Source organism: Mesocricetus auratus, unplaced genomic scaffold, assembly GCF_017639785.1.
Source record: "Mesocricetus auratus isolate SY011 unplaced genomic scaffold, BCM_Maur_2.0 Super-Scaffold_100024, whole genome shotgun sequence".
Taxonomy (NCBI): Eukaryota; Metazoa; Chordata; class Mammalia; order Rodentia; family Cricetidae; genus Mesocricetus; species Mesocricetus auratus.
This window is the reverse complement of record NW_024429205.1, coordinates 1,610,132-1,754,310: the sequence shown is the minus strand read 5'-3', so window position 1 is coordinate 1,754,310 and position 144,179 is coordinate 1,610,132. Positions and strand designations below refer to the sequence as shown.

Here is a 144,179-nt window from a genome sequence, read left to right as displayed (position 1 = left end):
AGGCTGTGGAGGTCTGCGTAAGCAGGGGTCTGTCTCAACCTTGCCTTGGCTGTCCCAGAGGAAGGAGGCCCACCACAGCAAGCAAGTGAAGGATCATTTCAGTAAGGTCTCTTTGGCTGATCCAGGCCTATGAGGATATAAGGGAAAATTAACCGTTAGGCTAAGATGGAAGTGGTGTGGCGAGAGCTACTTCAGTGGCCGAGAGCGAAAGATTAGTTATGGATTAGACAGTTATCATCTATCTATCATCTGTGGGTGGGTAGGTAGGTAGATAGATGGATGGATGGGTGGATGGATGGAAGGACACATGATAGATAGATAGATAGATAGATAGATAGATAGATAGATAGATACTAAGACCATGGCTCAAAAAATAAAAAATAAAAAGAATCAAAGTGTGAAGCTTTTTTGGAGATGGGTTGTGTTGTGTTACATTTGCTGTGTATTATGTGTATATCTGTGTGGTGTGTATTGTGGTGTAGGCTTGTTCTGTGTGCTATGATGGTGCAATATGGTGTGATGTGTCTTCTACAGTGTGTTGTGGGGCATGTGTTTATTCTGTATGCTGTGGTATGTGTATTGTGTGTATGTGATGTGTGCAGGTCAACGGGGTATCTAGGTGCTGATTTTTTTTCTGTGTGTGTGTCTGTCTGTCTGTCTGTCTGTCTGTCTGTCTGTCTGTGGGCCCTAATAAAGATGTTGTGATGATGCCTTTGCAAACAGGGGTAAGGGCAAGGGAGGAGGAAGTAAGGAGCAGAGTCCAGCATCGGGGATGGTTATCCTTTTAGAAGAACAGAGATTTCTAGAAGACACCTCCCCTGATGTCACTGTCCACTAGATGGACCTGAGGAGCCTCAGCTCCCCACAGACATCATGTTGGGTTTGAGCATTGCATGCTTTGTATTACAAACATTTTCCCACTTTTACAGGGATATCATGTAATTTTTCAAAATTAAAGAGTATATGATTTCCATACTGTTTAAAAACAGCTTCTATTAGAGTTGATGATGACTAAACTTGAGCATTGGTTCAGGAAACAAAAATATCTTTGGGATGAAAGCATGACTTATGTCTAGATGATGTCGTGTCTAGACATGGTTGTATGAGTAAGAATGTAGTGTTTGTTTTCTTCCTACTAATGTGTGTTCATGCTTTCCTAGTTCCTGATGTAAGTCGAAATGGGGATCCATATGTTGCTACCTCTATTGTGGAAGCCATTGCAACTGTTGATAGAGCTATCAACTCTACACGGACACACTTGTTTGACAGGTATGGTGGGCAGGGCTGTGGTGTTGACCTTGGATAGATAATTGGGTAGTGTGGGGGTGGGATGTGTGTGTTCCTAGTGCATGGGTCTTTTACCTGTTCCACTCCCCCAAACTTTACTCAAGTCCTTAGATCTCTCATGCGAAAGCCATAGGGAGCATCAGCCGACTGTGGCTTCTCTGGGGTTAGAGTGCTAGCAGCAGGTATACCTTCTTCACAGGCTCTGGACTGTGATTCACAATCAAAACATTCTTAGAAGACCCGCCTCATTCTTTTGGCTCGTTAGAAACAATTTGGCAGAAACAAAATGTTACTGAGGTGGCCAGTGGGTCCCTCCATGTTGGCAGTGGCTACAGACTCTCTGCACCTTAGCTGAAATGCAATGCCTGTGACTCTCTCTCTTGACTTATTAATGGTTTGTTTTCAGTGTCTTTGGTTCTTGTTTGTCTGTTTGTTGCTCTGTCGCCTTCCACCTGGGATGAGTAAGGTACAGTGCACCACGTTGTCGAACGTAGCGATAGAAATTTAGAAATATCAGTACACTTTTAGTTTCTGGATTTTGTCCCCGGTGATTTATCTCATTGATTCTCTCCCTCCCTCACTCCTGCCAGCCGTCCTCATTCTCCAAACGATCTGCTGGCCCTGTTCCGGTACCCACGGGACCCATACACAGTGGGACAAGCCCGGGCAGGAGAGATATTCGAGCGGACCCTGCAGCTGATCCAGGAGCATGTTCAGCATGGCTTGATGGTGGACTTGAATGGAACAAGTCAGTACCAAGTTCTTCTACCTTCTTTTTTTTTTTTTTTTTTTTTTTTTGGCTTTAGTGTGTTTTTTTTTTTCCAGTTTAAAGGTTAGGGTTAGGGTTAGGGTTAGGGTGTAGGGTTAGGGTTAGGGTTAGGGTGTAGGGTTAGGGTTAGGGTGTGTGAAAAACACTCAGGCTTATTGCTAACTAGCTCTTATGGTTAAATTGTCCCATTTCTATCCATCCACAAGCCATGTGGCTCATGGCTTTACCTGTCCTCTAGCTTGTCTTGCTTCCTGGGTAGCTGGCTGGCATTTCTTTCTCACTCCAGCCTCCTTTCCCCCAGCACCCTCAGTCTGATTGCCTGGCTATTGGTTAGTGTTTTATTAACACTGGCACAATCCACAGCACCTTGGCTGTGCTAATGTCTGCAGGCAGCATCTAATGAAACTGAGCTCTGAGCATGGGATCCTGGGGTCACTGTGTGGCTATGCTTTTGATGACTTTAGGAAGGATATGGATACCTGGTAGAGGCATACTATTGACCAACAAGGCCTGCAGTTCTCCTGTAGCTGGTGAGCAGTCTGAGGTTCTTGATCAGGAAGCCAACCTAGTAGGAGCCTACCCTTGGCTAGACAGGTTGGAGGGTATTTTGTGTGTGTGTGTGTGTGTGTGTGTGTGTGTGTGTGTGTGTGTGTGTGTGTGTGTGTGTGATGGATTCTGTGAAATTCAAGGCCAGTGTCGTGGAAACGTCCTAGGGTGATGGCAGAAGTGTAGAGAGGATGCGGGGAGGCTGAGAAACCTGTAGGAGGCCTCATCCATGCAGGTGGCTACAGGGTAGACCCTGAAGAAATATAGTCAGTGCAGTATACAGCAATGGGTATAGGGAGACTGTTCCACAGGACCTCCTGGGGCTGGTGGAGAGATGCATTCTCTGCCTGTTCCGTGATACAACATGAGGTGAGGCTGAAGATCCTCAGTTTTGGACCTCTGAATGTGACAGGCTTCTTATAGTAGAGCCAGTGTTATAAACCATAGGCCTGATGGTAGGGCATCCAAACTATTAGCCAACAGTGAGCTGAACAGGAGGGTACTTTCTACTAGGTCAGATGCCAGAGCATCCTCAGGCACCAGCTGACACACTGAAGGCAGTGGTCCACCTGTGGAAGTCAGTGCCACCCTGCTTGTGTTTCAGGCTACCACTACAATGATCTGGTGTCCCCGCAGTACCTGAGCCTTATTGCCAACCTGTCGGGCTGCACCGCTCACCGCCGCGTGAACAACTGCTCAGACATGTGCTTCCACCAGAAGTACAGGACGCACGATGGCACGTGCAACAACCTGCAGCACCCAATGTGGGGCGCCTCGCTGACTGCCTTTGAGCGCCTGCTGAAGGCTGTGTATGAGAATGGGTTCAACACGCCCCGTGGCATCAATCCTCAGCGTCAGTACAACGGGCATGTGCTTCCCATGCCCCGCCTGGTGTCCACCACACTGATTGGGACAGAGGTGGTCACCCCTGATGAGCAGTTTACACACATGCTGATGCAATGGGGCCAGTTCCTTGACCATGACCTGGACTCCACCGTGGTGGCCCTGAGCCAGGCTCGGTTCTCCGACGGGCAGCATTGCAGCAGTGTGTGCAGCAATGACCCTCCCTGTTTCTCCGTCATGATCCCTCCCAATGACCCCCGTGTGCGGAGCGGGGCCCGCTGCATGTTCTTTGTGCGATCGAGCCCTGTGTGTGGCAGCGGCATGACATCCCTGCTCATGAACTCTGTGTACCCTCGGGAGCAGATCAACCAGCTCACTTCCTACATTGACGCATCCAATGTGTACGGCAGCACAGACCACGAAGCCCGCAGCATCCGGGACCTAGCTAGCCATCGTGGCCTGTTGCGTCAGGGCATCGTCCAGAGGTCTGGCAAGCCTCTGCTTCCCTTTGCCACAGGGCCGCCCACCGAGTGCACGCGGGATGAGAACGAGAGCCCCATACCGTGCTTTCTGGCCGGTGACCACCGCGCTAATGAGCAGCTGGGCCTGACCAGCATGCACACACTGTGGTTCCGGGAGCACAACCGCATTGCAGCAGAACTGCTGAAGCTGAACCCACACTGGGATGGGGACACTGTCTACCATGAGACTCGCAAGATAGTCGGGGCAGAGATACAGCACATTACCTACCGGCACTGGCTACCCAAGATCTTGGGAGAGGTGGGCATGAAGATGCTCGGCGAGTACCGGGGGTACGATCCCAGCGTCAACGCTGGCATCTTTAATGCCTTTGCCACTGCAGCCTTCAGGTTTGGCCACACTCTGATCAACCCTCTGCTCTACCGGCTGGATGAGAACTTTGAGCCCATCCCACAGGGCCATGTGCCCCTCCACAAGGCCTTCTTCTCACCATTCCGGATTGTCAATGAGGGGGGCATCGACCCACTTCTCCGAGGGCTGTTTGGAGTGGCGGGCAAGATGCGCATTCCCTCCCAGTTGTTGAACACGGAGCTCACAGAGAGGCTGTTCTCCATGGCTCACACCGTGGCCCTTGACCTGGCTGCCATCAATATCCAGCGCGGCCGGGACCATGGCATCCCGCCCTACCATGACTACAGGGTCTACTGCAACCTGTCGGCTGCTTACACCTTTGAGGACCTGAAAAATGAGATCAAGAGCCCCGTGATCCGGGAGAAGCTGCAGAGGTGAGTACTGCTAAACTGGAGTGTTGCTGGAGTTTTTTGTCTTGCCAGGTGCCACTGCTTTTCAGCCCCAAATAAGCACACAGATGCTATATTAATTATAAAATTTTTGGCCGATTGCTAAGGCTTCTTACTGGCTAGCTCTTTCCTAATTATCAACCCATTTCTATTTATCTATGTATTTCCACGTGGTCTTATCTTACCAGAGAAAGTTCGGACCAGTTACTCCTTTCTCGGGTGCTTGGCATCTCCTCACAGTCCCTGCCTACCTTTCCCAGAATCCTCCATGTCTCCTACTCCCACCTGTCTTCCTGCCTCTATTGGCCAAACAGTGTTTTATTCATCAACCAACAAGAGAAACACATATATAGAAGGACATCCCCCCATTACTGGGGTGCTTTTAAAGATGTGTGGATGCCAGGTAATTCTGGCTGTGAACCGTGGTGTTACTGTCTCTGGGTTCAAGCCTCTGTGGTGACTCAAGGTCAGGCGAGAGAAATCTGTGGAGGCTGAGATTAGGCAGCTAGTGGTCTGCTGTCTGGGATGCTGCAGTGAGCCTAGGGTTGAGTAGAGGCTCGTGTGCCAGCCTGTCTAAGCTGTCTAAGTTTTCTGTTGAGATAGGAGTTGTACTTAACTAGCTAGGACACCTGAGTCCTCCTGGACCTGGCTTGGTCTGTAGCCCCCTATGCTCAACTCAAGCCTGGGACCTCACCTATAGTGAGTGGCCATTGTTCATAGAAGAGGACAGATGGACAACCAACTGGCAGGTTTTGTGGGGAGATGAATATCCTACCACCCGGAGGATAGGCCCAGGTCTGCTCAGGATCGGGTGGGCTCCCCTAGAGCCAGGCTTTTTCTCAGACCTGCCCCCTGGGAGCTGTTCAGACCTGAAGGTTTGCAGAAGGGCTTTGTCCTGTGAGATACTGAATGAGCTCCGCTCAGCCCCCCTGTGCTCCGGTTCGTTTACATAATAGTATCCGCGTACTGGCAAGGGAGGCATATGAGCTCTCCACAGGAACAGTGCATTTTTTTGTCGCCGTTATGCTTAATTGGGATTTATGCTCACTGACTGTACTCCATGTGCTTCAGTGTCCCCCTGTGCTCCTATGCAGATGGCCACAGATGACTTTCCCAGTCATTTTTTGATTGCCAAGATATTTCAGAACTTGTTAGTTTCTGGTAATCCTGCCACCGCTGCTGGAGATGGTGAGCCTGGCCCGGCTGCAGGAGAGAGACCCCTGGCAAAGATAATGCTTACCCCCCACCCCAACACACACAGAGTTACTCTTTTTTTTTTTTCTGTGAACCCATTACCAAGGGGAAAAATGAGAACTGGAGGAGAGTTGAATGGCAGTGAGTCAGGGCTGTCAGGATTTTCGGCAGGCCTTGGGGGATGCTACCGTCCTGGCAGCCTGCTGAAGTTTTGCATTGCAGAGCAGCCTGGAGATGAATAATTGGCCTGAATCCGGACTTGTCTCCCTGATGTACGCCCTGTAAGCTATACAGTCAGGGTCTCCAGGCCCCTGAGTGAGAGAGCTTTGCATTGTCATGGAGACCATCCCCAGCAGGCCTGAAGTAGACAGCCTTCAGTCTCCTGCCATCGCTTTATGAGTGGGAGGGTGGGGTACAAAGAGTAGGTACCCTGAGGAGGCACTGGCACCTGGTGCCTGTATAGCAAGAACAGCAGCCCTCCAGGCTCCCAGGTGGCTTCTGGTAAGACCTTGGAGGCTTTAGTCCAGCGTGCTTTTCCCTGAACATCAGACAGTGAGCACAGTTTGTGCTTGGAAAGGCTGGGTGCCAGCTGAAGTGAGAGAGCACATGTATTCCACTCATAAGACGAACGAGTGTCTTTTCAATAGCATGTCACAGCTACATGACAGGGTGTTCCGCTGTCATTCCAAGTTGGATGGGGAATGGAGCCAGGGGGGTGGAAGATGCTATTTCATGCTCCAGCAGAGTCTCTAGCAGCAACTGGAACCAGGACCACCTGCTGCCTTGTAATCTCTTGGGAAATTGAACAAGGTTAAGAAAGAAAGATCTGTAGGCATGGCTGTTTCTTTGTGTATGCACGTGTATTCCAGGAGCGTGGAGGACTTGGTGAGAATGCTTGTCAAACATTTCCAAATGTGTAAGTCTCATGTTAGATATCTAACCCTATCTAATTAATCAGCATTTCCAGTGACAAGTACATCTCAACATATGGGAGGGTCTAATCCTATTATTTTCATATATGACTACTCATTGTTTATATACTTAAGGAAGAAGATAGGTGTTGAGGGTGTGCCTCATGGAGTTAGATGGTTCTCCCTGGAGCATAAGAAAGAATGTTTTAATTTTCTTATCTATTTTTGGCTTTTCAAATTGTGTGTGTGTGTGTGTCACAAAAAAAGGAAAAATTTTAAAAACATGGTTAGATTAAATATGTTTTAAAGAAACACTGGTGAGCTCTCTTTGTTCAGTATAAGTCTGGACAATGTGTAGGGCCTTTTTCATACTTGCTGAGTTTCCTATCCCAGGCCGCTGTGCTGGGCAGACCTGACTTCCTCCTTGTCTGTTGCAGGCTGTACGGCTCGACTCTCAACATTGATCTGTTCCCGGCCCTCATGGTGGAAGATCTGGTCCCTGGCAGCCGTTTGGGGCCCACACTCATGTGCCTGCTGAGCACACAGTTCCGACGCCTGCGGGATGGGGACAGGTGGGTGCTGGAGAACCTTGTTGTACTTCATCATGGTTGTTCTGGACTCGGGACAGATGCCAGCGAGGACCTCCCCCACCATTGGCTGCCCTTCCAACAGCTCTGTACCTCCAGTAGGCTGCCTGGGCTAGCACCTCTGAGTCCTAGGTGCTGTTGGTCTCTGAAGCCCTTTGGCTATTCATGGTGGCACTCAGAAGGACTAGAACATTGGTTTTGTTTTGTTTGGATTTTTGAGGTAGGGTGTCAGTGTGTAGCTCGGTCTGGCCTCACTCATGCATGGCAAGCCTTCTGCCTCAGATGCGCACCACAACACCTAACTGAAGCTTGGGGCTTGTGGTAGGATTTCTTTTCATTCTAGCAATATTAGTTTACTTTAGCGAGTGGGAAAAGTTGGCCAGACCTATAGCTGAGAGTTTAGTCAGAAGGTTAGCCATCCATCTTTTTTGAAAAGTGGACCATCTTCTTTCTTGCTATTCAGATGGGCTACTGCACTATCTCTTAATGGGCTGGGGCTTTTGGCTTTTGTCACACTTATGGGGTGAAAATTGGAGCAACATCTGGGTCATTTTTTAAATTTCTGCTCAAGGCATCAGTGATTTCCGTGTGGGAATAACGTTCTCAGCTCGGATCCTTGTGGCCAGTGATGTCCCTGCCCTCTGCTGACCCGCTGGCCCTGTTGTCATCTCTGGAGTACAGGTTGTGGTATGAGAACCCAGGCGTGTTCTCCCCCGCCCAGCTGACGCAGCTCAAGCAGACATCCTTGGCTAGGATCCTATGTGACAACTCAGACAATATCACGCGTGTGCAGCAGGATGTGTTCAGGGTGGCGGAGTTTCCACACGGTTATAGCAACTGCGAGGACATCCCCAGAGTGGACCTGCGAGTGTGGCAGGACTGCTGTGAAGGTACGTGGCCGCGGCACCCTACCCTCACTGTCTCCCCGTGGCTGCTGCTTTGCATGGGAATGGGAAGGCAGCCTCTGGCCCTTGGTATGGTAATTATTTGTGGTTGCTTTGCTTAGTGAGTGGTCTGAGAGATAAGTGTCACGGAGTTTTATCGTGAAGGCACCGTATGTCCAATGAGTGCAGACGGTATAGGGCAGTAACACCACCCACACACTGCCTCTGCATGAACTTAGGAGACAAGGAGGCGCCAAGGGTAGATAGAGCGTGCTTTCCAACCTTAAATGGGTGTACACTAAAATGCTGATAAAGGTTCAGCACAGTATACCCAAACACCAGCCACTCAGCCGTGTGTGATCATAAACACCATGCGTTCAATGTCACATTTCATCTACTGAGTGTGCATTACATTTCTTGATGGCATTGTCACCACAGATGCCCGTGTTAAAATGTCACTAGAAGCTTCATTATTATCTTAGGCTGCACCATATTCTGATAACCAAAATGCTATGTGAAAGATAACAAAACTTTAGTGTGTCCCTATTGTATACCTAACATTTAACCCATTGTCCAGCTACATCTCGGTGCTTGTGTGTTAGTCCCATGATGCACGGCCACAACGGTAAGAAGTAGTCCGTCCAGGAAGCATGACAAGCATATAAGTTATGCTGATACTCTGTTGTATCTGTCTTCTGGAGGAGGTAGGGAGGAGCCTACTGGTATGAGACGTCTTGATGGGGGCTGGACAGCCGCACAATGAGGTCTGTGAGGCGCATTCCAGTCAGCCCGGGGAGGCCTACTCCCTGCTGTGTCTGTCCAACTCATGCACAGGGTTACCACCACAGCTGTAGCGGCCACTGGCTTCCTGTGGTGACAGTTCTGCGGTGTCTTTCCCACTTTGCATTCTTGAGTTCCTCTTGGTTAACCTCAGTTTCCAGTTTCTATTTTGAGTGCAGTTTTGGCTTTATTCAAACTATGATCAGAACCCCATAAATAATAAAGCTGGGGGCATTTACAACCTAAGCCGAGTGGCATAGGTTTCTGGTGAGAAGAAGGCTCAAGGGGATGGGTGCTCCAGCCGCAATGGGACAGCGCTCTTGGCCCTCAGCCCTGCCCTGTCACTTAGAGGCCCTGATGAAGGTGGGCCACATAAGGTTTGAAAAGAGGCACACCGAGTTGAGAACTACGGTTATCTCTCTCTTATTTTCCTCCGAAAGTAGTCACTCGAGATATTTAGTAAGTATTGAAATCAGGTTGACTTTTGAAGCTGCAATTAACGTCTAAGGATGTGTGGGGGTACATCAAAGATGAGTGTATATGATCGTGTGTGGTTTGTCCAATCTGATTTTTTGGTCTGCCTCTCCGCCATATATATGTATATATGCATGTCTCATATATATATATATATATATATATATATATATATATATATGCATGTATGTATCGTGTTCTATAGGCAGAGTTTTCCTGTGCCACAGTTACTCTCAAATAAACACACTGAAGCTTATATTAATTACAAATGCTCAGACAATACCTTGGGCTTATTGCTAACTATCTCTTACATTTTAAGTTAACCCATATCCCTTATTTGTGCTGTGCCATGTGGCGGTACCTTTATTAGCATGCCCTGTTCATCTCCTGCTCCCTCTCGTCTAGATGGCGACTCCAGACTCTGCCCTTCTTCTCCCAGCATTCTCGTAGTCTGGCTCTCCTGCCTGACCTTAGTCTGTTCAGCCATTGGCCAGTCAGCTTCTTTATTAAACCAATCACAGAGGTATATTTTTGCACAGTCTAAAGGTATATTCCACAACAATGTTCAGTTTATATGTGAGAGAGAAACAGAGACAGACAGACAGACACAGACAGAGACAGAGAGACAGAGACTCAGAAAGAGAAAGTTATAAAAATTCACATAAAGGACATTGTGCTTGCTGTGTACCTAGTCCTAAATCACTGCTGTTCTTGTGATCATATAGTGGAAACTTCTGTCTTCTTTTGCTTCTTTTTGTTTTAAATGCTCCCAGGTTTTTTCCAGCTTAAATACTTTCCTGCAGGGATGGCAGAGAATTCTATTCTGTTTGTAGGAACATGTTGTCTTGAAAATACTGTGCAAAGCCAATTCTTATTTTCAGATACAGAGACTCTATTTTCTGGTAGGAGGACCAGGTTCCCTTCTGCTACAAAGCAGAACCAGCCTTCACTGTTTCGCTGAAAAATACCCACAGTCCTGGAAGAGGTCGTCTCCGAGGCAGGCCTTGTCTTGGCATGTGTCCCCATTCTGTGCCATTGTCCCAGCTACTGCAGATGCTCAGTGCCCAAAGTTCTTGCTGGCACAGCTTCTTCCAGATACTTTGCCTCTTAAAATAGCAGGCTTGGTGCAATCCCAGAAGAGCTTCAAGATTCTAAATTTACTGATTTCTGTTTTAGTTCAAACCCATTTCTAAATCCTACAGGGGAAAAAAATGCTGGCTGCTGTTAACATTTTTTTGAATGTGTGTGGTGTGCTTGCATCATATGTGTAGGTTTGCATGTATGCAGGTGCACATGCATGAGGGCACAGTTGGCATGTAGAGGGCAGAGATTGACATCTAGTGCTTTGGGTTTTTCGATGAGCCCAAGCTTGACAATTCAGCTTGTCTAGATAGCCAGCTTGTTCTAGGGATTCAAACTCCACTCCTTCTGCTTGCTCAGCAAGTGCTTTATTTACTGAGCCTTCTCCCCAGACCCTGTTCTTTCAACTCAGCTTTGAAGAAAGCTCACGACAATATCACTTCCTGGAGCTGCACCTGGGTCATAGCACTAGTGCTCCCCAGACCCTGAGGCAGCTGCTTCTGGGGTGGGACAGTGTCCATATCTTTTTACTCGACGTGGGAAAATTGCAGCCTCTTTCTAGGGACTGATGAGTATTAGGGGATTGCGCGCGCGCGCACACACACACACACACACACACACACACACACACACACACACACACACACACACGTGCATACCCCCACCTATGCAATTTGAAATATTGCAGTCATGATTGAAATACTAAAGAGTCCAAATATTTCACCCAGATTCACCAACTGTGTTAACATTTTCTACATATTTATTTACACTTTTATAAATGTACAAGTATGTGTTGTCTACAAATAAAAAGAACACAAAAGCCTTTTTAAACGAGCCCAGGGAGTTGCAGGTTTTCTGCTACCATACTCCTAAATAATCTACTTAAGAATAATCGGAATCGGAAAATTTGGCATAAATAAAATTCTTCCCTGATTTTTGGATCCTGTTTGAATTCTACTGTTTTCCCAAAGATGTTAGTTCATGATAGGTTCCACCTCACTTAAATTTACCAGAATGTTCCCCAACTCCTATATCCAAGTAGCGTTCTTAGTCTGTCTCCATTTGGTCCATGGGGGAGAGGGCCTAGATCCTGCCCCAGATCATATGACAGACTTTCAAGATCCCCCAAGAAGGTCCTCACCCTCCTTGGAGAGTGGAGTGGGGACTGGAGAAGGGGTTGGGGGAGGGTTGAAGGGGGCGGGAGAGGGAGCTAGGATTGACATATGAAGCAAACTTGTTTCTAATTTAAATTAAATTAAAAGAATAAATTAAAAATAAAAAAGATAAGTGTAAAAATGGGCGGCTTTAGTGAATAATGTAGGTGGGCCTTAGGTGGGAGAGAGTAGAGTTCCTCCCCACATCCGGAGCTTGGAATGAGGATGCAACCTGGGAAAGGAAGTATTTGGAAATTACCTGGACTTGTTGCAGGTTGGTTTGGGCTGATCATGAGGTCTTGGGGCAGGGTACTACTTGACAAGGGCAGGAGGACTTAGATCATGTAGCAGACTTCGATCTTGATGGTAGAATGCTCAACATCTCCATGTGTGGGATGTAGGAGGTCACAGTGGTCACCTGGGGTGCTCTGGTCCAAAGACTTGCACAGCTGTTGGTAGGTTTAAATGCTGGTCCTGGAACCACAGAGCACTAACGGACCCACCGTTAGCTCCATGAGTCCTTTTAGACATTGCCTGGCATTACATATGTCCTAATTGAAGGGGGAGGGGAGATGTGTGATAAAAATAGCTACTGCTGGACAAGATGGAAATTTATCCTAAATTAGAGACGTCTGTAACTGATGGCCCCTTCTTGCTGTTTCACCAGACTGCAGGACCAGGGGACAGTTCAATGCCTTCTCCTACCATTTCCGAGGAAGACGGTCTCTGGAATTCAGCTATGAAGAGGATAAGCCCACCAAGAGAGCAAGGCGGCATAAGGCACTAAGGTGAGTTTTGGTGGTATTTGGGAGGTATCCTGGCTATTGTGGGTTTCCACTATAGCCTAAGGCCTTACTCTTGTTTTGGGCTGGGTTATAATCTGGGTTGGCTGGAGCAGAGGTGTCCCAGACAAGGTCTGTGTCCTGCTTGACCGCACTGGCTGTAGTGCACCAGGCTGGGCACTTAGGAATGTTGGCTTCGACCTGCTCACTGACAGTCTGAGTTTTCTCCTTACCCTTCAGTGTGAAATACAGCAAACATCCCAGCAACGCCACATCAGCCACCCATAAGCACTTGGAAGGACCTGCAACTAATGATTTAAAGAAGTTCATTATGGAAATGCAGACGGTCATCACAGACCTCAGAAAACAGGTAAGGCTGGCCTAAGTCACTGCCATCCTGGCCTCCTTGGCCCCTTCATCTCCCGCTCCCCTGAGTTCCCAGAGGCCTTGCTTTTCTGGGTGGCTGTGGAAGTGTTGACTTTGCCCTCACCTGCTGGGGACTGGCCATTTGGGTAGCTTGCTTTTCTCTAGCTTGCTTTTAACTAGGCTGCGTAGGACTTTTGTCCCTGTGAACTAGAGTGTTAGATTGTTAGCTCCTGGGTCCTTTTTATTTTTTTTCCATTGCTGTGATTAAACACCATGACCGAGACAACTTATTGAAGCGTTTCTTTGTGCTTACAGTTTGTGCTTATATGGCAGCAGGAGTAGGAAGCTCAGGGCTCACGTCTTGAACTGAAAGCATGAAGCAGAGAGAGGAAACCAGACATGGTGCAAGGCTTTGAAACCTCAGACCCCACCCCCGTAATGTTCTTCTTCCAACAAGACCACACCTCCTAAGCCTTCCCACACAGTTGGGAAACAATTTCCCAAAAGCTCACGACTGTTAGAAACCGCTACACCTGGGATACTGGGCAGTGGACAGTTGATGTCTCTAAATTTGGGACACCCTGCCAGAGGATATGGCTGAGAGGATGTGACTGGAATAGTTAGATACAAAGTCCTAGAGAACTCAGACCACAGGAAGAGGTGGAGGAGAAGACAAATGTGAAGGGGCTGGTAGGCCACGTCTTCAGGAACAGTTTGGAAGTGACTGTGCTAGGAGCCTATTCAGTGATGGTAGGCTCACCAAGGCTGCATGGCAGGGCACCCGGGCTATACACTATATTCCTGGCTGAGCATCTACAGATAACGCCCTCCTCTTCTGTGTAAGGAGCTTTGTTCTGCCTCTCCCGGGCACTGTGTTCAATTACTGAAGGCTTTGTTTCGAAGAGAGTGGAGGCTGGGACCTCAGGCTAGATACAGGAGGTCTGTTCACTTGATAGTAAAGAGTATAAGTGTGTGTACCTGGTTTATAGGGCAGAATAGTGTCATGGGTGATGTGGAGTATGTCCCAAATATTAGTGACTGGTTTATGGGATTCTTGGGTCTGGTTCTGTTCCTATTCCAAGGCTACTCAGGTGACATGAGGAGACTCATGCAACCCAAATTCTTTTCTGAATACAGAAGCCATTCCTAAGACATCTGCTCCTGCTTGACCTTGGCCTTCCAGGCATAGGACTCCATCTCCGTGCATTCCAACACCCAGCTTGTTTTGTTCTAAAGCACAGGAGTAGGTGGTGCTGGGGACTCCTGGCTCAGGTGGAGAAGCTAAGACCAACCTGTGGAGACCTAGGGATACTAAAGGCCACATAGACTTAGTGTCCATACACTATCATCATTTACACTCCACCTGTAGTCACAGGGGCAGGACGTCTTGGCTTGAGGGTGCCAGCAAGCCTGATAATGCAGAATGACCTTTGTACAGATAGCTCAGGCAATTTTGGTACTTCCCTGTCATCCCTGCATGACCTGTCTGTGCTGCTGCCTATAGTTCGTCAATGCTGACAGCCATCTAGATCATAGCCACCTATGTCCTTATCTGGGTTTTGAATAACTCAGAGTCAGCCATCGATGCCCAGGTTACTCTCCTTCCTAAGGATACTGGTTCATCCTTGAGTTTTCTTCATGTCCTCAAGTTGGAATATTGAGGGTTAACTAAAACATAAGCGATGCTAGTGAGTTATTGTTACAGAAAAGTTTGCTTTCTTTTTGCCTGGAAATGCTGAAGCATATCTTATTGTGAACCAACTAAATTCCAGTTGGGATTTAGGCTGTTGGGAGTATAGCCATCCTAATACAAAGACAATGGGTGATCTTAGAGCCAAGAGAATCACAGAGTTGCACAAGGCTCTGTGCCCGCCCCCCACTCCTAGTTACCAGGGAGAAACACACTGAGTCGGGAGACTTGTTGAAGCAGAGTCTCACTTTATTGTAACAGGCATGCACTTATATAGTGTTGAGAAAGAGGGTGTGGACTTCAGGATGGGGTGAAGTGTAAGGGCCAATAATATTCCAACATGGCCGGGCGGTGGTGGCGCACGCCTTTAATCCCAGCACTTGGGAGAAGGCAGAGGCAGGCGGGTCTCTGTGAGTTCGAGGCCGGGCTGGACCGATAGCCTCCAAAACAATACAGAGAAACCCTGTCTCGTAAAAACCAAAAAAAAAAAAATATTCCACCATGTTAGCAGTAGCTGGGCAGAAGCAGTTTTGCAGAGACAGGTCACCAAACTCTAGCTGGGCTCAGGAAGTTCCACTAGACCTTGTGTCCGGGTCTTTTTAGACCCAACAGTTCTGTGCTCTGATCCATTGTGGACTGGGAACCACACTGCGCTCTGTAGATAGGACAGGGAAATGCAGGTACTGGGGTTGAAATCCACATGGGAAGTGGACTGATTTAAATTTCTGTGGCTCCTGTCGCCTGTTGTAACGTGGGAAGCCTCTCCTCAGCTGAGCGTGGTTGTTGGGGTTTATCCCCGTCAACTTGCGCTGCTCTGTGCCTTGCTGCAGATAACCAGCCTGGAGTCTCGGCTCAGCGCCACAGAGTGCGTGGATGACAGTGGCGAATCCCACAGCAACAACACAAAGTGGAAAAAGGACACGTGCACAGTTTGTGAGTGCAAAGTGAGTATGGGGTGGGACCACACCTGGGAGGCGGGTGGTCCACCTGGCAGAGTGAGGTCCTGCTGGCCCTGATCCTTGACCCTGCTTTCCCTTCATAAGCTGGAGAGAGCATGTGGGGCATTTGGGTGAACCACCCCAGCTTCTAATGGTGTACAGGGAGCATATACACACCTGGGAACCTGAAAACTCCACAGCTCATGACCCTTCCTTCCTTCCTTCCAGAGCTGGCTGTTACATTCACCCCGTTATCCTCACTGTCTCTGTCCAGGTCTAGCCTGGGATATTAGTTGCAGAGAATACTAAGGGGATATGGTCCATCTTCGCAGAGGCCAGAGATATGCCTCTGTAATAAACAGGTTCCCCTGCAGCCCTGGCAGGAGTGCACTTGGGACAGAGCCAGAAGACAGGACAGCAGGGATGAGGGATGATCCGGACCACCTCTTGTCTAGCAGGGGACAGGGTTATTCCTTTTCAGGAACACTGCTGGGTACTCCAAGCATCCCTGGGTTGCCTGGCTACTGAAGACTAAGCTAGGGGAGGGAGGATTCTTTGCAAAGACCATTTCTCTCTGGTCTCGTTCTCCTTCCTGGCAGGCTGGAGTGGGAGACTGGGGATGAGACAGCTCAGTCCTTTGGTCCAGTGTAGGGTTAGAGGGAAATGGGTTCCATCACCTAAGGGATGGATGTATTTAAAGCTCCAATCCCAAGCATGATGGGGGATGCTGGCTAAGAAGCATGGGGCACCATACTGGGGCAGGGTCATGTGGATCTTGCCCAGGAGAGGATCCCAGAATGACAAGAATGTTTCTCCCTCTTTCAGAAAGGTCAGGTCACCTGTTTTGTGGAAGCTTGCCAGCCTGCAGCCTGCCCAGAGCCTGTGAAACTGGAAGGTGCCTGCTGTCCCGTCTGCTTAAGGGACACAGCAGAGGAAAAGCCTTAGTGTCCCTGCTCTGAGCACTTCGAAGCTGGTCCACGGATTTCTTGTGAGCTTAGACGGCACCATGGGGAGCCTCAGACCACAGGACAAGTTGGAATCCCAGACATTTCAGGACCTCCACTGTGTCGTCACTGAAGCAGCCCCGGCTGTGTTTGTAGAAGGAAATTGAGTATGCAGGAGCCTCTGGTTCTCACTTCATGTTAGACTTCTCAGGTTTTTATTTAATTATTTTTAAATGAAAAAAATTGGTGCTACTATCGAATCGCACAGTTAAGACATGTGGGTTCCTAAATTGTTTCTGCCTGATGACGCCACTTCTGTTTAAATGAGGCAGGAGGCCTTTGGCAAGGCTTCCTTTTAAACAGAAATATTTGGCAAATGGAATAGGAGTTTTTTTTTTAAACAACTTCCTGGGCCACAGTCCCCACAGGAACACTAGGGCTTCCTCCTAAATCTCCTTCATGTATGCTGTCTCCACCTCCTCCTTTAGGGCTCCTCGACATCTGCCTACAATGCCAACACATCCCTTCATCTTGGGACCATGTCAGCCCCGCTACACATGACTGTCACATTATTACGCCACATTTAGAAATTCTCTTGTTTCACTTTATAAGGTGTGTAAATACTGCCTTGCTGTCAACTGAATGTGAAATCCCTTGGTCCCGTGCCACATCCAGTGACCTGAACATCCCCTTGCATTGGCAGGATGGTACTACAGCCACCGCCCGCCTTGGTTCCTAACCATAGTGTAGGGCTAGTGATTCACTTTCTAGTTGACAGGAAGTAGGTGACAGGCGGGCAGAGCCTGGATGTCTGAAATCACATTGTGTGAATCCTTTAAAGGAAAAAAAAATCCCTATACCTCATTTTTTTTTTGCATGATGTCTTATAAAATTTGCCCATTTTAGGTGTTAGAAAAATTATTTCCACTATGCAAAAGATCTTCTTTTTTTAAATTCAGTGAAAAACAACTATTATACCTCATAGTCTCTTGTTTTTAATTGACCAAAATGTTCCATTCTATTCTCACAAGGTTCTGAGGACTCTCCCCTGAACAAGCAGGTCTCACCCTATACACACTGATGTGCCCAGCACTGTATGCCAACCACGTGAGCGCATCATGAGGGTCACCCGCCCAATGGCTGGGGAGGAAGACCTGGAGGACACAGACGAGTCAGTGCCAGTTTGAGAAGGCAAAATGGGTGTCATTATAGGAGGCCATGGTCAGGTAGGGTGATGTTCAGCTCCTTGCAGCCCCTGACTTGCGTTGAGCAGTAAGGCCCTTTTGGTACAATCTATGTGTGATCCTTACGCTGACATGAATACCTTCCCAGAGATAGACACAAAGTCACACGTGTAAGGCTGCTAAGCAAAGACAGAATCCCAGCATGGGCGTGTTCGCCGTGGATTCACCACACTGTGTATGTAAAAGCGGTCACTGTGCCTTACCCTCCTGTTGCTAATGGTATTCAGAAGCCAGTGGTCCAGCAGGGGTGGGCATTTGTGAAACGTTAAGTTGAACTTAGTGATGAGATCTCAGAATAGACTTCTGTGAAGTAGGAGACATAGCCGTGCCATCTGAAATCTGATGGCTGTGTGGTTGCTCAGGCATAGCAATGGCAGGAGAGCCTGTCCTGGGTAGCTGGTATTTCACATGATCCCTGGGGGTATATTTTATGCCAGGGCATACAAGTGTGTGTGGTGCTTAGATGGGTGTCCAGGGTTTTTGTTCTCTGATCCTGTGAAGGAAGCTGGCTATGATTTACATTAATTTCTGTCACTCAAACCAAGATGTCTGCAGATCTCCATTTTGATGTTACAGCATCACTGGCCAGGCAGTGAGCAGGGTCCAGACACCCTTTCTGATTAGCCGCTTCACTGGGCTTCTGTGATACAAAGCAGTGTACATATTTATTTACTTTTCTGACTGTTGCCAACAGCCAAATGCCATTTTATGTTCCTTGTATTCAATGCATTACCAAAGAGGTGTTTGCACTTTGTAACGACACCCTTTCAGTTCAAATAAAAGAGCCACATTGCCAAGTGGAGAACCTGTTCTTTTTACTTCTGATGCAAACAATAACTTGCTTGTTGAATGATGTGGAGGTGTGAGGAAGAGACCCAGTCCTACACAAAAACCCAGAGCTACGTTGAGAGCCACAACAAGGAAAGGAAAAGGAGCGGAGGGAGGTGTGGTTAAGAGAGAGATCCTTCCTTCTGAGTTAGCGAGGGCACCTTAGCCAGGCTGACGTCATATGGGTTCTGACCCTGGGACAAGCCGCCTGAATTTCCATGTGGACCAGTGTGTTTCTTTTTCAGGAAATGCCCAGTGCTCTGGGCCCTCTGAGGGGACAGGGTGGGTGGATAGTCTCTGTTCTTCCCAGGACAGGAATAAAGATCATGCTTGTCCCGTGGTTCTACCCATGTTGAGTGTTTTTCCATGTGTTTGTGCTTGTGTGTGGCCTTCAGCCTGACCAAGGTGACCTGGGCAGCAGGTTTGGGAAGGAAACTGTTCTGAAAGAAGCAGAAAATTGGCATCGTGTTTATGTAGCCTGGAGAAGATTGCTGCATTCATGCAACTATCATGCAAAGGAAGATGCGATGTTAAGGAAACTCATATGCATTCAGTTTGTGTGTGTGTGCATGCTCATAGGTATAGAGACTGGAGGTCAGAAAAAGGTGTCTTCCTTCATCACTGTCCACCTTGGTTTTTGAGACAGTGTCTTTCTCATGGGACATAAAGCTCACTAATTAGGCTAGACTGGCTGGGGCAACAAGCCCCAGGGATCCTGCCATCTCCACATACCACTGCGCTTAGATTTTCACACGGGTACTGGAGATCTGAACTCACGCTCTCGTGTTTTGTGTGGCAAGCACTCTGAGCCGTCTCCCAATGCTTTTGCATCAAGCTTTTAAAGTCGGCAGATCATTTCAGAAACTAAACAGAGACTTGAGTACTTCCCCAAATGTGCCTTGCTGTGGGAGAGGATGTGTGGGATCCTCTGTTGCACTGTCCTGGTGAGACAGCTTTCCCACACCTAAACCACAGTCTGTGACAGACTCTTCACATGAAGTCATGAGTTTAAAACTGACTTTTGCAGCCACCTCAAATCACATGAAAATTCCAGCTGCTCCTTTCCCCCACTAGAAAGATAGATGCAGCAAAGCTAGACCTCCACTCTGCTTAGTCTTTTTGCCAAGACTAATGAACTACAAATGAGGCAGACAGCTGTCAGAAGGCCAGCTTAGCCCAGTGTCGGCAGAGTCTGTGAGCAAAGTAAGACCTGGCCCCATGTGGTGGCTGGCCAGCCAATCCCAGGTTTTCCTTTAGCGCCCTGCCGACTGACGGGGACCCTGAACGATTGCTCCATTTTTACTTCTTCGGATGTGGAGTGGGCTTTTTGGCTAAAACCATCCTCTCATCTGTATTCACATTACAGTTATTCTCCTAGGGCAATGACTCAGGATATGAAAGCGCCTCCCTCCAAGCCTGACGAGTTTCATCATTAACTCTTGGGAACTACATACACGACGGAAGGAGAGAACTGACTCCCACAGGTCCTCTGACATCCACCTTCACCACCAAATATATATTTAAATTTTTTTAATGTCCTGAACTCACACCAGAGACTTCAGTGGTGGGCAGCAGGCATGAATTCAAAGCTTGCAGAAGTACTATCGTGGCTGGTTTTGCTTTGGGGGAATTTGCTAAAAGCAATTCTGTGTGTATCTGTTACTGTAATGTCTGGCTTTCTTTATTCAGACAACTGGGATGCCAGAGGAAGGAAGCTGAGGTTGAAGACCCCAGAACCCTCTCCACGGTCTTTCCCCATCGTGCCCCAAAATTCTCTGAAGCTGCTTTTCCTCTTTTTTCTGACTGTACCCCGTGATCTCCTGGAACTGCAGGAAGCCAGCTGTGTGGCAGGTGTAGCTGTATTACCGGTGGCTGTGTTGCCGAGGAGAGATGTGGGCTTTGAGCATCTTCACCCCATTATGACTGTTTAAATACTAACTATAAATTGATTTGTAGATGCCAGGAGAGGGTAAGGGACAGAAATCATCTCATCATGTTTTCTTACTCTAGAATGTTGAGTGTAAGTACCATGGCAAGATTTATCTTTCAGTGGTGTGCTTTACATAAAGCCAACATTATTCTCACTAACCCACAGTTAAAAGCCCTCCCCCCCCACCAGGAAAAATAACCTATGACATCATCATTCCGTGTCTTCTAAACCATCTGCGCCTTAGTGTTTTATTGTTTTGTCTGTGCTTAACCAAACCAGGCAGGGTACACACAATGACCCAGAGAAGCCTGCAGCTGTTTCAGAGGAGATCCCTGGAAAACATGTTTGTGTTCCTTAAAAATGACCACATCAGGAGTCATCGCAGATGAAGCTGTTGGTCATCATTACTTGTAACTATGACTCAGAGCTCACCAGGGGGGGAGGGAACAGGGTATGGTGCCTGTGATCTCCAACGGTGATCTCCAACGGTACTGTGCAGCCTGGCCAGTAGGTTTCCACAGAAATCCCAATGCTGCTGTCACGGGACTCTGCCTCTTCTCCTTCTGCCTCATAGGGCGGAACTCTCCTGTAAGTCAGGAGTACTGAAACTGAGACTCGCTGGCCCTGAAACAAATCCCCTGTTCGTTCCGCCAGGTTTAGAGAGCACGGCACATCCATGTTTGAGAAAGACTGGTCTTTGTGCTCGCTGTTCACACGGTGGGTCCAGAGAGACTTACAGAGTTTGCCCAGCGTGCCTCAGGTGTAGAAGGACAAATCTGGGATCTTGAGAAATGTTGGTGCTCTCTGTTCCCCCGAGTGCTCAAGGGCAATGAAGTCAGGCAAAAACAGAATAGCAACAAAGAAAACAAAACTAAAACTACCCTGTCTTCACCCGGAACAGCTTATGGTCACTCAAGTCTCACAGAGTCCAGCGTTGTTCCTCAGAGGCTACACCCTGAATCCAAGGCATTTTCACTTGCCCATGCATCCTTCACCAGACCCCCTTCTTCTTGTGTGACATATCCCATAATCTCCCAAAACACTCGTTTTATTGCATCTTGTTATGCCGTGTCCAGTTGGCATCACTGGGAAGCCTGCTCTTTCTTGAAAAGAAATGGAAGATCGTGAGTCTGGGGGAGACGGGAGGTGGGAAGGGGAAGGGGCAGAGGCTGCAGTTGGAATCTGTTGTATGAGAGAATTAAAAAAGAAAGAAAAAATGAAAAAGAATCTCCACTGACTGCAGTAGCTGTACTTTAAAACTCAATGCCTTCTCTTGTGGGCTTAGCAGAGACCTCCCTCTCCCCATCCCTGTCTTATTCCTTCCCCCCTTCTCCCTCCTCCTCCCCCTCCATCTCTCTCCCAAACATGTCTAAAGACTTGAGGTTTGGATGAGTTCCATCTCTGTTAATTGCCTTTGGAGCTCAGACTATAAACTCCACCGGAGCATCAACTTCATCTATAATTATCTAACTTGTAGGATTCCTTCTTAATTTAAACAGGATAAATCTAGTGGGAAAGGAAAGGAGTGTGGGTATGTTTACTGCCAGAGACAGTGTTTTAAGCAGCCTTGTAAGTGGTCTGTATGCTGACAAGTAGGGGCAGACCTCTGCCCGTGTGCTTTTGGGGTTCTGAGACTCAAGTGGGTCTCTCTGTAATGTTAATTAGAAATCTAGTCGTTTAGATAAAAATCCACAAAGTCTCCATCCTGTGAACTCTAGATAGAGGTGTCTTTGTTCTTCTGTAGAGGGAACCGAAGCCTGGACCTGTGCGCCTGCTCCTCCTGGATTTGGACTGTCAGCATGAACAGAAAGCAGAGTTGCCTACATTTGGAGATGGACTAAAAACCATGTTCAAAGTTAGAAATGGCTAGCCACCTTCACTTGCTCACTCAAGTAACTGACTTATAGCCAAGTGTCCATGCTAGACTCTAGATGTGAGCAAATATACTTAAATAGACATAAAGTAGACAGATGCCCCAGTAAAAACTATCAGATACAAACTATATGGGCTAGCAACAGTCTAGAGGCAGAATATGGGCTAGCTATTGACTGTATAGAGATTACTGGACATACAGTAGGTAGAGATGGAACACACAGGCTAGGTGTAGGCTAGACAGATTACCAGTTTGAGTTGGATATAAACAGCCTATGTGTAGACTGAATATAGAACAGATACAAACTAGAAAAATACTGAAACTGAACTGGCTACAGTCTGGACTGGTTTGCCCTCTTGGCACCATGGGATGAAGATGGTGAAGAGTTGACTGGGGAAGCTGAACTGTGAGGCAAGGGGCAGGACCTCTCAGGACTTCACCTTGGAAGTCAAAGAACTTCCTACTAGTGAAAAGCAGAGGTAAGGGCTGTGGTAGCAATACAGGTGATATCTCCATCCCAGACAAAGCAGGGAAGCAGCAGGTTGGGGTTTCTTCAAGGAGTTGACTGCTCTGGGTGTCTGGTAGACACCTCAGAAGGCTTGCTGCAGGGAAGTCCTGTCATGTTGCCCACTGTGGAGAGAAGTATTGTCTGAGCCAGAGGAGCAAGAGTGGATGAACACATGACTGAGCTGGACAGCTAAGTCACTCGGGTGGGTAAGCAGGCCCTCCAGACGCCTCACGTTTATTAGCTGGAAAATCAGAGCATCGTGTTACACAGTGAGTGGCAGACACAGTGACTGACAGGTGCATGCACACAGCAGACGTGTGGCCTTCAGGCTATAAGTGTGCTTGGAAGGTGGGTGTTGCTGCTATGGCTGTTCCTACCTGCAGTACTGGCAGCGCCAGAGTGGAATCATCCAGGATACCTTTGGGGGTGTGGCCCCAAATTCTTCCTGTTAATTACCCAGCAACTCCAAGAACGTGTTTTCCCATTATTCCCATGAAATGTACACATCTGGGGTTCCTTTTGGCGTGCACTCCCTCATAAAGTTCTGCAGTTAGCTTCCATCTCTCACCCTGCTGCTTGTCACTGGTACAGGCTTTGGTTTAGGGTTGATGGCCGCATTGGTGGCAAGCTGACATTATCAGCGAGAGAAACAGTGGCAAACAGTGCATATACACAAGGCGTGTGGTACCTGTAGCTCTAAGCCATTCAGACAAGGAACAGAGCTGTTAATGTTCTCTGGCATAGAGCTGAGAGTGCCTTGCAGGGGCAGGTATCTGTGTGTACAGATGGAGCACAGAGCATCAGGGAGTCCTGAGAAGGCAGCCAAGAGCAGGTGAGGGAACAGACACCCTAGTTGGTGAAAGGTAGGGTGTTTGGGGTAAGGCTCATACGATCTTCAGAGCTGGTCCCTCATGGACATGCTTCTTGACTCACCTTGACTTGCAGATTTACCTCTGGACCTGTACAAGATGCATCTCTGGAGTGGTCAGTTCTATTGCCTCTGGAAAGGAGGGAGAAATAGCCATGGCCTTTGCCCCTGAACCTGGAGACCTTGGCTAGAACATCCCAAGTGAAGCACTAGCAGAACCCATCACCCAGAGACTTGTCCTTCACCTGTGACACGGCATTGTCTTTGTTTCTGAGTTGAGCAGCAGTGTAGGATGGTGTCACACAGGAATGGAAGATTTGGAATCCAGCTGGGGTCTACACAATGGACGTTCAGCTGCCTGGGAGTGTATTAGTTGCTTGTACTGAGACAGCAGCCTTGCCATCCATCTGACAGGGACAAGCAAACAGAAAGGGCAGGGATTATGTGCCTGGAACCAACAGAGGAGAAGTCACATCCACAGGACCTTGGGAGAACAGTTCTGTATGTAGGACACCCAACTGTAACACTGTAGAAGACAATGGGGTTTAAGAAACTTTTCTGGGCCAGGCACAGTAGTGCACAGCTTTACTCCCAGCACTGAGGTGGTGCTGGTGTACAAGAGAAAGGAGGATCTCTGTGAATTCAAGGCCAGCCTGGTCTACACAGTGAATTCCAGGACAGCCAGAGCTATAGAGAGAGAACCTGTCTCAAAAAAAAATAGTAAAATTGCTTTATAAAGTGCATGAGAAAATGGTGTGCAAGAGAAAGGAGGATCTCTGTGAATTCAAAGCCAGCCTGGTCTACACAGTGAATTCCAGGACAGCCAGAGCTATAGAGAGAGAACCTGTCTCAAAAAAAAATAGTAAAATTGCTTTATAAAGTGCATGAGAAAATGAAGAGACAAGCTGCAGAAGGGATGAAAAATGTCTGCAAATCACATTTAATGTGAACCTTCAATTAGAACAAGAACTCTTAAAACTCGACAGCAGGAAACAAACAGGACAGTCTAAAGCAGGCAAACTGTTTTTAACACTTTGTCAAAGAGGGTTTAAGAAAGGTAGGTCATACATAGTTCCATTTCTAGTTTGATATGTTTGGTTGGTTTTCCTTTGTAATCTCCACATTGAATTCCATAGCTGCTGCACCAGTTTGCTCTCTCACCATCAGTAAACATTATTTCCATACGTCCTCACCAACACTTGCTGTCATTTGATTTCTTGGTGACAGCTATCTTGAATAGGGCGCGAGGGAGTCTCAAAGTATTTATTTACATTTCAGACCCTATAGCCCATTTTGAGAGTTATGAAGAAGGAAGGCAATAATCATATCAGCAAACTGTTAGCTCTATTAATGAGTGGGAAGGTAAATTGAGCTGATGGTCAGAAGGAAAACTATTGACACAACAGATGCCAATAGTGTGGTAGAGGAAAGAGAACCTCATTTATGCTGGTGGGAATGCAGAACCAGTGTCTTTTAGAGAAATGGTGACGTTTCTAGGGAAGTTAAACATGTGCTTTTCAGAGGATCCATACTCTGCTCCCAGAAGGACGAGGGGAGCCTATAGTAGGATTTTCCATGCCGAGTTAATCCCTAAAATTGATCTGTCTCTCTTCTGCTTCCTCCCTCCTTCCTATCTTCACTCTCTCCCTCCTTGTTTTTTTTTTTTTTTCTCTTTCTTTTCTCAGTCCTCAAGCAGGGCAACACTAATTACAGCTGAAAGGCATGGTAAAATCCTTGGCTGAAATCCTTGGCACATTGTGTCAAAGTTCAAATTCCATTCCATTAATGTCACCAGTAATTGGGACATACAAGGCCTTTGCTTTATTTTGTTTACCATTCCCTTAAGAGTAGTTAAAAAATATGTTTATACTTCCTAAGTTTCAGAAAATTCATTTTCTTTTATTAAAATTGTCTGAGGTCCATAATATTACTATCAAAGGTCTATGTTATAAGATGGGCATAAATTTGACATTGAAAAAAATATACTAAGTGGAGAAACAAACACGAGTCCCCAATCTTAAACAAAGAACTACAAGCAATGAAGGAATGCTTGAACAATTGAATTCCCTGGGGAAGAGCACACCAATTGGTTATCCAATATCCAAATGGTCAGCCCTGAAAAACATACATTAAAAATAACATTATACAGACTGACAGGTTGTAGTTAGGAATGTTATGTGTTTATATATATTCATATATGCATGTATCAATAATTAATGAAAAAGAGGCCATGAGTTTGAAAGAGAGCAGAAAGAAGGGGTATGTAGGAGGGTTTGGAGGGGAGAAAAGGAAGGGAGAGATTGTGCAATTATATCGTAATCTCAAAAATAAAAGAAAAATATACTGAGGACAAACACTTCTTTTAAAACATAATCATTTGAGATACACAGCCAAAATACCTTTGGACAATTTTCATTTGCAGGAGCTGTTGGGTGATGGGTGTTCAGCTTGCCTGGGTATGAGGGTCTCAGTCTCAAGTTCCATCTTTCTGACCTAGAATGGAGCAATCTGTATTTACAGAAGGTTCCCTTGGTTACAGAACCAAGACCGCTATCCATGGACCAGCTTTGTTGCGATATTTGCAGCCACAGTTGCTTTTTAAACACTGCCTCCTTTAGTCTTTACGTTGGCATTTCCAGGGATCTCTTGGGGGTTCACTGTCTGCTCCCTTGTGTAGGTCTTGTTCAGCCAATGAAGCTATTGGGGTGAGTCACCGTTGTTTCTCATTGTTCTCCTTTCCCACAGCGCAACATGTGATTTTTATTTACTCGAGGCAGTTTTCAAGCCAGAGTCCAGAACAGCCCCAGTCTCTGTGTTTAATTGTCCTCAACTGTGATGTGGAGAAGCTGTGGAGGCTGGAAACCCTCGCCTCTCACAGGATGGGGGGGGGTTGGATTGAAAGCATGACGTGTGAAAGTCCTGTGGTTGTCAAAATACTCTGTGCTTAAGCCATCCTTTAAACTGGAGCTCTGAAAACAAGCTGGAGAACTTTCCCGAGAACTCTCCCAGAAAACAGCACAGTGTAAAGTGATAAAAGAACACAACCAAGAACTCTCCAAAAACATCCGCCATGGACGATGGCAAAGTAAAAAGGAAAGCATAGCGACTTTGCCACCAGAAGACTGGGCACAACTATAATGGTGCTGGTAGCTCTTGAGGACATAAGAGAATTCTGGTGGAGGCTCTGTCCTTTAGGGCTGTAAAAAGCAAAGTAGAACTGATAAATACTTGGGCAAGTATCAGTATCAAGCACTGTTTTTTTTTCCTCCTGGGGACCTATATTTGTGTTGAGTGTGGGAAGCAAATCCATACCCACAGTGTCCAGTGACAAGGCTGCTTTGTATATACAGAATAGAACTCTATTGTTTCAAAGCAGACCGGGAAATGTTGCATAGTCTATTGTAAGCATTGGAGAAGCTGTTGAAAAATAACCCCACAGGGTATAGAAAATGCTAACACATGATTTGAAATGGAAGGCTAATAATAGTTTTTAAAACCAAGAGACGGTGGGAAATAGGAAAAAAATTTAAAAAATTGTTTTTAAAAACACAACTGGTGATGATATTATGTGTTAAGGTTTAAATTCACCAATTAGAAAATTGGGCGAATAGACAAGGAAGAATCTTCAACTTTATGCCATTTCACAGACCCACATTCTAAAGGTCCACATGGGTAGAATGTTAGTGGATGAACGAAGCTGTGATAACACTGACTATAGATAGCTGCAGTGTGTGTTTCAGTGCCAGATAAAATAGATTTAATAGCAATCATATTGGCCAGGGCCAAAAGAGAGACAGTCCATCATGATAAGAAGTTTGTCAGGAAATCCTCATAATCAACAGTGCACATTTTTCACCATGCAGCACAGAAATGCAGAGTTAAATATAAAAGTAGACCTTTCACAAAGCAGGGGGTTTTAACACTCCCCACCTGTTGCCATTAATAGACTCGGGGTGGGGAATAGGAGAGAAAGAAAACAGAGACTGCCAAACAGGAGCAATTTCCATGATCTAATCGTTACTTATAGAGCACCACACCCAACAGTTATTCAGTCTGCATGGCCTTCCAGGGCACACCAGCATTTGGCAAGGGTTGGCGTGTCATTCCGTGGAGGAGGGAGCTGAGCAGGTGTATTTGTAATTCCTCCTGAGGGCTGGGATAGACTGCAATGAGCTTGCTTCTCCTGGGAGGGGATTCAGCTGGTGCTGAGCTGGGCCATTAGGCAGAGAGTGTTGCTTTGCTCTTCTCGAAGTGGTCAGATGGGGCATACAAGCCTGCGTGTATCTGCTGTTTCCCCTCCTTGTAAAGGATGTAAAACTCTGACCCTGCGTCCCACAGCTGAAGAGTACCATGAAATGGAACAGTTATCTCATAAGCAGGTAAGAGAAATGGTTAGTGTTTCCACTCTCTGGAAAGATATGTCAGTGCACTCTTAAATATTACCTTCCAGGGTCATGGCAGACCCTTGTGCTGTGGAGTAGTCCTTCTGGACATTGTGAAAATGTATTGCTCTCATTGTTAATAAAAAAGCTGATTGGCCAGATAACTACGTGGGATTTTCGGGGCAGAGAGAATGCTGGGAAGAAGGAGGAGTCTAAAGAGTCCTGAGCCACACTGGATAGAAGCAGCATGGGAAGTTCATAGATGAGGTAAACAAGCCTTCAGGGTAGCAATAGATTAATAGAATGGGTTAATTTAAGTTGTCAGAGCTGGCTTCAGCCATTCTAAGCTAATGGTTGAACATTTATATAATTAACTATAAGATTCTGTGTAGTTATTTGGGGGATACTGCCAAGACACAGAAAAACTTAGCCTACACCCTTCAGATGAAAGATCCCTTATTCCTCCTGGATATGGCTTCAAATCAGCCTGATTGTTGAGCTTCTAACAAACTCAGGTGGGCATTTGAAATCAGAGCGTCTTAAGCTTTATTATGCTTAGAAATCGTCTGTGGGCCGGGCGGTGGTAGTGCAGCCTTTAATCCCAGCACTCGGGAGACAGAGGCAGGCGGATCTCTGTGAGTTCGAGACCAGCCTGGTCTACAAGAGCTAGTTCCAGGACAGCCTCCAAAGCCACAGAGAAACCCTGTCTCAAAAAACAAACAAAAAAATCGACTATGAATCCTAAAAATGACACTTTATTCAGTTATCTGATTGTACGCTGAGAAGAGGGAGAATAGGTGAGTGGTTAAAGTCCACTGGCCTCTAAAGTTCCTGCTAGAAACCTTGCTGAGTGCTTCCTACCTACTGTCTCGCCACTCATCTACAACTGGAACAGCTTCCCAGCGAGGTGTCTGCCCATAGAGACATTAGAGCCCACGCCCAGGTCCATTTGGCCTGGTGAGGACACAGACCTCTGCTCTGCCTCCGTGTTGAGTATGGAGAAGCATTGTGAGCTACAATCTCAACAAAACTTCCCTGGGACCCCTCATTCCTTTTCTACCAAGCCAGCTGGATTCTAGCCATAATTTACTGCCAATGGCTTTGGTGCTGAGCTGGGCTTCTGTTCTAGAAGATTCCCCTGTACATTTCTAGGGCTCTGACTATGACATCATGGTAGCTTGGCTTTCTTGTGGTGGGAATAATTGAACTTGACACTGGTACGTGGTAAACTCAGAGCTTTTCCCAGACAGCTGGTTGTGGGACAGTTATGAACGTTGCCTCACTATGTGCAGTCCTAGGGGGACTTTGGGCTGTTCAATTGGCCCCCTATTCCACGTTTATTCAAAATCTATGGTAGGTAAAATGATACTTTTTTTCCTTGAATTTTCATGTTCTGGTAGCTCAGTCACTGGTGTATACCCAGAGTTGGTAGGACCTTTGAGAGGTGGATCCATGTGGAAGATGAAAAGAGCATTGGCCAGAATCTTCATTAATGGAATCCTATTTTTCATGGTTTGTTTTATGAGATAGTCTTTCATGCTTGAAATCTACGGTGACTTGGAACTATTATGTAGCCCAGGCTGCCCATGATCTTAAGTGCTCACTTGAGTTTAGCTTCTCTCTGATGACTAGATGGATGGGTGGATGGGTGGATGGATGGATGGATGGATGGATGGATGGATGGATGGATGGATGGATGGATGGATGAATTCATGAGAGCATATTTGGTGCAGTGCCAGCAGGTACAGGAGCCGTAGAGGCTGCCACAGTGTCTCTTTGGCCAAGTTCTACATTTTGGATTTAGTTGATTATTTAGTGGGCCCCAGGCACATGTAGCCAGGCAGGTGAAAGTTTCCCAATGTGTACCAGGTGTTGGAAGTCTTCCCACCAAATTTAGGGCACCTGGATTCTCTGCAGCCTGCACAATAGCCCAGGTCATGACCTCTGCAAAGAACCCTGGTGCCCCCCCCCCAGCACAGCAGCTAGAGAGGACAGCTGCACTAAAATGTAGCTAGATCCTACTAGACTTTGCTGTGAGAGGTTCACTCTCTTGCTTAAGATCTGGTTCTAATTTTGAAAACAGTCTTTTGTTTACATTTCTTGTATCAACAACAGTGTTACCCTCAGGAAGAACCTCGAGATGGAAGTGAGCTCATTGTGAGGAGACTTGGAAAGATGAACCCACCAGAGACTCTGGGGCTGGCAGGAAGAGGGGGGCACTTGAGGCTGCACAGCCACGTGGTTCCCGATGGCAGGAAAGTCATGTTGTGGATGCCACACTTGCCTCTTGGCTGTTGTGTGACACTCGTGTCCTGCTCAACATCTCTTGACCTTGGTGTATCTGTAAAATAATGAAAATGCACATACTTTTCCATTTCTCTGTCATCAGAGTAGCAGGTGACCAACACTGCCCACTAACTTCATAGTGTGTGCGTGTGTGTGTGTGTGTGTGTGTGTGTGTGTGTGTGTGTGTGTGTGTAAGAGATGTGTGAGGTCTCTGTGTGTGTCGGTATATTGGGTGTCATTCCCTGAGGCACCCCACCACCTTGGTTTTTGAGACAGGGTCTCTCACTTTTTCACCTGAAACTTGCCAACGAGGGTAGGCTAATCCAGTAAGTCCCAGGAATTCTCCTGCCTCTGTCCACCCTCCAGTGCTTGAATTGCAAACCTGTGCCACCATGCTCAGCTTTTCCTGTGTGGAATCTGGGGGTCTACCTCAGGTCCTCATGCTTGCATAGCAAATGCTTTACCAGATAAACCATGAGTTGTGGTTTTGGTGGTGGCAGTTGATTTACTTTTTAATTTCATAAAAATTCTCCCAAGAACTGTGTATTAGAGAAACTTAGGAGGAGACAAATGTCAGTAGAAGATGGAAGCCAAGTGACAAGCACAAGGAAACTGGAGTGTGCCAGCCAGCTTTCTGTCACAATGGCAAGTCCCTGAGGGTACTCAGCTTACAGAGACAGGAGGTTTATTTTGGCTCACAGAGTTTGAGGGTCTGGTTTGTTTGGCTGCTCTGTAGCTTTGGGCCGAGGAGCACGTGACAGAGCAAAGCCTCCCACCTCAAGACCTTCAGGCAGGTCAGGGGGACCCAGCCCTCCCCATGCTCCTGGCTAGAGGTGGGCCATTATTAGGAATCACTGAAAACAACAAGAAGTCCTAATAAATGCCCTTGGTATTTTTCCTCTTATATGAGAGAGTGGTTTGGCTCCAGGGAGTGAAAGTCAGCTCTCAGATGTGGACGCCGGTCAGGAGCCATTGCTGTCCTTCCAAAGTTCCCAAGCCAGGGAGGCTGTGAATGGAATTGCAGGACCACTCAGTAGCAACAGCAGCTTCAGCCCCACCATGTCCAGGTCCCCCAGCAGCTGTCAACCATATGGCCACCCCTTAGTAATCCCTCAAACTGTCAGTTGGCTGCTTTCAACATTCCTAGCTTCCAGGGGAGAATCTGATCCAGCTACCTACACCTGGAGGACACTTCAGGCCAGCCACAGACACCTCCAGGAAAGTTCGTTGAAGTCAGGGGAAGGAATGCAGCTATCACGGCCACTGTCCCTGCATGGCATTGTGTTGAGAAGCTTAACACTTGCTGTGATAGACCAAAGGATCCTTAGATGACCCTACTTGCAGACACTTCCCAAAACTCCATGCACAGCTGCTCTGGACTTCATCATAGCATTCTTCAGCATGCTTTGGGAGAAGCCCCTCCCCTGTCATAACAGGGCATACACACTGTGAGCTGTATAAGTTGCTCCACTTACTCTCTGGGCAGGAGTCTGACACCTCCCTCCTTCCCCCGCACTGCTTATGCTCAGGCTTAAGTTCTAATGAGTACTTTGTGGCCTGCCTGTGGTCTTTCATTATAATGAGACTGGGCTGTGATGGCAACATGAGCAGGGAGCTTCTGAGGGTGCCACACCCAGGCCCCTGACTCACCTGTCCACCTCTGCCTGGCATACCTCCACCTCAGCATCTACCTCAAGTGCTAAAGGAGCGGCTGTGTGATTGACGGCTCCCCAGGTCTCTGAAAATGGTAGGGCTGAAGCAGCTTTTGCTACCTCCAACCCTGCAAGCCTCACACTTGGGAACTTTGGAAGGACCACTATGGTTCCTGAGCAGACTTGATATCACAGGAAGCTGCTGCGTTTCTTCCATGGGGGCTGCTGTGGAAAAAGTTACACAGGGTTTCTGACAGCTGCTAATCAAGTAGCCAAACTGTTCTGTCATATAAGAGAAAAAATGCTGAGGTGTGCTTATCATAAAGACATAGCAAGACCTTGATCTTCATGCAGAACTCAATCCCAAGATCAAGTTCTTCAGATCAAGTACCGTTGCTCCCTGGTCTGGTGAAGACATGCTCCATGAGGTCAATACAGACTCATCTTCGGAGGGTTGGGAAGAGTGTATTTATGCACCATGGAGGAAGGATGCTCATTTGGGAAACTTTGGCTAGATACCTAAACACCCACATAGGTAGTTATTTTACCCATATGTTTACACAGAGTTTTGGCTTGTTTTGTGCAGCTATAACAGAGGGATTGAGACTGGATAAATTTACAGAGATCTATTTTTATTCATAGAGATTTGTTTCTGATAGTTCTGGAGGCTGGGAAGGGCCTTCTCACTACACTGTCTCAGCAGAGGGTAGAAGAGAAAGAGCAGGAGAAAACAAGAGGGAGTCCAATTCCCTTGTCTGACAAACAGCAGCCATATTCCTTCACAAGACCTTGATCCGAGCCAGGCGTTGGTGGCGCACACCTTTAATCCCAGCACTCGGGAGGCAGAGGCAGGCAGATCTCTGTGAGTTCGAGGCCAGGCTGGACCGACAGCCTCCAGAACAATACAGAGAAACCCTGTCTCATTAAAAAAAAAAAAAAGACCTTGATCCATCATTGATGACAGGCTCTCTTAAAGGCCCCTGCTCTCAGCATACTTGCTGAGGAGATGAGGTTCTAACACAGGAACTGTCAAGGGATGCAGTAAGGCCTAACAGTGTGTAGTATGTATTTACAGGTGCTTATTTGTGTGCTGTAGTCATCTCTGCTTGTAGGTTTGTGTTTGTTTCCGTGTCTCATGACCAAACTGCAGCAAGGCAGAAGCAGGTTAAGAGGTGGGTGGGTATACGCCACTGATAATGAAGACCCCTGCGTGGGACCGTGCTGTGTGCAGTGTCTAAGGATTCTTGAGGGACATTTGAATGCATGGTTGGACAGGAAGGAAGGGTGGTGGGTGGGAGGATGGTGTGCTCGTATTCCTGACTGGTTTCCCCGGTGCTGTGTTTAGATCTGGTAAACAAATGTCTGAGCCTGGCTCTTGCAGCCCTGGCTCTTGTATGGGGTCACAATGTCTCTGCAAGAATGGTAAAGAAGGAGTGTATTGAGTCAGCTACAGTTTGGCTTGATGTGAATAACGTTGCCTGGTTCTGGCATCACCCTGCACATCTGGGGAGAATCCAATACGCTCAAAAGGGCTTTCTTCCCCCAATTGTTTGACCAACAAATACTGCTAATTGTCCCCATTAGGAATGTTTATTTGTAACTGAGACGGGCCTCTGTTTAGGCTAGGGCTTCTCAAGAGGCTGGTTCCAAGATTAGCTGCACCACCTGAGCACTTGTCTGAGATGTAGGGTCCAGGTCACTCTGACCTCTGGAAAGAAACTCCGGACATGGGCTACGGGTGTGTGTGTAACAAGTATGATTCCAGTGCTCACTGGGGTTTGAGAGTCACTAAATACATCCACTGGTAGTAACTCCTTTTAAATAAGAATAAACTCAGAGCTTTTTGACTTGTCATTCCAGCTACTGAAAAAAAAAAAAAAGGATTAGACAGACAGATCACAAGTTTAAGGCCATCCTGAGCAACTTAGGAAGGTCTTTGTATTAAAATAAAAAGCAGGAAAGGAGACTAGAAGTGTGTGTAGGACAGTGGTAGTGTTCTTGCCTAGCATGGGTGAAGTTCTGGGTTCGATCAAGAGTACAGTTTGCCCAGGGGAAGAAAACAAAGACACCCCATTGTTTTTTCAAAGAGCCTAGTATGCCCTGGAGCCTGAGTTCTCAGGAGTGTGAGCAATTTGCAACTAAATTAAGCTGAACCACTGGGCACTGCTTAGGCCTATTTCTTAACCCAGAGGGACTCCCCCACCACCCATATCCTACCACCAACCCCCAGTAAGTTTGTGGTTGAAATGGAGTTTCCACAAGGCACTGGGGGGAGCTTCTACCTCAGAACCACTGATACCCACTTAAACACGGCTTCCTATCCTTGAACAAGACTGTCACACCACACGTTACATGCACTAGTACAACTGATTCCGTCCATCCTGTGGTTGTGTTCCCCTTCTGCCACACTGGCAGTACAGGAAACATGGATTTCCGTGATGGAAGCTCCGACCCCTATGCTGCTAGGTTGTATTTATCTAACTCAAGAGAGTTAGGAGAGACCAAGGCAGATGAAGCATGTACCACTGTGCCTGGCAGCAACAGGGCAGAGAGGTTTTTGGTTTTTGTTTGTTTGTTTTGAAACAATCTTATTTGGCATATCAATCCCAGGTCCCTCTCCCTCCCATCCTCCCATGTCCCCCACTGACCCCCCATCCCACCCCTCCATCCACTCCCCAGGGAGGGTGAGGCCTTCCATTGGGGATCATCAAAGTCTGTCATATCATCTGGGGGAGAGCCTATCTAGACTGAGAGAGTAGCCTGTGCAGAGACTTTTTAAAAAGTGTTTCCCAGCCTTGTCTCAGCATTCTGTGAGTATCCCATTCACTGTGGCCCAGCTGCTACCTCCGTCTGAATGTCTGGCTCACTATATCCAGGACAGATGTCTGTATTCTCCTCACATTACCCTATCCACACCTCCCAACTCAGCCATCTGTTGGTCCTTCCATCAGATCTTAGGCAGGGTAGTGAGCTGTGTATGCTTCCTGATATGCAGTAAGCCTTGCTGCTGCTGTCAGCTCTGTGGCTTCTAGGGATGTTATCCTGCTATCCCCTGAGTCACTCTGGCAGCTCTCACAGATGCTTTCTTCCACACTGTGAGAGAAGGTCTGGGTTCCCTCCGTGGCATCACTTTTATATTTCTTCATGCACAAGGGTGTCCTTCACTGATGTGGTCTTTGAACCTGGCTTCTGTTTCCTCTTGTTCCTCTCTACCCTCCATAGGCCATTCAGTTCTGGAAGGTTATTATTCAGAATATATAGCATGGTCCACTCATGGTACGGTCTGCTTTGATGTAGCTGGATCTGCCTCTCACCTGGACCGCCACAGTGTCACTCAACTGGCTCCTCCTTAGCAATAGTCAGCACAGTGTTTCTCTCCTGGAGCCGATCTTACTGAAATCCTGAGATGCCTGGGGTTGCTTGTGGTCGGGGTGAGAGGTGGAGACCAGAGGTGGACCTATGTACCTTGCTACACGGCATACAAGGAGTGTTAGGGAACAGAATGGAGAGCAAGATTGTCTGACTCTCTTGAAGCCCTTTCATACTCCTGTGCTTAGAGGACAGTATGAGTTTTTTTACATAGTCAACATGTCATGTGGCTCTTCTACTCAAAACCTTATCTCACAACCCTGTCTCCTGGAAGCGAGGCCCGTTCTTTGAGTGGATGCATACCTCTGGTTTTTCTGCCCTTACTGATGAGTTCTTTACATTGCATGTCAAAATATACACATCACATCCATGACCCCAGTATCATGCCTTTGCTTCCTTTGAAGACCTCACAGACCACTGGAAGAGCACCCTCCTTCAGTGTGTCACCTGGTCTCCATAGTTTACAACATTGCCTCTGTGCTGGAATCCTTTACTTCTGATTGGTTTGTTTACTTCATTTGGTAAAGTCCCCTCATAAGGATGGATTGTCTCAGTTGAGTATTAAGACAGGAATGCACTTTCCCCTCAGGAATCTGGACACGTGTAGTAGGGCTTCAGAGCGGCATGGCAGCTGATCCATCACCATAATGGTCAGCCCTTGCTCGTGCTCTCAAGGCAGCTGCAGAGGCCCCTGCCATTGTTTGTTTGTTTCAAACACAGCAGGAACAGACAAGAGCTAAATACAATGCAGAGATTATTTGGTTTGTCTTCTATTTAGGAGATCTGTAGAAATCTATTGTGAACAAACCATCTGTTTCTGAAATGCTAAGACTCTAACCATCCAGAAAACAACCCATAGCAATCCAGCTTGATGTAATAAATGCAGTCTATTAGGTGATTATTGCTTGCAAGTGGTGGAGGATTACAGATGACTGTATTCACTCCATGTGGCCACAGCACTCCTATCCAGTTCCCATTTCACCTCTGGGAGGATCTAAGACACAGGGCCACTACTGTACTTAGGGTGGCCTGAGATTATGGTTCCCAATAATAGAAAAACTGATGCAAACCTAGACTTACAGCCACCTACAATGAAGGCAGCCATGAAACTGTAGTTTCAGGTAGCCAGGCACACACTAAATCAGATTCCTTGTTCTTCTTCTGTCTTGGCAAACACTATTTGGCCCTGGGAAGATGTATCAGTCAAGGTTCTCTAGAGGAATAGAACTGATAGGATTAACACACACACACACACACACACACACACACACACACACACACACACACACACGGAATGTATTGACTTACAGGCTGTGGTCTGGCTAGTTCAACATTGACTGTCTCCTAATAGAAAGTTCAAGAATCCAGGGGGCTGGAGAGATGGCTCAGAGGTTAAGAGCACTGGTTGCTCTTCCAGGGTACCCAGGTTTAATTCCCAGCACCCATATGACAGCTCACAACTGACTGTAATTCCAGTTCCAGAGAAAATTCAAGAATCTAATAGTTGTTCAGTCTATGAGACTAGACGGCTCAGCTGGTCTTCTGTATATATTGGAATTGCAAAGAAGGAAGTTCCAATACTGTTGAAAGAATGCCTCAGCAATAGGACAGATGAACTTGCCAGCAAGAGTGAGGGCAAGCAGGTCAAAAGCAAAAGAAGTCCTTTTATACAGACTCCTGTTAGAACATGGTGCCCAGATTCAGGGTAGGTCTTCATACCTCAAATGATTCAATCAAGAAAAACTCCTGACAGGTATGTCCAACTACTTGGGTTTTAAGTGATTCCAGGTATAGTCAAGTTGACACACTATTGTGGAAATTCGGTGTGTTTTCCTGCAGTCTGGAAGCTAGCACGGTTAAAGAGTGGCTTGTTGCAAGATGGAGTTCCTTTGGTGTACCAGTCTCCATACACAATCCTACCCCAAACCTCTCCCTCCTCACCTCTGTCCAGATCTGAGGCACAGACCTACTCTAAGTAATGCAAGTTTGCAGATGCTGCCTGTGAGACTGAAAATCCATTTTCTGCCGGAAACAAAAGGGAACGCTGCCACAAATCTGTCTGCATTTCTGTCTGAATGCGAGCTTTCAGAAGAAAGTCTGAGTTAGTTCTGTTCTGAACTTTTGGCCCTGAGCCCTGTGTCCTGAGTACAGACTCTCAGTAAACCTTTGTTAGGGTCTCATTTTTGGTTCACCTCTGTGGTTTTTCTCACTCAGGATCCAGATCTGGCTTCAATGTCTTCTGTGCACAGAGCAGAAGAGGGCACTGAGTTCCAGTTACTCACATTGCAGCCCCAGCTGGGGACACAGCAACGTCGCCTTTGATCTCTGAGCACTGGAGACTGACCTGGTGCTTGCAGGTAGTAGGAAGGGGTTTCACCCAACTTCCGTGGGGACCAGCCAGCCCCTGAGAGTTCTGGAAGGAAAGCTTCACAGTCCAGACTTTCCCAGACCTCTCACGAAAGTATGGTTCTTCCCAAGCCTCACAGCATATTAGCATTTTAAAAGACGTTTGCATTCCCACATGTCTGATATCCATTTCCAGTCACACAGTACCACAGATGGGTGAATTACAAAGAAAAAAAGCCTATTTTGTCCTGGAGTGAGGGTTTGTGTCTGGTGATGGTTTCTTGCTGGCAATTAGGAGAAGCCATAAGGTATCATGTGCTGAAGGAACTGTGTGTGTGTGTGTGTGTGTGTGTGTGTGTGTGTGTGTGTCTGTGTCTGTGTCTGTGTCGGTCTGTCTGTCTGTCCTAGGCTCTCCCCCTTCCTATAAATGAGAGCTCTATCCTGGTGACCTTATCAAACCACAAACACTTCCCACAGGCCCAATTGTTAAATCCCAAAGTTGATTTTTCTCCCTTTTCACATCTCACAGAGGGATTAATTTCAACACAGGAAGACTTGAGAGACCCACGCAACTCCAACCAACTCAGCACAAACTATCATAACCAAGCAACACAGAGTCAGCTCAAACAACACAGATGTTCTGGAGATGTTGGCAGCTTCTGGTCTCCTGAGGCTCCCTTGCTGGCCAGTGCAGGGCATCTTCTCTGTGTGTTCTCACACGATTGTGCCTCTGTGTTTGTCTGTATCCTGATCTCTTAGAACATTGGTTTCCCAGGGCCTGGATGCCATAATCACCTCATTTCAACATAACCAGATCTATAGACTCCTACTTCCAAGGACAGTTACACTCTTGAGTCCTGGGCCTGCTCCCAGCTTATGCATTTAGGGACACAGTACAGACCTCAACAATGGGCAAAGCTGGAGCTGATGGACTGAGTCTGGGGTCTGTACCTAGAGCAAGAGAGGAGTGTTCTACCTAGAACTGAGTTCTGGTAACTTTGCCCAGCTACCTCTTTGTCCAGCTGCTCACCAGCCCAGCCTCCCTCCAGTCCCAGCTACCCTCCCCACCATAGCCACCCACTATGGCTCACCCATGCTTCCCGGACTTAGCTACTCCTGGTCTAGCCTCTCCCTGGCTTAGCTTCATTCTTACCCTGCTGGCTTCCATGCTGACACCCAGCTCTGGGTGGGTTTACAGTCTTCCTCTGCTGCATCACTGGTGATTGACAAGACTAGTAGACTTTGCTTGCCTCAGTTTCCCCACCTGTATGAGCAAGGTGGTCTAGATGGTCATGTGGATGTACCCAAGTGACTCTGGGTAAAAAGGCACCATCCAGGGACTTCAGTGACTTAATAGTAACCAGGTTGGTGAGAGAATATGTTTCACCGGGACTCATGGATACTGGGAAAACATGGGTCTCTGATTCATCCTAGGACCAGCTGAGGCTTGGGAAAAGACCAAATTGTCTCTTGGGGGGGTGGGATTTTGCTCAGACCCACAATTGGAGTTGAACCTCCTGTTGTGTAGAAATGTATGTTCCTGTCAGAAATTCCATGTACATAGTGATATAGCCTTGATGGCCTAAGGTCAGAGAAATTGAAAATCTCCATTAGTCGTGTGTGTGTGTGTGTGTGTGTGTGTGTGTGTGTGTGTGTGTGTGTGTGAGAGAGAGAGAGAGAGATGTATTAGTGTATGTGGGTGTGTGTGTGTGACATGTGTTTGTGACTGTGTGTTTCTGTGTGTATGTGTATGTGAGTGTATGAGTATGAGTATATGCATAGGTACTGTGTGTGGATTAATTTGGACTTGTGGTGTATATGTAAGTATGCCTGTGTTCATTTGTATGTATATGGTATATGTGTATGTGTGGTATGTTTGTTTGTGACTGTGCAAGTATATATATGCTTCTCTGTGTATAGGCTGACAGCCTATGTCTCTGTGAATTTGTGTATATGTATGTCTCTCTCTCTTTCTCCCTCTCTCTCTTTCTCCCCTCTCTCTCTCTGTCTCTCTCTCTCTGTCTCTGTCTCTGTCTCTCTCTCTCTTTCTCTCTCTGTGGTGTGCCTGTGTGTACATGAGTATGTGTCTCTCTGCTTATATACAGTGGGGGGCAGCCCTGTGGGGGGCAGCCCTGTTTGGACAGAACATGTATCTTTAGTGAATGACTCAGTGATTTGGGGTAACCTCAACACCCTTCTTCCCAGTGCAGCAACTACAGAGGCCATGAGGCATGGGAAGTGTGCGGCCTGGCAGCTCAGGGTGAGCTGTCAGGGCAGCCAGAACACAGAGCCAGGGAGGCCCCTGCTCTCCCTAAGCCTCCTTCCAACAAAAGGTTCTTGTTTCCCTCTCCGAGCTCCTGCGAACCATGTGGGACTAAAGGGCCCAAGTCTCAGCTGTGATGGTTTCCAGGGAGGGGAACCAAAGAAGGCCGGGACACTGTGGTCACAGCTGTCCCACAGATGAAGTGGGTACCCCTGAACAATAATGAGGTAGTAAGCATGTGGGAGAGCATTAGTAAGGCCCCCAGCTAATTTTGGAGGGCCTAGCATTCTTCCAGAATTGCTGGCAGAGTTACGTGAGGCATTTATAGGACGCATGCCCCCATCGAAGGCAGGAAGGCAGAAACAAGGCCCTCACAGATGTTAGTAGCCTGCCTCACTTTCCAAGGCAATCTACACTCTTGGTTTCCCCTGGGGTAGCTGGGATTACTCAAGTAGTAGCACCTGGCACTTTATCTACCCACTGATCAGGCTCTGGGGCCAGAGAGGGCTGACCATGTTCCATGTCTCTGCAGCAACAAGGCCTGGGATGGTTCCTCCCTAAGAAATAGTCTTTTGAAGACTCAAAAGAGACACAGAAACTCCAAAGTGCAGGTCCAACAGAAGTAAACAGCCTTGGACTGAGTGTTGCTTCAAAACTTGAAGACTGTGCTAATTTACCTAGAGGGATGTGTTTCTCACTAAGGTGGTTTCCATTATGGTCATTAAACACATGTTTTGATGTCCAGAGACCTCTCTGCCTGGCCACCAAAGCACAGCTTTCCCATGCAGCTCAGCATGTAGAGATTCTGGGAGATATGGAGGAGAAAAGTCAGGATGAGCTGTCTATCCCACCACTCTTGGTGTAATGTCCTGCTACTTGGTCCTGAGAGGTATGCTGCCTTTTCGGTGGTTAGCGGAAGATACTTGAAAAGTTGTTTTCATTTTGACCCAAAATAAGAGAAGGTGAAATGTGTATTTACTTGGATATTTGGAATGTCATTCCCAATAGTGTCTTGTTGAACCTAGATGCATGAGGAAAGCTCCCATGGCCTTAATGGGATGCTAAATAGCTTCTCAGACACAGCTTTGGGCTGTGCATAGGGTACTTACTAAGAATGGAAACCCTCAGGCTGGCAGCTTCATGGTTCTCTCTGTTAGACTTGCTATTGCACTCCTGAATCAACTGGCACCTTTCTGTTGATACTGGGACTCCTACTAGTGGGAATGGCCTTGGGCAGACAACCAGAAGCCTACCGAAGTCAAGGGGTACCGGGAGCTCTGCAGAGCAAGGGTCAGAGTTCCATAATAGAAACATTTTCCATTGTTTACCCAGATCCACAAGGTTACAAGCAGTGTGGAGTCAGCACATCCATGGGTGACTCAAACCCCAGCTCTGAGCTAAAGAGAGACTGTATAGGTTGTGGGGAAGTCCTGTGTATATGTCAATAAAGCACTGCTGGCCAATAGGAATCTAGATAGGTGGGACTAGGAGTCCAGGAGGACTCTGGGAAGGAAAAACACAGAGTCAAGATGTAATGCCATGGGGTAGGAAGCCTGGAAACTTCTCCGGTAAGAGACATACTTAGATGAACAATTATGGGGTAATTACTTAAGTCAGAGCTAGCCAGTAAGAAACAAGCAAGGCCAGCAGCTTCATAATTAATATACCCTCCTGTGTGTTTATTTGGGACTGATGCGGCTCTGGAACCAGGCTGTCGGGAAGGCTCCTCTCAAGGAAAAGGTCTCTCTTTACAATAGGTCAAAAGGCTGTGTTGAGTAGTTTTATGTCAACTTGTGCAAGCTAGAGTCATTAAAGAAGAGGAAGTCTCAATTAAGGAAATGCCCCATTATATTGGGTTATAGGAAACCTGTCTGTATGGTATTTTTCTTAATTAGTGATTGATATGGGAAGGCCCAGGCTATTGGGTTTGGTGCTATCCTTGTACTGGTGGTCCTGGGCTCTAAAAGAGAGCGGAATGAAAAAGCCATGGTGTGCAGGCCAGTAAGCAGCACCCCTCCATGGCCTTTGACCCCTCCATGGCCTCTGCATCAGGTCCTGCCTCCAGACTCCTTTCCTGGTTGAGTTTCTGCTCTGACTTCCTTTGATGGTGAACAGTGATGTGGAAGTGTAAGCTGAATTAACCCTTTCCTCCCCAAGCTGCTTTGATCATGGTGTTTCACCACAGTGATAGTGATCCTAAGACAGAGGCTGACTAACGGGGAAATCTACTTGTAGGGTGATTTGTCTTCAGCTTGGGTTGCAGTTTGTCAGAAGCAAATGTCCTGGGGCTCGGTTTCCTCAATGTCTTTGCTACTAGGGCAGTCCCAGGATGTGGTTGGTATCCAAGGGGGGGGGTATATCTTTGGAGGTTGGCAAGGAAAATCAGATCGAGGACAGAGATGTATAGAAAGTCTATCCTCAAGAGATTATTGAAGTGTTTCTTGCTGGGTGTGAAATAGACCTAGGAAAGGCTTTTTGTGGGAAGAGGGACCATGCTCTCTGAGCCTTCGTCTGCTGTCCATTACCTGCACCAGAGGTTACATCTACAGACACCTGGGGAAGAGGGAGGCAGAGAGCACAGGAAACAGATGACATGCTCAAAGAGACCAAAGGGAGCTGGTGGTTTCTTTTCATAGTTGCTCTGTGGTACAGACACAGGTGTGGAGGGACAGCAGAGGGGAGCCAGGGGCACAGTTGAGCAAGACCTGGCCTTGGTCAGGATCACCTGTGTGCTACCTGGGCTCTGAAAGAAGCTGTGTGGGTAAAGCTCCAGGAGCAAAAAGAAACTGTAGATGTTCTAAGAAGGGTGACAACAGGGATAGGGCGGCAGAGAGCATCTTGGACGCCGTTCCATCATGATGCAAGAAATCCCAGCCTCTCCCTAACTTCAGCCCTTGCTGCCCCAACATTGAGAAAGCCCTTGACAGGAGGCAGGAGTCCCAAATACATCATCTCCAGCTCTCAGGATGGAGTGGGACAGGATACAGATCTAGGTGATCCAATAACACGGTGACTTCGAGACGGAGAAAACCTTGTCGTCATGTGTGAGGCAGCTGACACAGTCAGTCACTTCCATCCCATGCAGATGGCAGGGTAGCCTGGCTTCTCTGTTACTGCTGCTCCACCTCTGGTCTTTCACAAGTTGGCAGAGCATGACAGGTCCTACCTGGTAAGATGGTGGCATTCTTGTGCTTTCATAGCATGCTTCGCCATTGCAGGCGGGACTTGGAGGGCTGGACCACTGGTGAAGAAGATCCTAGAGTTCTCTGTAACAGTGGGAGGAAGCCCTGATCTTTCACAACTGCGTTTCAGTAGCCAGGCCTGAGGAGGAAAACTGATCTGAAAACTGGGCAGTAATGTGATGCTTCCTGTGTCTGGAGAATTGAGAAATCACGAAAGTCCTCTTCTGTAGGAAATTTCTGATGTGCAGGCCCAACATTCTCTTAAAAGTGAAAGAAAGTCTACCAGAACTTTTCTAGTCTGCCTAGCCTTGTAAACAGGAATAGAAGAATATATGACTCTTTAGAAAAGTCTGGACCCACCAAACTGTGGCAGCAGGCCAAGACCCATTTAACAGAAGAGCTGGGTTTGTAAGGTCACGGGTCTCTCAATGTGCCCCAGTGAGCTGCAAAACATTTTGTTGAAATGGACCTCTTGATTTATAGGATTTGAATGAAACTAAGCTAGAGAGTGCTCCCTTGGGAAGCAATGGGGCTATCCTATCCCACTAATGGGAAACTCAGAGGAACTTGGGAGAACTTGTTTAAGAAAAAGATAGGAAGGAAATAGGAGGAATAAAGAGAAGGAAATACGGTTTGAGAAGCAGCTAAGCATATACAGTGGGCATCTGGAGGGGCCAGGATAAACACAGCTATGCCTTTGGCTGCTGTGTGCCTGATGTACCTAAACCCACAGCTGGTTCAGAATCCCTCTAGGGGTCACACTGGGTCATTGAGTAAACAACTGAAGACATCCAACCTAGACATGACCAGCACACAGTAGGAAGTGGTTGTGGTCAGAGTCCGGAGTTGGAGATGTGCTACAAGGACCTAGATAGATGTCTCTCCTCCTTTGCAGATAGTCAAGAAACAAGCAAGTCAGGTAGGGGTGTCATATACAGCATCAGGGTGAGGTACAGTATTCTACCCCTCTATTAAGGTTACAGATAAAAGAAAATAAAGGTCTTTTGGATACATATCGTCTGGGCTTTGCCTCTCATGAGCATTTGAGGCTTCTGTCTCAAGCTTGGTTAGTGTTGCAGGCAAGGCCATTGGAGGGCGTGGCCTCTCCAGATTAGTTACTGTAAAGCAGAGGGTGAGGACTGCCCTTCTCACATGTCAGGGGAATCTTCTTTGTGACAAATCCAATTCGTAGGACAATTTGCCTTCAACAACAGCATGGAGGCCTCTGGAGCCCATTTGTGGCCCTCAGCATGGACCTGGGAGTTGCTGTCATATACCGGTGTGTTGTGCTAGGAGGCTGACTCCCTGAGAAACGAGGCTGTGAATGAGCTCCTGGCTTTGTGGGAGGGCATTGCAAGAGTGAGTGCGTGTTAGATGCTGAGCATACCCTACACAGTTGCTAAGAGTTCCTTTAATTTTTATTATGATAGTGGGTTATGTAAGGCCATTTCCATGCAAGTGTATAATGTACTTACACATATCCCCCTGATACTCTTCTATCCCATCTCGATCAGCCTCCCCCCACTAATTCCCTCTGATCCCCTATATTTTTACATCATCTGTGCATATGTGATTTTATGAATTTATAAAGCCTAAAACCCATAAACAAGAGAAAACATGTAATGCTTGTCTTTTTGAGACTGACTTGATTCATTTAATATGATTATTTCCAGTTGCATCCATGGGGGGGCAGTCACATGGCTCGGTGGTTAAGAGCACTGGCTCTTCTTCCAGAGGTCCCAGATTCTACTGTCAGCTCCTGCATGAGGACTCACAACCAACCATCTGTCACTCTTGTCCTAGGGAATCTGACTCCCTCTTCTGACTAGGCATGCACATGGTGCACAGACAGACATGCAGACAAAACATCCATACATATAAAATATACATGCATATATGTATGATTATATATATGCATACATGGAAAATTTAAGAAGAGTATCTTTCGGCCAGGCTGTCTTCTTATTTGCTTCTTTATACCAAGGCCCAGAGGAGGACAGTATGAAAGGGGGTGTTTATGTTAGGAATGCTCTTTAACATGTTCATGTCAAGTTGACACTCATGTCAACTTACACACTGGCTGAGACACTCAAGTTTTCTTTTGGGGACAAGGGTGTTGGACCCCAAGGAGGGAGGAGCCTCAGCATGGAGACAATACCTGGATAGTGGCTCAAGGAAGCTGGAGGAGCTATTCCTGAGTGTGAAGCTGAGAAGCCCAGTCTCTTTTCAAAGCTTCCATTTCTCTGGGATGAGAGCTCCCAGACTAGCCCGGAAGGCAGGAAGGCTGCTCTCAGAGCCACAGTCTCGTCTTCCTGAAGTTTTGCCTCCAAACCTGTTCTTCACCCAGGGAAGACATACTCTTTGCTGAAGATTCCAGCTGTAGTCACTGTTTTCCACTGAGTAGTAAGAGCAGAACAAAATAGTGGAATGGAAACAGACAGTATCCTCTCAGACAACGTGAACAGCTGGCCATGCTCTGGGCCAAAGCTAGTTTTTCTGAGGACGCACGGACTGGTTTCAATTTTACGTTCTACCACTCCCCCCCACCACTTTTTTTTAGCCAATAAAAAAGTGTTCTTGTTTGTTGGATGAATTAACTATGGAAAAACCCTGAGAAGTTCCAGAAGGAAAGAATGGTTTACAGCTGTTACCCTGAAGAGTTCAGGATTGTCCTAAAGATCTATGTGGCTTTTCTCATGTCTAATTTTTTTTTTTCATAATCTGTGGCTTTTGTGAGGAGCATTGCCAATCCAGATGTGAACAACAATGACGATGACTACTACCAATAATAATGATTCATAATAAGGTGCACTGTCTGTGATTTTATATAGACAATAATATGATTCCTTATGACTTTTTCAGACATCTTTACTGTCATTTTATCCTCCCTCCTTTTTCTATATTTATCTGCCCCCTCCCTAAGTAATCACCTGATTTTCTATTTCCTCCTTCAAACCACTTGTACCCTGCTAGTCCACTCTCTATTGATCCTCCCCACTGCCATTACTCACTTTTACTTTTGTGGTGTCTGCCGTTACTCCAGGCTATATAGTCACATCTGAAGACTTGAAGCAGGGAACCATGAATGAGAGAAAGAGTTACATTTGTCTGGGTTAATCTGCTCAGTGTAGTCCTTTTCAGTTCTCTCCATTTACCTGCAGTTTTCATTTTTTCTTTACCATTACATTCTGCCTGAAACCGTGACCCCTTCCATGTACATGGAGGGCACTGACTCTGGTGTTAGCATGTTATACCCAACCAGAACATGTGGGCATACGTGACCCCTGCAGAAGAGATGTGGGAGGACACATGAGCTGGAGAGTTGCTAGCTTGTATCACATGGCCTTGGCATGAGGTGGGGCCCCCTTTAGTCCACAGTGATCAGAAAATGTGTTGCACTGTGCATGCTCACTTAACCAGAGTGCATATCTATCATAATGTCACATACTCCACCAACAAGATGGCATGGCTATCATAAGATCACATCCTTAACCAGAAGGCACAACTATCATGATGCCATACTCATGCAAACAGAGCAGGTACCTACAATGATGTCACATCCTCATTTAAACAGAGGCCATACCTGTCATAACACCACATATTCACTTAACCAGAGGGCACGCCTGTCATAGTGTCAGAAGGAAACCATGGCTTGCAGCTGTCTCCCTGAAGAGTTTGAAGATTGTCCTTAAGATCTATTTAGGTTGGAGGGAGGAAGCCACAGAACCACGTGGGCACTGGGAATGCTGCCCCCCCCCCCTTCTCCCCTGCTTCTGCTCCTTGTGCTTTCTCTCTGAGGAGAAGGCTGTGGATAATGGTGGGCAGCTTTGGTGTGTTTGTAACCAGGTTCTTACTGTCACGCTTTCTTGGGTGTGGCACGTAGGGATATTGGGGGCGGGAGAGAACTAGTGGGAGCTCTTGAGGAGGAGCCAGCTGGGGCCAGCAGTGAATCAGAAAGGGACCTCTGCTGCTCACAGGTGCTCCTACATGGGCTCCAGGACAAGAGGAGCAGGGCATCAGCAAAGATGCTCAGGGAATTTAGACAACAGCATCACAGTTCTGACATAGTGTGGATTTGGAGCAAACTCTTGGAGCTACCGCAGAGTCACAAACCACCCCGAGTGACTCAGAGTTCTCTGAGTCCCTTCCTTTGGTGTCATTGAGAATCAGAACCCTCCCCCTCCTCCTCTATTGCATGTCTAACCGGCCAGCACACCCCAGGTGCTCTATGAAACTGGCAGGCACCAAGTGACTGTATCTGTGGGGTAGCACAGGGTCCCAGCTAATTAAAGAGCATTCAATGATCAGTGGTGTCAAGGGAAGTGTTCTAGAACTCCATAATCCAGAGTCTTCCTCATAAAATTGAGTAACAAAGCTGAAAATTTTAATTGACCCACTCAACCCTTAATGGTTCTATAAAACAAGACTAACGTCGTTGAGAAAGATGTTCAAATAAATTCTGGCTGAAGCAGATGATAAAACCTTTCTGTCAATTGCGTTCCCTGCTTCTGCCACAGTCATGGACTGTCATTAAACTGAATGCTTCCCCCCTTGAGTTTACCCGAACTGGTTGTTGATGTTGTTGTTTGGCTGCACGTGTTCACTTAGTCATGCAATCCCTCTTGATTTCAAAGGTCTGTACCAGAAACTGGCTTTAAGGAACGTTTTCCCTCCACAGTTATTTTCCTGATGATTAACTACTTATACATTCATCCATTTGAGCATGTCGCCTGGGCAAGACCACCTGTGGTGGGGAGGTGCTGCCTTACCCCAAGTGGGTTAACGTGGAGACGGAAAAGCTCCTGTGGGAGAAGATGGCTGAAGGCACAAGGGAACAGCGTGGAGGTAGATTTCAGACAGAGCCCCCGTGTGGGCCCCCAGCTTGTGAAAGTGAAGATGGCCCCCTGTGGTGTTCGGAAGGGCCTTGCCTGGAAGTGTTTACAGGCAGGGGCAATGATTTCCAAAGGCACTTGTTCATGAACACTCCTAGCCTGCATCAGGCAGAATTTGGAGGGCTCTTGTTCCCAGTGACTGGAGAGTCTCTCCCTTCTCTGAGACACAGCCCATTGGCTCTGACTCAGCTTTCCCTTCTGAGAAGCAGCCCCTCCCTGCTATCCAGACTGTGTGGAGCAACCAACCCTTTCCTCAGGAGTGGCATCTACCCACACCACATCTTGAGGTAGTCCTCGTTGCATCTCCAGAGAGTGAGCTGCTTAGCAAGACACACTGCTTTCTGGCATGCCCTGAAATGACTTCCAGCAGTGGGAAGACAGAAAGGGTTTCCTGGAGTTTATGGGAAAATCGTGTGGTGTTTTCTCCACCCTTGAGGAGAGCCCTCGAGAGTGTTTCTATTTGATCACCATGGCTGATTTTCTAGAAAGGGCTCTTGGCTCTCGCTATCCACCGGCCTTCTCTGTGGTTCTTCTATGACAATGATGGCTGTGCCATCATGTGGGCATATACTTGTCAGGCTGAGTTACATTCTGTGACAAGTGTTATACCCTCTGGATCTTGTGCTGGGAAAACTGGTTTGAGCCACCCACCCCTGTTTGTGGTGGGTCTCCTAACCCGTACAGAGGCAGCCTGGTCCCTTCTCCTGCCCCAAACAGCTTTCCTAGTACTGAGTCCCAAGAGGACAAAACATTTCTACTGGACTCTGGATCTCAGAAGGTCACTGGCCCAACTTCTAAATCAGGGTGGTTTGTGCCTGGTCTGGACAAGCATTCTATTGTGCTAGGAAAGCCCAGTCAGTGTAAGAATGGGGTACACTTAGAGGGGATCTGGGGCCCCTGGGAAGGTCTTAGAGTTTCCAATGTCCCTAGTCCTAGTCCCCAGATACTCTAGTGGAGTGTTCATATGACAGAGCAGATATGAGCTGTTCCATTCTGCTGATTACTAGGCCAGTCCCATGATGTCTCTAGGAGGCTGGGGTGACTGTGTCCCCTTCCCTAGACCTGCCTCCAGGCACTCTGCCCAACCTCTCCATGCTGCTGGGTTTGCTTTGCAGATGAGATAACTGTATTAAGTCTGGAACCACCTGCCAAGAAATGGACCTAGCTCTTTGGGTTGGGTCACTCAACTTCCCTTCCGAGACTGGTTCAGTGAATACTCAGACAACTGATCAGATGTCCACCTGTGACGACACTCCTGCCCACCCTGCAGAAGCAGGGGGCCACTGTGGGAGGTTGGGACCCTCACCTAGAAGAGAAGACTGAAAAGGCCTTGCCCTTACAGAGATGATCAGGGCCTGTAAGCCCCAGTGAGGCCAACCATGGAGGCCTGTGGTGTTGTTAGGAATTCACCAGTCTATATTCAGGTTGCTGGCCCAGAGGTTCCAGGAAATATTCCTGCCATTGAACTTCTTAAGCATCCACAGAAGGCAGGATCTTTCCATAAATACTCATTTGTCCTGTGGGACTTGCCTGTGCCTCTGTGCATTGCACTGCACCCTCTGGAGTTCTCAGCAGCATTTCCTGGGGCTGCCCTGGGCTGATTCAGCATCACTGTCATGGAAACCCTGCCTTGCCCCCTAGGTGACCACAGCTAGCTGGGCAGGATGTGGTTGCAGGCCGAGGGCCTCTGAGAAGAGGTAGGGAGCCAGTAGGTGGCGCTGTACTTGGTGTTAGCAACCCTGGCTGGAGGAAGCCCATAATCCTGGATCTCAGACTCTGAGGAGAGAGGACCTGATCCATCAGCCCTTGACAAGGGCCGTCTGGATAACTGTGACAGTGTCCTCCCTTCTTTAAAAATCAAACTAAATTTCAGGAGAGGATTTAGATCATACAAAGTTGAGGAAGGAGAGTGATCCCCTGACACTTGTAAGAAACAAGGACTCTTTATCCATGGACTAGTCTCAAGATTGCCAATTGCAAGGCAGATTTGGAATCCAGGGGGAGGCAGTAAAAGTCACTGCACCCGGTCATGTGACCTCTGAACCACAAACCCACCCAGCCTTCCATGTTTATTTGGGGGAAAGCCCCTCCCTCTGTTGGAAGGCCCTGTTGCTTAAGGTTGCGGTCCACCATGTCCGACAGCCCTATGATCTTGGCCCAAAATGGAGGAACCCCTCCCTGCCCCCCAGGAGAGTCTCCTGCTCACTGCCTGACTTTATCTTGGAAGCTGTCCCTGAGCCCGGATGCCTGACCTATCTCAAGTGTGACCTTTGACACAGATTCCTGCAGATGCTCTCTCCTCTGCTGCCTATATGATAATTAGGTATTCTGCTCCAGTTACATGGTAGGACTGTTCTGCCAAACACAAATTAGGTGATGCCCCAGCCGCCATCTTCATCCCATGTATTTCCCCTTGTTCTGGAATAAAACTGATCTGTGACACTGAAACTGCCTCCCAGAAACTGTATCTGTCACACTCACAGCCGTTTCTGTTTCCTGTTTCTGTTCCCTCCTCCCTCATGGACCCATGGCCAATGATCCCTGAGGAGGAAGGAGACCCACCATACCCTCCTCTCTTCTCCCTTCTCCTTTCTCTCCCTTTTGCTCTTCCCTTCATACGACCAGGATCATCCCCCTTGTCCAGTCCAGCCTCCACAAATCCTTACCTGCTCATCATGGTACAAGGCGTGTGTGTGTGTGTGTGTGTGTGTGTGTGTGTGTGTGTGTGTGTGTGTGTGTCCATGCCACACCTGCAGATTCAGCATACTGGCTACAACTCAAGGCGTTTCTTGAATGCCACAGATAAGGGAAGACGCTCAGCCAGGTGAGGTGTGCAAGGGAACTTGTGACATGTGATGGTTACTCAGAAAATCACCTTTATCCTGCTCCTTGGGGGAAAGCTGACTTTCTGAGCTGGGAAGTGTTCACTTGAGGAGGGGTCAGACCAAGGCACGGTTTCAAATCCTGCTCTGACCAACCACCGTCGGTCCTCCAGACGGCTCCCCCTTCCTCTCCCAGAGTGCCGGCTGACCCACCACTGTGCAGTCAGGCCTCACTCAGCACAGGACCCACTAGCTAGCTGAGTGGCTTGAAGCAAAGTCTGTTTCCTCAGCTCACCACAGTGTACGATCAGAGGCCTGTGCCCAGCCCTTAACAGTAAGTGACAGATCCTGTGTCAGTAACGAAAGAAGGGGGTGTGGCAGGCAGGAACGATGGAGGGGAGGAAGGCAACATAGAAGAGAAGATAGGCTAAGTAGGACCAAGTGGAAGACTCCAGGCAGGCAATGTTTCCACAGTGGCACTGAAGAGTCACAACTATTACTGAAGGTTTAGAAAAAGCTCAATTCACAAGTAAAATCTTTGTTTATCATGAAAGGTCAGATCAGACCATGACCACATCCAAAGTCCATACTTTGCCGTGGTGACTTAGAGACTCCCTCGGTAAACAAGAGTAAGTGTCCCTGAAACTCACAGAGCAGACATGTTCGTCCCTGCACGCTAACATCTTCACTGATGGTGGCAAGTAACCCTGGCAACTGCTTGGTTTGAGGTCTTCAGGCCCAAGCAGGAGTATTTAGGAGTCATTAGCAGATGTCTCCATGGGTCCCTTGGGAACTAGGGGAGCAGATCGATGGGATGGCAGGGAAAGGCTCTCTCCAACTATTTTCAGTGTTGTCAATGATGAAGTCGTTCCTAGGAGTGGAGCAATTTGTAAAAATGAAGATATTAAAGAGTTTGGAGCTCCTAGACTTGCTATAGAACCACAGAGTTCTGACTTGGTACATGAAATGTCCTTTAGGGCTTGGCTCCCTCAGCAAACAGATATATCTGTAAGGACCAAGAGAGAAAGCCACTGTTGAGGTTCCCACCAGCTAATACTGGAGAGATCTTGGAGTAGTGGTAGAGGCTATGTCGGCCTGACTCTGTTGGGAGATGTTCTTCGATGGTATCAGGATCCACAGACATGAGCGCAGACCCTGGTTGTGGTAGGGTCGTTGACTAAAACATGACCCTCAGCTGCAGCCTGGGCCTGGACGTCACGATGGCCTCTGTGGCAATGCAGGCTCCTCAGCACATTCACTATTTGTAAGCAGATAAATGTCTCCTAGCCTGTGCGTCCCCTTCCCATCAGCCTCAGCATTTAGTTTCTCCCATGGCATCAATCATGCAGGTGAGAACTGAGTTCTGATTTTTTTCACCACTTCCTGTTGTACAAGTTCATAGCTGTTTCATACTCTTTGTTCAGCCACGTGCCCTCAGCCCACATACGGCACACGGCCCCTTCCTGTATCTAGGCCTCCTCGTCATAGTGACAGTCACAGAACAGCCATTCCAATCTGAGATCCATCCTCCTGGCAGAATGTCCGTAGACTTTTCTTCCAGAAAATAGTTTGAAGCGTGTATCCTTCTTCCCTGTCCACCGCGTGGTGAAGTTTTGAAGTGTAACTCACTCACTAATGTGCAAATGCCACTGAGGTATAGAAGTGAATGGCTTTACACCAGATACCTGCAGTCACCCGAGGTCTTTGGTGACAGGCGGACATAGTTGTGGTTGGGGAGTCTAAAGAGCCCACAATGTGTGTCTGCCGTCTGCATTGTTTTCCGTGACGTATGCGGAACAAACTGAATCGGCTTCAGCAGCCAGTTCTGAGGGGACTCTGCTAGAGAGGGAAAAAAATAGGCATAATGCATGCCTACATTGTGACCATGTTTGGCCTTCTTGAAGTTGCATGGGGGTTCAGCCAGAACCAGAAAGCGTTTGTGGCTATTGCTGTTTGAGGGGCCCTTACACTGGACTTCTTGATAAGTTATTACTGTCTTATGATAGTTTGTTAAAGTCATACAGGCACCTGGCAGTGTCTCAGATTTTCTTTTGATGTGCCTATGGGTAGGGGGGCAGGGTATTTGTATTTTGCAGGAAACTGAGTCAGAGGAGAGGTGGTATTGCCTGTTGTTCTCTTACATGTCTGCTCAGGTGGCACCTAAGTGGTCACAGGGTCCACGTAAATTGCTTTCCCCGATGTCTGCATGGCTCCAACAACAATAACATAGTCAGTTGAAACGGTCACCTATAGAGGATTCATCTTTGTCATCCCAAAAATAGTGCGTGCCTTTTCCTCTTTTGATGGAGAATGTTCTTCTGTATATATGTTTCTCTTATTGGTTAATGAATAAAATACTGATTGTCTGATTGGCCAGATAGGAACTGACGTAGCTGGATGGAATCAGGATATAAGTAGGGGCAAACAGGAAATGGCTCTCCTCTCTGTAGAGACACTCAGCATCCATCATGTGAGCTTGGGGAAGAGAGGATGTGAGTGAGGCATCTCTGTGGTAAGATAAGACCATGTGGGAATACTTAGATTAACAGAGATGGGTTAATAATTAAGACAGAGCTGGCCAATAGGAAGTCCTAGCCAGCAACCAACAGTTTCATAATTAATATAAGTCTTGTGTGTTCATTTGGGCCTGGCATGGCTATGGTGGGAAGAGTTATTGTAACACTCTTTCATATACCTTCATAACGTGAAACTTTACAGAAAAGACTGTCAGATATACTCAGTTATGATAAATCATACAGTTCCTTTAACAGGGCCCTTATTTTTTGATATTCTTGTCACTCTTTAGACAGATACAGAATGTTCTTTCTCTAAATTAAAAGCAAACACATTTAAATATAATAAAATATTGACAGTAACATCCAACAGCTAAGCGGCAGCTAAGGCTCTAAGTGGCATCTCGAAAAAAATTGTAGAGCATGTAAGATAGAGCAATGATTTTTCTAAAACCAAGTTACAACAGAGACCTTTCTGTTTTTCCCCATGTCTAATGTTTTGTTGACTGGAGCTGCCTGTGCAGGCAGGATCCTCCTTCTTCATGGATGGCTGCTCAGTCCCAGTCAGCCCAACAGTTTGCCAAACTTCGTTCTTTCTGGGTAAGGGGCTGCCTATTCTGAGGTTGCTATGAGCTTGCCTGGTGAAACGCTGCTGGCTCTTGGCCTCTGTTTTCCATCTAGGAAGTGTAGTCATCATTCGTCACAGGATGAGCCTTCTGCGGTGTCTCGAGACGAGTGGCAGCCACTGGCCACCAAGCCAGGAACTTCGCTTCCTGTCCACCCTCGGAGGCTATGGTTCTTCTTTGCTATCGCTGATATGAGCTCCCAGGAGTCAAATACCTAAGGACTTCTGAAGTCTGAGAAGAGTGTGTCCCACTCTGCTGAGTCATCAAAAGGAAGGGTCCCCCCTCCTTACCCTCCCATCGCCATCTACCCCAGGGTTAACGTGGCAGCCCTGCCCTGGCTGGAATTACTGTTTAGGACAACCAGGGCTCTGGGACTAAGACATCTCCATCCCTTCTTGAGGATCCCATTCCTAGAAACTTCAGGGATGCCACTCTACCCACGTTTGCCTGCCCAGTCCCTCTCCTGCCCAAGGGCCTATGGCTAGTGTTTTTCAGGAGGGGCAGTTTGTCTCTCAGATCAAACTAGACCTTTCTCTTTTGCCTGAGTCCAGCCAGTATCAGTCCTACGCTGAAGCACCGTATCTATTCCAGACTGATGGAACAGCCCTGGGTCTGACCCTGAGTGGGGGAGTGTGGATGAGGGAAGAAGGCCTAGCTACCCACAACTATGTTCGGGACGAGACAGAGACGTCTGGTCATCTCCGGAGGGCTCCCAGTCAATACTGGAGACCACGGTTTATTCCAGCATCCTCTCAAGTCACCATCCAAAAGCAGAGGTCCTGGCAGAAGACATCTACTATCACGTACAGAGGGCTGATTGGAATATATTTCCTTTAATCCTAGAGACACTCCTAAGCCATGCACTCAAGCCCTCAGACACTCTATGTGGGCAGTCTCACTTGCTTTCAGGGTGGGTGTAGGCTTGCCCAGGCCTAGGTCTTTTGTTACACAAATTAGGAGCCATTTCCCACCAGGGCCAGGCCATTCAGAGGTAACCACATCTAAAAGACAATAGGAGTTCTGAGCTCCTAGAATTTGTGGCTGAGCAGAGGCATATTTCTGAGATATTACATTTGGGTCCCACCCTTCCTTTCTTCCTTCCTTCCATCCTAATTTTTAAATTTAAATTGAAAACAAACTTATTTTACATACCAATCTTAATTCCCTCTCCCTCCCATCCTCCCATGCCCCCTCACCCCCCCATCCCAGACCAAACCAGCCCTTCTGAACTTGGGTGTCAGTTGGGAGGCCAGGGCTATCTACGGGGCCTCTGGCAGTGGAACCTGTATTTATCCTTAGTACACAGACTTTGGGAGCCCATTTCCCCATTGACGGATACTCTCTCAGCCTAGATACATGGGGGAGGGCCTAGGCCCTGCTCCAAAAGATGTGACAGACTTTGATGATCCCCCGTGGGAGGACTCACCCTACCTGGGAACTAGACCTCTTTCTTACTTCATTTATGCTCCAGTACCCTCTAGCTCCTAAGGGAAGATTTACTCTACCTGGCCTAACTGAGCTGAGTTTAATGGCACTTGTGGGCTGTAACTCTAGAACAGAGGCAGCACTGGCCACTGGTCTTGGTACCTGGTGAGGGAAGAAGTGGGGTCGTCTCCAGTTCAACCCCTTTGGGTCCTGTGCTGCTTCTGTGGGGAGGAAAGGAAGGACAGAGGGGCAAGGGATGCCCACACATGGAGAGAAACCTCCTCTGCACCGGGGAGAAGGGAGCTGTTTCTTCCTCTCACTCCCATGGCGCCAGGCTCATGACTGCTGCTTTTATACTTAGAGACACGTTAGTAAAAAAACAAAGAGTGCAATCATCTATGGGGGGGAGGGAGACAGGAGATAAAAGACTGTAAAAAATGAGCATAGAAGATTCGGGAGTGCTGTGCTTTTGTGCTGAGACTGAGGAAACAGATGAGTTGTGGAGACGCTTGACTGAAGGCCTGGGGTACACAGCTGGTGGTGAGCCTGCACGGGCCAGGCTGGTGGGTTAGACACTGTCACAGGGCAGTCTCGAGGGAGGAAGTTAGGGGCACCTTTCCTAGGATTGAAGGCTGGCTGGACAGAGGGTTCAAGTTGGTATGAAAGAGACAAGAGGGAAAGAGACTGCACCATGCTCTCCAGTCCCTGCAACTCACGACACTCACAGGCCGAGTGGGACACACTGGAGGTCTGCACTGAGCCCATCGGAACAGGGGGTGATGACGAGGCGTGTGACATTGCTCTCGAGGCAGCTGTTTCACGGATGTGTGCTAGGATGGTTTTAGTCTTGGGTTCTTGACCCCTTTTATTTTACTCCCTCCCTTCCTCTTGGCCACAAAGTCCAGGTGGCTCTTCCTGCTATCCTGTGATTTCTTTGCATTTTCCTGACTCTATGCTGGGTTTTCTTCCTCTAGTTCTTGATGGTTTATTTCTATCCATCTGATTGGACAGTAGGAACCCATCCAGTGCTCCTGAGCCTCTATGATGCACAGGAAGGCCATGCATTTATCAATGGCTTTTATTCCAGGGAACCATGTCTGGAGCCATGGGGTCTCTGCTGAAGGTACAGTGGAGATGCACTTTGGACAGTGAGCTGGGAAACCTGTGCTGGAGTCCAGGGAAGGAAGCTCAGAGTTTACAGCTTCAGTCTTGAAAACACTTTAAGGATATTTTCTCGGAGGTTGGAGTTTAGTGTGAGGCAGAAGCTGCCATCCATGACAGTGGACATCTCTGTCAATCCTACAGCCAGTCTGCCATCCATGACAGTGGACATCTCTGTCAATCCTACAGCCAGTCTGCCCCTGCAGGTGCATGGCGTGTGACATAGTAGGAAGGGATGAGCAGGTGTGTGCTCTCAGCACGGATGGGTGTGACTCTGGGGAAGCCATCAGCACATCTAAGAGTAGGCTGCATATCACACCCAGGAGTCTACTGATAGCTAGGGTCTGCAGCTTCTCAGCCAAGGAAGAAACTATCCATGTATATATAACTCTAAGAAACATCACACACACACACACACACACACACACACACACACACACACACACACACACACACACACACACACACACACCTGATGAAATAAATGGACTTCTGTGTGTGAGTCTCAACACATTGGAATTGAACAGACCAAGTAAATATTTCCCAGCAGATCCAATACAAAGGCAAGAAAATTCAGCAACTACGAGAGTTCCCTATTTGTGCCAGCAGGTGGCACTGTGGCACAGTGGAGGTCCACTGTCCCACAGAAACCCCATATGAGGGGGGTCTACCTCTTTGCCCTTTGTTCTTTTCCCCCCAGAATCATAGCCCTTCACCTTTCGGCCCTGCAGGAAGCTAGGAATTTTATTCCCATGTCAGGATAGGAGCAGCCAGGTAGCGTCATCAGTATGAAGTGATGGAATTAAAAGCTACCTGTCACAGTAGGGCTATTGGGAGAATCTCAGTGGGCAAGGAATGTGCTAAAAATGTAGGTGTCCCCAAAGACCCCAAAGACCAGGTTAAAGGGGGCAGCACTGGGGGAGGGGCTCTCATCTTAGTTTTTAACAATTAGCTTACAAAGTAAGTGAATTTCTAATTCTTTTCCTCCTCTTATTAACAATAGATTTTTTTCTCATACAGTATGTCCCGATTACAGTTTCCCCCTCCTTCTCTTCCCCCAGTTCATAACCACCTCCTTTCCCATTCGAATCCACTCCCAGCCATCTCATTAGAAAAGAACAGGTTCCTAAGAGATAAAAACAAAACGGCAAAACAAAATGTGATAAAATAAAACAAAAACCATTGCATACCAAAGTTAGGCAAGGCAAACCAACAGAAGGAAAAGAGCCCCCAAGAGAAAGCATAATAATTAGAGACTTACTCATTCATACACTCGAGTCCCATAATAATACTAAGCTGGAAACTATAATATACATGCAGACGACCTGGTGCAGACCTATGCTGGCGCTGTGCTTGCTACTTTATTTTAGTGTAATCTATTCTCTTTCCCCCCTCCAAGGGAAATGCATGTGCTCCTCCCTCCAGTCCCTGTATCTATACCTAACCTCTCTGGGTCTACTGGCTGTAGGTTGGTTATCATTTAATGACTAATATCCACATATATATGAATACATACCATTTCTGGACCTGGGTTACTTTACTCAGGATGAGTTTCTTTCTAATCCCTTCCATTTGTCTGCAAATCTCATGATGCCATTTTTTTTAAACAACTGAGTGAGACACTATTGTGCCAATGCTCCATGTTTCCTTTATCCATTCTTCTGTTGAGGGACATGTAGGTTATTTACGATATCTGGCTATTATGAATAGAGCAGCAGGAAACATGATGGAGCAAATGTCCTTGTGGTAAGGATGATTTGTCATTTGGGTTTATGCTCAAGAGTGGTATAGCTGAATCTTGAGGTAGATAGATTCCCACCTTTCTGAGGAACTGCCATACTGATTTCCAGAGTGCCTGTACAAGTGTGTGCTCCCACCAGCAATGGATGAGTGCTCCCCTTATTCCACATAGGTGCTAGCATAGGCTGTCACTTGTGTTATTGATCTTAGCCATTCTGACAGGTGTAAGATGGAATCTCTTGACCACTGAACCATCTCTCCAGCCCGTAAGATGGAGTCTCAAAGTAGTTTTGCTTTGCATTTCCCTGATGGCTAAGGATGTTGAACATTTCCTCTAGAATTCTCTGTTTAGGACTGTATCCCATTTTTACATTGCATTATTTGGTCTTTTGATATCTACTTTCTTGAGTTCTTTATGTATTTTGGATATCATCTTGTATTAACTGTGGAATTAGAAAAATATTTCCCGCCATGCAGGCTTCTGCTTTGTCTGAATGACAGTGCCCTTTGCCTTATAGAAGCTTTTCAGTTTCATGAGAGCCCATTTATTAATTGTTGATCTTAGTGCCTGCACTGAGGGTCTTCTGTTCAGGAAGTCTTCTTCTGCGCTAGGGAGTTCAAGGCTATTCCCCCTTTCTCTTCTATCAGATTCAGAGTATCTGGTTTTATTTTGAGGTCTTTGATCCATTTCAAGTGGGGTCTTATGAAGGATGACTAGTTTGGATCTGTTTGAATTCTTCTGCATTCAGCCATCCAGTTTGACCAGCACCATTTATTGAAGATGCTTTCTTTTTTCCAGTATGCATTTCTGGTTTATTTATCAAAGATAACGTGTCCGTATATATTTGGATTTATGTGCGTGGGTTTTCAATTATATCTCATTGATTAATATGTCTGTTTTTATGTCAATACCATGCTGTTTTTATTACTATAGCTTTGTAGTACAACTTGAAATCTGGTGTAGTGATATCTCTTGCATTTATTTTTATTATTCAGGACTGCTTTAGTTGTCTGTTCTGTTTTGTTTTCCCATATGAAGCTGAGAATTGCCCTTTCAAGATATGTGTAGAATTATGTTGGGATTTTGAGGATACTTGCAATGAACTTGTAGATTCGTTTTGGTAGAATGGCCACTTTTACTATATTAATCACACTGATACATGAGCATGGGAAAGCTTTCCATCTTCAGCCAGCTTTCATTTCTTACTTCAAAGACTTGAAGTTTTATGATACAAGTCTTTCACCTGCTTGGTTAGAGTTACCCCAAGATATTTTGGCTTATTTGAAGCTATTGTGAAAGGTGTTGTTTTCCTGATTTCTCTCTCAATCTGTTTGTCATTTGTATATAAGAGGGCTACAGATTTCTGTGAATTAATCTTGTAACCAGCTACTTTGCTGAATGTGTTTATCAGCTGTAGGAGTTTCCCAGTGGAATTTTTAAGGTCACATATGTGTGCTTTCATATCATTTGCAAATAAAAATACTTTGCTTCTTTCTTTCCAATTTGCATCTCCTTGATCTCCTTCAGTTGTCTTATTTATTGCTCTAGCTAAGACTTCAAGTACTATGTTGAACAGGTATGGAGAGAGTAGAACAGCCTTGTCTTGTTCCTGATTTTAGTGGAATTGTTTAGAGTTTTGGTCTGTTTAGATTGATGTTGGCTATGGGCTTGCTGCAAGCTGCCTTTATTGTGTTGAAGTATGTCCCTTGTATCTCTAGTCTCTCCAGGACTATTATCTGAATTAGGTGTTAGATTTTTGTCAAAGGGCTTTTCTGCATCTAATGGGACGATTATGGAGGTTTCTTTTCTTTCAGTTTGTTTATACAGTGGATTATATTTATTGATTTTTTTGTATATTGAGTCATCCTTGCATCTCTGGGATAAAGCCTACTTGATCATGGTGGATGATCTATTTGATATGTTCTTGGATTCAGTTTTAAAGAGTTTTATTGAGTATTTTCGCATCAACGATCGTGAGGGAAATTGATCTGTAATTCTCTTTGTTAAATCTTTGTGTGGTTTGGATATCAATGTAACTGTAGTCTCATAAAATGAATTGGGCCATGCTCCTTCTGTTTCTATTTTGTGGGATAATTTTTCCACTTTCTTTTTATTTATTCTATATGTCTTTTACATCTTATATCATGATCTCATTAATTTCCCTATGCCTTTGCACCCCCCCTTCCCAAAATAAAACAAATTTTAAGAGAAAAAAGGGAAAAATTTAAAATCTCATTATGGAAGCTGCAGTGTGACACAGGACACAGTGAGTCACCCAGTAAACCCTTTTGTCCATATATCTTTATTTGCAAGTGTTCTTCCCTAAGTGTCATTGGTTCGATGCCTTTGGTTTCTACTATACTACTGATGCTGGACCCTCACTGGTACTCTCCTTGGATACTTTCTTGTTGCCTGGTGTTCTCCTGTTTTCATGCCCTCAGGGTGAGTTCCCCCACACCTACAACTTCAGGGCAGCTCTACTGTGTCACCCAGGTGAGGTACAGGGCCACTCTCCCCTGCAGCTGGTAAGGCAACAGCTCTTCTGCCTTTCTAGCCTCCAGGGCCAGCTCCTCCCCCTGTCTCAGGCATTGGTAGGGGTGGGGGCACATCTTTCCTCCAGTCCAGATGAGTAGTAGAGACAACTCACAATATTGGGGCTGGGTTACCCTCACTTCAGACCACCAGGCCAGCTCTGCTGTGCTGCCTAGGCAAAGGACAGGGGTGGCCTCCTTTCCTGAGTGCTACAGCTTATAATGGAGAGGGTCAGGTCTCTGGTCTGTTACAGGCAGTAAGGAGAAAAGGGTAAGGGAGAATCTTTCTCCCTCTTGTAGGATCATTTGAGGAGTATTGGTATTAATTCTTCTTTGAAAGTCTGGTCCAATTTTGCACTAAAACCATCTGGCCCTGGGCATTTTTTTTTTGGATGGGAGAATTTTAATGACTTCTCTGTACTAGGGGTTATGTTTAAATTGCTTATCTGATCTTGATTTAACTTTGGCAAGTGGTATCTAGCAAGATAATTATCCATTTCTTTTAGATTTTCCAAAATGGTGGAGTACATGTTTTTAAAGTATATTCTTATGATTCTCTATATTCCCTTTGTGTCTGTTGTTATGTCCCCCTTCTGACTTTGTTAATTTGGATATTCTCTGTGTCTTTTAGTAAGTTTAGATAAGGGTTTGTCTATCTTGTTGATTTTCTAAAAGAACCAACTCTTCCTTTCATTTGTTGTTTTCATTGTTCTTTGTTTCTATTTTATTGATTTCAGCCCTGAGTCTATTACAGCCATCTACTCCTTTGGGGTGTGATTACTTCTTTTTGTTCTAGAGACTTTAGATGTGCTAGTATAAGATCTCTCCAGGTTTTTATTTTATTCTATTTTTATTTTTATTTTTGGTTTTTTGAGACAGGGTTTCTCTGTATTGTTTTGGAGGCTATCCTGGAACTTGCTCTGTAGACCAGACTGGCCTCGAACTCACAGAGATCCACCTGCCTCTGCCTCCCAAGTGCTGGGATTAAAGGCATGTGCCACCAACGCCCAGCCCAGGTTTTTTTTTAATGTAAGGGTTTAGTGCTATGAACTTACCTTGAAACAGTTTTCAGGGTGTTTTATAAGTTTTGTATATTGTATATATTTCTTTCTTTCTTTTTAAAAAAGATTTATTTATTTATTATGTATGCAATATTTTGTCTACATGTATGTCTACAGGCCAGAAGACCAGATCTCATTACAGATGGTTGTAAGCCACCATGTGGTTGCTGGGAATTGAACTCAGGACCTCTAGAAGAGCAGCCAGTGCGCTTAACCTCTGAGCCATCTCTCCAGCCCTATATTTCTTTCTTAATTTCTGTCTTGACCTATTTTTCATTTGGTAGAGAGGTGTTCTGATTCTCTGAGTTTGTAGATTTTTTGTTGTTTCTGTGGTTGATATAGTTTAATCTGTGGTCTGTTAGGATGCAGGAAATTATTTCAATTTTCTTGTATCTGTTGAGACTTGCTTTGTGTCTATGATCAAGTTTTGAGAAAGGTACATAAGGCACATAGAAGAAGGAATGTTATTTTGAGTTTGGGTGAAATGTATAAATATCTATTAGGTCCATATGGTTAAGAATGCCAGTTAGCTCCAGCATCTCTGTTTCTGTGTGAATGACCTGTCTATTGATGAGGTTGGGGTATTGAAGTCTCTCACTATCAGTGTATGAGGATCAATATGTGATTTGTTTTTTTTTAATGAAATTGCATGTCCTTGTGTGTGGGGCATAGGTGTGAACAACTGAAGTGTTATCTTGGTGGATTTTTCCTTTGAGTATGTGTATGTAGTGTTGTTCCTGTCTCTTCCAATTAGTTTTTGTTTGAAGTCTATTTTGTTTAATATTAAAATGGATTCACCAGCTTGCTTCATAGGTTTTCTAATCTCTCCCCTGTCCTCCTGCTGCCCTCCCTTTCTCTTCCTCTAGAGATCTTTTTCCCCCTTCACAATCCCCTTTGTAGTTTCAGGATCTAACTACCCCCCCCCACACACACACTCATATACACAGTTATGACAGAAAACATGTGCTGTCTCTCAATCAATATAATAATTTCTAATTCTATCCCTTTTGATATACAAAGGTCAGTATCAGTGCCCATAAGGATGGCTCCACTCCATCTTGGCTCAAAGGCAGAGTTTTCAAAAACTGTCCTCAGTAAGTCATAAGACCTAAAGGTCAAGGCAAGGCTACAGTAGGATGTCCGATCTTGGCCTTGGGTGTCTTATCTAACTAACAACAGGCCTGGTAACAAGAAGTTGAATCTAAGGTATGGTTACTGAATCCTTGGAGAAATGAGGAAGAAAAGTCTGTTTGTTCCATATACGTGATGCTGTGTTCCCCTTTGTGGAGAAGGTATGTAAGAGTGCTGAAAATTAACTCAGGGCAGTCAGTACTGACTGAGTCTGCCCTCCTGACATCTACTCTGTCTCCCTCATTTTCCTGTAACTCCTTTAGTTAGCCTTTCCTTCAGTCCATCTTCCACCTCTCAGGTCTGAACCGTGGGCGAGTCAGCATGCTCTGACTGTACCCTGAAAAAACCGCCTCCCACAGGTCAGGATTTCAGTTTTCTTTAAGGCTGGATAAAGTTTTATTGTGTACATGTACCACATTTTCTTTGTCTGCTAATGGATGCCTAGGCTGTTTCCACTTCTGAGCTGTTGGGAATAGGGCAACAATAATAATATACATGGCTGTGCAGGTATCTTTGTGGTAGGCCGATTGAAGAGTCCTTTGGATACGTGCTCAGGAGTGGAATGGCTGGGTCATGAGGTAATTCTAGTTGTAGATTTCGGAGAACCCTCCACAGTACTATAAACAGTGGCTGCACCCACTTTGTAGTTAGGTGGTGGAACCCCTAAGAGCTAGGCCTAATGGGAAGACCACTGGACACAGACCCTTAACGTGGACTGTGGGACCTTCAGCCATTTCCCTTTGTTTTTATATTTTGCGTTTCATCCTTAAGCTTTGCTGCACAATGTGATCGCACCATAGTCTTACCAGAGGCCTAAAGCTGTGTTACCTAGCAGCCATGGACCAAAACCTCCAGCATCATGAGCAAAAAACAAACTTTATCTCTCTGTGACTTTATCGTGTCAAGTGTCTGTTGCAGCAGTGCATGACAGACTCACAGAGGGACAAGGACAAAGATGGAGAATGAGTGTTAATGAAAAAGCCGAGATGGTTAAGGTGAAATAATGTTTCCACAGTTTATAAAGATACATAATCTATAAATATATTTCTCATGCAAGCCCAGGGGAAGGAAGATGTCTGTGCCAGACCAGGATAAGGCTGTAGCGTTTATTCATCTGTGCTTTGTGGTGACTGGAACATAATGGGGGAAATGGATGTATTCGGAGGCGAGTCTTGGTGATTCTGAATGAACGTAAAATTGTCTTGAAGGATCTGGAGTCTGTGCCGGCTTCTCTCAATCCAGCCTTTCAGTCATGTATGATTCTCTTTAGCCTGCTACTCACTCATCCATTAGCCTGGATGTGTAGGAGAGGCAGTAGCAAGGTCTGGCCTGGACTGCTTCCATGGAAAAATGTGAGATAGAAGTCATTGCGGCCTAGGACTGTTGATGAGGTTGACTACCCTGCTTCCTCAAGCCTCTGAATCCAACATGTGCCATGTGTTTTCCATGCAGCTTGAGCCCTGCATTTGCCAATGCCTATCTCCAAAACTGAGGACATCTACTCACACAGGAGGACCCGGGATCCATAGGCAGGCTCCTGCTGGAGAGAAGGCATGGTGAGCATTGTCCCCATTGCCCCTGCTATCTCAGGTGCCAATCAAGCCATTGAGGTTGTGAATTTAAACTTGAAGGTACCATTTGCATTTAGCTGAGCAAAGCTCTCACTTCCAGCAGGGTGATTCTCAGAAGGCAGGCTCAGCCACATCCAGCTTTACAATGAACCTTGGGTATCTCTACCCACCCTAAGCGATGGGAGTGCCTCAGCAGTGATTAGGATGCAGTCATTCCAGAAAGTCTCCTCATGTGATAGGTGTCTTTGAAGTAAAAAGTGTGGGAGTTGGCTCTCTCCCTCTGCCATGTGAGTCCTGGGGATCGAAACTGGGTCCTTAGGCATGGTAGCAGGTACCTTTACCTGTTGAGCCATGTCTCTGGCCCTACGTTTTATTCTTAATTGGAGGATAATCCAGTATAGTTGTGTTGAAAGCCTGGATGTTTCCATGTGTGCTGGAATTGTGGAATAAGTATGTCCAGCTAAGTAACTAAACCGGCACCTCACACATGTAGTGAGAACATTTTGTACACCTGAGACATAATCACAGGGTTGCGGTCACATGCTGCGGTCACATGCTGGGGTCACATGCTGGGGAGCAGCCCTCCGGTCCTACTCAACCTTCACCCTCTATTCTGCATTTCCTGAGAGTCGCCCATCTCAGATGCTGGGTAGCATCACTTGATATCTGTGTCCAAAACTCAAGCCAAACCTATGTCATACATAACCTGTAAAGACAACATCACCTGGGGTGCACGTAAGGTAGGAGGTAAAAAATCAAATCAATGCTGATTTTCCCATGCTGGTTATAAGGTTATTTTTATTCTTGTATATGTCCCTGGGAGGTGGCTTCAGATTCTGTAAGAAAGCTTTGGATTTCCTGGAGCCAGAGATCCAGGCATTTGTGAGCAGCTTCACGTATGTGCATGGAACTGCATTATTAGCCACTTAGCTAGCTCTCCAGCCCCCGAAGTAATTTTATTTTAAAAAGAAAACTTTATCTTCTTTATTTCCTCCAAGTAATAACTCAGATAATGTTGAAGCAAATGTTAAAACATTTTTCCTGTCATTTTGAAACTGGTTTGTATACATCTTTTACTCTGGGTTACTGTATGAAGTGGGAATTTTGGCACCAAATTTATAGTTTGCATTGTAGATATAAGGGAGAGCACAGCAAGAGACATCTGGAAGAATCCAGAGCAGGAAGAAAAAAGTAGTAGGCTAAGCATGGGGTGAGAAAGGAGGAAGAGAATGGAGAGAACCTTCATGAATAGGCAGTTGGGAAGCCTAGCTTACCGGCTGTTGTCACAGGTCTAACAGACTTAGATGGTTCCAAGTCATGATTCCCTGAAGCTTACATGAATTTTGAGATTATAAACGAGATGAAAGTTTTAGATACATTATCATTACGATTGTTTGTAATCTACACACAAATCTACACTGTGTCTGTAAACAGCTGGAATAACGTCATGTCTTTGAGTCATAGCAGACCTTATGGTTTGGGGTTTAAGTAACGAACACTTTTTCCTCTGTCAAGAGGGCTGGGCATTCAGATTCCACAGAGATGTGTCCAATGTGATGAGAAGTTTTTAAAAGTCTGTACAACCAAGGGAAATTCACATTTTGAGATGTGACTATGATAACAGTTGTCAGTGTTCTACCAGAGCTAGATTAATGTTAAAACTCTGAACTTTTGTAAGTCTGCATATAACAATAGCACAGTGAGAGGGAATGAAATTAGAAACATTCTTTAGACCCTCACAACTTAAGCTTTCACACCCCCAGACCTTTACAAGCCTTGAATTACTTTCTTAGACCTTCACAACCTAGATTTCAAGCCTTTTTATTCTATCCGATCATTTACCATGAGACACAGGTGGCTGATTAGTAAGAACTGTCCCTGCAAAAGCTAGTTTCTTTAAGGTGATAATAAAAAGTTACATTTGTAGGGAGAGATCTTAGGCATCTGCACTGCTGACCACACCCACTTGGGCGTGGTCATGGGTACAGTAGTAGGGATGGGATATAAGAGCTTGGGGAGAGGAGGCACATGCTCCCTTTGGGCGCTTTCAGAGTGTGCTGACAGTATCCTTGGCATGGCTCCTTTCTCATCTACATACGCTGAAACCTGTTTTGTAAGTTGGTCTCCTTCAGTGTTAGGCGAGAGGAGCATCCCAGCAATCAGTGTGGTTTTTGCAATAACAATAGACAGAGATGAGTGGTTAGAACAGGGGGTTAGTAGAGAAAGCAGCTGAAGAGAAGGACTGGGAGAAGTTTTTAGGAAAAGGGAGGGTTGAGGGTTGCATATCAGATATTTACAATTCATTCATTATAGTAGCAAAATTACAGTTCCGAAGTAGCATTTTATGCTTTGGGGGAGTCAGCACAGCACAAGGAACTGTTTTAAAGGATCACAGCATTGGGAAGGTTGAGAACCTTTCTAATAGAGTGAGAAGGGTAAGTTTTCTTAGCAGAGAGACGCCCATGGTAGGCACCAGGAGGGTGTAGCAGGCTCCAGCAGTCAGAGGGACTATGAGGATACTTACTGGTTGGAAATAAGAGACAAATGGTTAGAGCAGACAGATGAAGGAGCATCTGAAGAGGCAGACTCTAGAATTCGGAGTCAAATATGGTGGGTGACAGAGGCCAGCAGAAACACACAATTCACATATACTTTAGGAGAATCTCAAATCAGTATTTTGGTTTGGTTAGGAGTGGCTCATATGTGTCTGTCCTGGGTTTCAGCACAAGATGTATAAAGTGACATGGACACTCCCAGGTATGGTTGAAGGATTTTTTTTAATGTAAATATGAGGGAGAGTGCAGAGCATGGCGAGAAAGTCATAGACTAAACTGAGCCATGAAAGGAGAGAGAGGAGAGGACCAAGAAAGAGAAGACCCAGAGGGCACATGGCTGAAGTGGCTGGGTTATATAGGAATGAGAGGCTGGGAGGAAGGGAAGCCCGTGAGCTGGAGACCTTTAGGGGATGGGGTGTGAAGAGCTAGGATGCCAGCGTGGACTATGTAGTGGGTACTTGCTATGCTGAGAGGGTCTGGAGAGTAGCATGCACTTTGGCATGCTACTAGGCACCAGTTAGCCACTTGTCTTAGTTTCTTTTGGATTTGACAGCTACTAGTTCTAACTCGCCTGTACTTTTTAAAAAGTGGGTTCAACTTCTGACAAATTATCAGTCTTTTATAAACACAAGTAGTTTGAGAAAGAAACATACACAGCATGATGGAAGTCTGGAATAGAACAGAGGTCCATATTAAATTGCTGCATGGAGGGCACCTGTGCACAGTTACAAGAACAGATGATAGTCTTAGTGACATCCCAGGGACTGGGGAGACGAACATATACAGTACCTGTCTGGTGTCTTCAGCTGTAGCCTTGTGTGGTGAAATCCCTCTCTCCTGACTGGTTTTTAATCCTGGCTGGGTGGTCACTCTTGCATTCCCCTCCGTGATCAGCAATGTGGATTTCCTCTCAGAATGTGTCCTGTAGACAGACATACATCTAGCCATTGTTATTAGAACTTAGAAGACCCCTCCAGGGCCTGCGTGTATCCTGCTCCACAGTAGCTGCACACAGTCATAGAAACAGTATCCACCTCTCTGGATTTAAAGTCAGGGAAGTCACTCAGGGGACCACAGACAATGTCTTCCTCTATGGCTTCATGCAGGTCATTAACCGGGAGCACATAACTCCAGAGGAGTCAGTGGAGACTATGATCTTTGCAGTGTCAGGAGGCATCCCAGGGCACAGTGGCTAGAAAAGCCATTCCTCATAGCTTGTGAAAGCTGCACCCATGCCTGACCCTGCCTCATTTAATTTATCACGCTTTTAATGTTTTTTTGTTTCGTTTTTCGAGACAGGGTTTCATTTAACTGTGTAGACCTGGCTGTCCTGGAACTCATTCTGTATACAAGACTGGGATTGAAGTCATGCTCCACTACCACCCAGCTCATGATTTTAATTATTAAAAAGAAATGTGTTAATCAAGTTGCAATGCCTGTAAGGAGACATTTGCTACGCACTGCTCATATTCTTTTGAATGGCCTGTCATGTTTGCTGCATCTGTAGGCTTATAAGCTGTCCTGTAGTCATGCAAGGCTACACTAATGTCACCTCGCACAGCCTATCCACGCAATGACTCTCCACCCCCGTGTACATGCATTGGTTATGTGACTCTTGAAAGAGAGTCATTTTTTCTTCTATCCATAGACCTTGTGTACATTTCTCGTCAGTAGAAATTTTGTCATGTGCACAATCCCTCTATCTCTCTTACAACAAAATAACAGGTTTCTGGGTAACTGGTGACCATGGTTTAAAGAAATGCCTTCCCCCCCAAAATAGGAAGTAGTCCTGGGTTCTGGAGAACCTAAAATCTAGAAGTAGTACCAAGCACTACTTTTACTGTGTAAATATCCTCACCTAAGGGAAGCAGGATGAGTACGCTGTGGTTAACTATGTGTATGCTTGGGAAAGAGTGCTATGAAGGTGAAAGGTAGTCTTTCTTCTAGAGACAGGATAGGGGAAGAAGAAGGGATGGGGAATGGGAGAGGTGAAAATCTGACACTTGATCAAATTCAAGCTGGACACTGATAAGCTGGTGGTCACCATGGCCAGAGACTTGGGATACTTGTGAGCTGCTTAGTCAAAGATCTTCCCATAATGGCTCAGTTTCCTGGGAACACCTATGTAATGCTCTACACAGTATGGATGTGTGCCTGTCCCCCACCCTGTCCTGTTGTTTGGGGGGCCAATCTTGCTTACTCAGACACCACAGCTGCATCCTGACTGGTTCCCCCAACACTGTAGGGCCTTACCATAGTGGTTGGTGGACAGTAAATGCCTCAGCTGGCAACTACTAAGGTCATGCACCAGTTATGTGTGTGGCCTGGGTCTTGCCCACTGAATAAGGCCATCTCTTTTCTGGCCCTTCATCACCTGACCCACCATTATTATCTAAATCATGCCTGATAGTCTAGTCTGCCGTACAGTGGTCTGTGATAAGTAAGGGAGCTTTGGGAAGAGAAATACCCAGAGAGTAGGAAATGGGCAAAAGGAGGGACTTACCACCTGCAAATTACAGTCCAGGTGAGACTGGCCAAACCACCAATGAGGAGTGCTCCCAGTGCAATAGAGACCCAGGATGCCCGAGGTAGCCTGCCAGAATCTGTAGAGGAGGATGCGTAAGTCAACAGACCTGACCAGCATGGCTATGGACCTCTACTTGCCTCGCTCCTACCACAACTCATGGAGGGAAACATTTTTAGGTGTTAAGTTCTTCCCTGGATGAATCAGAGGTGGTGAGAGCTGGTGGGGTCTGGCCCTGTAACTGGGAGAGAGGTTCAGGTCTAGTGACTGCTACAGTTCCAGGGCTGGGATTGGGATGGGGATATCCTTCCTTTCTCGTCTTGGGTGACAGACAGTGAGCTTCCTGAGTGAGCTGCCTGGGTATCCTAAAGGAATCAGATGGGACAGGACAATGGACACACAGCGGCTGCGCCCGAAGGACGCGGCACAGCACTAGAACTGTGTTCACACGCATTAGGGATCTGCAAAGATAGTGAGATTCGGCTGGGGTCCAGGAAGGCAGACTGAAGCTCTGTGCAATTAGAACTTCCGGGGAAATCTAGGGACGGATGACACATTTCCCAGTGGTCTTTCCAACATAGAGACAAACTGAACCATCCACTGAGAATTAGAAATGAAAGGGCAGAACCCTTGGGCCAGTCTAGCCAGGAGCCTGAAACATGTGATACTGGAGTCTGAGCAGGTGCTGCTCTCTTGTCTTCTGTGTCCCTGCCAAGTTCTAAGCCCACTGACTTCCTGCAAGGAGCTGTCAGTCTGTGGCCTTTTCTCCAAGCCCCGCTATCACAACCTTGTTATTGAATCCTCTGCCAGCCACTTATCACTAGCGCCCCAGAACTGCTAGAAACCCTCCAGCAGAGAACTGGCTTTTAAATGTCACAATGTCGCAGACTGTACCGTGTCCATCACTGTAAAAGGTGCCATGCCCCTAAAGCTATGAGGACTAGTCCCAGGAAGAGGCTGCAGGAGGTTATTAGGTCAGTGCCGGCCAGGGATGATTCTGAGTGAGAGAAGTGGTGTTGAGAGCGTTGAGGCCTGATATCATGTACTGGTTTTCCAACAGGGGCCTGCACCCCAGCTGTTCTCTCTCCATAAGATCTAAACATCTCTCAAGGTCTGACCCTTTTGAAAGCCGGGGACACTGGTATTTCTTACAGCTGACCCCCCGGGGTTTACATTGGGCAGTGTGTCAAGTGAAAACTATCTAGACAGCCTCTGCTTCTTTCCTAGGAACTGCCATACCAAGGCCTCTTTACCTTTCCCCAGCTTGGACTTGGCATTCTGTTAGGCCACCTACTGTGCCTCAGCCTACACATGACTGTAGAGACTCCAGACATGGCCTGTGCACCCTGCCCAGCTCCAAGCTCAGCTCTATGAACCTTTTGTGCAGGGTGTGAAACCTCCATGCATTTCTCACTCCAGAATGACATAAAGATCAATTTCAACCCTGGTTAAGACCTTCAGCCCTACACTTACAAGGGACATTGTCCATCATGCGTGTTTCTGGAACATGTGCTTTCTGGTGATAACACATCAATGAAGAAATTCTGTCTTCAGCTGTTTTCTGGCTTCAGTGCTAAGCATTCAGAGGGGACTGCTGAAGACATCCTGGACCAAACAAACATCACCAGTTGTGGACAGGTGCCCTTTAGCTGACAGCATCAGGAGTTTTACTCTGGGCCCTTGAAGCTGTCTCATGGATTAGCAATGTGTGTGGGCCTGTAGGGAATTAGGACGCTGACTTCAGGGTCTCATGGTTCACTGTGGTAGGTTTCTTTCTGAATTAACTATCTTGGGCTTACAAGGGTAAATGCAAACAGAGGCAGCCTCAAATTCTGCTGTATACATTCTGTAGCATGGTTTACATCTAAAAAGGTGTTTCAGACATACTGTTGAAGGCTGACATGTGCCATTCCCCTAATTTCTCTGGGTTCTCCTTGTCTACTTACCCCTAGATGGTGTGTGCCTCAGTTCGGCACCTGGGAAGGCTTGGAGCACCCTTAGGAACTTAACTAAAGTTTGATAACCTCAAATACAGTATTTTTCTTATTTTAAAGACACCAGCCAACAGACATCGCAAGGAAGCCACTCACCTATGCAGGTCTTCTCATCCTCTCCTAGCACATAAGGATCCGTGCACACGCACTGGAAGCTTCCCTTGGTGTTCTTGCACTTTGCAGAGGGGTGGCAAGGTGGGTGTGTCAAGTCTGCACACTCATTAACATCTACAGGAACAATGCGCAGTCATTAGTAGGGAAAAAAGAGCCTACGTCCCCAGCCCCATGCAGCAGACTCATTTTTTTTCCAGGCCAGCTACCACTTACGTTCATCCCTGGTATCAAGAACACCATTGTCATAGCCTTGCCACCTTCCCAGCTGTATTGTCACCTCATACTCTCTGTGCTTGTAAGTTACCTACAAAGCACCTCAGCACTGGTTCTGCGGCCAGGTCCAACTCTCCAGCCCCTGTGGCTGGTGGTCCAGCTGTGCTCTGCCTATGTCCCTGCTTACTCTGTCATTCACGCATCCACCCGGCTTCCACACAAGTGTGAGTCGCTGAACTTGCCTTTCCTGCCTCACTGCATGAGGACTCTGTTACCATGGAACCCAGTTCTGTGGCAGTGTGCAGGGCAAGCTGTGCCTGTGGAAGGTGATGGTTGGCAGACGCTATGCCCTTTCTCTACTTCTCAGTGAAGCCTGGGGATCTTATTACTTTTCCCATATGTAGTTTTCATGGCTGCCACCAGGAGTCACCACAAGCTGAGAGCCTAAGAAAAGAACCTGGTTTCCTTTCCATTCTGGAGGCCAGAAGCGTAATGAAGGTGTCAGAGCACCATGCCCCTCCACAGGATCTTCCTTTTCCTCTTCCGGAACAACTCTGGGTGTTTTGGGTCTTGCAGACTCATTGCCGTACTCCCCAAGTCTCTCCAACTGTCCTACCTTGGCATCTTTTCTTGTAAGGCCCCCAGGGTGGGGGCCACCCAGAAGCATCTGTAAAGATTGTTTTCAAATAGGGCCACATCCTGAGATACTGATGCTTAGGATTTGAACATATCTTTCTTTGGGACAACAGTCAACCTCAGGCTCAACATCATCAGTTCTAAACAGAAGTCACTCTAGAGGACCAGTGAGTTTGGGACCATGTACACTCTGGACTTTCCTACAGAGGATTAACCCTGAGAGGAGACTGATGCTTCCTACAAAGCATGAGAGAAAACATGTTGTGGTTGGCCACCTTATTAGAACTCCAGTGCAGCCTGCATGGAGGACCAAGGTGTTGTGTGTCTGCTAAAATTCTGATGTTTTTCAAAAGTAGCAGCTTGTGTCCTCACATCACCATGAAAGTATCTCCACAACTCGGTCTATCCTTGGAAGCAGACATAGAAATATATGCACTCATCCATTATACACATGTTGTATAACAATTACGAAAAGCCACAGACAGGCAGCTTCTATCCACTGGAACCCACAGCTTGAACAAAACTCATCACATACACTCATCAGTTTTACACGGATGGTGATTTTTCATTGCTATGATGAAACACTGTAACCAAAGCAACTTAAAGACAGTTTTATTTGTGGGTGGGGCTTATCCTTCTAGAGGGATAAGAGTCTATCGACCTCCATTGTGGTGGGGAAGCATGGCTGGAACAACTGAGCTCACACCTTAAAGCACAAGCCACTGAACAGAGGACAACTTGGAAGAGTGTGAGGTTTTGAACTCTCAAAGCTCACTCACATTGACATATTCCAACAAGACCACACCTCATGAACCTCCCCCAACGGTGAAACCAACTGGAGACCAAATCCTCAAATGCCTTAGACTATGGGAGACATCTCCCTCAAATCACTACACTCTACTCCCTGGTTCCCACAGGGTCATGGCTGCATCAGAATGCAGAATGCAACTCCAAAAAGCTCCATAGTCTTTGAGTCTTAACATGGTTTAAAAGTCAAAAGTCACTCAAGGCAATGAGATTATAACCCCTGCAAACTCAAAAGGCAACTTGCATGCTTCCAACACATGATGGCTTAGAATATATGTTGCTATTTCAAAAGGAATATATGTTGCTATTTCAAAGGAATATATGTTGCTATTTCAAAAGGAAAATACCAAGTCCTGTAGCTCCATGTTTGATGTCAAAAGGTTTAGGCAGCTTTGCCCTCCCAACCTTGGGGCCTGCAAGAACTGCTCCATTTCCACCCCAGGCTGTTTCTACTTTCTGTGTGCAGCTCTCTCTCTGGCAGATCTTCATGGCTCTGATGTCTGAAACGCCTCTGCTTTAACACAGGCTTCATTGACACAGCTTCGTGCAATGGCTCTCAGGGCCTCTTGCTTTCTCGAGGACCGTCTTGCAGGGAGGGACTCCCTGCCACACACCGCCTGACCTCAGCAGCTCTCTGAGACTGTGGAGGAAGGTTCCATGATCCATTTACTCCCACATTTTTCATGACTCTAAATCTAGCACAATATGGGTGACACTGCCAAGTGTGGCTACCAACCTGGGATGAACCCTGAATCCCTTGAGTCACTTATGTGGGAGCTTTTGTGTGTCGTCCCTTCCCCAGCCTCTTCCTTCCACCGTCCTTCCCTTTATTCCAAGGCAGCTAAGGCCTCTCCTTGTCTTCCTGTCTCTTTCATCACAAGCTTGGGTTGCACCATTAAGTTTCCTGGTGCTCTTTGTCTCTTCAAACTGTTTTGCATTCCGTTTTGTGCTACTCTCTCATTTTCATTGTAGACATGCATTAAGGGTGATTACTAATCATCATTTAACAGAGTCAATACTAGGATGTCTTTAAAATCTTCAACAAATAAATTAAACCATTGCTGTTAAATTCAGCCCCAGGCAAGTTTGTAAGACAAAAGCAAAAAGCGGCCACAATTTTGCCAAAATCTCGCAACGATACCATTTGCATCTAGAATCTATTGAGACGGGACCCCCACAGTCCACATAGCTTTTATCGCTACTATCTTTCAACAGCCTACTAGGGAGGTCATTAGGCTCCACCGCAGCATTAAACCACTTTTCTAGTCCGAAGTTCCAAAATCTTCTACATTCCTCCAAAAACAAACACGATCATGTCTGGCACAGCAATATCCCACTCCCTAATTCTAACATATGTACTCATTACTCATAATACTGTAATAAAATATCACAATCAAGGCAACTTCTACAATAAAGGGCTTAGCTGGACTGATTCCAGAAGGTTAATAGTCCATCATGGTAGAGTGGCATCGCAGCAGGCATGCATGGAGGCTGGAGCAGCTGAGAGCTCACATCTTGAGCCGTGGGCACCAAACAGAGAACAAACTTGGAATGCCACAAGATTTGCAACTCTAAAAGTTTGTCCCTATTGACATACTTCCTCCACCTAATCCTCCCCAAACAGCACAACCAACTGGTGGACCAAGTATTCAAATGCCTGAGACTATAGGTTTTAGCTCACTTAGAGTATCCCAGATGGATTTTAGGGACTAAACAGGATTTGAACAGAGAAGATAAAGCCATCTCTTTGGATTTCCTATGTTAAATAGTTAAGCTCGTAGCCCTCCCTTCTAGAGTGAGTCACATGGATAGGCACACTGGTTGGAGATCAGTTAGATACATATTCATGCCAATTTATGACAAAAATCTTTAGTCTCTATCATTCTTTAAAGATCCGTTTTGTTTCCTTGTAATTCCTTCTTTGGATATATGTAGTTAGAGGTAAAGGTTTAGTGAAGACATCTGTATGTATAAACACATCTGTACCTATAATGTTCCCTCAGTGCCCTTCATGATTTGCATGTAAGAATATTATGAAAACAACAAGGCAGGAAACTTGGATTTGCAATCATAGAGCGAGTAGTCTCTCTTCCTTCCCTCTTCCCATCTTGCTCTGAAGAGACACCTGCAGTTATGAGGTCTCGGTCCTGCCGTGCGCTTTGCAAGCTCATGAAAACTTTCATCTATGCAACACATGCAACTAGCTGCCGTTTCTTCCAGACAAATCAGAATGGGTTCCCATCAAGTATGCCACTCTGTCAGCTGTGTTTTTGTTCAGCAGTGTTTCTTAGGTGACTTGGTTCTATTGTACTGGCAGACCCCCTTCTAATATATTCAGCATGGTATTTCATGGTGTGTATACATTCACTGCTGTAAGGGCACTAGGCCTTGTTCTTAGTGTTGTACGTTCGCTAATTAATTTAAATAGGCAGCCAATGAGCTGGATCCCATGAGCATTCTCGCTGTACCTTGGAAGCGGGAGTAAGCTGAGTGACCTCAAGGGGCATAGCAATTAGCTACTCTGGTGTGAAGCTGCTGAGTCACTGCATTGAGGGAAGAGGACATGGTCAGTGCTGCTCAGTGGGTGCCTCACCCTTAACTCACATGGCTTTGTAGTGCCTCGTGGACAATACCCATTCAATTTCAGAGCTGTTGGCCCTGAAATGTTGCTGGCCTGTAAAGAGAAGGCCGTTTCTTCTGGTGTCATGGAGTCCACATTATGAGTTCACTTGTTGCAAGTACAGGCCATGCTACTTGATGTTCCTCCTGACAGCTGACAAATTAAGCCGATGGCCACTAAGTCCTTGGTACCTGTTCACTGCTGTACCTAAATCCTCCTTCCTTCACTTTAGGGAGCCAGGAACTGACTGCTAAAGGGAAAAGTCAGGATAAAAACGGCTGAAGGGTGTGGACTGGGGACAGAAAAAGTGATTTCTATGACATAAAGCTGTTTAGTGGAAGCAGAAGGGGCGTGCTGCTCTCAAGAGTTCAGGGCACAGGAGCCCCGTGAACTGTTATGTCAGCTCGTATTCAATATAGTCAGTGATCAGCTCAGGCAGACTGCGGAGGTGTAGAATTTCCCTTAGCTAAGCTTTCCTTTGCAACTGTAAATCCTAAAACAAATAGCTCACATGGGTATGTAGAAGTTTTAGACTACACGAAGTAAGTCTAAGAGCACACCATACCAGGGCTGGTCAGCCGTAGGACATCACGGTGTCAAACCTAAGTCTCACACCCTAACGAGACACTGCCATTGGGGAGAACTAGTAACCCTGGTGGAACAAGCATTTTTTGTTTGTTTGATTTTTCAGCCAAACAGCGTGGAGGTTTCCAGGTTTGTCATAATGTTAGTGAGGATTAAGCGCAGAGTGTGATAGCTCAGGGTAATCTAAGCAGCAGTTGTCAGAAACAACGTGTGCACATAGATGCTGCCATGTCATAAAACAGCTGGGCTCCTGTCACTCATTCTGTGGGCATTCTGTCTTCTGGTAGAGAATCTCTGATGGTATCATCAGTGATAAAGTCCTTCGCCTTGTTCCCTGACCCAAAAGAGAATTGGGGAGTCTGTTAGCTCTGGGTCTTCTCAGCCTACTTTCTAATGACAGTGGGACTGTGGGTTTACACCCAGGTTTCTAGCCCACAATAGCTTCCATCTCTTCCAACAGTGGTGGCCTTTGGACCTATTGATTCCTGGGCAGCTCACTTGCTGCCAGCTCTTTTCCTAGCTCTGCTTCCTCTCCTCCTTGTTCTGCTCTCTCAGGCTGCAGTCATGCACTGGGGAACCCAGTGTGACCATCTGACCTGGAGTGCAGAACACGAGAGTCAGCCGTGTCTATGGCTGAGACTTGGCCTTCTGCCCCTTTACTGCTCAGAGTTTAGAAGAGAAGATCATTGCAACCCTTGAAGAACAAAGCATTTTGGATTCCACAGTTGCAATGAAATGTTTATCCTTGTGGCAAAGGAGGCATAGGCTAAAGCTTGCCCTCAGACACTGGGCCTGGGAAGCTCAGAGGTGTCTGTCAGGTTCACAGTGCTGTACAGAGTCTTTCCACCTTTCCACTGCTCAAAGAAAAAAAAGACAACCTTTGGATTTTATCTCTTCTGGAAAACCAGCCAAGTTCTCTCATGACATCGCCTCTGCCTTCAGACTTTTGCTAAATGTGTGCCGCAGCAAGCAGGCCATAGAAGGCTGCCTCTGGGATCACTTGGTATGCAGGGTCTGTCTTTCATTCAGGAGTCTATTATTCAAGTGACTGCCGGACGTTGAGTCCAGTAACTCATCTTCTCTAAAAGCAGGCCTCCTGTGCCTTTTCTCACTGCCCCCTTCCCCTTGCAGAAGAATTACCTAGGGCAGGAAGATTTCAAGTAAAATAGAAGATACTAGCTACTGTACTGATACGTCTCATTGGCAGGGGACTAGAGCCCAGTCTTATTCTTTCTGACAGACTTGTCTCTTTGCAGGTAAAACCCAGGCTCTTCCCCCACAGTCTGACCCCTAGCATCTTGGAGGAAATACTTGCTTCGCACAATCACAAGAGAGAAGTGGATGGTGGAAGCCAGGGGAGTCCTTACAGCAGGGCCTGAACGTGCCCGTTTCTTTCTCTCCTATTACTGGATGTGAGAGGATTGGGAAGAGATTCCATGAGCATGAGGAGACTAAGAACACAGCTGGGATTGGGATGCCTAAGGAGGTGATAGTTCTTTCTACGGCTGCCTGCAGTGAGAACCAGGGTATGAGCTCTCGTGGTTCTTCCCACAACCTCGTCTAGAACTAACTGGCCCCGTTTCTTCTGTCCTTCCCTAAATCACCAGGAATCCAGATTTGAAGTGACTGTCCATGTTTTGCCATCTGAAGAAAGCAATGGAGTGTGGCCAACAGAGGGGGTATCTTCTCCTGCAGTGCCAGAACACCTCTAGTGACACACCTGTGCTCAGAAAAATGTTTTGGTAAAGGATCTGATCTCCTTTGGGGAAACACAGATTGATTCATAATTGCTGTTGACCTCCATGCCATGTGACACCACTGACCTTTACAGACAGGAGGCTCGGAGTCCCACCCATTTTGGGTGCATGTGACCTGCTCTTGGCCATGCAACTTGTATCCATGGAGACAGAAATACACCAGTACCAGCTTTCCAGACTCTTCACAGTGCACAAAGTTTCCATTGTCCACTTTGTCTGGGAAGACACATTTGTCATCTGTGGAATGTTGAAGGTCAAAATTCAGTGAAGTCACAAAAAAGAAATACTCTAGACCACCAGTCCTGCTGTGGGTTGAGCTGCATTCTTCAATTAAAACTTTATTTCCCATTACCTGTGTGTCTCTATGGGCATGTACAGCATGCATCCCCGTGTTTCTTCTGGTAAATGGGTCCCAGGCCCTGGAGAAGTACCTGCCATGTAGCTAATTCTTGAAGCCAACCAAGACTTATATGGCACAAAGCTGATGTCATATAGTTAATGAAAGAGTAAACACTTCGTGCAGTTGAGAAAATTTCTTGTATGGTAAACTACTTGCTGCACAGTTGTGAGGACCAGGATTTATATACCCATAACCCACAGAAATTCTGGATGGGCATGGCACTGTGACCATAATCCCAGCACACAGGAGGCAAAGACAAGGAATTCCTAGAGCAATATGGCTAGCCACACCAACCAGCTCTAGAATCAGTGGGAGACCCTGCCTCAATACTGGAAGATAAAGAAATCAAGGACACTCAGTGTCAACTTCAGGCCTCCAGATACAAGTGTGCACAAATGTGCACCCAAATATATACAAACATAAAAATGCACACATACCCGTCAATGCGCACACACGCAAAAACAATACATGTTTTGTGTCAGTGGTAATTTATGAGGTATAATTTAGTTTATCCTAAGTATAGAACTAAAGCCAAGGTGATAACATTTACTTTGCTAATTACATCTCAGGAATCTGTAGGTCCCTGCTCAATTGTACATTTTTTCGACACAGCCAAGTGTCAGTCACTACTTGCTCTTAAATAAGAGCTCATCTGCTGCTTGTCAGCCAGGAGGATCCCAGGACACTCTGTAAGCACCCATGGTGGCCAGAGCTCCAGAGGGCTGTTGGAATCTCATGGGTACAGAGCCATGGCAGAGAAGGAGCATCTGGGTTGCCAGTACCAAGGCTCAGCAGCTATCAAATAGTGTGTGAACTTAGATGGGGTACATACAGGTCTTTCAACTGTTGTAGACCTCTGGTCCAATTCTTAGTTCTCATTGGGGCACTACCATACCACAGGAGAAGGCAAGACTCAGCAGCACAGGGTTAAAATCAGTCTGTTTGAGAGGTTACACTGACTTTAGTACTGTGGCAAAATAACAAGAGGCTCAGAGTTACCTTGTGGAAAGGTCTCCCTCCACACTTCAAGGTCCATGCTAGGGATGTCTTCACAAGACTCAAAGTCCTGGGGGAATTTTCCAGTATGGAAGGCATCCACAGGTACCCTGGTGAGGCCAGTGTTGTCACAGATGACCCGCGGTAGTGAATGCTTTTCCAGTTCCTGCCTCTGAGCATCTGTGAAGACATGTCTGTTCTCCCACCAAAACCTGCACAGGAGTGGGAAGTAGGATATAGTGCTTCTTCTGTTTCCTCATACACTTCACATCCCTGATTGGGGGATGTCCTTCTGTATATGTGATTCTCTTATTGGTTGATGAATAAAACTGATTGGCCAGGAAGAAAGATAGGCAGGGCTGCCAGACCAGGAGAAGGCTGGAGAGAGGGAGGCAGGGAGAGGCTGTCATGAAGAGATGCTGGGCTGCTGAAGAGATGCTGGGCTGCTAAAGGAGTAACATGCCAGATTATGGGTCAGCCACAGCCTCATGGCAATATGTAGATTAATAGAAATGGGTTAATCATTCAGAGAAAGAGCTAGCCAATAATAAACCCTAGCCTTTGGCCAAATTTATAAATTATTATAAGTCTCTGTGTGTTTATTTGAGGTAAAGCGGCTGTGGGACCAGGCAGGACAGAAACCTCCATTTTCACATTCCCATGCAGAAACATACTTGAGGGTGACTACAGCATCCAGGGCCTGTGAGAATCAGGCATTGTAGACATGGAGGAGGAAAGAAGGGTGTGAGCCTGTCTGTGGATGGGCCATCTGCAGGGCAGCATGAGCTGACCAACTTGTAGGGGAATGGCTACCCTGTGCCTGTATGGGTGTACCCCACCTCAGACAAGTGGGACAACCACAAAGTCAGCCACAGGTACCGTTCAGCCCAAGGTCCAAGTGTTGTCCTTACCTCCAGGCCAGGTGAGCAAAGAGAAAATAATGTTAGTTCTTCCCAGAATATGCATATCATGGACAAAGATCCAGCTTCCCACAGCCCTTTACCATTTAAAGATCATCTCCATTCCTACTTGGGAACACATTTCCTTAGACTGTGAGAAGGAACTGAAATTTGCAAAAGGACTTGGAAGGCACAAGAAGGAGTCTCCTCTGTGTCCATTTACTGATTGAAGTGTTGGAGACACTCAGTCATAAACAGTAGGGCAAAGAACCACTGCATCATCCCAGCATCTGCCAAAGGCTCTTGGACTTTGCTGTTGGACCTGACCCAAAGGTCATGTCATACTCAAGGGAGTCCAGGAATGACCTGCCTCCAAAGCTCGTGTCTTTTCATTCCCTCACTGGGTCAAGCCACATGATTTTTCTAAAGACATAGTGTCAGGGGAGAGAAAAAAAATCCACCAGGATTTCTTCCAGTTGTCTTCGTCTCTGTGAAATGTTGTATCCCAGAAATTAATGGCAACATTTGTAGCAAAGGTAAAGAGAGAAGCCCAAGCCTGTGTCTAAAAGCCAAGGCAGTCTTGTAAAGCAGTCTTACAGGGAGAGAGGGATGGATGGATGGAGGCAGGCAGTATGGAGGGGGAACTAGTAAAAAAAAAAAAAGAGAATCCTTGGATGGATGGATGGAGGCAGGCAGTATGGAGGGGGAACTAGTAAAAAAAAAAGAGAATCCTTGGTTTTCTTTGTTTGTTTCTTCATAGGTCCATAATTCTAATGTTTCACCTTATGTTTTCCTCCGATCACCATATGGTGTCAGCCCATGATGTGTAATGCACCTGCTTCTCTAATCCCCTATGAGGGAGCTCAGAATTCTAGGCTGAAGTGGAAGAAGGAGCATGTTCAAGGATAGGCTGTGTGGGGCTGGAGGTGGAGGCATGGTGGGGAGTGGGATCGAGTCTGCTTAGCCACAGACCAGCTGGGTATCAGCTGGGGTCCACATAGACATCAAGGCAGGTCTACATGTCCAGTGTCAACAGTGCCAGCAAATAGCCGAAGATGGAAGCTATAGATGTCACAGTTTGCATTTTGTTACATGCCTTCTCTTCTTCATGGCTGGGAATATGGGGGAAGTGACAGAATCATCTGAACAGATTGTCTGTATGTCTTGTGGTCCTTTTTTTTTGGTGTCAGCATTGTTTTAGAGTCCAGAATGTTATGTTTGAGAGAAAACCTGCCCAGAGTCACATAAGCACTGGAACCCAGATCCAGTTGTTCAATACAAGCCTTATGTGGAACACTGTATTATGCCCAAAACATGGAGAAACTTTCCACTTACCTGTCCCCATCCCTCAGGGCTTTCATCTGCTTCCCAATAATGCAAGCAAACAGAGGACCAGTGCGGGCCCCCGGTAGCAAGTCTTCAGCCAGGCCTCCCAACCAGACGTCAATATTGTCCGCATGTTTGTACAAGTCCATTATCTTATTGACGACACTTCTGTTGGTAATGGCCCTGCTCAGTTCAGCTGATGTTTCCAGGCGTGACAAGCCACAGAACTCTCTCCATTCATTGTAGCCTGCACAAGAAAGAGGATAGGTCCAGTTTTTACAGGGACTTAAAATTCACTAATGTACCCATGGGTTCTGCTGTCCCCTGGAAGCCAGAGTTACAGAGATACAGGCCTGTATGCCATTCCCTGCTGCAGGGTGACCATTGTGTCATTGTGGCATGACATTCAGCCCTATGGAATTCAACAGTACAAAGCATGTACTAAGCATGTACTAAGACTTGGGGTACATGTACACTTAGAAAGAGTGTATTTTGGAGTCAATTAGGATAGAAAGGGTACCAAATCAAGGTACTTTAGTACATTCATACTGTTATTGGCTTTGTCTTCTACTGAACTAAGGCAATAGGCCACACCCTCTTCAGAGCTATTGATGCCCCAGAAGGACATTGAGAGCTCATGGAGAGCAAGAGCATACCAGCACACACGTGTGTGTACACACACATACACAAACTTACATAGACACACATAAATATACACACCCACACACTCTTACACACATATATACACACACTCACATAGACACTTACACATAAATATATACTCTTACACACACATACACACACTCATACATATACTTACACATACACACATACTCACACACATACTCTTGCACACACATAGACACTCTTATACACACTTAAACACACACACAGATTATACATATGTGCAAGCCTGTCTTCCCTTGTCTGACTGTTTCTAACATTGTAGATTATCTTCCATGCTTGAGAGTGAGCTCAGCATCGCTGGCAAAGCCCCGCCCTGGCCTCATGGTCCCAGCATCTCTCACTCTGTCATTGTGTCTACATGCCACACTCTGGCTGTGCTAGGCTGCTTTCTCCAGTGAACACATGATCGGATCTTACAGTGTCCTCCCCGTGGGCTGCCTTTGCCCTCATCCTCATTTGGAGTTCTGCTGTAAGTCTGTCTTTTTCCTGACACCGATGGGAAGTACCAGTCACAGTCTGCTGCAGGGCTCAGCAGACAGGGCAGCTCCCTGTGCATTCTGCCCTCTGTATCCCATTGGAGTCTGCCCTGTGTTATCCCCACTGCCTTCCACGTCTTGACCCTCAACAAATACTGCATAAACACACACAAAGAAATGCCCTGATGGCCAGGCCAGGTTTCCACAGGGGTAGCAAGGCATTAATAGGAAAAAACTTTGGGATTCATAGGGAGCCCCATGGATAAATAAAGTAGACTCTGAAGAAAGGATCCTGCATCTTCTGGGTAGTCTAAGAAAGGATGCTAGAGTGAAAAGATCCTTGCTGAGCTGTGGAATGGGGGTTGGGAGCTCCTAGCTACTGGGAACAACACAGAGGCAGTAGGTTACAGTAAATAGAAGTCAAAGTGAAGAGAAATCATCAGTGAGAGTTTAAAATCTGGTTTGTGAATGCTGCCATCCAATGGTATTGAGTCAATCCTCAATGATGGTAGCGCTGCTTCCATTCTGATTCAGGAGAGGCTTGTGTCTGATTAATGTACGTGTGTGTGTGTGTGTGTGTGTGTGTGTGTGTGTGTGTGTGTGTGTGTGTGTGTGAGACTCCATCAGGGTCTTGGGAGAGACTCCAGTTCCACAGTTGAATGTCCTTTGAAGACTGGGACTTGACCCCAGGGCATGCAAGGAAATATATCAGAAAAGACATCTCAAGTGCAAATCACAGAGAGGGACATAGACTTTCTGTGGAGCTCAGAGGGTGCGGGGGAGTCAGTTTACACACAGATATGCAGGTAGTCACAGTCCTGGTATGTGCCTATAATCCCAGTTACTCAGGAGGCTGAAGCAGAAGGATCATGAGTTTGAAGCTGGTCTGAGCAACATCGCAAAACCTCTTCTAAAAACACAAAAAACCAGCCAGCCAAGCAAAGGACACAAACCTATTCCTTTGAAGCTGGCAGTGCAAGAGATTTGTTGTGTATTTCATGTCACACCAGACACTGAACCAGATATTCCTTCCCTGTACATTTTGTGGAAACTCATTCAGCCAATAGGCTTTGAGGTTCTGGCCCCTTTGGGGCGCAGGTCTCAGGTACAGTGTGTGAGCTTTCTCGGGCTCTTGAGCAGTGGTTGCAGATCAGATCACAGTTTCCTGCGCCTCCAGGGGCAGAATACCGAGGTGGCAGCTTTATCTTTACTGTGTGAGTGATTCCCCAATAAATATCTGACTTCCCTTTATTCAGGGATCTTGTGGACCTCCTTGATACATCCTCATTTGGGGCTCACAACCTTGAGATTAAGAGTCTCACGCTCTACTGACTGAGCTAGCCCTGCCCTCTAGCACAGGTAATGACGAAATTGACTGGCTATTAATAGGAAGTGTGCTGGAGGCCTCAGAATTTCATAAAAAAAACCCACTGTGTGAATAATAAAAGTTTCAAGAAGGATTGCTCCATCACTTGGCAACAAGCCAAGAAAATCATAAAAACAATTGTCCTACTTGTTCCTTTCTATAACAAAACTCCTTTACCGGCAGGAAGCAACCCTAAAGGTGCGCAAAGAAATGATATTTGAAAATGGGTGTGTTTCATTTTTCAGGATTTGGAAAATTAAAATATGAACACCATACAATATGTGCATTTTCAGGATTTCAATGGCAGCTGCTCTGAGCTCTGACAGGGCTGATTCTGTAATTATACACCTATTAGAAGTAATGGCCATCATGGTTGTACCTGCACAAATTAAAAACTGACAGTGCTCCAGCATAGGTCTCTAGTACATGAAACAGTTTTTAAATGTTATAACATAAAGCATATTTCAGGTATACCACACAATCCTACTGGACAAATAATTGTTGAGAGATCTAATCCCACTTTAAAAGAAATGCTTAATAAACAGGTAGAAGGAACCAAGACCTCCAAAGACAGATTGCATAATGGCTTATTAACCTTTAATTTTCTTAATGCCCATATTGAGGTATACCATCTAGAGACCTAACAAACCTGGTAAGCCATGGTCACGGCCTCTCTGTAAGTTTAGTGATGCCAGATCCAAGGTGCCCGAATTAGACAAGACAAAGAGCTTCTCAGTCAGTTCCTCATTCATCAGCTGCTCCTGTACCTGCAGCTTGGCTGGTCTTGCCAGGAGGCCTCTCACTATTGGATCTAAACCACCTGGAAAACACCATACACAAGTCACAGAGGTTTCTAGACCCCGGCTGAGTTCTGGGACAAAGGGTAGCTATAAAACATGTTTATTCTTAATAAACACCTGTACAGCTTTCCCAAATTACCTTTTGCAACTCCGAAAGCTTTCCTTGTTCCTTGGGACACTGCAGTTATTGGTAGCTGTGCGTGGAGGATGCACATGCAACACCTCGGGGACTAGATGCAGGCAGAGGCACTTCGCTGAGATTCATCGTTATTTATTTTCCAGCAGCAGAATGTTTAGAGAAGTGGTTCTCAATATTCTGTATGATAGTACAGCTCCTCATGTTGTGATGACCCCCAACCACAAATTTATCTTTATCGTTACTTTATAACTAATTTTGCTATTATTATGAGTTGTGACATCTGTGTTTTTCAATGGTCTTAGGTGAGACCCCTGGTGAAATGGTCTTTTGGGCCCCAAATGGGTCACAATACACAGGTTGAGAACCACTGATGGAGAGTCCAAGGAAATGGTCTCTTGACTCCACTATCTAGAGCAGTGAGATATGGCCTGATCTGGAAAACTGTCAGTTTCTCAAAGAACTTGCTCTGCTGCCCACAGAAGCCTGGGTCATCCTCACAGAAGGCCTCAAAGGAAACAAACCAGCCAGTTCCCAGGTCTTGCCCACCCTTCGCTGTATGAATCCAGAATTACATACAATAGCATCAGCTAAGAGGCCAGTTACCTTAGGTGCCCAACAAAGGCAACTTTATCACATATTTTGAACCGGGTAGGGTGGCTTGGGAAGATGCCAAACCTCCCCTCTCATGTTCTGCATGAGAGCTACTTGAGTATCAGTGATGAGACATACTTTTAGCTGCCATCATCGCCGGGCACTTACGTTAGAAACAGCTTAGAGATTATCAGAGGGAGAGAGAAGAACGTGGGGACAAGAGTAGAAAGAAAACATGTGGGGAAGCAGGAAAACAATCCTCTGGAGTTTAATCAGAGACCTTCGGTGTTGTTTTTCCAAATGCTAACATCCTGCAGTGCACAGTGCTGGTCTCATCAGAGGACCGGTACAGTGCTTTGTGATGAAGAACGACAGCACCATTTATAAGGCATGACCACCAGGACACTGCTACTTATCTATCTGCCAAGAGAGAATAGAGAGAGAGGGGGATGGAGGGGAGGGAGGGACAGGGACAGACAGACAGACAAACACAGAGAGAGAGAGAGAGAGAGAGAGAGAGAGAGACAGAGAGAGACAGAGAGAGAGAGACAGAGAGAGAGAGACAGAGAGAGAGAGAGAGAGAGAGAGCGCTCTATACCTGGATAGTTTATCCTGAGTATTAAAGAGCTCTAGAGGTGAGTCAAGACATTTATCAGGAAATTTCACCTTTTAAAAAACTTCAAACACTGCACTGGGGGAATGCGAGGCAAGCTCAAGAATCTGAATTTGCTCCTGAGAACCCAGGGGAGTAATTGTAGGGTGTGATGGTTAGTGCTTGTAATTCTGGTGTTGTGGGGACAGATTATGTTCAGTCATTCTAGCTTAACTGGTGAACTTCAGACGAGAGACCCTTTTGTTGTTGGAGTTTTCCAGCCTGGTCCTGCAGCCGATTAGCACCAAATAAACCCACAAAGACTTATATTAATTTATAAACTGTTGGCCAATGGCTAGGGATTCTTATTGGCTAGCTCTCTCTTAATTATTAACCCATAACTACTAATCTATGCATTTCTACATGGCCTTGTCTTACCAAAGAACACCTGGCACATCCCATCTTCCCAGTCTCTACATGGAGTCTCTTCACAGCGCCTCTATGCCTCTCCCCAGCATTCTCCTCAGCTCCTAGATCCACCTGTCTTCCTGCCTCTACTGGCCAATGGGTGTTTTATTCATGGATCAGTAAGAGAAACACAGATACAGTAAGAGAAACATCACCCTTTCTCAAAGGAAGTGGACTGTTTCCCTAAGGTTGACCAGAGGTCGTCCTCCAGCCAGTATTTGCACACATATGCACCTGCACACACAGAAACATGCCTCATTGGTACATATGTGAAGAAGGGCTTTGAATATATTTATGCTTTCCAAATACTGATAAATTAGATAGCATTAACTTAACCAACCAGCATGGAAGGTAAAGGCTCATGCTGTGCTTCGCTATAGGATCAAGTCAGGAGGATGTGCATACCTTCCTGGATAAGCCTCCAGGGCCTGAAGAAGGCATCATGCAACTGCAGCCTGGGGAGGTCTGTGTGGTCCTGGAAGTCAGCATCCAGTCGTCGCACCAGAGGATGGACTGTGGCATGGCCAAAGCGGAAGGCAGCGGTAGAGAAGATGTTGGAAACAGTAGGGTTCACATTGGGGTCATAGCCTTTGTAGGGGCCCACATACTGCCTGAAGGCATCAGGACCAAGGATCTTGGGGATATAATCCCTCATGGTGATGATCTATAGAGAGAGAGACAGGTGTTCTCTGAGCAGGAAAGGTTTTCAGCAAAGCCCAAGGATGCTTTCAGGTCAACTGGAGATTAAAAATAAAGCAACAGGGAGGAAGTCTGCCTGGGCGTCCTTGTGAGAGAATATCACAGGATTGGTGAGCTTCCGAAAGGAGCACACAGCCCACAGATTCAGACAGAGGTGTGGGAGGGGACATGCCCACCAGGTAAATGCAAAACACATAAGAATGTTTAAAAAATACAAGTAGAGAAGACACATTAGATTGACAAGGGTAATATAGAAATCTGAGAGTGTCTTTTCTGTTCATGGAGACAGTTATCACTTTCCTATTAAGAATAGGCCACTGGATGATTAACGTTCAGGTCAGTTGAGATCCTCAGATATGCAGAACTGCACCCTCTATTTTACAATGATGGAGCTTGTGTAAGGGCGTACCAAAGAACTCACACCACCAACACTGTAGAAATTTACCAAGGAGAAATCTGGAGCCAGGGCCACTCATCACAGCAGTTTTGTACATGTGAATGGTCAGTTGTGGACCTGGGTACAGGGGCCCCTTGGTCCATCCTTGGATGATTGGCCAACCCTCACTTAGACAGTATGAACTCTGATAGAGGCAGTAGGGAAGGAGACTCCTCCTGGGATTATTCCTGGGACTTTCACCTCTGTAGAAACTCAGTACATATTCATGAGGCACCTGCACTTTCCAGTGCATTCTAGCTGCTTGGAAATAATAATAATAATAATAATAATAATAATAATAATAATAATAATAATAATAACAGGCCTCAATCTCTGTCCCTGTGAAGCTTACAAACTGATATCCATCACTGGCCGGGCCTGGAAAGTCATAATCAGAGAGAGCAATCAACATAGATTTATCTCCTGGAATAGGGAGAAGGTAGCCAGCTTTGGGGGTGGGGGTTCCTGTTGCCAATGGAATGACACCCCACTCTGTACAAAGAAATCACAATGTCTGGCTAGCTCCTTGAAAATGGCAGGGCTTTGAGGTTCCTGGTCTTGTCCTAAAGCTACTATATAGAATTGGTTTGGTTCTGCCCTCATGGATACTGGTGACGTTCTGCTGGGGGTACCCACAGTGATTAATAAAGAAGTGTCTATATATGCCTGCCAAGCAGGGTTACAGCTACTTAATGAAGCACGCTGTGCTCGAGTTTATCATCAGCCTCAGTTTCAATGTTTTGTATATCTCATTTCTACTTTCTTATCTAAGCCAGAGCAACACAGACACATGTTAAGAAGATAACTGTATATGGGGTATGAATATTGATGGTCAATTTATTAAAGAAAACCACTCACAAGAGAAACGATAACCAGATTGGCGCTCCGAGAAATCCAGTCTCAGCCACACTCTGAGACCTGATTGGAACCCCGAAAAGAGGGCGAGTGCCTTTCTCCTCAGCCCTTTATTCTGCGTGCCCATACGCACCTGTATCCACGCCCAAAACAGGCGTGGTCAGTGGCGCAGGTGCCTAGGTCTCTCCCTACAGACAAACATAGACACATGAATATAAATGGACACATACAAATACAATTAACTCAGAAACACATGTAGAAAAGATGAGCAACCCAATTCAAGCTCACAGACACACAACACACACGCAAACACTGAGCGCAGATAGAGTATACACAGTGCACGTGACTTCTTAATCAGAGCTGATAGACACCAATGTGCACCTCTGTGTACACACGGCTCTTAGGGTGTTTGAACATATCTGTGCAGCTGGTAAAGATGTTCCAGCCTCTAATGCTGCCTATTTTCACGTCCCCCTTACTCCCAGCAACTCATGGGCTAATGCCTGCCCTCGGGTGCTTGAATCCATGGTAGAGCACCTGCTCCTGGGCTGCCCTGTAAATGGAGTTCTTAATTGGTCTAGATAATAAAAGGCTGGAGTCAGTTATAGAGGGAAATGCTGAGAGATCAGAAAGAAGGAGCAAGCCACAGCACACCTTACCTCCTAAGTGTCTCAGCAGAGAAGAGAGCCTGTTTCTCCCTGCTTATATCCTATTCCTGCCCAGCTACATCACGTCCTGTCTATCTGTACAGACCTCTATGGTTAGCTGGTGACAAGTTCCATTCTCTGACTCCCAGACAGGCTTTATTTGTGCAAGAAAGGTATCACCACACAGCTCCTTGCAACTATGCACAGGAGGACAAACTCTCTTTCTTATTTGTTAGGTGAGATTGAAGTGACCTTCCTGTCTTAGTTAGGGTTTCTATTTCTGCGATGAAACACCATAACCAGAAAGGAAGCTGGGGAGAAAAGGGTTTACTTGGCTTACACTTCACCAAAGGAAGTCAGGATGGGAACTCAAACAGGGAAGGATCCTGGAGCAGAAGCTGATGCAGAGGCCATGAAGATGTGCTGCTTACTGGCTTGCTTCCTATGGCTTGCTCAGCATAACTTCCTATAGAAACCAGGGCCAGCAGCTGAGGGATGGTTCCACCCACCAAGGACTGGGCACTCCTTGATTGGTTACTAAATGAGAAAATGCCTTACAGCTGGATCTCAAGGAGGCATTTCCTCAGCTGAGGCTCCGTCTTCTGATGACTCTAGCTTGTGTCAAATTGACACATGAAACTACCCGGGACACTTCCCCACAGGGTTTCTATGAGGACACAGGGGTGATGCCAAGTGCCTAGCACAGAGCCTGTTCTAACTTGACACCGGAAAGTTAACATAAAGCAGTGGTTCTCAACCTTCCTAACACTTCAGCCCTTTAATACAATTCCTTATGTTGTGGTGACCCCAACCATAAAATTACTTCATTGCTATTTTACAACTGTAGCTTTGCTACTGTTATAAACCATAACAGCAAATAACTGATATGCAGCCTCTTAAAGGGTTGGGACCCACAGGTTGAGAAACACTGGAGTAGAGTAAAATAACTCATTCTTCCATAACAACCTAGTGAGACTGTGCAGTCAGTACCGCATTTTTCTTTTTCTTTTTCTAAATATGATATTCTCAGTCACACAACTGATAAATGACCAAAAGGAATCTCCATTTAAGATCCCCTAACTTTCAAAAAGAATCATGAAATAGAGTTTTTTAAACCGATTCCTAATTTAACTTGACAGAATGACTAGGATCTCCGTTATTACCAAAAACACAAACACGCCAGAATCCAGCTGTGTACCTACCTCACAGTGCTGCTGTTAGGAGTATTGGGGCTACACTACGTGGGGCCCCATGAGTTACAGTCACCAGGCAGCAAGCAGCCAATGGAGGGACTTGTTGCTGGCCCCGCTGTAGCCCAGCTGTAGGAGGTCTGTGGTCCTACGGCTACTCTGGACGATCCAGTGCTGCGGCAACAGAGCCAAGGAGTCCCCTGGGACTAGGAGCATTTTGCTCACACACACTTGTCTCTTAGAGGTCCCCACTTGAATATCCCAAGGTGACTCTGCCAGAAACTCAGAGATACCACGGTGGTCCTGCTGGAAGCCAGTGGTAAGCCCACAGTGACCCTGCCCAACCCCCCTAGGGTGCTCACAGAACCCTTGCAGACACATCTTGGGGCACCCGCTAGTCCCTGTCTGTACCACCGCCCGCCCATGCCGAGACACACACCTGGTGCAGTGCGCCCACCACCTTGCGAGCCTCCTGATAGACAGTTTCCGCACTCCAGTGTGTGTTGATGGCCTTGAACGCAGCAGCCAGGCGGTTGTGCTCTCGCAGCCAAAGGGTGTGCACAGCTGCTAGGCCCGGGACCTCACTTGCGCGGCCATCGCCAGCCAGGAAGCAGGGTGTGCGGGCGGCACGTGGGGCACCAGGCTCTGGAGCGCAGGCAGCGGATGCGAAGGGCAGATAGCTGCCACCTGTGTCTTGGTGGCGTGTGTTGACTCGCAACAGCCCTGCGGGGCTGCTCCAGTTGCGCAGCTGTTTCTCAATGCCAGGGGAGCTGCCATACACAGTGGACGCGTCGAGGAAGGAGGTCAACCCATTCATCTGCTGCCTCGGATTGGCCGCAGACAAGTTGCCAAAGAGAACTCCCTGGTCCCCGGTGCCACAGGCAGCTGAGGAGCGGTAGAAAGGCAGGCATGCAGTGGTCCCTGAGGAATTTGAGGGAAGCTGTGGCAAAGGGGAGACTAGATATCACCTCGGGCTCTTAGGCCCTTTTAGAATCTTAAATCATAAAATGATTTTGAGTTGATTAAATGACCATCCCTGGTTCACAGCACATGGAATGACCTGGGAATTGTGGGATCATTTGCACACACAAAATAGTGTTGTACGTAGGAGTGCAATGAGTATCTAAGAAGCATATGTAGGAAGCTCCCGGGGAGAGGACATGGGAAGGAGACTTTGTGTCTGTTTAATTTTTAAACAAGCACATGTTGTTTCATAATCAATGAAGAGTTTGGGGAAATTACCTGTATGGGGAAGCAGGGATTTTGATTCTCACAGGTGAGCTGGCAGTCAACATCTTCCCAGAAGGCTGTTGTGCTGGTGCTCTGTGGTGTGAGAGCAATGTCATGATCGATGTACTGTCCCCACACTGTCAGGAAGTCAGAGTACTGGTCGTCTTCTGTCACAGCCTCATTTGAAACTTGAATGAGGTGCCTTGTCACCTCCCGTACCTGGATGAAGAGAGCAGATTATAATGATGTAGACTGCACTGTGGCCAATAATGGAGACCTTGAGGTCTTATCTTGTTCACAGTGAGATCTTGTTCACAGCTCCAGAGAGACCTGGGAAGACCTGTCACTGTGGGTGTGATGGGAAGAGCCAAGATGGGAGACAGACACATTTGGGCTTGAAACCTGCTCCTGATTTGTGATGTCTGTGACCTTATGCTACCTCCCAGAGCCTTAGGAAGTACACATAAGATCTGTGAGTGGACAGAAAGCTGTCAGTTCCCAAGGTCATTGTGGGGAGTACAGGAAGAACATGGATAGCCCATGACTCAGGCCTGAATTGCAGGGTTCTGACCAAAGTCTTGGTACATAAAGAGTTGTCTCCTTTGCTCCAGGTGAGCCATTTTGCCAGCCACAGTTCAAGAAGGAAGAGAATATGCTCCCAGGCGAGTCACACCCATAACCTCTCCCTGTGCGCCTTCAGTGACAATGGTAAAGTTTGGGTTGGCCATTAGACCTTGAGTGCTGTGACAGAAGCGGGACCTACAGTGTGAGTGAACATGAATGGATATCTATGAATCTTTGGGGACCAGAAAGTAGATTACGATTCACTGTGCCCGCTGCGCAGCCTGCATCCGAGAATGTGTGGAGGGTGTCGGGATTGATGACACAGAGACCAGTCGGCGGTGCAAAGAAAAGTTTAAGCAGGCCCCAAGAAGGCTCAAGAAAACTTCCCAAGAAAGGCTTCCCTCAAGAAAAGCTTCTGCTCCCTTCCTTACCCCTGGCTGGTTCTGCCCTGACACCAGAGGCAGTGGTGGGTGGTTCAGGAAGAGACAGTTAGTCTTTGGAAAAGGTCGAGGTCAGGGCGTTCCTGTGGGCGAGCCCTTATCAGGAACTTATTGCTCCGGTAAACATTTCTTATGGACACCGGATTGTTTTCAGTAATCATGTTTTTAGTAAACATTGTCTTACAGCTGCCTACTTCCAGGCTGATGGGGAAGTGGGCCTCTGGCCAAGGTCTTTTGTTCTCACAATGATGGGCAGAATAACACCTCCAAATATGTCTGTTTTATAATATACAGCCTGCATGTGTGGTTAGATCAAAGACCTTGGAATATAAGAGATTATTTCAGGTTTCCAAGAATACTCAATCTAGTCACATGGGTCTTTAAGTTTTGAGTCTTTTTGACTGTTGTCAGAGAGTTGTGACTTGGGGTTGAAGACATGGAGAGATATTACATTACAATATATTAGACATGGTAGTGATACTACATTACAAGTAAAAGTGTGTGTAACCTTTAGAAGTTAGAAAAGATGAGGCTCAAGAGATGGTTCAGTAGTAAAAGTACCTGCCTTGTCTGTGTCAACACTGGGTCTTGAACCTCAGTACCCCATCAACAAACAAATTTGGAAAAGTCAAGGAGATGAATTTTCTGCCAAGGATCTCTAAAAAGACACAGTCATGAAACACCTTGACTTTCGGCTTTTAGTCTACAGAACTGGAGTTAAAAATCTATAGTAGCATGAGCCAGTAAACTTTGATTACGCTATTATAATAAAATCAAGAAATGAACAGGCTACACATAAACACACTTGAGTGCTGATTCTTGTAAATAGTAATATATGTAACCAGACATGAATCTGTAGAAGCTTAGTGTCAGTACAGAGCTTAGAAGACCTCAGAATTTGAACTGGTCCAATGCCAAATACATGATAGGCAAGAAAAACATCTTCTTTAAGGGTAGGTATAGTACCACTCTTTCTCAGAGAACCTTGGCTCTCAACTCCACCTGCCGGCCCGCACCAACTGCTAGGATCACTTGACCCTCAATAAAAAGACCCCCCCCCCAAAAAACCCAACCCAACCCAAACCAAACCAAACCAAAAGCCAAAAACCAGAATCTCTTTGTGATGGTAAAGATGTCAGTCCACAGCTGACTGGGCCAGCCCCTCCCTTCTGGTACTGATTTTCCCTATGCTGGGCTGAGTACTTGCTATCACACGTTTTTGAGAATTCTATTGTAAAATGTGGTACAAAAATAAATGTTGACTTATCCATTGACATGAAGAGTCAAACTAGGGACAGAATGAACCATGTTTTGGTGGACCCAATGGCACATGCTGAGCCAAAAGGTCAGTAGGAAATGAATGTATTTCCCAAATAAGTATGTATTTGATAGTAAAACAGTAGCCAGAACCTGCACATATATAGTGTACATGAGTGAATTCATTAATGAATGCATGTCTTTAACTGAATCTTGTCTTCTACCAATGAACAGAAGAATTTCTTTGAGAATGTTAAAATGCTTAGCAAGAGGAAAATGTCAAATTAGATGATGGTGACTTTAAATCTCAGTTGTTCTCCCCCCTAGCTGACTGTGGCTAACCTTCAGAGCCACCCTGATAGGTCTTACACCTCAGGGCCCCAACTTCTTAGGAAGTTTGGGAACACAAGGTATTGTGTGAATTCCTAAGTACATTGAAGCATCCCAGTAGTTAGTTGCCTATCACTCTCCAAAGCTGTGGGGAGTATGTTAGTATTGAGGAAGCCTGTTCCTGTTGTGTTGAAATAGGTTCTAAATGAGTACCAACCGGCGGCAGTGGGAAGCCATGGTATAAGAAGTCAGGGTTCCAGCCTCTGGGCTGACTGAAGCCATCTTCATAGACAGGAGGCAGCCATCTTGCTAGGGCTGTGTTGGAGGCTCCCCATCTGGGGTGATCTCTGTGGAAACAAATGAGGGGATGCGTCTGAGACGGAAGAGAATAAAGAAATGTTGGGTCTCAGTATAGCATAACTCACTCAAGATGATGCATCAAGATGGCGTCTCTAAATCTCCAGGTAGTCCCTACCAGCTGATCCTCCTGATGGGCTTCCCTGGGCTCTGTGGAGGGAACTGACTTCTAGAGCCTCTGTCTATAACAGTCCCGGGCAGCCATCCTGCCTGGAGGATGCTAGTCTCCTTACACTGCCCCTTCTCAGGTGCCACCCTCAGGCTCCTCTCCAAAGAAGGGCACTCATCTTTCTAGAATTTACTGTGGATTCTTACCCAGAGAACAGATATTTGGGGCATTCAAAGGGACTATATGAAATATTGTCATGGCTAAGCATCTTAATCAAGACACTTTAATCAAGACCCTTGTGCTGATCAGGACATTTCTACTAGAAATAAGGTACCCTGGAAATCACTACAGCATTATAAATTCAGAAGTGAGAGGACTGCCAATGGAATGCGTGTCAAAATGTACATTTGAATTAAAATAAAATCAGGCCTTTTCTGAGTTAATTGCTTTAAAGTAAGAATGAACCCCACCACCCAGGGTAAATGGGGATGTTTTCTATATACAAACTAATCTATGATTTTATTCTTTGGTCAAAGCATAACTTGGAAAAACATATTTAAGGTCCATGTTAAGGCAAAGGTGTGTTGATTAATACTGATTTCCCAAGATGTTTCTGAGTAGGCAAGGGACAGTGCCTCTACAACAAAGTGGAAAGGGCGTAATTAAACGTTGACACATTTTGGTACCTTCTCCAGAAGCTGATAAACTGAAATATTAATAATTGGCTACTAATCCTAGTGAAAAACAGATGTTTTCCAAGTTTTGTTTAAGTAGAACAACCACTTGGTTTTTGTTGATTTATGATAGACCAATATATATTTTGCTTTGTTTTTGTTTTGAGATGGTATCATGTAGCCCAGTCTGGCTTTGATGACCCTGAACTTCTGATCCTTCTGCCTCTACCTCCCTAGTGCTAGGATTACAAGCATGTACTTCTATGTCCATGTCCGATGTATGTGGTGCTGAAGGCTTTGCACATGCCAGGCAAGCGCTCTGCAAACCATGCTTCTTCCCCAGCCTCAGTAAGTGATTTTAATGAAAGCTCATTTGTACATTTATTTTCTTGTATATCTCAGAAAGAATTTTGAAGCCCAGATTCAGTTTTTGTAATAAACTTTTGTTGACAACTACAAGTTCACATTTACAAGGTTCTTCAGCCCCCTTCAGTGAAGAGGGGAAAGGTGATCCCTGCGTGTCCACCTCATGCCCCATAAGGGGGGAATGTGATCAGTGACTCAGTGCAAGCTATAGATTAGAGAGGTGTGTGGACGAGCAAAGTTTCAGAGTTAGAGGTGAGTGGGTGACAATCATTCAGGGCCCGTGAGGTCACAGAGAAAGGGATTTGAAATAAAAATGCCTGAGATTTTGGCTTTGAAACGTGTTATCTGCACTCCTTCCAGGGAAGCAGAAAGGCTGACAGCCAAATTTCACTTCTCCTTCGGCTCCTCCAGATCTAATCCAGCAACCTCATCGCCTCACCAGCTCGGCAGCAGAATGCCTCCCGTAGTCTCCCTTTCCTCTCTGACCCCCAGCCCCAACAGATCAGAAGATCTTCTCCTCCTTTCCCCAGTCCATCCCATAATCCCAGCCTCCAACACCAGCAGGCATTCCCTGGGAACACACCGGCTGAGCAGGCCAGGAGAACCGGTGAGCTAATTGAAGACCTTCACTATTCCCTCCTGTCCTCCGAATGAATCTGACTTCTCAGTCTCACCCTGAACCCTGCAACAGAACACCTGCTGCGGCTTGTCCTGCTCCCTGCCCACATCTCCTGTGGATCCCACAGACCTTCCCCTCCTAACCTCTTTTTCCCCTGTCATTGCTTTATCCCAGCCTCCAGCCATTCCCTGGGAACACAGCAGCTGAGCAGTCCAGGGAAGCAGCTATGCTGGCTGCAGATCTTCTCCTCTCTTTCTATTTCTCCAGATCTGTTCCTCCAATCTCATCCCTAGCTCTGGAGCAGACCTTCTGGGAGTGACCTCTCTTCACTCTCTGCCATAATCCCAAAGAGACTAACCAAACAGATACTAGCTGGACACACTGCTTTCCTCCAGTCTGTGAACCCTTTCAGACCACTGGCCTAGCCTTATTCCTAAGTGTCAGCTCCCAATACCCAGAAACACTTTTCACCTGGAAACCTCAGTGGCCACATCTATCAGGTCCATGGAGAATTTTCTACCAGGCTGCACACAGCCATCACACTCTTCTGAAGTTCAGAGAGGAAACAAAAAAATAAGGAACAAAATACCCAACCCAACAAAGACAAAGTCAGATACCAGTACCTAGATCTATAATCATTCCAATCCCAGATGCCTAGATACCAGGGTTTAAAAAAACACTATTAATAACAGCCAGGACAGTCTATATTAGAGGCCAGGAACCATATTACAGCAGGTCCTGAAAATTCCAACATAGTTGAAGCACAAGAAAATAAAAAAGGCCTTAAAACAATCTATATAAAGATGATAGAGAATCTTAAAGAGGAAATGCATAGATTCCTTAAAGAAATCCAGGAAAACCACAGATAAACAGTGGAAGAAAATGAATGAAATTGTTCATGGCATGAAATAGTAAATAAAATCAATAAAGTAAACTGAAAGTTCCCCAATTTGGGGGAATTCTGGAAATAAAAACATTACGAATTTGAACAGAAACTAGAGAGGCAAGCTTTACCAACAGAATAAAAGAGATTGGAAAGAATCTCAGGGATAGAAGATACACTAGGAGAAATAAACACATTGGACAAAGAAGACGTTAAATCTAAAATACTTCTGGCATAAAACATCCAGGAAATCTGGGACACATTGAAAAGACCAAATCTAAGAATAATAGGAATAGAGGAAGAAGAAGAAATCCGGGTCAAAGGCCCAGAAACTATTTTCAACAAAATCATAGAAGAAAATTTCCCTAACCCAAAGGACATGCCTTTAAAAGTATAAGAAGCATACAGAACACCAAATAGATTGGACCAGAAAAGAGTGTCCCCTTGGTACATAATAATCAAAATACAAAGCATGAAGAACAAAGAGGGAATATTAAAAGCTGCAATGTAAAAAGACCAAATAACGTATGAAAGCAGACCTACTAGAATTATAGCTGATTACTCAATGGGGACTCTAAAAGTCAGAAAAGCCTGTGTAGATGTGCTGCAGATGCTAAGAGATCACAGATGCCAGCCCAGACTAATATAGTCAGCAAAACATTCAATCACTATAGATGAAAAAAAATAAGACATTTCATGGTGAAGCCAAATTTAAGCAATATTTATTTATAGATTCAGCCCTACAGAAGGTGCTAGAAAGAAAACTCTAAGGAGGCTACCCACAACTATGAAAACACAGGTGTAGGAGGAAGTCTGATGCCGCCATTAAACATGTGACTTACTAAGTCTATGCCGCCATTAAACATGTGACTTACTAGAGGCGCATACAGATGAGGTAATAAAAGGGCGGTTTACCACACCGCTAACCACACCCACTTTAGGCAGGACTAAAGACGTATACGTACGTAGGCGGAACTACATAACTAGCCAAGCCCACTTTTGGGCATGGCTAGGGGCGTTACGGGGGGAAGGCATAAAAGACAGTGCACAGGAAGTCTCGCTCTTTTTTCCTGGAGTTCGGCTTCCGGTCCAGTCGCTAGCTGAGATCTGCTGGGCTTCTCTGGGTTTGGTATCTTGTGAGTAATTTTCTACATAAAATACTTAGCGTTACTTTCAGTAATTGTGTGTCGGGTATCGTTACAGCGTCCGTTGAAGCCAACACACAGGGAATAAATAGTCTAAGGCCTGGGAAATCAAAAGAAGGGACACATTCAGCAGCAGCATCACCACCACCACAACCACCACCAAAAACAAAAGATCATTGTCATTGATATCTCTCAATATCATGGATTCAATTCCCCAGTAAAAAGATACAGACTAACAGAATGGATGTGAAAACATGATCCATCTCTCTGCTGAATCCAAAAATCACACGTCAATATCAATGATAGGCACTATCTCACAGTAAAGGGTTGGAAAAAGACATTCCAAGCAAATAGACCTATAAAGCAAGCTCGTATAACCACTTTAATTTCTTTTCTTTTTTTTTTTTTTTTTTTGGTTTTTCGAGACAGGGTTTCTCTGTGGCTTTGGAGGCTGTCCTGCAACTCATTTTGTAGACCAGGCTGGCCTCGAACTCACAGAGATCCGCCTGTCTCTGCCTCCCGAGTGCTAGGATTAAAGGCGTGCGCCACCAACGCCCGGCACCACTTTAATTTCTATCAAGTGAGTCTTCAGACCAAAACTAATCAGAACGAGGTAGGGAAGGATACTACATACTCAAAGGAAAATCCACCAAGATGATATTTCAATTTTTAACATACCATAAATACAAGGGTAAGAGTTTATAAAAGAAACACTACTACAGCTTCAATAACTTATTGACCCTTACACACTGACATTGGGATACTTCAATACCACAATCTCGCCAATAGACAGATCATCCAGACAAAAACTAAACAGAGAAATGCTGGTGCTAACAGACATTATAAACCAAATGGACATAAAAGATGTTTACAGAACATTCAACCAAATACAAAAGAATATACCTTTTCCTCTGCACCTCATGAAACTGTCTCCAAAATTGACCACATACTGAGACACAAAATCTATCAGCAGATAGAAGAAAATTGAAATAACTCCCTGCATCCATCCTGGCAGGTCAGGAGGGAGGGAGGGAGGGAGGGAGGGAGGGACGGAGAGAGAGAGAGACGGAGGGAGGGAGGATGAAAGAAAGAAGGAAAGAAAGAAAGAAGGAAAGAAAGAAAGAATGAAACAAAGAATTGGTTCTTTGAGAAAATCAGTAAGACCAACAACCCTTAGCCAAATTACCTAAAAGGCAGAGAGCAAATACAAATTAACAAAACCAGAATTGAAAAGGAGAAAACATCAACAGACTCCAAGTAAATTCAGGGCATCATAAAGACATCTTTAAAAACATGCAGACAATTGAATTTGAAAATCTAAAAGAAATGGATAATTGTCTTGATAGGCACCACTTGCCAAAGTTAAATCAAGATCAGATACATGATTTAAACAGACTTATAAGCCCTAGTGAAATAGAAGCAGTTATTAAAATTCTCCCAACCAAAAAAAAAAGCCTAAAGGCAGAGGATTTTAGTGCAAAATTCTACCAGACTTTCAAAGATGGTAGAATGACTTGTTTGATAAAACATCAAGTCTTTGAAGAAAGAAGTTGAAGTAGATATCAGAAGATGGAAAGATCTTCCATGCTTGTGGATTGGTAGGCTTAACATAATAAACATTACCATCCTACCAGAGACAATCTACAGAATCAGTGCAATCCCCATGAAAACTCCAACACATTTTCCCACAGATCTTGAAAGGATATAATTCTCAGCTTCATGTGGAGACACAAAAACTCAGAATATATATATACACACTACAGTGGCTGCCCCTTAAGCAACAGTTTAGGCCACAAGGGCTCTAGCCTGAGGGGATTATCTTCCCTCAAGCACCCACTCTTTCAAAGCTAAGGGAAACTATCTAAAGCTAAAGAACTCACAATTCATTCAAGGTTTGAAGCAGGGATTCTGCTCACTCAGAAGCGCTGAGTAGCAAGTAACTAACCTTCTCCCTTTGCTGGCATCTTTCAAACACCTTAGCATCCGTCTCACCCCTTGCTCCACGTGGTTCCTCTTTACCACTTCCTGTCAGCGACTTGCTAACTCAGCCTCCTGCTCACAGGTTCATTTTATTTCATCAAACACACTTTTGAATTGTTAACAAAAGCAGTAGGAAAAACATGCAACACACGTTAAAGTAATATTCCCCAACACAGGATAGTTAGAACAATCCTGAGTAATGAAAGAATTGCTGGAGGTCTCATGATTCTGGATTTCAAGCCATGGTACAAAGATTCGAGATTTCATATTTTACTACAAAGCTATATTAATAAAAACAGCATGGTATTCACATAAAATCAGATACATTGACCAATGGGATAGAATAGAAGAACCACACATAAACTCACTCAGCTGCAGATCCTTAATTTTTGAAAAAGAAGCCAGAAATACACACTGGAAAAAAGAAAGCATCTTCAATAAACGGTGCTAGTTGAACTGGATGTCTATATGTAGGAGAATGCAAATAGATCCGTACTTATTATCCTGCACAAAACTCAAATCCAAACGGATTAAATACCTCAAAGTAAACAAGATATACTGAACCTGATAGAATTAGAGTATAGCCTTGAACTCATTGACACAGGAGAAGATTTTTCCAAACAGAACACCTATAGCCCAGGTACTAAGATTAACAATAAATGGGACCTCATAAAGCTGAAAAACTTCTGCAAGACAAAGGACACCTCCACTTAGACAAAGCAGAAGCCTACAGAATGGGAGTTTTTTTTTTTTTACCAATTTCCTATCCAATGGAGGACTAATACCCAAATTATATAGCTAACTTAAGAAAATGATATAAGAAAACTCCAAATAATCCAAGTAAAAATATCAGACCTAAACAGAGAATTATCAATAGAGGAAACTCATATTGCTGAGAAAAACTTGAAGGTCATCCTTAGCCATCAGGGAGATGCAAACCAAAACTACTTTGAGATTTCATCTTACACCTGTCAGAATGACTAAAATCGTTAACACAAGTGACAGCTAACCCTGGCAAGGATGTGGAGCAAGAGGGAGCACTCATCCATTGCTGGTGGGAGCATACACTTGTACAGCCATTGTGGAAATCAGTATGGCGGTTCCTCAGAAAGATGGGAATCTATCAACTTCAAGATACAGCTATACCACTCTTGGGCACATACCCAAATGATACTTCATCCTACTACAAGGCCACTTGTTCAGTTCTGCTCACTGATACTCTATTAATGATGGCCAGAAACTGGTAACCACCTAAATGTCCATCAACAAAAGAATGGATAAAGAAAATGTGGTACATTTACACAATGGAGTATTACTCAGTTGTTAAAAATGACATCATGCAATGTGCAGGAAAATGGATGGAACTAGAAAAAAAAAGTCATCTTGAGAGAGATAATCCAGACACAGAAGGATAATCATGATATCTATTCACTTATAAGTGGATATCAGCCAGTAAATAAATGATAAGCTATAATCTGTAGAAACACAAAGGTAAGTCCAGACCCAGAAAGATAATTATGATATCTATTCACTTTTAAGTGGATATCAGCCATTAAATAAATGATAAATAAGCTACAATCTGTAGAACCACAGAGGTAAGGTATAGAGAAAGGGACAGGGAGGGGGAACACATGTATCTTCCTGAGGGGGGAAAAATGAACAAGATTTTGTGAATGGAATGGGTGTAGGGAAGATTGGAATAGGAGAATCTGGAGGGTTGGAGGGGAGATTGGGTTGAGGGAGGAAATGTGGGTAGAGACAGCTAGAATTTAGGGGCATTTGAACGGAGGTATGGAAACCTGATGCAATGGAAACTTCCTAAAATATGTAAAGATGATCCTAATAAAATATCCAAATAAAGTTTTTAGTGTGGTAGCTAGGTTACATCCAATTGAGTTGTTTGCTAAAGGGGTCCCATGGAAATCCTCAAACACCCAGATTATTGCCAAGACAATAGTTTCATCTCCACAAACTGACAGCAGCACCCTCTTGCTGAAGACAACACACAACTCATTGAACATGGAGAGGTCGAGCTGGTATCTACATATAACCTTCACCCAAAAGTTCTTGTGTCTTTTCTGTGGAAAGGTACTCTGTAGCCTATCAAAAGAGACAACTAAATACCAACCCAGGCACAAACCTTTTGATCTACAATCTTTCTTACTGCAAAATATGCTAGGGCACTGGTGGCACAAACCAACACCTTATTTGACTTAAGACACATGCCAAGAGATGGAACCCATACCTGACACTGCTTGGGTGACCAAGAACCAGAGACCAGATAGCCCAGAGCCTTAGGGTAAAACCAAATACTACTAGTCTTAAAAAATAAAAGGTAGTTGCAAATGACTCCTAATGATATTTTGCTATAGTCATAAATCAGTTCCCTATTGAGCCACCATCACCGAAATTTCCTCCTGCAGTAAATGGGAACAAATACAGAGACCCATAGCCAGACACTATGCAGAGAGAAAAAGACCTTGGAGCATTCGTCTCTAAATGGGATGTCTTTACCAAATCCCCTCTTTGGAGCTCAGGGATCCCCACAGAAGAGGAGAGAGAAAGTGTGTAAGCCACAAAGGATGGAGGACACCAGGAGAACAAGGCCATCTAGATCAACCAAGAAAAGCTCAAATGAGCTCAAAGACAAAGTACAGGCAGAGCCTTCATGAGTCTGCACCAGGATACATATTATAGCTTTCAGTATCTTATGGGACTTAGAGTATGTGAACATGTGGGTCTCTAGATTTTTTGTGCCTTCTCTTGGTGCTCTTTTACCTTTGCTGGTTTGCCTTGTCCAACTTTGATGTGATGGTTTTTATTTTAATCATATAATTTTTGTTATGTTTTGTTGTTACCCCTTAGAAGCCTGTTCTTTTCTATTGAGAGCTAGAAAGTGAGCCGATCTTGATGGGAGGGGACATGGAGAGGAACTTGGAGGAATAGAAGGAAGGGAAGTGGTAATCATGGAAACTAATATTATATGAACAAAGAATCTATTTTCAATAAATGGGGGTGGAATTGTTATCTGGATATATTATGAATAGAGCACCCCACAAGCTGAACCATCTCCCTAGCCCAGGCAAGTGATTTTTAAAATCTTCTGGAGTGTTTCAATACTGATTTTCCTTATCTACATGCTCGTGGATAGACATTGTAATCCTTTATTTGTGTGATTGACTCTACAGAGGATAGGCTCTACAGAGGAGGGGGTAGCAGTTATGCATTACAAAGAACTACTTGAAATGACCCTAAAGGGGAAAGGCTTCATCATTTACTTATCAGCTGCTTTACCTACTGCATTCCAGAAGGACTAGTTAGCAACAAGTCATGATGCTCCAAGGAGGCTTGATGACTTGTTTGTCTGGAGAGACAGTAAGAGGAAAACCATTCTATTATTAAGACTTCATTGCCATCTAGCCCACCAGCTGGCTGAATTTGCAAAGGCAGGTGTTGGAGCAGTGCTTTTAATTAGCAAAATGAAGGCAGCCAGCCCTTCACACAGATTTGTTACAGTTAGCTGTTCCTTACTGGAGCTCCACGAAGTACAGCTCTCAGGGAGGCCCTATTTCACCCAGTCAAAAACTAACATAATGTTTATACAGCCTCACTGTGATTTCTTTCTTTCTGGTTGGCTTTTATATTTCAACAGTTCACTAGGAGGTCTTGCTCAAGAACACTGGGTCACTACTGTGGACACACAGTGTGTCACTGGACCTGTACAGTTGGGGTCAGCTGTTTAATAGGACTCCAGATGGACAGTGCTCAGTGTCTCATGCTGCTCTGGAGCCCTTGGGTGGTGGGGGACCACAGAGAGACACCTGTCAGCAGGTGCCGACAGAGTCTCCCGCCCCAGTGGATTCAATGGATCACAATGCATTTATCTTCAGTTTTCCCTTAGGAGGCTTGGACTAATGACAGCTGTGCAAATATGCTGACAGCAATACTTCCTTCACAGCTCCAGAGACTAGGACTTAGGCACAGGCACCAGGCACTGCAGGCTCCTCAGTGTTCCACATTCTAATGAGGAAGAAGCCCCGTACCACCAGCTAAAAAGGGAACATGAAGCTACTATGCTGGGAAATGCCATTTGATTTGTTTTCCCGGCCACCTACCCAGCCCCAACACAGAGGGAAAAGCAGCAGAGTAGCCCTAGGTCATGTATGAGATTAACTTTTCTTTTCACTTCTACATGCATGTTATGTGTAAGGTGGAATTACATGGAGTAAGGATGGTGCCTGACTTGCGTGGGGCAGTCACACACAGAGTAACTCAGCACACCTTAGCAGCCATGCGGTCCTAGGGTGGTCTGAGGAGTTCACTGCACTTTGAAAGCAGGTCGAAAGCAGTGAGGAAGCTCAGATCCTGCAGGGATCTCTGTCAAGAGCTGCTTTACTGGAGACAATTAACCCATCCTGGAGGTGAATTTGTCATTGCTGTGGTCAATGAAGCACCTTGGGGTCTCTCAGATTGAGGAATGTGCTATTCTGTAACTGGTATGAATGTAACCTTCTTCATGAATTTTGGAAATCTATCTATCTTCTGGAGCCACTGGTATCAGGTCTGAGAGTCCTACAGACACCAGCATCACCCATATCATCATGAGGAGTTGTTTTGAGTTCTAATATCTAGTTCCACATTATTAAGTGAGATCTTCCTCTTTGAATTGTAAAGTGTGATTTAGGCTCTGCCCAGGCTCACACGTGTAACAACTGTTGTTTAAAGTAGCCTATCACTGTGGAGACTTTCCCTAGAGGGGTTGATTGTATCAATTCCTCCCAGGAAATCTCCAAAATGTATCACAAGTTCATGAATTATGTTAAAACACAAGTGAAAAAAAAAGTAGGGATTAAAGGTGCCTGTGACTGTGTGCCCACAAGACACATATCTACGGAACGGACTCACTGTATGTGCAGACACACAGAAGTCATCAGGCCTCCCTAGAACATCACACTTGTTGCTAGCTAGTCCTTCTGGAATGGCCCTAATTGAAGCTGTCAGTTATCAGGAGTCAGGTTACTTTTCACAATGTGTTTGGAAGGCCAACTCAAAGTTTAATTTAACTGTTAGGGAATGCTTATAGAAAGTTGTACAACAAATTACATTCTGTGTGCAGATGGAGTTGGGAGTTCATCTGGTAAGAGATACATCCATCAAATTTTCTTTTCAGAGTTTGTCATTTCCCCTAAGAATTATTTCTGAGTCTTTGGACTGTGTTGAGCAGAAAATGACCCCCATGAAAAGGAGTACAGATCAGCACTGTGTGGAAGCTGACATGCTGGCCCTTACTAGGGTTCTGCAGACTGTGGCACATGTCTGTCTTTGAGTAGGAGATGCAGTTGGCAAGCCTGTCAACTAGGCAAAGGTTAGACTCCCTCAAGTCAACTCTGGCGAGAGAGTGATAAGACCACAAGGGGCTGGGTCATCAGGGCTAATCACATGCTTTTCAGAGACTGGAAGGCCTGCTTCAATCCTGAGATGACATGGTACTCCGAGGTGAGTCAAGTGGGCCACTTACTACCGCATCTCTTCAGGACAGTTCTACTTTGAAAAGCATGCTGAGTTACACGGGGACAATTTGAGGCTCAAGCCTGGGGCCAAGAAGGTTAGATGCTAAAGAGTCACTTCATGGTGACAGTCATTCATGGTAATTATCACTGGAATCCTGAGGACATGTATGATTGGTAGAGCAGGGTACATTCTCATCTGTGTCCTTTTCCGGAGGTCAAGCCTTGGGCATGATATCACACGGTTGGATTCATGCTCTGTCCTTCCCTGTCATCATCTGTTACCATCCTTGATGCATGGATCATATTGCTTCCTCAAGAGCCAAGCTTTGGATCTCAGACTGTGCTCTAGGAAGTGCTAAACATACCTGCATCCACTTGCAGGGGATGGTTCCACTCCTGCTATGCCTTTGCTTCTCTTAGAGCTTCACATGCATCCCAAGGTAGGTAGACATCTCTACTGCCAGGAACTATCATTCCCTAGTCAGGGGATCATGGATTACCAAAGCAGAGTAAACCATCCAGATAGCAGCAAGCTCTCATGAACATGGGTTGTTGTGTGATATATTTCTGCTAGAAGGGCTGGCCTCCTTTCAACTCTTCGGGGCTCTTATCCCTCCTCGATGTTCTGGGAGGCACTTGTTTAACACCATACTTGTAACCTGGTATCTGTTTCATCAGGACTGTATGTTTAGGTTTGAGGACAGAGGCATGGTTCTGAACTGTATTATGCTTGGGATTCCTCTGCAGCACCCAGCATGTATGAACAGGGTATGTTTAACATTGACTACTCAGCATCTTTGCCTGTTCTGCTACTGCCTGGAAGAGCACTTCCTTCTCTCTGCCCTTCAATGTGAGCCCTTTGCCTGTTGAAGTACATCAAAGACTTCTGTATTTGGTTGGATTTTAGGTAACTTGCTTTCCCTTTTTCTAGATACTCTCTTGGAGACGGTTTTAAAAAGATGAAAAGCCACCCTTGCTTCTGATGGGTTCTGAACAGAATGGGGTTGGGGGCAGGAAGCAGATATGGTTCAATGAATCCTAGGGATCAAGAACAGTCATCACTTCCTTAGGGCTTTATTAATAAAGCTGAAGGCTCCTGCTAATAAGCCCTAGCAGAGGGAAAGGTTCAGTGATAAAACAGCAGGGGTGGGAGGGAAAGCCTACATGGGTGGAGGGAACACACCCAGGTCTGAGAAACAATTCTGAAAGGCAAGCATTGGATTGAAGGGTTAAGGATTTAGATATCTTCTTTAGACCCACGAACCCTCTGAGTAGGCAGTTCTAGGTCTCCAACATCTACCCACAGGGAAGTTGCTGGAGGGTGGGCTCAGCCTTGTCTTACAATTCCTGCACTCAGAGCACAGTTTTCTGTTCCTTTGGATTCATGTTTGTGGCATAAGATCCCCGATGAGTAGTATTTAAGGGTTGTGTTTTCAGGCAAGGGGACAGCGGCTATAGAGGACAAATGCTGCTGCAACCAAGTGGCTGTAGCTGAAGCATCTCTGCCATGGAATGGTGTTGGCCCTCTGGCAGTGGGGTAGACAACTGGAGTTTTCTAAGGATCAGCAGCAATCAGACCAGTGGGAACTTACTGACAGTCAAAATTAGATAGTCTACAAAGTCATGTTCATGGATGATAGTGATTGGAGGAGGGATTTTGCTTCATCCCATCTCTCACAGCTGCCTGACCTTAGCTCCTTGACTAGAAAAACCCAGTGTCCAAGTGGCTATCCTTCTTTGTAGTAAGACACACACTGGCTCCTTCATGTGACTAAGATCTTTGTTTCTGTTGGATTCTGCTTGTTTTTCTAGTAGGTGTAAGACCTCTGTGATCAGTTGTGTACCCCTTTCCCCTAATTCCAGAGTCCAGAAATAAGCTCTCACATATATGGGGCCCCTTGGTTCATGATAAGGCACTAATAGAATTCAGCATGTAAACAATAACACTCGAAATACATTTAACATCATTTATGTAAATAAACACACTCAAAGCTCTCTTCCATCCCTACTACAAATGTTACATAATTTGCCAAATGAGGAACTTACAGGTAAGATGACAGATTAGAAGCCCCCTCTGATGGTTACTGTTGATCATCAAACTGACAGAATTTAGCATCATCTGGTAGACAACCCTCTGAGAATGCCTTTGGGAGACTGTATCGATGTGGGAAGACCCATTTTAATCATGTATGAGACCATTACTTAGGCAAGGGATCCTGGAGTAGGTAAAGCAGAGAAAGCCAGCCAGCCAGGCAGCAAATGTTCAGTGCTCTCTTTCACGACTGTGGTTATGATGTGAGCAGCTGTTTCAAGATGACACGCTGACTTCCCCACCATGATATAGCCCAGAACTGTAAGTCAGAGTAAACCATTTCTCCCCTTAGATTGCTTTTGTCAGGAAAAGAAAAGGAAGACAACCTCCCTGTGACCCACTGAAAGAAAAAGGATAGTAAGCAATAATGTCTTTTCTAACAAGAGATGAAAAATGAGGGGATATACCAGGTGAATTCTCCAGAGGCAGGGCCATGAAATTTGGGACAATATAGGGGTAATTTCCAGAGGGACCCGTCAGCTACACACATGGTGAAACTCTGGACTGGAAAAAAGATGTGCTGTAGAAACTTGATCAAGGGCTGGATATATAGCAGAGAGACACAAGATTATCACAGGCTCTGGAGACAATGGCTAAAGTGTGCCTGAAGCTGAGACTCACTGGGAATCTGGAGGGAACAGTCCAAGGGGTAAACACCCTGTTATTGCCTGGGCAAGTGGTGACCTGGAAACCGAGAAAAACTCAGGGTATATGTTCTAAAATCAAGACAAGAGAACTGGATTGATATGAAATTACATGGTGACTGTAGAAACAGAGTCCAACAAAGGCAGGTAGACTCATGGTAAGGGGAATCTGCCTAGCTGAAACGTTAGGCAATAGTATGGGGTGTGGTCGCATTAATACATTGGACATAGAAACTCAAGTTGGGGAGGCAATATCATCCAGCCCATGTGGAATAATAACCAGTGGAAACTACCCAAAATCAGTCCATACTGAGGGTTGGGAGAACCCAAGAAAGGGTTGGTGTCTTCTGGTAGCTGTGCAGAAACAACCCAAAAGATTTGTTAGGATGTATGCAGTGTCTCCCACAAGGGTTTTCCTGCAGACAGTATCCTTTACCCATATTCACTCCACACACTTCTTAGACTCTCATCTAGCTCTACCCAACCCAGATATGCAGCACCATGTAGAATTAAGGCAGGAATATGGGTGCAGGATTGGGAGAGGGTAAAGGAAAAGATTAAAAATTGATAAGCATGATAATCAAAGTATTGATGTCACCAAGTGGCTGGCTGGGTTGGTGGGATGTCCCAGAAAAACACATTGAGCTGGGAACTTGCTCTGAAGCCAAGTGGATCAAGAAGAAGCCTGGGTTGGGGGGCACTGTGATAGTTTGTGTCTGACTCTGGTCACATCATGGAAGGGGGCAAGAGCTACATGCCACAGGAGCTGGTGCCTTGTGGCAGATGGACAGACTCTTCCTTCAGTAAAGGTTGGTGGGAGGAAGCAGAAAGTCCTGGTGACACACTAGAGACAGGTAGGAGATTTGGAGACATCAAGGATGCTGTCTAAGCATCTGGCTTGAGACACTGGGTGAGGGTAGTCCATTCAGTGATTTTAGAAGATAAGGGTGAGATAGAGCAAGGAAAGCTCTCCTCTGCTGTCTGTATCCATAGTACAGGGCAACATGAGGGTGGCACTGCCAAGTAGCTGGAGTGTGGGAGAACAGAGCACAGAGAGGGGTGATGGTCACAACTCATGGATCTCAAGCTCACGTCTTCACTATGGCTTGTAGTCGCCAAGTCATTAGGGGGCCCATGACCAGGAGAGGGTCTTCACACAGTACCTGTTGTTGCAAGCCCCTGTGATGGGCCGGTACTTATTTGCCAGGCAGGTATCAGGACATCTAGGTGGCAGCATGAAAGGCAAGCATCCTGACAGGTTGGCAATTGTGCCCAGAAGGTCTGCTGATAGGGTATCTGCATAACAAGACAGACCAGACTGTGTGTGACATCAGCCCCAGCAAAAGTACCTTTCCAATGGCGTATCGGCCACAGCCTCAACATCTGCATCAAGGCTTCCTATGTAGCTTCAGTCACTGTGCTGGGAAAACCTGCCATCTCCTTCTCTGTCATATACACCTCCATTCAACCCCCCTCGAGCATCTCCATTGGTAGGAGGGTGGGGGCTATGCCTACTTTTGTGCTTTGTGAACATTCAGGAAAACAACCTAAGAGTCATGAGGTTCCAGGAAGACAAGACGGTGGGCTACTTCTTAGAGTTGTCTCCCATCTCCCAGGACACATCACTGGGGCCAACTCATTATATCTGTATAACGAAACATCCCCACCTCACAATTATCCTATGCTTCAGGAGAGCACTAAGACAGGATGTGTATCCTCCCATGGAAACCTACCCTGATTTAGCTTGCTAAGAGTGTTCATTCTTTCCTCTATAAAAACCTTTACTTTTTTTCCCTATTGATTCTTTTCTCTTATAAACTTCTCTAATTAGAGCCTTTGAATGCAGTCTTTTTTGTTTATGTTTACTGTTTTTCTTGCCAGTTCTGTCACTGTTTATGTTATTCAACAAATCAAGGCTTGGAGGCTTGAAAACAACCCTACAAAACTTTGATGGACTATATATTAATGAAATTGGACAGTGGTTCTCAACCTGTGGGCCATAATCAGATATTTTGCACATCACATATTTACATTACAATTCATAGAAGCAGCAAAATTACAGTTATGAAGTGGCAATGGAAATAATTTTGTGGTTGGGGGTCAGCACAACATGAAGAACTATATTAAAGGGTTATAGTTACATCAGGAAGGCTGAGAACCACTGCACTAGAAAAAAAAACCAACAGGAACATGCCCTATTTTCAAATAGAAGAGAAACAGAGCAGGCATCTCGACAGTGAGTATTCCATACCTAGCCTCGGGGAACAGCAGCAAACTGAACAGGGACAGAGTTTGCTTTCAGCTGCCTGAGGACCATGTATTCCCTATTTAACAGAGAGCAGCAAATGCAGTCTTGTTACAAGACTCACTTGGCGGAACTTTTGTTGGTCAACAATCCTGTGTTCAGAAACAACCTGGTCCCTCTACCCAGTTTGTTTTTGCACCTGTGGCAAGAAGTCTATTTGGAGTGGTTCACCTTCCTTATTATATCTTAAATGTTCTGGAGTGGCTGAGTCTATAGCCTAAATAACTTCAAAATGTCCTTTAGGGTAGAACTCTTCAATTTCACATTATGGCCTGTCTTCCCAACATGCTCTCACTCTGGCCTGGCCTGAGAGCCTTGCAAAATGGAAGCAGGAGCCAGTAGGCTCTTATCCTCGAGGGACAGGTCACCCCATATCACTTTTACCACTGTCTGAGCTGATGTCACTACTGGATAGGGACCAATGTCCTTAAAAAGGTCTTTCAACTATGTGATCTGAAACAAAACCCTTTTAGGAATGACTTTTTGGTTGTTATAAAAAAAACCAATTAAACTTAACTATTCAGTGTAGGATCTGAGAATTGTGGTTAATCCTGGTTTAACATGAGTTCATCTCATCAGGCAAAGCAGCCCTAGATTAACATATACCAGAGATCAAGTAGCCCACAACACTGCATTGGAAGGACATCTCACTGAGTTTGTTAAAAGAAAGCCTATTTTCACGTGTGGCACCATCAAAATTGTGATGCAAGTCTGGTCCATGCCCTGCTTGCTTCAGCATCTCAGGTCTGTGAGGTTTTGATCTGAGGTGGTCCATGCTTTCTTCCAGTGTGTGCTACTGCAGCCACCCTGTGAGCATCCAGAGACAGCAGACTCACCTCAACTTTGGAATGCCCATGCAGCCGTCACATTCCTTGAGTGACTGAGTCAGAAGGCCCTGGCTACCAACTGGGAAGCTGATGCTCCTGTCCAGCCCTCTGCTTGCTGTGACAAGACACAACCTGACTGAATGCCTTCTCAGAAAGCTCCTAGGAGTGAATGTCTTCCCTGGGTTTCACTAGGTAGGAAGGCGACAGGAAAATTCCCAGTTTACTTTAGACCACAGAAGGCATGTTTCTCTAAATAGGATTCGAATACCAGAGAAACAATATTTCCCAGAATAATAAAAATATGAAAGTGTGCATGGGTTTAAGCAGAGGAAGAGGCATGTGGCCACTTGCCTGTGAAGAACTGTGATTGTTTACGTTTCAAGGCCTGTATTGATGTTTCCATGATCTCTGCTGCTCGGGAAATAGCCCCACTGGTGGACTCTGGCAGCTTGGAGAAAGAAAGGAGCTGGGCTGGGGAAAGGGCTTCCCTTTTCTTGAGGTTTCTAGAGCATAAAGAGACGTAAGTTAGTTGGGGCTGGAGAGGCAGCTCAGCTGGCAAGAGCACGTGATGAATGAACTTATGAGTACTCACATTTAATCTCCATATCCCATGGAAAAATCGGGGCATAGTAATGTATGCCTGTAACCCCAGTGCTGGGGAGGGGGAGGATAGCCCCATATTCCAATGAGAGGCCAGATCTCAAAATATGATGTGTAAGCCTCCCAAGGCTGGCTTCTGGCCTCCTCACACACATGCATGCATGTGAACCTACACACACAGACACCACCCCCTTCATCATTCCCCTATCACTAACACATGTACATATACACCCAGTACACAGGATGTTCATTGAGTGACTGCACATACCAGACAATGCACTCTGGGGTACACAAAGAAAAAGCCTAGACAGCTCTGAACCACAGGATAGCTGGGGATCATTAAAAGGGATAGAACGTAAACACAGAGTGCCAATATTGGGTGCTGAAGAAAATGGTCAATATTTTCTCTTTAACAAAATTCATATCTAAATGATCTTGGTTCTCTCCAACAGGCCTGGTAGGTACTGTTACACTTGTAAGACTAAGGCCCTTATACCTGAGACTCACGGGGCCCATGACACTGGAGGGGGCCACTTGCTAATGCTTCTACATGCCTACTGCTGTTGCTCACTGCTGCCAAGCAGGGGAATGAAAGCTTCCAGAGATCAGCACTTGAAGTGCTTGCCCTTGCCTGTCTAGGATGCCTATCTAGACACAGCAAAAGAACCCTTGACTGACTGATTGGTGATGCCAGTACCCTGCCCTGTTCTGGGGTGGACAGCCACTGAGACAGTCTTTCCCGGTACCCTGACTCCTTGGCTTGACATTCTAGTCCTCACAGCTTCCTGATGATTACCATGGATCAGTGCCTATATATTCCTCTGACTGGTCCTCTTAGCTATCTTATAGCCCTTCACGAGGATTGGTCCTCCCTGGTGGATTACCTCCCTTCCATACCCAGCCTGCTCTGCGCTCTTATCTTGGGGGCTTGATGAAGTGCTTGTATCAATTGCCCAGGCAGCTGTCCATCTGCTGCTTCCCCTGGGCAGCAAATAGGCAGCTCCATGTGTTAATCAGAGTGCAGGTCTCCAGCCATTGTGCAGGGCTCATTACCACTCCAGCTGCAGAGACTGGGAGGATGTTAAATGATGGCTGTGTGTCCTTATATTTGCAGAAGGATATTGATTTTACACTCCCACTTTTGGGAACTCGGTGTTTAGCTGGCTCAGCACTCCTCGTGTGAAAAGCTGAAGACAGCCGTGTGCTAGATTTATGTTTTCTTTAGTCCCCTGGGTGTTTGGGGAGTGGAGAATGCTGCCCAGCAGTGTCGTTCTCATTAAAGCCACCCTGTGCACTCTGCTTCTCAATCTGCTGCCAGACAGAACCTGGAGTATTTCTGCTTCAGTAGACTAAGATGATGTCACTGACCTGTGTCCTGATAATTCAGCTGAGCACATCCTGGAGCCCATGGGCAACTGTGAACCAGGAGTTCACTCTGAACGCTGAAAGGGGGCACGTTTATTGCTCTGGGAGTGGACCTTTGTGGGGAAGGATGTGATTCTGGCACTTTTCCGGTTTCCCCAGACCCACTGCCTCTCAGCAGAGAAAGAAAAAGAGGGAAAGTAATCTCATCCACCTTCTGGGAGGAGGGGAGCGAGAGGGGGGAGGGGGAGAAAAGAGGAGGGGGGGAGGAAGAGATAGAGGGAGGGGGACCACCTGGTGAATATATGGATATAGATTTTGTTCTGCAGATGCACAAGAGCAAGTTTGAGCCAGGACTGCTCATCTGGTTGATCTGATGATGACTCTTGGTCCAAGAGAGTGGAGGGGTTGGTGGCTTTACTCCAGAAAGGGTTGGTGAGCATAACTGGCCCCCCATTCAGGGGTCTTTGGAGCTGCTTCCTATAGTATATCAGCCTAGGTGGCCCAGCCATGACTGGCAGCAGGCCCTATCCACCCTTGCTGGCTTGTAGACCTGGCTGTACTTCCCACTGCAGAAGCACAGGCTGCCAATCAGAGCTGGAGCTGCCACACTGCCAGTACAATCTCACGCTCCTTCCTTCCCAAATGGTGACGTCACGGGGTCCTATCTCATCAGCTGCAGTTCCTGCACTGGGATCGACACCATGAAACTCTTTTAGATTTATGAATTCTCTGCCACCTTGCCCACCTCTAGTGGGTAACTCCTCTGGCCCTAAGATTCCCAGAAGCATCCCACACTACAAAAAACCCCTGTTTTCCCTGATGATTCCCATCAGTTCACCTGCTAGGGAATATCGTTTCCTCTTTATTCACCATCATTTTTTTTCAATAGCCAAGCAACAATTTGTCTGTACCCAATGTTAAATAGTTAAAGCATTTCCTACCTTGAATAATAGAAATTTAAAGTCAATCAGAAGATGTCAGTTAATAATTTGTTCCTTGAGAGATGTTGTAACTTCCAACAAAATGATAAGTTTGTAAATATAAGAACCTAACATGTCTTTTTGATGTTATGTGAACATCTAACGAGACATCATAATACCATTAGCACTAGTGTCTGTCACATTTTTAAAAGCGTGATGTCAGGGGCTGGAAAAATGACTGGGTTAAGGGCACAGACTTCTCTAGAGGACCCGGAGTAGATTCCCAGCATGCATACTATGGTTTATAACTGTCTGTAAACCCTGTTCCAGTAGATCGAATGCCCTCACCTGGCCACTGCAGGGACAAGGCATGGACCTGGTACTTAGATATGCAAGTGAACAAGACATCTACATACACACAACAAGATTATAAGAAAATTTTTAAAAAAATTTAAAAAGTGTATGATGTCATCTGTTTCAGGAAAAAAAGTGATGGGCAGCTTTGATTTGAGGTAATGTTATGGTGACATTACAGAGCACCCTTTCCTCCTTCATGTGTCCTAATGCTATTCCTGACCAGGCTTCAGACTGTATCATCATGGCATCTTGAACCATGATTAGACCCTGGGCTCTTGATCTGTGTTTCTCTGACCAAAGCGTCTGAGACGGAGCATTTTTTTTTTTTTTACTGCCAACAACATTGGAACCACGAATCATTTCGTATGACTTCAGTGCCTCATTTGCAAGAGGGGGTGAAGGAGAACACTGTCCTTTACCTTTTCATGGTGCTGTAGACTGCGTTGTCCACCATGAGCTGACTTGCTTCCACGACACTGATAATACGGGACTTCATGGTCTTCCCTAGGATATAAAACGTGACACGGCTGAAACAGACCCACGGTGCAGCAACTCTGCCAGCTTTAGCTTTTCTTTCCCAAGCGCAGAGGGACACAGTGACAGTCACACGGTCTCTGGAAACGAGTGGCTTTTTGAACTGTTCCTGAGCATTAGTGTGTATATAAAAAAGGAACAAACCCTGAAAAGGAAAACTAAGTAACTGTATTTTGGACACTGCGCGAATGAGGGAGCCTTGTGGCATTCAGGTCCTGACAGCACCTGCCTTCCATGTTTGACATGAGAAGAAGCAATATGATAGGAAACAGTTGGAGAGTCTCAGACGCTTGTGATCACAAGTCCCCAAGATCATACCAGTCCTCAGCGTGGGGGGTGGGGCACAGTGTCTACTCATTGTTTCCTTCTAAATCTACCTTGCCACACCCAGTTTTCATCTCCATTCCTTAAGTCAGCTATGGTCCTGATTTTACTAGCTGGGAAAAGAAACTCTCTTCCTCTAGATAGTGCCATGTCTGTCTGCTTCCAAACAAGATGATGCTGGACTAACCCTCTAAAATCTGTAAGAAAGCCCCCAGCTTCACACTGTCACTTTATAAGCATTGCCTTGGTCACAGCATTAGAACACGGGCTAAGACAGCATCTGATAGTTGGCCTGGGGTCAGGTGCAGTTGGAGACTTGGAAACTTGTCTCTTCTCCTTTCACTTCAGTAACGCCTTGTGGGAAGTTCTGTACCCCACAACTGTCATCCCCCCCGACTCCCATCACTCAATGGGAAGGTTATGGCTAAGACATCTCACCATTCTTTGGCTCCTGCTGTCAGTTGGTTGCTTTTTAAATGCTGACCTGCTAGACTGTGTCTCCCCTTACAACACAAAAGACCCATCTGCCCACGGAGTAACATCCAGACCCTCACAATCTCCAAGGACAAAGTTTACTATTTCAAAGCTCTGCATGTGATAGCTTGATTTCTCCCTCACTTTAAAAAGTGTCAAAGTCCTCTGGCACTAGAGAAATGACTTAGTGAGTAACATTTGCTACACAGCATTAGGACCTCGGTTCCGATCTCCATAGTCATGAAAAGTTTGGCATGACTTTGTGAACCTTTTACTGGAACGCTACACAGAGCAGGGACGGGGGATCGCCAAGGCTTGCTGGCTGCCAGTCTAGTTCAGTGAGAGAACCTGTCTTAGAGTAATAACATGGAGAGTGATAGAGCTCCTGACACCCTCTTCTGACCTCCGAATACATACACATGGGCATAAACACCCTTACATACCTGTGTACATACCTACACCCCAGTATTTATTTAAAATATCCAACTTATTTTCTCTTCCTTTACAATATAATGACCCTCTGAGTGGATGAAGCAGAAGAAAATGACCAATTCGTCACTGTGTATCCTATGTGCTGTGACCCAAAGAGGGCTGGGTTACATGGCCTCTGCCCAGGTGGAGGCTGTATTTAATAGACACTTTTCATGTGTGAGACCTAAATGATTGAATAGAAGAATTAACTGTGAAGAAAAAAATGTTTTGGTGTGTGTGTGTGTGCGTGTGTGTGCGTGTGTGTGTGTGCGTGCGTGCGTGCGTGCGTGTGTGTGTGTGTGTGTGTGTGTGTGTGTGTGTGTGTGTGTGTGTGTGTGTTTACTATTCTGGGGAATAGTAGCTGCCAGTGAGAGAATTTCCTGTTATTTACGCCTATTAGAATGATATTTAAATCAAACTGATTTTGCATTGCTTATACTTACTTTGCTATATTGCAAAGAAATATTCCACCAGATTTTAAAGAAAGCTTTGTTATTTCAAATTTTGTCTTTAAACCAAAGATTTTTTTTGTATTGAAAATTTTCCTGCAGAAATACTTCTCATCTGTGGTCTTCTAAAATCCCAGTGGAACTGGATGGATTTTAAGTTAATCATGTTTTGGGTGAACAGAGATGTCTCATTTGTCTACAACAGAGGAGAGAATCTTCCCCTCTGCCCATCTTAGGTTATCACGTTCCGGGGCCCGCATAAATTAGACAGATGAAGGATAAACAAGAGAAAAACCTGGCAGCCAGCAAGCCTTGGTCTGTGTGCTCACATCCCATGAGAGCTGCCAGAGCTAACTGACAGAGCCAAGCTGGGAAGTTGTCTAGATGGTATTCTTAGGGAGAAGAAGAAAAGGAAGGAGGGAGGGAGAAATGGAGGGAGGGAAGAGGGAACAGGTGGTTAGGGAATAGGCAGTCAGGAGGCAGATAAATGAGGAATGCTGGCAGCTGAGTTTGTGAGGTGGGTTCCTGGATGTCTGTGCCTGACCTGGAACCTTCCTTTCTTCCCCGCAGGAAGGGGTGAGACCCTTTGCACATGGATTTCCTGGCCAGCAGGGGGAGATAGAGTGCTTCTCTACGACCTGTGGCCTTCTCAGTACCTCAAGATCCACCCAGCAGGTACACAGGGTTACCTCTGCCTTGTGGTTGAGGCCGGGTCAATGACCCTGAGAATTTCAACTCGGCCTCTTCTGTTATTCTAGAAGAGAAATCCAAATTTTGGAGAATATCTTGACTCATCCCCTGTCGGGGAGATATCATGTGTCATCTGGATTTCCACGTGTACACCCTGAAAGTGTTGTCTGCTCTGGGAGGCACGCTGGCTTGCAGAATCCCACGCTCTTGCATAGTCATAACGGGGATGCAAGGAGCCAATTAGACAAGAAGATACTGTGTGTCAGGACAAAGAAACAGGCTACGCAGTTCCAAACATGTTCACTAATACGAAGCAAAACGAAGCGAAACAAAACAGCTAAGAAAGCCCATGTCTTCTTCTGGAGAGCCACAGAGGCGGCTCAGATCCCGTTTTGACCATCTCTCCAGAAATCTGGTGAACTGGAACAGAGCTCACCAGGGTGCCTTTTTAACAAACTCCCCCACTAGGCTGGCTTCCCAGTCTCGGGATTTGCAGGCAGCTTTCCTGCCCACGCTGTTCACTTGTATCTTATTTTCTCTTCACAGCCACAACTAGCGCTGAGTTCACCATAAAGACAATTTCGCATGGATCTTAATTTCACACCAACACTGGAAGCCAGTTTCAGTCTGTAGAGAGGAATACCCAGGTCTCTGTGAAGCATGTGCTACCAAGGGCTGTCAAGAGATGCTCCAAGCAGTTTTCTTAGATTTATAATGGTCGTGGGTATACTTTAAGAGAAAATGAAACCTTTTTCCATTTTCAGTACTTTATTACTGAATTTCCAGGTGTGGAGGTTTCTTTTCCTCTGTGCTTTGAGCCATCTGGCTCTGGCTCTGGCTCTGCACAGTGATGTGTGTTTGCATGTGCTCTATAACTTTGCTTCCCAAAGTGTCATTGACGTCGTCCAAATGCACAAAGTCATCTCTGCATTGTCATCTTCCAAACACATTTAATTTGAGCTGCGGTGAATATTTATTGTTTTAAAGGGACTGTTTTTTTAACCAGCTGACTAAATCATGTCCATACATTAAAGAATGTAAAATTGAACCAGTGTGAAGCAAATACTTCTTTCTTGCTTTTTTGTTTGTCTATGACAGGGTCTTATGAAATCCAGGTCGGGTTTACTTAAACATGCTGTATAACCGATGCTAGCCTTGAATTCTTGATCCATCTGTCTCAGATGGAATTGCAGGTGTGCTACCACACCAAGAAGAACTTAAAAGAGCACTACTGGTGATTTTAATGATTTTTTTTAAAGTTTAGTATTAAACCCAGGGCCTCATAAACACCAAGACAAGTGCTCCTCTGCTGACCTATACCAGACCAAAGGCAGAGCCAAAGCTGGCCTGTAAAAGGGAGTTCTTAATTGGTCTAAGTAATAAAAACTCGGACTCAGATATAGGGGAAAATGCTGAGAGATCACAGAGAAGGAGCAAACCACTGCCACTCCTTGCCTCCTTAGTGTCTCAGAAGATGTCGTTTTGTATGTTATTAAAAGCATAAGCAAAAGGGTGGACTAGAGTGCAGGTTTGCAAATGACGCCTTTCATCCCAGCATTCTGGATGCAGAGGCAGAGACAGGCAGATCTCTGTGTGTGTGTTCACAGTGAGTTCCAGGCTGATGGGAGCTACATACTGAAACCCTGTCTCAAGAAACAAAGAAATCTGTGTGTGGAATTATAGTTACCTCATGCCCTGATTTTTAAAAAAATAATGCAATTTCCCAAATTTGAAGCCATGGTGTGCAGATGATTTTATGAACAGCTTCGAGGGTGCAACAGCTTGCTATTAACTAGCCTCTTGACCTCTACCTTTTCAGTCTTGTTTTATCCCTCTGGGGCCTTGATAACTACTAAACAAAAGAATAAAGTGGTTTACTCCCTGTCTGTGTGCTGAACACCTGTTATGTTCCAGGTGTTAGAAGGGCTGGTGTGGAGGAGTAAGATTTAAAATCAGTAACCCCTCTTTCGTTTTCCCTAGCTGTCAATGGGAACACACACTTCCTAAGTTACAGCTGACCAGGGATGCCTGTGGTGTTCAGTTGAAGACCCAGACTTGGAAGGGGAACGGTGTGCCCATCAGAAGGAGTGCTTTGCAGATCCCTGTGTAACCAGTGTGGAAGCCCAGAAGGAAGGGGGAAGAGGAGGGATTTCTGCAGGAGCTCCCGAGCCTGGGGAGATAGCAGGGTGACTTCAGCACAGTCACAATGTCCAGACATTCAGAAAAAACAGGCAGAACGTAGCTCCTAGCAGGAAGCTGGGTGTAGATGAAGGCCCAAGGGCTGGGCTGTGTCTGAGACACAGGGGTGGGGGGAGGGCAGCAAGTGCCCCTCCAGCATTCTGCCGCCAGGAAGCTCGGTCCAGGGTGACTGCTTATCCTCCACCACCACCAACCCCCTCTGCCCGTCCCTTTTTCTTTCCTTTCTTCCTCTCTCCTACCCCTCCCATCCCCTCCCTCTTTCCTTGCTTTTTCTTCTCTACAGCAAAGAGCGATTATGCTAACCATGACATCACAGTAGCTTTCTTACCATAATTTCCCATAAAACTGACTAATTCCAGAAACTTTACCAGAGACATTTAATGAAAGATGATTTTATAACAAAGGAACAAAAATACTCAGAAGTTTTCTTTCAGATATATGTATGGGTAAAAATGGAAATGATTTATTCTGCAATCATGAAAAAAAATCAGTTCTTTTAAAGGATGAATTACATTTTCATCCTTCTAAACTGAAGAATTACATTATTCTCTTTGAAAAGCACAAAAGGGTCCTAACCAGTTCTCAGCAACTGCCATAACATGTTCAGTTTACCGAGTGTGAAAAACAACTTTACAAGACTAAAAGATCACGTGTTGTTTGTTACTTACCCCACAAGGCTTCTCTGCTTCTCAAGATGAAAGGGAAGAAAATGCCAGTTCCCATCACTGCCAGTGTGACCGCCATAGCTCTAAGTGCTCTCATTCTGGAACTGAAGTGGCAAAGAGATAATCAGGTATTCAGCAGCATGCTGTGGGATTTATCATAAATACCCTGGCCTCTCCTCAGGTGGGCCTTCCCGAGTCCAAGGCTGCAACTCCTAAGGACGCTGAACCATCTTCAGAACCAGAAGATGCAGACACAGCCTGGAGTGCTTGTCAGAGCTAGTCCTCTGTGCATCAGAAATGTGGGGCTAGAGAACAGGAAATTTCTCTCTTCCAACACTCCTATGCAAAGCAGACAGCTAACATTAAGAATTTAGCATTTATAAATATAACTAAATCCCTGCACCTGCTGCATTTCTATGGAATGAGGACTACATAAAGTAATTTCAGATGAAACAAAATCCAAAATTGGTCACGTCCACTTTCTACGTCTTTGTTTTCCTAGCCTTAGATGCAACTGATTTGAGCCCCTAACTTTCTTAAGCAGACATCCCAGGGGGAATACATCGTAGTGCATGAGGGTCTATAAGTGACCCAGCACTTCCTAGCTGAAGTCATAGGAACAAGGCATGCCAGTCTTTGCTAGGAAAAGCCCAATAATGGCCTCTCATAGACAACTTTTCGCCTTTCATGAGAGATTTCTCTTAGGAAAGTGGAAAATAAAAAGTTTTACAACCTGACCATTGTCCTTTTCTCAGCAGAGGAAGCAGGTGTGCGCAGTTGGGTGCTTTCTTAGTGGTCTTCTGAAATGTGAATCGCGATTAGTTTTCTGAACCATATAAAATGGACTCTGTGCTCTGATGCCCACTCAAGCTCCTAATGGGAGTGGCTCCATTCTACGTTTGCTTAGCATTGTGTTTCTGCCAAGTTCCCTCTTGTGTGTCCTGGCTGGTCAGAAAGAAGTTGCCACATCATGAAGGACACTCTGTACCTGACCTAGAAAGAAGTGTGACATTCAGAGAAAGGAGAAACTTAATAAAACCCAATCCCGTTAACATTGGACCTTTTCTGAGCTGATGCAACTGGATATGCACACTATTAAAGTAGGAGGCAGGCTTTGGAAGGGGAGATTTAGTAGGGGTGGCCAGGGGGTGAGAGGATAATGGGGTACTTTGATAGAAACATATGTATGCATATGAGAAACTGTAAAACAATAAATAGAATTAATAGAAGCACCACATGGAAGAGAAGATATGAGTCACACAGCATCAGCAGGATTGCGTTTTCTGCTAGTCCCCAGTGGCGATGACAACCTGGAACCTTACTGCTTATCCCTGAGGCACCAGAGTCCTTCTCCCTGAAAAGTGGATAAACTACATCCCTGTAAGGGTGACCAACAGGGTGCATTTGAAGCTCACCAGCAACGTCCCCAAACGCACTATCTCTGAAATGGAAAGATTCATTAGGTTCCTCCCTGCCAGTGTAGAGGATAAAAACTGAGTCACGTTCAGAGAAGCCAAGACACAAAGAAGGTTCTGAGAGCAGCCCAGCTGTCCGGAAGAGGTCCAGATCAACTGAGGAACCTGGAAATGACATCCACATTTGAGGTGCCTGTAGGCTGTGCAGTGCACTCCAGGTCCCAGTTTTTATGAACTGCCATCGATGCTGGGGTGAGCTTTGGTGACACAGCTGTCTTAGAGTCATTTCTGTTCCTCTAAGTGACCACTCACCCATATTTTGTAAGTAGCCCCAATAAAAGTATTGGTTTATCAAGTTGAGCTTTGGTCTGTCACCAGTTCCCTGTCTGGGATGAGGAGAGATGTGTTGTGTCTCCCCGGGAGAAGTCTTGTCACACACATGGGTATACATTTCAGTGTTACCCGGAGGCCAACAGAGAGTGCCTAAGAACGTGATAATTCACCTTAGAGAGGCCCCTATGAGGGCAGCAGAGTGAATGTTAGAAAATGGTACCTTTTCCTCTGAACTATAGGCTGCAGTTTTTTTCCCCTCTCATCTCTATTAAGATATAGTGATGAGTAAAAATTACGTCCATATGTGGCCACCAGTTAGCGCTTCAGTGTACAACAGCAAGGAATGATGGAATGACTGGGACTACTCAAAACAGCCATCACCTCATGTATCCCCTTAGGGCCTCTCCTCATATCCCATTTATATCTCCCCACGCCCCCTCTCTCATCCCCTCCTTGTATCTTTTCTTTTTTTTTTGGATTTTTTTAATTAAAATTTTTATTTTTAAATTTAAATTCAAATTAGAAACAAGGTTTCTTCACATGTCCATCTCACGTCCCTCTCCCTTTCCCTCCCCTCCGCCCACCCCCCTCCCACCACCCGCCCAATACCCCCTCCTTTCCCCAGGGAGGGTGAGTTCTTTCATGGGGGTGTCCATAGTCTGTCATTTCATCCAGGACAGGGCCTAGAACCTCCCTGAAGAGTTCAGGGTGAAAGTGCATCTCTCATTGTGGGATGGGCACCCAATGTCCATTTGTATCCCAGGAATAAGTACTGGTCAACTACCAAAGGCCCCATAGATTGTCTAGGCCTCCTCACTGACACCCCCATTTAGGGGGGTCTTGATCAGCCCCATGCTGGATTCCCAGGCATCATCCTGGGATTCAAGAGTTAACCCTTGTCAGGTCAGCTGTTTCTGGGGGTTAAACCAGCCCAGTCTTAATCTCTTTTGTCATTAGTCCTCCCTCTCTGTTACTGGCTTTCTTGAGTTCAGCTCAGTGCTTAGCCGTGGGAATCTGCCTCTGCTTCTAACAGTCATTGAATGAAGGTTCTGTTTCCCAGACTCTCCGGCCAAGGGATTATAGGCTGGCACTCCCCAGATCTATGTCTAATATCCATATATGAGAGAGCACATGCCATGTTTCTCTTTTTGTGCCTGGGTTACCTCCCTCAGGATGGTTTCTTCTAGTGTCATCCATTTGCCTGCAAATCTCAGGATTCCATTGTTTTTTTCCGCTGAATAGTACTCCATTGTGTAGATGTACCACATTTTCTCTATCCACTCTTCAGTTGAGGGGCATCTAGGTTGCTTCCAAGTTCTGGCTATTACAAATAATGCTGCTATGAACATAGTGGAACAGACATCCTTGTTGTATGAATGGGCATCTTTGGATATATGCCTAAGAGTGGAGTTGCTGGGTCTTGTGGTAGGTTTATTCCCATTTTTCTGAGGAATCTCCACACTGATTTCCAAAGTGGCTGAACAAGTTGGCACTCCCACCAGCAATGGAGAGTGTTCCCCTTTTACTACATCCTCTCCAGCATAAATTGTTGTTGGTGTTTTTTATTTTAGCCATTCTGACAGGAGTGAGATGGTATCTAAGAGTTGTTTTGATTTGCCTTTCCCAGATGGCTAAGGATGTTGAGCACTTTCTCAAGTGCCTCTCAGCCATTTTAGACTCCTCTATTGAAAATTCTTTATTTAGTTCTGCAGCCCACTTTTTAATTGGATCCTTTGGTGATTTGGAGACTTGCTTCTTGAGTTCTTTGTAAATTTTGGAGATCAGCCCTCTGTCAGATGTGGAGTTAGTGAATATTTTTTCCCATTCTGTGGGTTGTCACTTTGTCTTGCTGACTGTGTCCTTTGCCTTACAGAAGCTTCTCAGTTTCAGGAGGTCCCATCTATTAATTGTGGATCTCACTGTCTGTGCTACTGGTGTTATGTTCAGGAAGCTGTACCAATTCGTTCAAGGGTACCACCCATTTTCTCTTCTAAGAGGTTCAGTGTGGCTGGATTTATGTTGAGGTCTTTGATCCATTTGAACTTAAGTTTTGTGCATGGCGATAGACATGGATCGATCCGCAGTCTTCTACATGCCAGACTCCAGTTATGCCAGCACCATTTGTTGAAGATGCTTTCTTTTTCCCATTTTATATTTTTAGCTTTTTTGTCAAAGATCAAATGTTCATATGTGTGTGGGTTAATATCAGGGTTTTCAATTCGATTCCAATGGTCTACCTGTCTATTTTTGTGCCAATACCAAGTTGTTTTCAGGACTATAGCTCTATAATAGAGCTTGAAGTCAGGGATGGTGATGCCTCCGGATGTTGCCTTGTTGAACAGGGTTGTTTTGGATATCCTGGGTCTTTTGTTTTTCCATACAAAATTGATTATTGTTCTTTCAAGGTCTGTGAAGAATTGTGCTAGGATTTTAATGGGGATTGCATTGAATCTGTAGATTGCTTTTGGCAGGATTGCCATTTTTACTACATTGATCCTACCTATCCAAGAGCATGGGAGATCTTTCCATTTTCTGAGGGCTTCTTTAATTTCTTTAAAGATTTAAAATTCTTGAGATACAGGTCTTTCACTTGTTTGGTTAGCGTTACCCCAAGGTATTTTATGTTGTTTGTGGCAATTGTAAAGGGTGATGTTTCTCTGATTTCTTTCTCAGCCCTTTTATCATCTGTATATAGCAGGGCTACTGATTTTCTTGAGTTGATCTTGTAGCCTGCCACTTTGCTGAAGGTGTTAATCAGCTGTAAGAGTTCCCTGGTAGAGTTCTTTGGGTCATTTATGTAAACTATCATATCATCTGCAAATAGTGAAAGTTTAACCTCTTTCTTCACAATTTGTATCCCCTTGATCCCCTTTTGTTGTCATATGGCTCTGGCTAGAACTTCAAGTACAATGTTGAAAAGGTGTGGAGAGAGTGGACAGCCTTGTCTTGTTCCTGATTTTAGAGGAATTGCATTGAGTTTCTGTCCATTTAGTTTGATGTTGGCTGTTGGTTTACTGTATATAGCTTTTATTATGTTTAAGTATGTCCCTGTTATCCCAGATCTCTCCAAGACCTTTATCATGAAGGGGTATTGGATTTTGTCAAAGGGGTTTTCAGCATTTAGTGAGATGATCATGTGATTTTTGTTTCTCAGCTTGTTTATATGGTGGATTACATTGATGGATTTTCGTATGTTGAACCATCCCTGTATCCCTGGGATGAAACCTACTTGATCGTGGTGAATGATAGTTTTGATGTGTTCTTGGATCCAATTTGCCAGTATTTTATTGAGTATTTTTGCATCAATGTTCATGAGGGATATTGGTCTGAAGTTCTCTTTCTTAGTTGTGTCTTTGTGTGGCTTGGGGATCAAGCTTATTGAAACCTCGTAGAAAGAGTTTGGCAAAGACCCTTCTGCTTCTATTGTGTGGAATACTTTGAGAAGAATTGGTATAAGCTCTTCTTTGAATTTCTTGTAGAATTCTGCACTGAGGCCATCTGGACCTGGACTTTTTTTGGTTGGGAGACGTTTGATGACTGCTTCTATTTCAATAGGGGTTATAGGTCTATTTAAATTGCTTATCTGTTCTTGATTTAATTTTGGCAAGTGATAGCTATCCAGGAAGTCGTCCATTTCCTTTAAATTTTCGAATTTTGTGGAGTACAGGTTTTCAAAGTATGACCTGATGATTCTCTGAATTTCCTCAGAGTCCGTTGTTATGTCCCCCTTTTCATTTCTGATTTTGTTAATTTGCATGTTCACATTCTGCTGTTTGGTAAGTTTGGACAAAGGTTTGTCTATCTTGTTGATTTTCTCAAAGAACCAAGTCTTCGTTGCATTGATTCTTTGTATTGATTTCCTAGTTTCTACTTTATTGATTTCAGCTCTCAATTTGATTATTTCCTGGCGTCTACTCCTCCTGGGGGAGTTCGCTTCTTTCTGTTCTAGAGCTTTCAGCTGTGCTGTTAATTCTCTAGTGTAACTCTTCTCCAGTTTCTTCATGTGGGCACTTAGTGCTGTGAACTTCCCCCGTAGCACTGCTTTCAAAGTGTCCCATAGGTTTGGGTATGTTGTGTCTTCATTCTCATTGAATTCTAGGAAGTCTTTAATTTCTTTTTTTTAATTTCTTCTTTGACTCAGGAATGGTGCAGTTGTGCATTATTCAATTTCCATGAGTATGTAGGTTTTCTGCAATTTGTGTTGTTGTTGAATTCTAATTTTAAAGCATGGTGGTCTGATAAGATGTATGGAGTTATTCCAATTTTTTTGAAGCTGCTGAGGTTTGATATGTTGCCAAGTATGTGGTCGATTTTTGAGAAGGTTCCATGTGGTGGTGAGAAGAAGGTATATTCTTTTTTATGTGGATGAAATGTTCTATAGATGTCTGTTAATCCCAGTTGGGTCATTACTTCTATTAGACCCTTTGCTTCTTTGTTGAGTTTCTGTCTGGTATTCCTGTCTAGTGGTGAGAGTGGTGTGTTGAAATCTCCCACTATAACTGTGTGGGGCTTTAGATGAGATTTAAGTTCTAATAATGTTTCTTTTACAAATGTGGATGCCTTTGTATTTGGGGCATAGATGTTCAGGAAAGATACTTCATCTTGGTGGGTTTCACCTGTGATGAGTATGTAATGACCTCCTTCATCTCTTTTGATTGATTTTATTTTAAAGTCTAATTTGTTAGATATTAGGATTGCTACCCCTGCTTGTTTCTTGGGTCCATTTGATTGAAAAATTTTTTCCCAACCTTTAACTCTCTGTCTTTGAGGGTGAGGTGTGTTTCTTGTATGCAGCAGAAGGAAGGGTTCTGTTTTCGAATCCATTCTGCTAGTCTGTGTCTTTTTATGGGTGAGTTAAGGCCATTAATATTGAGGGATATTAATGACCATTGATTGCTCATTCTTTTTTGATTTGGAATGGTTGTTGTTGGTGGAGTTATGTGTGGAATTTCACCCCTTTGTTCTTTTGGCTGTTGGTAGAGAGGGATTCTCTAATGCCTATATTTTTCTTGTTGTAGTTAACTTCCTTGGGTTGGAGTTTTCCTTCCAAAACTTTCTGTAGGGCTGGGTTAGTGGATATGTATTGCTTGAATCTAGTTTTGTCATGAAATATCTTGTTTTCTCCATTTATAGTGATTGAGAACTTTGCCAGGTATAGTAGTCTGGGCTGGCATCCATGGTCTCTTAGTATTGGTAGAATATCTATCCAGGACCTTCTGGCTTTCAGAGTTTCCATGGAGAAGTCAGATATAATTCTGATAGGTTTGCCTTTATATGTTACTTGGCCTTTTTCCTTAGCTGCTCTCAATATTCTTTCTTTATTCTGTATATTTGGGGTCTTGATTATTATGTGGCAAGGGGACTTTTTTTGTGATCCACTCTATTTGGTGTTCTGTAAGCTTCTTGTACCTTCATTGGCATGTCTTTCTTAAGGTTGGGAAAGTTTTCTTCTATGATTTTGTTGAATATGTTTTCTGCCCCTTTGAGGTGGTTTTCTTCTCCTTCTTCTATACCTATTATTCTTAAGTTTGGTCTTTTCATGGTGTCCCATATTTCCTGGATGTTTTGTGTTAAGGATCTGTTGGATTTAAGATTTTCTTTGGTTGATGAATCCATTTCTCCTAGTGTATCTTCAACACCTGAGATTCTCTCTTCCATCTCTTGTATTCTGTTGGTAATGCTTGCATCTGTAGTACCTGACCATTTGCCCAGCTTTTCTATTTCCAGCCTTTCTTCAGATTGTGCTTTTTTTATTGTCTCTATTTCAGTTTTCAACCCTTGCACTGTTTGCATTGTTTCTTGCAATTTTCGGTTTATCTTTTCGTCCATTTGTTGCATTTTATGAATTTTTTGTTTTGTTCTTTCTTCCATGTCTTGCATTTTTTGGTTTGTTTTTCTTCCATTTCTTTCTTTTTTTTTCTTTTTTTGGTTTTACGAGACAGGGTTTCTCTGTATTGTTTTGGAGCATTTCTTGCATTTTTTAGTTTGCTTTTTCTTCCAGTTCTTGTATTTTTTGGTTTGTTTTTCTTCCATTTCCTGCCTTTTTTGGTTCATTTCTTCTTCCATTTCTTGCAGTTTTTGCTTTGTTTTTTCTTCCATTTCTTGCATTTTTTGGTTTGTTTTTTCATCCATTTCTTTGAGGGATTTTCCTATATCCTCTTTTAGGGCCCCTATCATTTTCATGAAGGTGGTTTTAAGGTCATTCTTTTCTGCTTCTTTGCATTGGAATGTTGGAGTCTTGCTGGTGTGGAGTCTCTAGAATTTGGCGGTGTCATTTTTTTTTCTGTTGCTGAGTGTGTTTTTGTATTGTCTCTTTCCCATCTCTTCTTCTGGTGGGTGCAGAAAGAGCCCCTTACCGGTCTGGTGGTTAGGGGACCAGAGTTCCCTTCTGGTGGGTGCTAGCAAGTCCAATAATCTGGTAGTTCTTCTATTCCTCGTCCTCGTTCTGGTCCCATGGGTAGAGAAGACCAGGAATCTGGGGGTGCTTAGCCTCCCACCTGGTCCCCTGGTCCCTTTGCTGGATCTGCTGGTTTCCTGGTATCGTTGGTGGGAGAAAAGACCTGGAATCTGGGGTGCTTGGCTTACGCTGGGATTGGAAGCTCCATGCAGTTCCCAGGTAATCCCCAGGCACTGGAACACAGGCCCGGATTCAGGGCCTATTGTACCTTGTCCTGCTGGAACAGCTGGTCCCCTGGTCTCTCTGGGTCCTCTGGTTTCCTGGTCTCATTGGTGGGAGAGAAGACCTGGAATCTGGGGTGCTTGGCTCCCGCCAGGATTGGAAGCTCTGTGCAGTTCCCAGGCAATCCCCAGCACTGGGACACAGGCCCAGGTGCAGGACCTGTTTTACCTGGTCCTGCCAGAACAGCTGGTCTCCTTTTATCTTTTCTGCATGCTTTCCTCAAGCTCTCCCCTCGCATCCTTTCCACGCACCCTCTCCTCCTCACAGCCTGTCTTCACATCTCCTCACATTCCCACCTGGCAGCCCCTTTGCATGGTATCTGCTTAGCCTTATTTCTCTTCCTCTCTCTGCATCTTTCCCTGATTCCCTTCTCACACTGTGTCTAAGATAGGGTTGCTGTTGCTGTGGCGAGACACCATGACCTAAAGCAACTTACAGAGGAAGGGGTTTATCTGCCTTACACTCCTGGTCCGTCGCTGGAGCGAGTCAGAGCAGGGAACACTGTGGGAACCTGGAGACAGGAGCGGATGCAGAGGCCATGGAGGAATGCTGCTTACTGGCTTCCTCATCATGGCTTGCTCAGCCTGCTTTCTCATAAAACCCAGGACCAGAGATGGCATCACCTATTATGGGTGGAACCTCTCCCATCGATCACTATTTAAGAAAGCATCCACAGGCTTGTCTACAACCTGATCTTATGGAAGCAATTTCTTAATTGAGATCCCTCCTCTGTGATGGCTTCAGCGTCTGCCGATCCCCTCCTCTGTGATGGCTTCAGCGTCTGCCTAGTTGCCATAGACTATCCAGGGCAATTGACTCCTTTCCAACCTGACACACAAAGATATCAAAATCAAGCCAAAAACTCCTTTCCCATTCATCCCTAAGATCCCACATAAAAATCATAAATAGCTTGAAAAGTCCTACAGTCTTTACAAATCCAAACATACTAAAAATTCAGCCCTTTAAAATATCCAGTCCCATTAAAAATCCAAAACCTCTTTTGAAAGTTCAAAATCTCTCTACTGTCAGCTCCTATAAAAATCAACATTAAGTTAAATGCTTTATTCAAGAGGGAAGAACCAGGGCACATTCACGTCAAACTGAAGAAAAACCAAACTCCAACAGTGTGAATAACAGATGATCCAATATCTGGAGGTGACTCACAATTTTATGGGCTCCTCCAAAGGGCTTGGGTCCCTTCTCCAGCTCCACCCTCTGCAGCACACACAGCTTATCTCCTAAGCTCAGGATGGCTCCACTCCACTGTTCCTGCTGATTTGGTGGTTATCCCACAGTACTGGCATCCTCAAAAGGATTCAGTCTTTTGCTGCAGCTGGGCTGCACTTTCACCAATAGCTTCTTATGGGCTCTCTTCATGGTACCAAGCCTCAACTTTTTGCATGGGCCTTCTACTGCTGCTGAGGCTGTGCTTTCACTAATGGTCTCTCACAGTGCCAAGTCCCAGCTGCTCTCCCTGACTTCTTCATGCCTTCAAAACAAGCACCAAAAAAAAAAAAAAAAAAAAAAAAAAAAAGCTGGGCGGTGGTGGCGCACGCCTTTAATCCCATCACTCGGGAGGCAGAGGCAGGCGGATCTCTGTGAGTTTGAGGCCGGGCTGGAGCGACAGCCTCCAAAACAATACAGAGAAACCCTGTCTCATAAAATCAAAAAAAAAAACCCCAAGCACCACCTGGGTGACTCTTACACTACCAAGTTCAGCTTCCAGCTCAAGGTACAATCTTGGCTGCCTCTGGAGCACAGCTTCTCAGGAAATCATACTTTCCAGAAGATTTTGGCTCAAAGATAATTTCTTCTTCTTAGAAATTTCTAAGTTCTAGCTGACCAGCATCAATTGTCCCAGTAAAGCAAAGGTTTTACTTCAGTGATTCTGATCTCCTATGAATCACAGTTGATTCTTCAGCTCTAGCTGACCAGAAACCATAGATTCCTCACAGAAGTGGCTCAGTGGAGTCTTTGCTTCTCTCTGAAACTTCACCAGCCAGGTCCCTATCATCTCCTCTGCTCTTAACATTTTAATCCTCAAAGTTCCAACAAAACAACTCACTGAGCTCTCAACACTCAATGCCTCTTCTATCCCAAAGTTCCAAAGTCCTTCTACAATCTTGCCTCAAAACATGGTCAGGCCTGTCATAGCAATACCCCACTATCCTGGTTCCAACTTCTGTTCTAGTTAAGGTTAACACCGCTATGATGAAACACCATAACCAAAAGCAACTTGGTGAGGAAAGGGTCATGTCCCTCCAGAGGATACAAAGTCTTCATTCACAGAGACAAAGTAGACCAAAGTACGTCAGATTCATGTGTCACTCGCTGCAGAGTTCATTTTTTTAGGTTCTCATTTTCTTGGTTGTCTACTATTAATATAGAGACTGAGTGGATATGATTGGAAATGTGATTCCTTATATGATTAAGGCCATGATCTGCTTTGGACCACCATGCCTCCAAGAAGCTCTGACTTCATGGACAGCAGGAGCTTTCCCTGAGCAGGAGGGTTCAAAATAGGTTGGTCCCGGTGCTCCTCAACTGGTATTGCTGAAGGCAGAGTGAGCAGAAGGAGGGGTACAAAATTTCCCTACCCACATTTCTAGGAACATGTGACTTCAGGTACACTCCAGTGTGGGTGCTAGTTTCTCTATGAAATGCCTAGTATGCCCCCACTTCTTGCTGTGTACACCAACTGCTAAGCCAGGAAAGCAGATAATCCCTTGCCAGGGACTATGTGCAGCTCTTCCAGGATCAGTTTGGAGACACCCCTTCCTCCTCCCCGCAGCAGAAACATGAAGCCAGCTGGCACTGACTGCTCAATTAAGGACAAGCACGAATTGCTGTTTCTGGAGAGGTGAAGCTAATCACAGTCCTTACCTGACTGCACTGGTTTGACGTCAGACACTCAAGTACTGTGTGTGTGTGTGTGTGTGTGTGTGTGTGTGTGTGTGTGTGTGTACATGTGTGGTGGGGATGTTGAAGGGTCCTTTGTTTCTCTCAGGAGTTTTTAAGTAGTTCTAAGTCACGTGTCACACCATACCATGCCCCCATAGATGAATCCAGAGTGTCATCAGGCTCAGCAGCCATTAGGAGAAATGTACTGTAGTCTGAAATCTTTACACTTGTTATTCGAAGTTCTCCTCCATTTCCCTGTTTACAGAGTAACCCTCAAGAAGAGATTCCTAATGAGACCTTCAGATCCTTGACCTAAGAGACAGAGAAGGTTGAATCACTGTTCTCACTGTAGTGAACTGAGGCTGTTGTAAGGGAAGGGAGGAGGATTGACATGTCAGTGAACCTAAGATGGCGTGCACTTGTCTGATTTGCTAATGTTTCTGATAAACTCGGCCCAGTTTTAAAAGACAAGTTTTCACTAGGTAGCCCAGACTGGTTTTGAACTGGTAATCTTGATTTGAGAGCCTCTTGGGTTAGGGGATTACAGACATTGTATCTACTCTTTTTGCCTGATTTTAACTCAATTTTACATTGAGCATAAAGACACTGATACTTGGTGAGTCAAGGAAAAACTGCAGAAATGCTCTAGAATGCAGAAGCCATTTATTGGTCTAAAGACAACCTGGGAATTAGAGTGCTTTGGGAGATTTTTATAAAAACAAATGTGCCAATCTTACAAAGAAGTTTTTCTTAAAGTGACAAATAACGTCAAGGACTTGCTTGGTTGCTTGCAAAAACTAATGGCCTGCATTTTTGCACAGCATTCAGTTAATTTTCTTTGTCTTGGGAGCCCAAGAACAGCACTTCTTGATGCTCAGATCAAATCCTTACCAGTGCCCCAGGCCTATACCTCAGGCTGCCTTGTGCTGCGGGTGGGGATCACCAGGGACGAGAAATTGCTTTACTGCCACTATAGCCTTTCTAAGAGCATGGGGGAGTGAATGGTGCCCATATGGCTTGCCAATTGAATGTAGACTGAATTAAAGCCCTGGAAGACATGGATAGAGCCATTCATCATGATGTTCCTGAAGGCTGCCCATGAGCTTCTGTCTTCCCCCTACAAACTCTGGTACTGCTGTCCTCTCTTACTCCAGTATGTGTCCCCCAGCCCCTCTGCATCAGCCTATGCCTCCTAACATGCATTGGTAGGGAAGTGAATTTGCTTCTGTCCCTGGGGTAATGTGTTCATTGAATGATGTGATGACAAATTCATACTCAGGATCCTCCCAGGTCTGTCATCTTCCAAATAACAGACTCACCCAAAATGGTTGCTTCCTTTGGATGGTTCCCGACAGCATCATCTTCTCATATCTAACCCCTTCCTTTGGCTCTCCTACCCTTAGTGAGAGCACAGGGACTGCTTAGGCTTTCACTCCTGGAAGGAGGATGACCTCTGTGCTGCAAATGGTTGTTAGGGGTTAGGTTTTAAGGGCGATACATCCTCATTTCCCAACACTGTGGGAAGCAGATGCCCGGAGGTGAGACAACAGGGAGTGGGATATTCCCAGGTCCTCAGTGCTAGAAAGTGCAAGCAGTCCTGTGATGGATAGATGGTCAGAAGTCTAATTTGCTGTTCTTCCCAGGGCACATGGAGGCAGCAAGCCAGGTGTGGTGATTTCAAACCAAATCCTCACAGGCCAGGAAGGCTGTGATCACACATATCCGTGGGTGTGATAATACATTGCTCAGCTAGATTCTTCACATGCTTCAAGATAATAGTCATGGAAAGAAAATCACAATACAGTTGCTCTGAAAAAAAAACGAACATCTTGGGCTTATGAAAGAAACCTTTCATTCCTACATTCCTCACTTTAGATTGGCTCACAATTATTAGTTAGAAAAAGTTCTGGAACCACACTCCAGAACACAGAGCTTCTCACGAAGAAGAACTTTCTACTCTGAGCAAAGAAGGTTGATAAGGGATCTTGAATAATTTGCAGAGGAGGGATGACTATTACCAAACATCTCCTGACTTGGAAGCATACTCCTTCCCTGACATTTGGTTCTGTTGAATTAGAAGAATAATTTGAAGGAGGGTGGAATCATTGAGTGGAATAATTCAGGAATATAGAAAGCACAGATCCCCCAAATCAGATAGTTCATGTTGTCTAGACCAAATTAAAGTTTGAAAGCATCTGTGATCTCTAAATAGACCTGGATGTACTCTTGTGACAGTAAAATAGAAAAAAAAGAACATAAGGGTATGCGAGTAAACTCTGATTTAGAATTCAACTCAGTTGAAATTTCATCAAAATAAATGACACACATTTCTTCTTAGATTCAACAAATAATTATTACTTTAGGGATAAGGTTTGTGCTTGGGAGGTATGTAAGGCACACTCTGTGTTTTTGTAGGAGTTATATTTCAATCAGGAGGAAATATAAGCACATGATTTCTGTGGGTGTGATGTGTTTGTTCCACTTAGAATTCTGGGAGGTGAATCTGCGGGAGCAGGGTGGGGTTATCTGATTATTTGACATGATAGAAAATGTGTGAAATAACAGCGAGGATGGAGAAACGTGGAGGAGGATGGAGAATTGCTGACTATGGGTCCATGGATGGGTGTGTGAGTAGATGGAAAAACAGATAGCGTGATGGACTTGTGGATAGTTGGATGAGTGAAAGAGTGGATATGAAAATGAATGGATGAGTGAATGGATGGACATATGAACATATAGGATAGATATGACACATGGGTGGGTGGGTGGATGCACATGTGAATAGATGATGTACGGATTGATACGTGAATAGATGAATTGATGCATGAATACAATATAGGCATATAAGAGGGTGAATGTTTATATGGGTAAAAAAAGTGAATAAATGTGTCAATGAATGAATGAATGAATGAATAACACATTCATTATAAGAATGCATTATAACAAATGAGCAAGAGGTATATGGTATAAAATCAGTTTTTTTAAGCTGAAACCAGCTTACTTTTTAATGATATATTTATAAAGGATTAGGAAGATCTTTTAGAGCAGATTTTCTTTATTTAGATTGTTTGAAGTTTTGGTACTAAGGGTGCATGATTGGAAAGCAATCTCTCACTCCCCCCCCTGTGTGTGTGTGAGTGTGTGTGTGTGTGTGAGTGTGTGTGTGTGTGTGTGTGTGTGTGTGTAAGATAAAGGGAATTTTTAAGACGACCTCCTTAGGCTCATGGGTCAGTGACTGATATGTCAGGACAGGAGAAAGCCTGGGAGTGAAGTCAGTGAGTACTCACTCCTCAATCAACTCACATCTAGTCTTGATGCTGCAATGATAAACGGCACACTTACTGAAAGTGTAAGTAAGTATTTATTGTAGAAATTACTCACAAGAGACAAAAAAGTAACCCAGATGAGCTGAGTATTTTCTGCCGCCGAACTGGAAGCCAAAAAGAGAGCGAGACTTCTGCTGTTCAGTCTTTTATTCCTTCCTCCGTACATGCCCCTAGCCATGTTCAAAAGTGGGCCTGCCTAGTGACATAGCTCACGACTACGTTGTCATATACGTCTTTAGTCATGCCTAAAGTGGGTGTGGCTAGCGGTGTGCGGTAAACCGCCCTTTTATTACCTCATCTGTATGCGCCTCTAATAAGTCACATGGCTAATGGCGGAGCACTGTTTCCTCCTACATAGTCTAAAAGCAGGCACAGATTTCATGGAAACAGAGAAAATCCACACATCTACCTTCTCCGCTTGGGCATCTCCGCCCATCATTTCAGCAAGGATTTTATTCCCAGATAAATGTGGAGCCAGCCCCACATTTAAAGTAATGGCTGCTTATAATTTCCTGCGACTCCCACTGATCTTCCATAACAGCATTTGAAAATAAGTTTTCTAAAGGTAAGAAGGTACTACAGAAAGGAGATGGAGGGAAGTGCCTGTCCAGATCAGGCCGTACTCTGCTCTAAGTGGTTCCCTATTGTGTGAAACAGTGGCTTTCAGGATGTGTGTTGCCCTGAGTGATTTTGCCTACAGTGTTTGGCTTAATTCTGAGTACAAATGTAGGCAGCAGGATGGCTCTGCTCCTAGATGTTTGTGTCGGCACTGCAACTGGTCCAGCATCACTCACCAGGTGCTGACTGGTAAATAACTTACTCCTAATAATAAAAAACTGCCACTCCATAAATTTGCCAGAGTCAACTGGCATGACATGAAGACCTTGGGCATATTAAAACCCTATCAGAAACAAGACTTGGGAATTATCAAACACCCCAGACCAAGAGGGGAGAAAGTTGTCTGGGGCCTCATAAAGAAGAGGACACAGACGTTAGAAAATTGGAGTGGGTTAGTATCCACAGACTTGCCATTGAACCACCCAGAATATGTATCAAGACACCAACTGACAGATAACTTCTGTCTCTCCCTTGGGCTAAAGTTCAGTTTGGTCCCTTCAGTTGACACAGTGTACTCAAATTGATGATAGCACATCCATCCATTTGTCCTTCTGGTCTGACTGTGGACCCTCTGTCTAAAGGTCTATGGTACTACACCTGCCTCAAAGGCTTCCATAATCCCACACCTCACTCTTGTAGCTCAACTCAACTCAGTGGAAAATCCTATTAAGTCTGAGAGACCTGCAGTCAGTCTTGTAGTTAAGCATCTTATCACCTGCAGCTCTCTAGTAAGATCTCTCTGCACGCCTTAAACCCTGTTGCATCCTTCTTTGCCCCCTTTCAGCCATAGTCTCTCTCTCTCTCTCTCTCTCTCTCTCTCTCTCTCTCTCTCTCTCTCTCTCTCTCTCTCTCTCTCAACTCCCCGCATCTCTGTCTCTGTCTTTGTCTCTCACTCATACACAGAGTTATTGTGTGTTGTGTTGTATGTGATTTGTGACTTAATATAATCAAGATCAGAAGGAAAAAAAAGCCTGTATTTGTTAACAGGTCCATTATCAAGGACTCTAGGATCATTCCTCAAAATCTACAAGGCCTAACCTTTTTATTGTAAGTATGTTGTTTTATTTAAATTAGAAACACACATGCTTCAAATGTCAATCCCAGTGCCCCCCTTCTCCCTGCACCAGCCCCACCCCTACCCCAACCCGCAGCCCAATCCCCATCTCATTCCCCAGGGAGGGTGAGGCCCTCCTTGGGGGCATCTCCAGAGTCTGTCATTTCATCCAGGGCAGGACCTGTGTCCAGGCTGAGAGAGCATTCCTCCACGTGGAATGGGTTCCCAAAGTTCATTTGTATGCCCTGGTGAACACTAGTCTACTACCCAAGGCCCCAGAGTTTTCTGAGGCCTCCTCACTGACACTACATTCATGGAGTCTGGATCAGTCCCCTGTTGGCCTCTTAGTCATCAGTCTGGGGTTCAAGAGCTCCCCCTTGTGCAGTCAGCTGTCTTTGTGGGTTTCACCAGCACGGTCTGGACCACCTTGCTCATCACTCCTCCATCTCTGTCACTGGATTCCAGAGAGTCAGTTCAGTGTTTAGCTGTATCTGTCTCTGCTTCCATCAGTCACAGGAGGAAGGTTCTAGGATGTCACATAAGGTAGTCATCAACCTTATCATCAGGTAGGGGCTATTAATGTAGTCTTTGCTATTACTTAGTTTTCCAGTTGGTGTTATCCATGTACATCTCTGGAAATCTCACTAGTGTCAGCTCTCTCCTCAAAGCTATGATGACTTCAACTATTATGGTATCTCTCATCCTGGTCTCCTCTGTTCTTACCCTGACTCAACCTTCCTGCTCCCCCATGTCTTCTTCTACCCTCTTCTTATCCCCCTCTCTTTTTCCTGGTTCCCTCTCTTCTCCACCCCATGTTCCCAATCTGCTCAGGAGATCTTGCCTCTTTCCATTTCTCTGGGGGTATAATGCATATCTCTTGGGAACCTCCCTGTTTCCCCGACTCACTGGCCCTGGGATTGTAGGCTGACACCCCCCGATCCATGTCTAAAATCCATACATGAGTGAGTACATGCCATGTTTGTCTTTTTGTGATGGGGTTACCTCACTCAGCATGGTTTCTTCTAGTGCCATTCATTTGTACAAGGCCTATTCTTACTAAATAATTTCTTACATTATGGAAAAACACACAAGTGTCTTGTCTATATTTTTGTCACGGTGTGCTCATCACAGTGCCGTAAGAAGAATGGAGATGATGGCTGATGACATCTATAGAGGAAAAGAGGTTACCTTCAGCCTGAGGAATGCTGAGGCTTCCTGGGAAGCCCTGGCATGGAAGGCTGCCCATGAGTTCACATAGCAGTGACCGCTGTCATTCAGTTGACAGGTGGTCTCTGTAGTGTGATATAGCTGTGTTTGTAGCACTTGGCTTTTCCTGGGCCAATAGATGTGGATATTCATATTAAATGGTGGTATTCCTATTAAACCATCCCTAGAGATCAGATAAACTAGTATGGTGGGATAAGTGGCTTCTATAGGATGTTAGAACATAGGAGGGGTACGTGGAGGACTGGCCAAAGCCAGAAGGGACCTTGGGAGATTTTCTATCTGCAAGAGGAATTTGAAACCTGTTCAGTGGCCTTGATGGCCATACTTACAATGCAATCTGATGATGGCATGCACAAGGGCTTAGGGATAACAGTGACCTGTGGAGGGGGCCCAATGAGTATATCAAACATCTTGTAGACTTGCAGAATGAGAAATTGATGGACAGAAGTCACGGTATATATCTTGCAAGTATACCTTGATAGAAGACTTGAAAAGTGTCTTTGAAGGAACCCTGATAAAGTGGATGAGAGAACCTACCTCTTGCTGGGTACTATGTAGGTATTAAGCATACTGTCTTAGTATGAGGAGCTTCTTTATGTTTAAATGGCTCACTGTCTGTGTCTCTAAGATGCATGCCAGGACCTCACAGGGGCTGGGACAAGAAGCTTGGAGAAGCCTTTTAAACGGGAGCTGCCTTGTACCTCTGCAGTGTCTGTTCCGGCATGGACTTGGCATAGGGTATTCTGGGTCTGAGTTAAATCTGTAAGTTTCTAGTAGATCCAGAGCCCAACATGAAAATGGCCTGAAAAAAGTTTTGGGCATGTTGACTTGAGCTGTTGGAACATGGGGCCACAGAGGTCATGCTTGGGCCTGATGACTCCAGGATACAACGATACTTCTCCATATCACTGGGTGTCATCAGGCGCATACCTACCAGCAGAGAGTAAGGAGAGGACAGGACCCCCCCCCAATGGTCCTCACCACTAGTGTGGTTACCATGGAGAGGTGCTTTCTAGCTGGTGCTAGGATTTCTTTGGAGTGACTAGGTTCATTTTCTCTCACTACATGTACTGAGAACCTAGCATACGGATAAAGTCACATGCCTAAAGATATCTAAACAATATTTTCTCCCATCATTTATAGAATGGGAAATTTTTTGCATGGTTGCTTATTTGGATTCCTACAGACAGGCCCAGTGGAAGTTGGAAAATGAGTTTCTGAAATGTGAGGTCGGGCCTAAAAATGCCGTGCTCAGCCATACCGGGAAGAAAGAGCAAAAGGAAGTTACCTGAAAGGGTGAGGAGAACGGCCTTGATGGCTGTCCAGGAAGATCCTAATAGGTGACAAGAGGCCAGGGCTGGTACATGTTTCCAAGGCAACAGACATTGCAGTTTAGAGGAGTGCTATAGGGGGAGGGAGGGGATTGTGACAGAATGGAACTAGAAGTCAGTGGGTATCTTCTGGGGAGGAGTCTGCAGCTCAGCCTCCTGCATGGGCTGGGAGAGGCCCCCTTGTGCTTTTAGCTGCAGCCTTGCGGTGTGTTGTGGGGGCAGAGAATGAGCCTGCAATCTGAACCACAAACCTGTGCAAAGACTGGAAGAAGTAAGGGAGTCTGTTGGGATTTAAGCAAAGCTGTGTCACTGCTCTTTGGGGGGCCTTGGGGAGCCTGGGGAAGAGACACGCTATCCTCATTTGGGGCAATGTCAACAGAAGGACATGGGATAGAGACATGTATTTTCATCAGTGACTACCTGAGCAGAATGTTTGTACATATCCAGGCACTAAGATAGCTCATGGTGTGGGATGCACATCAGTTTTGTTTCCTTGTGTTTATCTGCAATACATATGGGTAGCTGGATTTGGGAAAGAATACTTCCCCAAATGTAGATAATTTACAGACAAAGATTGTAACATCAGCCACAGGCTGGTAGCTGAAATTATCAATAGATAGTAGAGACACATTAAACTACATAAAGGTTGAGTTCTGATCATATTTACCATTTCTCTCTTCTTTTTTAGATAAGGGAACAGGACCAGTGGTGTTCAGTTTTGAGTCTAGAACTGGTTAAGTTTGATTTGGAAAATACCTTCAATGAGAACATGTCCTGAACAAATGTTAGGTTGTTTTAGGCAGTATTAGAATGCTCAATTCATATTCTATGATTTCTTGCTAAGTAGCATTTTCACTGTTTAACTAATCTACTAAACACATGACCTTAATTAGTTTTTAAGTTGTACAATGCTGGCTGATGAAATGCATGTACATTGGATCTGTTTGTTCATAGTTATGTTGCAGAGCTTTGCTTGTGTCCTGTGATTGTACACACAGGACTGCCACCACTTTCAAATGCAAAGCCCACATTCCTTTCAGTAAGGCATTGAGGCTGAAACAGTGTTTCACTGCTTAGAGGATAATCATCCCTCTACACTGCAAGTGGAACAGTTGGTAACACTGTATCCTTCCCAGTACTTACCTGGACAGGTGGGTCTGTTTCTAGAGTAACTGATACCACAATTCCCTTCATGGTTATTACCTGACAAAGCCAATGGATATGCTCAGAATAGTTAGCTTGTGCCTGAGTGACAAGTATACCAGTGCTGGCGCATTCCAGGCGGCAGCTGTGTACTTAGGGTTCTGTAGGTACCCTCTTAGCTGAGACTCTCATTGTTCTGCTTGTGTGGTTTTGGAGGACTCTGTCCCAAAGGGCATGGCTGTCAACACCAAAGCACAGTCCTTACTTGAAAGAGAACAAGAGAGTTTGTTCTGAAGTCAGATTTGAGTGACCATGGCCTGGGAATAGATTCATGTTACTCCAAATATCTTGTTCCTAAGTAGGAAATTTCATGAGGTTTTATAGCCATGAACAAGAAAGTCATAAACAAATACTCCTTTTAAAAACATTGTATGAAATATCAGGTAAGAACTTTACAAAAAATAGAAACCTGCTATTGGTTTTGCATGCTATCTGATGACATTCTTAGCCTTTGCATGGGAGCTTGGGAGGAAGCTGGGGGACAAGATTGAACTGGTTTAAGGAAGGGATGATGGTGACTGAGATTGAAGAGTAATTAGTACAGATTATAATAACATATTCTAACATGTGTAAACATTTTTTAATGCAACAACGCATTAATATGTTTTACTTGTATTACTCCATTAACAATCCTGTGAGGGAAATACAATAGTACAGAAATGTGGCTGTATAAATAAAAACAAAAGACAACTTGGAAATAGGACATGGGATAGTGATTAGTGTTTTCATCAATGACTTGCTATAGGGGTAAGAAGTGAAGGAATTACCAAAGATGCCCGATGCCTTTACCATCTCAGCTTAGGGACTGTATGCTAGTGATTCTATTTGCAAAAGAGGGATCCTGGACCCACAGATGTTTCTAGCTTCAAGTGTCAAGACGCATTCAGGCTCATACCATTTGTATAGATGCCCCTCCACATTTGATAGTTTTCATGTGGGTAATCCACTATGGGATCCAAATGACATAAAATGCACATGAATTACCAAATACTGTGATCCAACCGCACAGTATACTGCAGCATCTGTGGGTTTCTTTGTGACCCAGAGGCAGCCTGGAGCTGACAACGCCCCGAATTGCGAGAAAGTGTCCCATTGTGTACCACTAGCCTTGGGAAAGGTCAAATGTAACCTTTGAAGCGTGGCTTAAGTTGGATGCACATCACTTTTACACCATGGAATTGGGGACTGTGTGTAAACCTGCTAAAGCTGTACTTTATAAGAATTATGCATTGGTATAAATGACAAAAGAACAACGAATAAGAAAATCCACTCCCTGGGAAGATGCTTTGAGTTCCAATTTGAGAAGAATGTTTACAGCACTCTTGGTTAAGAATTTCTCCCCATTATCAATCTCCTGGTTTTGCTGCTTGTCTGTATTAACCACAACGATGTCTGCCAATTCCGAGAGGAACTTCAAGGTAATTATTCACCTCCTTTTTAGTGTCTACATCTCCTTTGGTAGCTCAGTTCCCTCACACTCAGTCCTGTACTTACAGAGAAGCATACACATTATCATTGTATCTAGCTTGTTATATACAACCCACTGCTGGGTCCTATAAGTGCATGGCCATTTAAAAAGCCCATGCTACCACCTAACAACTCTCATTTGTCTTTGTGGGCTGACTCTCCCCTGTGTGAACTATTATCAACCAATCCTTCACTTTCCATATTGTGAAACCTCACCCCCACCCCACTTCTCTCATGGCCAAGTTCCTTTCCTGCTGCCCCAGGAAGAATAGCAGTAGGGAGGGGCTACTGATGGAACCATTGTTTACTTCTCTTCTTCTTGTTCTACACTGTGTTTGGAGCTCCAGCTCCTATAGAAATTCCATGGGATGGTTGGTGTGTTAGGTTCCAGGTAAGGATAGAGTCTTGCTGCTTATGTTCAAGGACTGCCTGAACCTGCATCAGGGCCTGATGTTGAAATGTCAAGAATGAGGTGACAAGTCACTTTGATGGGTTCCTTACATTTCCAATATTCCCCGGAGGCGCTCTGTATCTGTCTGTCTGTGGTAGTTTAGGGGAAATGTGTACCCAGTTTGCTTGGGTCTTGGCCAATTATCCATACTTGTTCAGCTCATGATAACTAGGTATAAAAGTCTCCTTAGTAAATTTAACAAAAGTCCATGATTCTTCTGTGACTAAGATATATCACATCACCTTGGTGGTTCTAAGTCCAAAGATGAAACATGTTACTGTTAGCTAGAGGGTGGATTAAAAGACTTTTCTCTGAGTTCATCTCCACTCCTACTGATCTGCAGATTATATCCCCACTAAAGTGTTGTCTGCATAAAAGTCCAAGCCTGCTCCTTTTCCTGACCTGGGTCATCAGTGAAGCCCCCTCTGCTCGGGTCTATGCCATCAAGCACCTGGTTCTCTACTTTGGGTCAGCATTTTATTCCATACTGAATTATTTAAACACATTTTTAAAACATTCCCTGAGGATCTATTACTTTCTCTGATCCGCTTTGCAATTAAACTGTTTTAAAAACAATCAAAAGTTATTGTGGAGCGGTTAGCACCTTTGTGAGTCACTGATGGGACTGTTAATGGAAAACAGTATGGTAGGCACTCAAAAACTAAAAATAGAACTGCTGTGAGACCCAGAAATTCCATTTCTGGTTTT

The 144,179-nt window shown here is 45.4% G+C and overlaps 2 protein-coding genes across 8 annotated transcripts in view; one reads left to right on the top strand and one right to left on the bottom strand.

Annotated features, from left to right (window-relative positions):
• Window positions 1-18,550, top strand: part of Pxdn (peroxidasin) — a 75,876-nt gene extending 57,326 nt beyond the window's left edge. For all 3 annotated transcript variants that reach the window (XM_040730673.1, XM_040730672.1, XM_040730670.1), the window contains 9 exons: window positions 1,161-1,269; window positions 1,878-2,035; window positions 3,207-4,710; window positions 7,268-7,402; window positions 8,099-8,307; window positions 12,457-12,577; window positions 12,812-12,941; window positions 15,458-15,571; window positions 16,391-18,550. In XM_040730673.1, coding sequence (XP_040586607.1) covers window positions 1,161-1,269; window positions 1,878-2,035; window positions 3,207-4,710; window positions 7,268-7,402; window positions 8,099-8,307; window positions 12,457-12,577; window positions 12,812-12,941; window positions 15,458-15,571; window positions 16,391-16,510 — 2,600 coding nt within the window. In that variant the 3' untranslated portion in view covers window positions 16,511-18,550. The remainder of the gene's footprint in view (window positions 1-1,160; window positions 1,270-1,877; window positions 2,036-3,206; window positions 4,711-7,267; window positions 7,403-8,098; window positions 8,308-12,456; window positions 12,578-12,811; window positions 12,942-15,457; window positions 15,572-16,390) is intronic.
• A 45,583-nt stretch (window positions 18,551-64,133) lies between these two features.
• Tpo (thyroid peroxidase) lies at window positions 64,134-122,341 on the bottom strand. Of its 5 annotated transcripts, none has more exons than XM_040730712.1 (17): window positions 122,200-122,341; window positions 121,470-121,570; window positions 116,080-116,164; window positions 112,770-112,921; window positions 110,450-110,582; window positions 95,125-95,254; window positions 92,329-92,535; window positions 91,526-92,026; window positions 87,665-87,923; window positions 85,319-85,489; window positions 82,150-82,387; window positions 79,919-80,127; window positions 78,586-78,756; window positions 71,884-72,015; window positions 69,773-69,872; window positions 68,059-68,191; window positions 64,134-64,683 (listed from the first exon to the last, which is right to left on the bottom strand). In XM_040730712.1, exons 1-17 carry the CDS (start codon window positions 122,205-122,207, stop codon window positions 64,642-64,644), a joined length of 2,772 nt encoding a protein of 923 aa, XP_040586646.1. In that variant the 5' UTR covers window positions 122,208-122,341; the 3' UTR covers window positions 64,134-64,641. The 5 variants fall into 5 exon arrangements, with proteins under 5 accessions (XP_040586646.1, XP_040586647.1, XP_040586649.1 ...); XM_040730713.1 differs by having other exon boundaries at window positions 64,134-64,680; window positions 122,200-122,340; XM_040730715.1 differs by having other exon boundaries at window positions 122,205-122,309.
• Window positions 122,342-144,179: the final 21,838 nt, after the last annotated feature.

Excerpts from the sequence above, each read along its gene's own strand:
- Tpo (XM_040730712.1), bottom strand. Across the intron at positions 110,583-112,769 it reads ACAATCACAGTTCTTCACAG|ATACCCTATCAGCAGACCTT; the intron begins GCAAGTGGCCAC and ends CTTGTTATGCAG. Across the intron at positions 64,684-68,058 it reads CAGCTGAAGACACCAGACAG|CAGGAGCCTGCCTATGGATC; the intron begins GTACTGTATATG and ends CCTTCTCTCCAG.